We start from the raw sequence: 141,462 nt of genomic DNA, 5'->3' as shown, positions 1-141,462 counted from the left end.
CAGAGGGCTGTATTAGCTAATACAATCATTCTGGACATTCATAGTGTGTATTTTCTGAGATGTATTATAATGGTAAATGTCAAAATGTCAGAAATACTTATGCTGAATCTTAATTTGCATATGGGCACCCTGACTGCAGTCTGCAATCTTTCTGTATGCAACAAATTGATTTTCAAGTGCGCTCAGTTAAAAACCATTTTGTAATCCACAAGATAGTTCATTAAGAGCCTTGTGTAATGCCCATTATTTTCCTTTTCTAAGTAACTATGTACCTTTACAGTAACTTTACCAAATGAGCCACTTCAGAGTACGTTTTAAGGATGTTTTCAGTTTAATTATCACTGTTGAAAGACATATCTCCATTACGTTTGTGCATACACAGCAAAGAAAACTCAGTCATTGACTGGTTCATGTTTTCTGTAGGTAGTCTGAGTATTCAAGCTACTTGTATTCAGGTTAGTTGTCCTTTTGACAAGGCCGAGAGGTAAAATCCTTAAAACTTGCTTAGGAATCCCAAGGCAGAACTGCTTCATTTCCGTGACTCGCGATTCCGCTATCAAATAAGGAAGTGAGACTTCATGAATAATAGCTTCCCAACTTGCAATTATGCTTGTTCTCTTATGTTTCCTACTCCCCTCACTCTTCCTGCTCCTTGAATGTATGTTTTCTTTAAAAGCCCCGACTAGGTTATTAATGTGGACAGCAATCGAGCGCTTCCCTTGGTTAGCAGAGATGAAAAGATGTATTCCCTTTGGAGAGCTGTATTGTTCTGCAGTTGTGTGCATTTCACTCCCATTGTGCGGTTCTTCACCGAGTCAAAACAGAGCTCCTCTATCCCTGAGGACAAAGGACAAACTGTTGTCGGGGGGAGGAATATCTACAAAGTTGTAAATCTTTCTCCTTCTCCTGTTTATTCCTCGTGCCATTCAAGCCCATTTAGAGAATAACCAACTAACTCCAGACTCACGGCAGATTCTGATGGGCCAGATTTATCTAAGATGACACAGCCAAATTTCCAAGTACTTTTTAGCTAAATGCAGCACTTGGTTTTCCTTGCTCTTTAATTCATAGTTCCCCAAATGATATTCCAGTTATCAAACAAGTCGACATTTTCTCTAATGAACGCACCAATTACCAGCAATATTGTAAAATATAGGGAAAAGGTGTACCAAATTAATTTCATTGCGCATCCAGTTCTTTATTATTGTGAGTAAAACTGTTGAGAGATATTTGTCCTTCAATAACGAATCTGCTAGCTGTACATTGCACATCACTGCATACTGAAATATACAGGAAGCAGGAGTTTTACAGGTTACTTTTCTATGGTAAAAACATGCTGCAAAAGTAATAATTTGTAAAATAACTCTAATCAGTGAAGGAAACACACTTTCGACTATGATATGGTACCCACTAAGTAAAAAACCAATACAAACTGGAGGGGGGGAGATTGTGAAATTAAATGTTAGATCTGAATTATTTAACCATAATATAGTGTTGTAATTAACGTCCACGCTGCTTGTACTTCATTGCAATTTATGTCTTCTCAATTCTTGATGCGTGGAATTTAAAACTAAAAGCAGCGACTCATTTACCCCCCAAAATTGCTTTTATATTGACAAGTCATAAGTTTGAAAGTAAATTATGTTAATCAGTTTACTTTGATATCTCGTGCTGGTGTCTGAATGGCATAAAAATTCGATTTTGTGTTAAGTGGCAGGTCTGCAAAGAAACGGTATATTTAATCCTAATTATATGTTGCTAGCATCAGGTACTGCGTGGGCTTGTGTTCGTACATGAATAATGTATATACAAGAAGTGAGTTAAAAAAAAAATACCATGCCACACTCAGACAAGTTCTAAAACGTTAGGTTGTTATAGTGAAACTTTGCAACATCTTTTGTGATACTTCTGTTTACTGGCTCAGAAAATTTTCTCTGCTTTTGCTTGGGGGTTTTGCCTCAGAAAGCTCAATGGACACAAGATATATCTGTATCTTCTGCTCCTTGTAAGGCTTGCTTTTTCTCAATGGGAGGCGGTGAAGGGCACTGTGTGGTGGTTTGTTTCTTTTGCTGATGCCCCTCTTTGCCTCATTAAAGGCGTGAGATCCCTTAGTCTGCAAGTAGGGAAGAACCTGAGCTGTCCCAGACAGAACATGCAATATCATCGGTAGCGTTGGGCCGTGTTTCTTACCCAATGAAAAACAACATAAAAATTGATTTGTTTGGTTTTTTTTTATATTGGTCACAAATGAGTCAAGCAGGAGGAACAGAACGGTTCTAAAAAGAGAGAAGTATTTACCATTCAAATATCTGAAGAAATTAGCCATGATAAAAAGGAAATATTGCAAAGGGAAGGCAAAATGGCTTAGCTGGGCTCTGAAAAACAAGTGAGTAGTCTTTAAATTTGCCTAGATGTTTTTCTGGTTTTTGAGCTCTCTGGCCTTATGAGAGGAAAGAATAATGTAAATGCCAAAAAGAGCTGGACAAAAAGTGAGCTTTGTCTCCCATCAATGAGAATCAGATGATGTGTGTCATGCTAGTTTTTACAGTCATAGTCTACAGTCTTCCACTGATTAAAATCAAATTTGACAGTAACACAATATAGAGGTTTAACTGACAGCGCACACAGCACATTTGCTAGCCGTAATGCCACAGTTTAATGACTGACGCATGTGGGAAGCTAATTCAGATTTTTTTTTTCTTGAATGGGGTAAATGAGCATCCAGTTAATACCAATCACGACTTCAAGCCATGTGACAAAATTGATGCTACATACTCTGTTCTTGTTTTGCATATTCTGCAAATTGAGCAGCAGGAAAAGAGCCAGTTTGTACACACATCCGGAGAGAGAAAGTTCATTCTGCTTTCTGACACATCCACCAACTGCAGCTGAATGTATCCAGCTTGCTGCTGCTGTGTCCACAAACTATTTACCTTTTCTCTGTTAAATAGCCTAAGAATTACAAATTGTATGCCTGTTTTTGAGAAAAAGTACAGGTTGAACAAGCAGACGTAGTATAAATAAAATATTTATATAAAAATAGTCTCTTACAAAATATACTCTCTTATCCTATGGTTGATTTTTCCAAAAGATGGAAGTTTGTCTGGATTTTCTTATTTTTAGACATATTCCGAACAGGATTTTACTAATGCTTCTTTCTTTAATTGAAGGAAAAAGAAAAACAAACCCTGGTAAAGATTTGTAAGCCCTACCGCTTGACTTTCATTCCAGACAACTAGCAGCAAACAGGAGGAAAAAAAAAACAACCAACAAAGAAAACCAACAAAAAACCAAAAACAAACCCAAAACCAACAGTGTGTGTTTGTGTATGTACATATATATAAAGATGCCAGCTTTTGTACTTAAACGTCTAGTACTGTAGAACACATCCTGCAAGTCCAACTAATACAAATATCCTAGTTAAGAATAATATGTACAGCTCCAGTATTTCCTTGCTGTTTCTACAAAATTATCCCACAAAGAAAGCCAGCTATCTACTTTAATAGTAGAATTGTTCCAAAAATGTTGGTAGAGTTCTTTTTAATTAAATAAATTAATATTAGTTTTATCTGAATAAATTGTTAAATATTGCTATTATTATGCCCAAGTGTCCCAAATCCCTGTGCTAAATCTGCAGCACACACACACACACGCACGAGATAGGCAGATAAAGCAGTGTCTACAGAAAACTTCAACAGTTCTACTCGCTGTAGCAAATGGTATGAAGTGGAAAGATGGGTGAGACCAGCAGAAGCACTTCGCAGGTGTGGAAGCCTAAATCCATGTGATCCACACACCCACGTGGGCAATTCACGATGGGGCTCTGTCCATCCCGTCCCGTGCGATGCCCTGTTTTGAGGATTTCTCCCCTACCCCTCCCTGCTCCTTATACATGGAAGTTTTTGACCATCTTTTTTCCAAAGCGAGAGTTAGTTGCCACGCTCAGAGATTTTTCTCTGACTGGTGTCTCTTCACGAGGCAGTCAGAGCTTCTTGCTTACGAAGCGCGGATTAGCCAAGAAGATCTTTTTCTCTCTGTTTTGTGCATCAGGTGGCTCGGGGTGGGGTTTGTTTGGTTTTGTGTCTTGGCTGACTTTCATAAGAGTCTGAAACATGTACCCACATAAGCAATGAAACATGAGAAGAAAAGAGAGGGCTCCATTCATCAGCATTTCTTCTGGGAGAGCAGGTCTTTCCTACAGTCTCGTGTAGGTACGTTGGGTGCATGTGCAAATGTATTCATGGCCAGGGACGTGTCAGCCCGCCCAGCCGCGTGCTCACTTACAGGTGTACACCTCTGTCCTTTCACTGCACGTGTTGCATTTCACGTAGCAGCACCAGTGAAATTTGCAGTTGCACTGCCAGACTCGCGAGTACTGGTGCGTGTTGTAGCCTCGGCCGCAGCACATCAGATCGCAGCCGTTGGACTGCTGGGCTGTCTTGTTGCACATCCTCCCCTGCGTGCCCACGCTGCCTGTCACAGGGTCTTCTTCACAATAGTTGGGAGATTTTTCTATGTACACTAAATCTGTATCCATGGGTTTGCGATAGGAAAGTGGCTTCTTTATTTTGAGGAAGGTTGGGCGCTTGTTACGGCTTGCTCTCACTGGCTCGACTTGAACAGCTTCGTTGTATTTGTCCTTAAGGATGTAGCCCAGCTCCCGGAATTTCGGCAGAGTTGTCCAGCATGTTTTTGTGGTACAGGATCCCGAGACCCCATGGCACTTGCACTCTAACTTCATGTTTTCTTCCAGAATCTGTATTTGGAAGAGCAAAGAATGATGCATTAATACGAGCTAGAGTCTCTTCAAAAACACAGCATTTTTTGATGCATATTGAATAACAGTCATGGATGGGTTTGCTCTCTGGTATGAGTTGCTGCTAGATGTAAGTCACGTTCCCACCAAAGCTGTGGGCTTTGCTTGCCTGGTAATGCTGTTGTCCCAGGTAGCAAACACCCCACCAGCTGAGTTCTGTCTGCAAAGCCAATTCCCCTTTTGCACTTCGAGTTAAGGGGGGATGATAACTTTGCCTAATTTCACAGCCCATGGGCCAAAGGTAAGATGGGACCCTCCCTAACCACACCTTTTATTCACTTTCATTTGCAATATGATCATACAGTGCTCCAGATTTGCCTGTCGTTGCAATTTTTGGCATATGGCAGTGAAATTAGGAACTGGCAGAAAATCACAACTTAACGGGAAATGTCAAATGCAGAATGCTTTGAAAGTTCAACAGTAGGTACTAGAACCTGATTTTTGTAAAGAGACATTCAAAAATTAACTGCATTTCCATTCTTGCGCCTGACAATGACATAAGCTGGTGCAAGACGCGAGCAATCGGATAAACTCTGTCAATGCTCGTCCTCCTGTTGGTCTCACGCTGATTAACAGTGTAGAGCAGATGATCAGTTATTCATACAGGCATCATCTGTTCTAAACGTTGCAAGTTAATGCTCCAATTGGGAAATCTAAGTATTATTTTGATATACTATAGTCTTAAGTTCTTCACGCTTTCCAGAGGGTTTGAAGTGTTTTGCTTCTCTCCTGTGGATAATGGAGCATGCAAGAAACCTAGGTCTGTCTTAGAGCACAAAGGGTAAGAGTAAAGATGAGGAATTGGTTTCATGTTTTGTCATCAATTCTTGTTAAAAATTTTTTACCTCCTGGATACTGTAAAAGCATCTGAAACACCTCAGCCTCATGGCTTGCCCCACCCTGTCTCATGTTCTCTTCTTTGTAGCGGTCTCTCATGCTGATGCCCAAGTTGCCACTGTTTTCCTTTTGAAGATAACAGGCTTCACCTTCCCTTCAATCTCATATCCCTTGAAACTTTATCCTCATATCTTCTCCCTCCTGCTGTTTGTTTACCAACCCCGTCTTTGCCAAATAAAACCAGAGACCAGCTTAGTGTCTGCTGTCTGTCCTGACCCCTATAACTGACCTCACTTAGCAGCTACATCGGGTTAATGCTAGAAAACATACCTCATTCTAGCAATTAATTTCCAGCTGGTCTTTGCTTGAAAGGGAACAGAATAATTTTGATGATTAAATTCTGCCTAACCTGGCAGATACCAGCAGTGGAAAGCCCAGCCAGAGGGATTATCTGGGTTCAGGGAGTGCCACGTAATTTCTCCCCTGAGAAACCCCAGCTGATCTGCGCAGCTCCAAACCTGGGCGGCCTGGAAGGCTGGAAAGGGAGGTCAGTGGTACGGAGATTTGAATTAACCCTTTGCCATAACCCTCCCCTTTCAATTTTGGATGTTTGGAAGACTTACCGCGCAGACACCCTCACCGGCTGCTGCTGAAAGCGGCCGCCAGCGCTGAAGAAGCCAAGTCCAGCTCGAGGGCTAGATGTGTGTTGGGGCTTCAAGTCTAAAACCTCAGCCTAAACTGGGGGTGGCAAGGAGAAAGGGCCCATCTTAAGCTATGCAGACAGCAGATCATAAGTAGTGCACTAACACCGGCAAACATAGCTCTGTCCTGTTCTTGGCAGCCTTAAAAATGAGTAATTTAAAGACTGCACATAGTAGCTTATTACTCTCATACCTTTTAGTCTTGAGGCTGCACCCATGTCACCTAGGCGCAGTAATTGCTCTTGCCTAACCTTAGGATAGTTTGTAGCTGCTTCTCTACTCGTTGTTCTTCCTCTGCCCCTTTTCAATGAAGACAGGGATTTCAAAGGCATTAAAATAGCCTTATTTTTGTTTTAGTCTGCAAGTGAAGTGTCAGCACGTGTGGTCTGAAGACAGGATTAAACCCCCTAGATAGTATAGGACCAAGATATTGACAGATGTGAACTTAGTGTGTATTAGGTCACATTTTGTGCTGCTGTTTTTAAATTGGATTTTCATGCAAGCTATCTCATGACTGCCCTAAAATTCAGATGTGAGAAACTTCTATATTCAGATCTACACCTCAGCTTGCAGTTCTGCTCAAGCTTTGGCTTACGTTGTGCATTATCTTGTTATCTTGAGTTTCTCTCTCAGCTGCTGCATACTTCTTTTATTGCTCACTCATTCATAAGGTAAGTACACTTAGAAGATAGATGAGGAGACAGAAAAGGAGTTATAGCACAGAAACCGGAAAAATAACATAAATTCTTTTAGCCTCATTTGTACCTTTTTAAAAGCTCTCTTTCTTTAATTTGAAACTGTCCAGGGATACATTTCTCAGCCCTAATTCAATCACTGCCCTTGTTCAAGTCGCTGGCCTTCTATCCTGGTACGATGTTCAAACTTGCAACAAAATATTTCTAACTCGCCTTCCATCAGGATCCACCAAATTGACTTGAAACATTTACACAAAACACATCGAGGCTTAGTGTCATCTATCCAGGTAGGGCTTTTTTCCTGAAGTGTAGTTAAATAGCCTAAATTGCCTTTTGGTTTATTTCATTAGCATCCCATTTACAGCCAGCAACCTCTGAGGGAATGAGTAGTTCCACTGTAAAGAGCTGAGCAAGCGGCTGGAGCAGTTCAGCCACCGGTCGACCTTGCATCACGTGTTGGTCTCCTGCTGCAGGTGACACGATGCCGACCAGAACGAGCTTCTGGTCTCAGCTAAGGCTGGGCACGAGCAGCTAGGATAAAAAGGCCTGGTTTTGTCTGAATGTGAGAAGTTTGAGCAACACTAGTGGAGTCCAAGTACTGGGGGTCCTTCTGAGATAACCAAAAATGCTTGGAGGGGGACAGGAGGAGGCAGAGGGGTGAGAAAGAGTTTTGTCTTTTAATGCTGTGACACATTGACTGTTGTCATTTTTTTTTGTAGAGAGCTCTTCCTAAGATTTACTGGCTAACCCTCCCTTTTCTCCTTGCACTAGTTGGGGGTGCGTTTCCGATACGCTGTCCTAATACTGCTCCAACACAGATGCCTAATTTGGGTCCACTGTACCCTGCAACTGAACTTTCCCTTCCAGTTCTGCACTTTCTAACCCAGCCTCTCCACCTTTCGCTCACAAACCCTTTTGTTGGTTCTGTTCTTGTCTATACATCTTTCTCGCTGGGGCTGTCTTTCAATGCCGTGTTTTGCAAATTCAGCCAGAGATGAATTGACCCTCCAGCCTTTAGAAAGCAGGCTACATGTAACCTGAACTGTCTGTCCTCAGCAAAAGCAAAAGCCTGCAATGGTGATTTGATAGTTTTATTGTACTGTGGTATCAGGTGCTTGGGCTATTTGTTTTGCATTAAACTATGTGGATGGAGGTATTTCAATACGGTTACATTATTCTAGTGGCCTCTGATAAATCGGTGCCTGTACAAATTCAAGACAAGGACTGCAAAGAGAAGGAAGAAAATAAAATTGGGGATTCTTTGGGTAGGGACAGGAGTCCTTGGTCTCTGCCTTGGTTCCCGCGAGCCAAAAGAAGCACTCTAGCCCTTAAAAACTTCATCTGTGTTAAAAAGAGAAAGCATTCTTCACCTTTCATGATCAGGATTTGTTTCTCTGAAGGCACTGGCTATCAGCTCACACTTTTTACATTCAATTAAACTTTATATATGTTATAGACTGACTTTTCCTAAAATATAAGAACCTGAAGGGCACAAAATTTAAAGCCTAGATCCTCTGTTTCTTACCAAATAACCATATCCAGCTCCGTCAGCCATGGAAAGTAAATCTGTATGCACCAGTGAATGCTCTGAACTGGATTAAATGCTAACAAAGAGCTGGAGTTCTTTTAGCTTTGTCCACTTTTTCTTTGAGCTCCTACAGTAAACTGTCAGTACTTGTTTTTTTCTCTCTCTCTCCCGCTTGCCATTAGCCTCTGGGAAATAGTTTGTGTGAAGAGAACTCGCGCTGGCTCTCTCTATTGATGTTATCTTCAGATAGAGTACCTTTGGGCACTGCCATGAGGAACCTCACATGTTTTTTCCTTGCCTTTAGTTTTGCAGAGAATGCATAGGGTGCGTCGTGTGAGGGTGGCAAGCTGTAGCTCTGGAGAACCCTGCAGCCCAGGAGCTGCATGGGCTGGTACCAGCACCGTGGTCCTGCAGCGTGCAGGGCACCTGGCTGCAGCCTGGCTGAGCCGATGGCTCTGGTTTCCAGTGGAACCAGCAGAAAGTGCTGGCTGGTGCGACTTGGTGCTGGAGTGGCATGTGCTTAGGAGTGCTGCCGCCATGCAGCCCGGGCGGTGGGACGGGGGCTGCGGGAGCTCGGGGCTGGGCAAGCCGAGAGCTTGGTACGTGGCTGGCGTGCTCAGAAACACTGGTCACTCTCACACGGCACGTTTTCTCAGCTCAGTGTCTCTGTTACCCGAGTTAGGCGGTGGTCTATATCTCCCCGGGTTTCCAGCATGTAAAGGCAGCTGGGTTTCCAAACGCATCTGCCAGGGCAGTCTGGGACCCCACACGCCCACTCATGTGGGGTCGGGTACTGCACAGCCCGGGGCCTGGTCACCAGAACGCCAAAGCACCTGATGCCAAAGCTGTCCTGAAGGACTTGCAGTGTAAAATACAGTGGCCATCGCACCTCCCGTGCGTTCTCCTTCACCGGCAGGATTTCCCACGGAAACTAAGCCCAGTACCACAGGGCTTGAGGCCAGGGACCCTTTGCTGCACCATCAGAAATAACTCAGACTCCAGTCTACACGTGAGGCAGATGTAATCAGTGAGACCACAGACACTGATCCATATCCCACCAAGGCCATAATCTTTCCTAATTTTGTCTGGCATCAGATCATCTGGGTCAGGCAATACCTGTCTCCTACAAGTGCCTGGACACGTACCTTTACTATGGGTCGAAGAAAACACAACTATTGGCAAAACAAGAGTGAATTCTTCACTCTAGAGGAGAAGATAGCAGGGTTTGGAGGGTGGTCACAACATTTCTGTGGGCTGCAGAGGCCAATGGACAGATGCAATCCTGCCCCTTTCAGCTTGTGGCAGATGAGGACTTATGATCTATATTACTTTCAGAGTCAAGAATAGCCAGAAGACAAAGCTCCTCAAACTTCAGGAATGATGTTAGAGATACATTTGTTGCTTTTGAAGAAGGATTCATTAAGTAAAAATACTGTTTTCAACTAATATAATAGAGCTATTTCATAGTCTTTCAACAAATTAACTTATTTAAGAACCAAATCGTATCTCGTGCGACTGGCAGTGAGGTCTAGATTGAGACTAGGCATTGAAAAGGGCAGTAGATGTATACATAAGATTGATTTGACAAGCAGTAAAAGGACTATGTCTAATTAAAACGGCTAGGAAATGACTCTGCCACTTGTTTTATTCAAGTGCGACAGTAATCTCAAGATGCTACTGTTTAAGTAACTTGTAGGACTGTCTTAACACCAGAGCTCTGAAACTTGAAGAAAGCAGAAATAATACTTGGTGCTTTTTCACTGGAAAGCAAAAACGGACACACGAGAGCATAAAAGAAGAAACACTGCTGTTAAAGACAAACCCTATGAAACCTTTAAGAACTGTGAGAAACAACATAATAAAAATGTACCCCAATGCAAGTTTAAAGTTAGCAAAGGCATATTTAAACAGAAAAGATTTCCCATCAGTGGATGTTCACTAACTATATTAACAGAGCTGTTGTAAAGTGTGTTCTGTAGAAACATGCCATATTTTGCATTGATATCCTATAGCAAACTAACTGTGCATGAGTTTGGAACCAATTGTGTCCCATATTCAGGGTGACTCATTCCAGACGGTCTTTCATATTTCAGTTGAACCTATTGCGAAGATCTTACTAAGCACAGCCAAGAAGATTTTTTTCTTATGTTTTTGATTAGTAAATCTGTGCATAAGAATAATATCTGAAGTCAGTATCAAACCAATCTGATACACCGAACAGTGTGAGCCAGGACTATCGCAGAAATACTACCATCCCTGGCAGGTTGAACCATTTTTCTCATTACAAGAAATTTTTCATTTCAAATAAAACATGGCCGGGAAATCACCACAGCATGTGACCTGCATCAATCAAATCACCATTGCGCTTTCCTTGGAATAGATGTCGAAAGAAAATCAGGCAACATGCTGGTCTGAGGACTAATTATGAAGACAGCCAAGAGAATGCTGATAAATGACATAATGCTAGTAACATCACAGATGGGTGGTATTTCCCAATACCACCAACTACCTTCAGTAATGGATATCCTTTTTTAAAGACTGGAAGCACTTTTTTCTGATTCTAACTCATGATACCCTTAAAAACGTAGACTTCAGAAATTTTGCGCTCACATAAGTTTAACCTTTTGTGTACTATTTCTGACTTTTCTCCATGCCACCACAAAGCAGGAAGTTCCTTATATTTCTGATATGTGCTTTACAGAGTTTCAAAATAACGGTCATACTTTCTGCCCTGGAATATTAGTTGCCTTTTACTTCAGCCTTATAAAAAAAGTTGACCATGCGCAGAAGTTATTTTCTAAATGCAGCTTCTATTTCCATAATGTATCAAATGAGTAAAGAACAGAATATTAGTTCGTCTTTAGGTATGGTGACAGTAGTCGTGCACTGTTGTCAGCACACATAAATTGAATGAGATGTTCTTCTCCTTCCCTAGGTCAGCTGTATTGTTTAAATTAGAGGACAGAAGACCTAGTACCCTTCATGCAGTGATGAGCACTGTGCAGAACGAACACAGAAATCTGCGAGCAAGGCCGGTAAAAGCTGAGAGGAATGCAGCAAAAAATATTTTCTCTTACATATTTTTCTTCTGCTTCTGATAACCTCCATGACTTGCCGTGTACTAAATCAATTTATCACCACTTCTGGGACAAAAAGAGCAGTAGGAAATAAAGGTCATGCGATGCTTCATACTTGTTATTTTTTGAAGAATGGTTGGACTCTGGATAAAAAGGGCATTGCTATTTTAAAAAGAAGACGTTAATGAGACAGATTCTTACACAACCTATTAATGTTCTTCTTAAATCATAAGGTGTGGCCTTTCCCTTTTTTCAAATTGTAGAAACCGCTATGTCACATAATAGAAGGTGTCATAATACTTCAGCTTTTTATCACTGAGGGGTCCTTCTAGGAGAACACCTTCTATCCCTCTGTAGCTGCTCCTAGCATAAACTTCTGCCAAAACGCTCTCAGTTTTGCGAAAGTAGCTATGAAAGTGGATTCCATGTATGTGGCTCAGAGTCTGTATCTAGCTTGCTCATTCCTCAGTGTTTTTCTCTGACAGCTCTGCAAATCTGATCACGGCCCGTGAAAGTCAAATAAGCTTCTTAAGTTTTTATTTATCTTCATCAAGATACTGCTTGCAGAGATAGTGGGCATGATGTGGCAACCTGATGTTAATAGCTCAGCAAAATCTGATACGGATTTGAGAGGAATGATACACACAGAATGTCTGCCACGTCAGACAGTCCCTCCTCCGAGCAGATCTCATGCCAGGTATTCTCTTCTCCCTACCCCCTCCCTTTCCCATCATATCTGATAACAGCTACAAGCTGGTCTGTGGGATTCCTTGCCTTTTTACGTCTCTCATGAACACATTCCAGTTTTCCCCAGGGAGAAAGTACCTGCACCCTTGTCTCTCTCTCTGGTGATCAAAATGTAAATCGAAACCACTAATTCACGAGCTGGAACTATGTACTGGTTGAGTTTCGCATACTCTTAAGAGACGTGGTTGGTGACAAAGTTTTCTGTGTAATATCAGATACAAAACCTTCTTACCCACCCTTCCTCCTGTTGGCACGAAGTCCTGTTGTAAAAGTTTTTCTCCAGTATGAATTACCAAACTAATGCTTAGGTAAGTTTTACATCAGGAAATAGACTGAAAGCAGTGCGTTCCTACTGTACTGTTGGCAAAGAGGCTGTGAGATGGCAGGCTCTTGGTGTGCGACTTCTTGTTCTCTGAGTTGCTAATGACAAAAGCTCAGTACTTGAATTGTGCTTGAGAGCTCATTGAGGAGTTACTGCTGTGATGGCTTTTTGGTACATCTGTCTGCAAGACTGGTCGGACTTGCATTTTGGTTTTGTGGATTTTTCGATTTAAAAGCAAGGCAAATATTTTAACAGAAAAAATGGAAATAATTTGAAAACATAACTGTCAATGTGTTTGATAAACTACTTGTTTTTAAAAAATAACTCTTGGGAGACCCATTATCACCTAGATTAGGCTGGATCAATGCAGTGCCAAGTAAGTGTCATCACGTAGGAAGTTCAAACATCAGTCATAAAAAGGAACTCGGAAAAAATAGCTCTGAAAAAGCTCTGGTTTCTTTTAATGTGCTTTCACCCACTATTATTGGAATATAGCTGAATTGCCTTAAAGACATCCAACATGTTGTTTTGTAGTCTGTATTTGTTTAAGTGAAAGTGTGATTTCCTAGGCCCTTACTGAAATGGGATTGTGAGATTAAGGGAAAATTTATGTAGGATCGTTATTTGCTGCTGTCCAAGCAAAACTGACTGCATATGATGGATTTTAGCTTGTGAAATACTCAATGGTCTTGTTGTCTGGCCTACCTGGGCACTTTGTAAATGAAGCTAAAAGAGACTGGAAAGGGGGACGGTGTTACAGAATTACAGACAGAGTTGTTGGTTATACTATCTAGTTTACCTTCCTATCACTACATAAGCTTTCTACAGTATGTGTCTTCCTCTCCAAAAAAATACTGGCTAGCATGTTCATGCCAGAAGTGAATGAAAGACGATGATCAAGGAGTTTTGAAAATGAAGAAACAAGATGGTATCCACTGACACTAAGGCAATTTACAAAGAAAATGAGACTGCAGTTTTTCTGGATTTGGACATGTTAACCACATAACATTTCTTCTTAGATCATATCTACCTTCCTTATGCTCTGGCCACAAATTAAAAATCACTCGAAAATACTGATACTTCCAAAACAGACCTCTCTGAAATAGTGATCTGTACAGTATTTCACCACGTATTAAAAAGATTACTAATGTCCACTGTTAAAAACGCCTAATCCCCACTTCAGTCTAGGAGTCAATGTATGGATCAGAGTAATGAAGTCAATGAAATCTCAAATGAGTGATGCCTGCCGACCCAGACCTCTTCAAAGTCAATATAATTCTTCTAGCATCCTATGTCCAGTGCATCTGTTTTTAGTTTTGATCTTGGGACAGTGATCTTCATCCGTACTCTGCACTTCTGAATGTCAATGCATCAAGCTGTCATTCAAATGTAGGATGGAGTGGGTTTTTTTAAAAAAGAAAGACAGAAAGCAATTGTGCTTGTAGTTTATATTTTGGCATGCTGTTTCTGAAGAAATTGGAAGTACTCCCAGGCAAGATGAACTAAAAATATTTACACCCCTCACTTTGGGAACACAATGAGTTAAATTCTTGGGGGTTATTCATTCAGGGATGTCATTGCTGCCCGTCACTTTGGGCTATGTCATGGAGCCTGAGTCATTCTTCACGTAAAAAAATGTAGGAAAACAGGAAGTGACACAACTGGAATTCATCCTCGTCATGGCTAATGTACACAGAGAGAGGAATCATGCAGGGTTGACTCATTCCTACTAAACTTCATCTTCCGTGTAACTCTCCCCACTGGTAGAGCAGCACTCAAATGAAGTGGTGCTGGCGTTGTATAGTAAAGAGTTGGGAGCAACCAGGTAGAGCATTTTGACAAATGCTTAAACTATCGAGAGAAAAGTTTCCAAATAGTGATAGAAAGTGAGAGAATGGTCTTACTTGTTCCAGACAACTCATCAGAAAACACCTCTTTTGCTAAACTAATAAAGCCAGGTACTGGCAGGAGTACTAGTTGCAAAATAATATCACTTCATATCGTATCCAAACTTTTTTAACCAATAGCCATAGACAGTTAATTATAGGTTCATTTAGTTGCACACCAAACTATTAGAGTTAACCCTTAGGTACCTGGCAAATAATACTATGCAAGGCGTATTTCTCATGCTGAAAAACTTACATAAATTCTGGTTCTCCAAGACAGCAATTTTAGTAAACCAAGGATGGTTTTCCTTTCTATCAAGCTTTTCAGGTGATTTCAAAGTACCTCTACATTAATTTTTCAGTACCACCTTTATAAAAATGCAGTATTTCTTAGCTTAACTTCTCCGTTAAGTCCTTTGGTCTAGCAAGAAGCACCAGGTATCTGCACAATTGATTCACAGAGAGACATCTCTAAGCTCCAATCCTAATACATAACATTCTTCTCACAAGGTGGTAAATGACACTGGAGGTGTCCCCATTGCCCGCTCTGCCTACCTACCGTCGACTCAGCAGGAAAGAGCACCTGAGCTATCTCAGACTCACCTCCGTTCCCTTCAGTCACACTGTTTTGCAGGGATAACATGACCTAGACCTAGACCGTGGCAGAGGCTTCGAGCCCGTTGTCAAGAGTGCTTGTACCCTGAGTGGGACATCACTATGCTGACACATCAAGCGACCGCTGCTCAGGAAATTAATGGCTATTCTTGTCATTTTGAGAGAAATTTCCCATTACTCTTCCAGCTAATCAGCATGCAATTATTTTAGTCATCATATATTGATCACAATAACACATTGTGTTTTATGAACATATTTCCACGCACTTTGTGTTTACAACGCAAAATATTCACATTTTCATAAAATAACATGGTTTTGGTGTTAAGTGTAGTATTTTTGTGAGAATAATTATTCCACAAAGACGACTTTCAAATGAAGTTTTACGCATAAGAGTTTTCCCCCTCTTGTTGCAGTTGGGACGATAGATCCACACTTCCATGTTTTCAAATAGCTTCCACTTATCAGAGATAAGATCCTACCAGCAGAGCCTATCTCTGTAGCCCAGCAGCTGCCAAGATCAGCATGCCCGTATCCAGGCCAAGAATTTTAACAAGGATCTTCTGGCCCATTGTCAATGAAAATTTCCTCCTATACAGAAGAAAGTGGAATTTCCTAATTTTATGCATAATGCTGAGTGCGGTCTAAGCAGACCTCTTTGGCTTTCTGTCTTGCTTACCTGGCTTATTAGATTTTCTCCTTTTCATTCTAACAAACATTTTAAGCAATAGTTGAAGCTTTTGTCTTGCAGGTGAGCAATCACGTATTAACAGAAATTTGCCTCTAAGGTGCACCATATTGATGCATGTAGCTCCTCTCGGTCAGCTCACCCTCCAGACCAGACATAGCTGTTGCTTTTTTTTAATAGATCTACTTGTTTACTACTTATAGATGACTTAAGTAGCAAGGTCTAACAATACCATTAATAGTTCCTCTTTAGAAGTCATGTATGAGTCTTAATATCAGGATTGATGTTTTTAATGAAGGGTTAACCAATTGCTCTAGGTCTTTAGCTCAGCAGGTCGTAGGATGCCTGTAACAATAGGTTCTAAGCACCAGTTTCACCAGTAAAAAAATAAATAAAAGCATCAATAAAAGAAACCATGCACATCTGCAGCATATGTTTAGTGTATTAATCAGATCATAATTTTATAGATCTCTTTTTAAGAGGAACCTTAATATAAAGTATAATTCTGTTAAATAGCATTACAAAAAAATCTTTATGCTAAGGCATTCATTAGCATAGTTATTTAAATCTGTAATTTTCTGGAAAAGATTTTAAAACTTTGATTACGTCTTTTAGTCTAAATTTGCTCCAACTACAGCAAGGCAGACATCTCAGGTTGATTTCCTGAGAAAACAAAGCCTAAGTGCTCACGTGGTGTCTGTCTCCCATCTGCCTTCCTATCTTCTCATGTCCCATTGGTAATAGCTGAACCACTCGAGTAATCTCAACCGAATATGACAAAGGGTAGACATTTCAAAGAAACTTCTGTGAAACAGAAGACCACAGGGAGGATACAGATCCTATAAATACTCCAGGCAGCAGTCTAAACGCTAGTGTTGTTAAAGCCCAGGCAAAGGGCTCGCCATCGCCTATATGAAGTGATTTTGTGGGAGAGCATCTCTACTGTTTAGGTTTCCTGGAGCTTCTCTTTTTTTTAACCAAGGTCTTAATCCAAGCCTTTTGGATACATACTCTTGACTTCTTGCTGAATTCCCTTATTTACATGCTAATTATTGTGCCGTCTCAGTAGTTAATTGTTTTATGACTGCAGGCTTTATGTACCCAAAGATAATAATATCTATTATGACTCAATCAAAGTCTCGTGTGGAAATAGGCCCTGTAAAAGAATACAGAGTTGTACTTAAAATTGTGTGTGGCCTTCTATTTAGCGTAAAATCTAGTATGCTTAAGTCAAGGCTAGTTTCCTTAGTGTAGGCCACCAGATGATGCTACCAAGAGAACCTATTGCTAGAGCACTAGCAATAGATGTTGGCTTAGCTCTGCTTTAGTCTTTGAATACTGATACTTTCCTTCTGTTTGTCCCAGGGGACCAAATGTAGTTCATTGGGTGCAACTCACTTCTAAGTACCAGCAGGCTCAGGGTCGTTTCAATAACCAGTTCAAATACGAATTAATACTGGTGCCTTTTGGCACTAATTGAGCACGCAGAGCCAAACATCCTCTCTGCAATTACCTGAAACCCTTGTCCTTTAATAGATCCACTCTACATTCTTCCAGTACCAAAACAGGCCTTGTTTGTGTCCTTGGACTAAAAGGTTGTTCTTCATTGAATCGATTTTTTAATTGTTTACTTCAAAATATCTGGAAATTCTCTCCACTAAAGCAAAAGTCTCTTCCATTTGCACAGCAAATGCTAGCAATTATTGCTTTTAGGGAGTGTTCAGGGCTCCATGACTCCAGAGTTTTTTGATAAACCATTTGAACCAAACTTTGGTTTAACTTTCATCTTTAGCAAAACCTCTGTTCTGCGTTGTTCCAAATGTCTACTTCGCCCGGGTAACTGAGTTCATGTTACTGACTCATCATTGCAAGGCTCCTGGAAATGGAAATGGTCCTGGAGCTACTTTCAGCTCAGACTCTAGAGGTTTAGGTTGAAACTGCAGAAGATTCCCGTTTCTGTCCCCATTGACACAGCACTGTAGCAGAGATTCAACTGCATAAACTTAGAGTTAGGTAGTGAATGGGTATACTTTGTCAGAGAGGTAATGAATGACACTGCACAGGGCACAATTTCCAGCATAATTCAGTGTAAACAGTATAAACGCTGTCTGTTTCTGTATTAAAAATATTTTCATTGAATAGTCTGGCCCAAGCATTAGTTTCCTGCTAACTTGACCAATAACTGTCTTCTGTTGTATTTTGCTAAAATATGGAGACAGAAGTGTCTAGCTCTATGCAAGGAAACCTAAATTTGATGTTTGACGAACGTCCTCTGGGGAATACAGGAGAAGCAGAACTGTGCTCGTCAGCTATTTCCAAAAATTTTGCAAAAACTTTGGCCTAAATTTAAGCATGAAGCTCAAAAAATTTTGGATTCTGATTTAATTTCTCAATAAAACACCAAAAAGCACAGGTTAATAGAAACCACACAAGGCAAAACAGCCATGCTTATAGGTCAGAGCTAAGGTTAACAGGTGCTATGTTTTATCTTTCTTACAACTTTTATTACATGATCAGCACAAGTTGTACAATACCCAAACATAGCACGTATCTGCTTGGAAGCGCTTATGCTTTGTGATAGCTGCATTTGTTTCAAATCAGTAATGTCCATTTAGAAATGCGGGCTTTTGTTCTGCAACGTGAGAGACATGGAAGACTCTACCAAAGGTCCCATCCAAAGATGCTGAAAACAGTGGGAGAACTGAATGATCTATACAGCAACTATTTTCGTCTCGGTGATGTTCCCTTCCGAGTACTGAATGACAAGGGTATGCCCTATGGGAAATGTCACTAACTGTCCAAGGAGAAAGACTAAATTAAATTATAAAATGTCCAAAAACGTGTGACCCATCCAGTGGCTTTGCTGAGCAAATTAATCATTATAGCAAGTATCTGATTATTTCAGTTATAAAAGGTGCATGATACTAAATTTGGAATTTCAGATCTTTGTTATTTATTAACAGACCTTGGCCCTCAGTCTCCGCTCTCTTTGTCAGCAGCATGACGGATTGTCAGCTCTAGCAATCACATACATGAAATGCATGTTTTGCTCATAATGCCAGAATCCTCTAAAACGGCAACTGCAGGTAAGTGATAGCATTTATCATTCCCTGATCTTCAGCGTAAATCAGGAATTCAGTTTTCAACCGTGTAAGATATAGGAGGGAGTTGAAAGCCAAAATACAAGTAGGACTATGTATCACAATTTCTGATTAGCTGAAAGTGGAGGACAAGTGGAATGAAAATTCATTCTTGCGGATTACAGTTCTTGTGCAGTCCAATTCCCCCTCATAATTTAGACTAACATTAATGTTCCCTTTATCTTTCCTTTGGGCTGCTGAGAAGGTGCAGAACTTGTCTGACAAGGTTGGGTTTGGTTTAAGACTATTATCTAAAGAAAGTAGGAAAGCCATTTAAAATAGAAGTTTGATCCTTTCAAATGCAAACAAAATACTGTAAGAGCACACAGGTTGTATATATTTTTTCACACCTAGGAAATTGCCCAGCAGAGTCTTGTTGACTCTTCGCAGGGATGGGGTTTTTGGAAGCATTCAGCTATGTCCTCTGGTCCCACCAACCTCAATGGGAGTTTTCCCACTCAGTGAACTGGACTTCCTCCAAAATCAGTTATTGGCCTCTCTGGAAATCCTGCTGCCCCCTCAGCAAACGTGTGGTGACAAAGTTGCCAGGAAAGACTTTGTGTCATCTAATGCTGCTTTTCTAATTGCATCCAGCTACGGCTGTGGTGCCAGGCTTCGAAGCTGGAGTGCCTGGAGAGAAGGGAGGTGCTTCAAGCGAGAGGGCTGTGAAACACAGGAACGGCAGGGTGGGACAGGACTGTGTTTGCCTCCGATAGCGTGCTATAACCAGACCCAGGTCTGTGGGTGGACACTCCTTCTCTTTGCCTGGACAGTCATGTCAGCTTGAGATTTGTCAGAAGCGTTTTTTACGGATTCCATCTGGTCACAGTGAGGCACAAGCCACGTGTATAAACCTTCTCCTAAATCTTTGCTATCTGCCTGGTTTAATCTAGGCAAAATATTGTACAGCTTCATTAAGCAAGCCAGCTACCAGGACGTTCTACATAGGCATATTTGGTGTGCTGAACACCAGATTTTCTAGATGTGACGTGACATTTTAGCAGTGGAGACACATTTTTGATTTAAGACTACTACTGCTTTGTGAGTGAAAGTGCTGTGTGTTGCTTTGTCTGAAGATTATTCTCGTGATGGTTTTGGCATGGTTCTCTCCATTACTGTCTGCTTCATTCAGCTGTGCTACTGCTCTGCGCCGTTCTCCACTGTCAGGCTCCACGCACATAGAATCATAGAATCATAGAATGGTTTGGGTTGGAAAGGACCTTAAAGCTCATCTGGTTCCAACGCCCCTGCCATGAGCAGGGACATCTTCCACTAGACCAGGTTGCTCAGAGTTCCATCCAACCTGGCCTTGAGCACTGCCAGGGAGGGGGCAGCCACAGCTTCTCTGGGCAGCCTGGGCCAGTGTTTCACCACCCTCATGGGGAAGAATTTCTTCCTAATATCTAATCTAAATCTGCCCTCTTTTAGTTTATAGCCATTCCCCCTTGTCTAACAACCTCATCTGTCAGAATGGCTACTGCCACTATCAACAAGGGGCACCAACCTGCCAAGAGACTGAGCTCCCCATCCTCCTATGGGAACGGACACGTAGGAGGCCTTTTCCTGGTCTCATATCCACCAGGCAAGTAACCTCAGAAAGGGCTGTCAGTCGTGTATTGCAGGTGCGGCACAGGGCTAAGCCTTGTGCTTGTTGCTCTCACGCTCAACACTTCTGTTGACGGTGGAGGTCCATGTAAAGGAGTAGTAAGGGGAGCTGGATGTAAATGAACAAGCTGTCGAGCAAGCAGGCATCACAACTACTCCTGGGAATGCTTCTCTTTTCAGGATCCCTCACAGCAATTTGTAACTAGAAGTGGAAAGTTACTCCTGAAAAATGCCTTCCAACTTCAAGACAGTAACTCAGGAATGTACCACAGCTGTGATCGTTTCAGCAGTAGTTAGTATCTAGCAGTAAAGAGGAAAATCACTCACCAGCTTTGCATTTAAGGAGCATCCCTAACAGCAAGAACTAGAAGCTTCTGAATACAAAAATCAGGAGCATTTCTGTGCCCATGCCAAAAAAAAAAAAAAAGGCGTAAAAAAACGTTGGATTATGCTAAGTGCAATTGTAAGGGCACTGTTAAGTTCTGAACTCCAAGAAACATGTGGCTGTGCTGCTGATACTATAATATCGCTGGATTGCTGGTGCCAGGAGTATCAGGGCAGCCTCACCCAGTTCTCTTCTGCTCGAAGCTGGTCTCCTAGACTCTCTGGAGTCTATGGTAATTTTCAGCAGCTCCAGACACCAGCAAGCTTTATTCTGGTGTTCGTGTGCCGTTAGAGACATTCCTTCTGATGGAGCTGAGAGACAGCCGAGTACAGGAGTACGTGGTTTTGGTTACCATTAGCCAGCTGTGCTGCGCGCAGAGATTGCTCAGGGCTGGATTACAGCTGGTGCTTAGATGTGGGAAGGAATCACTTGGCTCCACTACGGATCCCGTCTCCTCCTGGCACACCTACCGCACCCAGGCAGCATGCGTCCCTGACCATCTTCTGGAAACAGAGCTCCTGCCAGGAGCTGCCAGGCTGCTGGGGTCTCCTCAGGCAGGAGGCCCACAAGCTGCTCGCCCTCTCCACTGAAGGCGGTGGGACCGAGCCGCAGGTGTGAGCGGGAATGGTGCCGTGTTTTCACGTGCTTTAAGACTTAGCTTCGGCAGAACTATTAAATCTCCAGAATTTCTTGCCTATGTTCAGAAAAATTATAAACGTTAAAGTGTTTAGCAGTCTCTTTTATTAGCCTTGTCTCTTTCCTAACAACGCACTTGATGCTTGGAACCCTTCAAGTGGTTCATCTGTAAGAGCTTGTGTTCTGTGCTGCTTCTTAGTAGTCAGGCTAATAGGCTAGTTGAAGTAAAAAGTATCTTGAATGAAGCAGAAATAGCCATCTCCTCCAGAGGATAGCTAAATTCTTGCCGTGGTGTGGTGATTGCACACTATGCAAACACTGGAAGAAGTTCAGGAAAGTTATACGGCAGCAATTGCCTTCTGAGGTCAGAGGTGCTAGCGAGCAAGAAGAGTGAGTGTTGTAAGCGTAGGTTTTACAGAATAGCTTGGGAGAACTCCTGAACTCCTCGCTTTCCAAATGCTTCAGCATTATTACAGTTTTTCCCTAAAGGACAGAATACTAAACACCTTAGCCTATTATGATCATTGCATGATCCACTTCTGAAACACTTTCTGGTTTCTCGTAGCTTTGCCTGGTATTTGCAGCAACTCTGTCAGGCACATACTGCGCTATGATTCTTAGAGCCGAAAGGGAGAACTGAAATGCTACCGATCCATGAAGACACACTGCAAAGTTAGTGCACCTAGGTATGCCTCCAAAGAGAAACGCTGAATAAAAAACCACCTTGATGTGCTCTTGAATTGCAAAAGCCTTCTAATGCAGCCTGTGCCCATGATTTATAACAATGACTCATATTATTGCATTATACTTAATATGATGTAACGCTGATGCAAGATGCCATTCGTGGAATTTCAATGTCACGGAGAAAAAGAGAGGAGAGAGCAAGCTGGTCATGTACCTTGCCATGCTGTCAAAATGAAAAGTTTACAGCCAAATATGCAGAACCTTTCGGTACCTATTTCACTATTTTTTAGCAGAATAACTTGGAGAATAACATTTTTATTTCCTGGAGCATAAATATCTCTCAGACATACATTATTTTCTTACTTACAGTAATTTAATTAACTTTGTGCTTGAGAAGACAAATTTGCTAACAGACAATTCAGTCTTGCGATTGTAACCCCTCACACGGAAGTTTGCAGAACAAATCAGGATTATGCCTTTAAATTAATTCAAGCTTTATCTCTCTTTTCTGACCCAGCTGTTATGAATTCTCCTCCTGTTCTCCCTGTACTGCTTGCTTCTTCCTGCAGTGAATCAGCATTTCAGGAAACACTAATTCAAAGAGGAAAGACACCCTAAACTCTGTTTCTGGAGGTCAGAAATAGCTGCTCTCCAGTAGGTGTGACCAGCGGTGCGAGGCTTCTCGGGGCCACCTTGGTAGGGTGCCCGTGACCCCTGTTTGGAACCCTGCCCCTTCCCCTCCAAGCAGCCTGGGAACTTCGCAGTCGTGCCCGTGTGCTGGAGAACCGAGTCCTGGTGGTTCGTCCCATGACAGGGAGAGAAACAGAGAGTTAGAGCCCTGTCCTTTGACGTAAGGAGAACTGCTGCTCGCTCCACCCCGGCAGCGGAGGCATCGTGGGTGCTCGTCCCGCAGGAATCGCCAGCGTCCGTTTGCAGCGTGGGAGGAGCTGGAAACTGAGACATTTCACACACGCCGATCTCAGGTGGGGCTGCTCCTCGCTGCATCATGGGTGTGCGCACCGGTGTTTTTAAAGCATTGCACTAGCCAGGCTGTTCAGGGAAGGGAACAGCAGCATGGATGTTCTCTCCACCTATGACCTCTAAAATCCTCCGCATCTGACACAGTCAATTTTTATTTGCTTCCAGAAAGAGCTGATGGATGCTCATCCTACTGCTCTGACAGAGTCACGTATTCAGTAGGTTCAGAGAGGCTGCTGTTGGCACTGCAGGCAGCAGAGAGACATCTGCCTAGGTAAAACAAGACTACGAGAAGGTGGAAAGTCTTGAAATGAGATCTCCGGGAAGCCTAGATCAGGCTATTCCTGGTGGTCCTCTGTTGGTTTATACTACGCAGTCCTACTCAGGCTCAGCTTCCCTGGTAAGCCCAGCAGGCCTGTCTGTCACCCCTTGCTCACCAGGATGGAACAGATTAATTTACTAGCAACTTTTAAGATGACAACTAGATAATAATATATGTGTGATTTACTAGGGTGCATCCTGAACCACCTGCAGCCGGTGCCCTCCTAAAGAAGGACCTTTTCATGGGTCATTCTGCAGTTTCACATGGCAAGACCAGAGAAGTGGAGAGGACTGACTTTTGAACAGCATAGCGGTGCCTACAGGTGAAGACAATAAATTAGTAAGAATTGAATATCTAGTTTATTTTTGGAAGCCCAGTAGGTGCCAGTCTGTCTCCTAGGTGCATAAATATCATCAAAAACCTAGCCACGGGCAAGTAAAACTAGACAAGAATTCGTAGCCCAGAGGAAAGCCACCAAGAACAGATTGTGTGAAGGCTGATAAGATCCACAGTGCTCCAAAAGGGAGAGTACAACCTCAAAACAAGATAGTCTTTGTTGTGAAAGGGTTAGGCTGTGGGAGACCTAGCTTGCCAAATACCCTTAATGGCCTCCCTCTGCCAATTGTCTTTAAATATTGTGATCGTTCACATAAGAGCAAAGCCTGAAAGGAATCTCTCTAGCAAAAACATCATTTATTCGTTCTCTACAGGACGGTGGAGTAACATGCCTACTCTCAGTCTTGTTACTCTCTCTTTCCCCTGAAGATTTCAAACCGAGGCCTTTGTTCAAACAAAGATCCGTAATTTTGCTCTGCAAGGGATGCAGGAAGAAGCGTAGAAATATCTCTAGATCAGAACAGTTCCTGAGCCTGCTGGAGAAATGGCAGATCGCCAGAGATAGGACACACCACTGTTCTCCCGGATAACAATGCGTAGGGCCGAACCTGCCAGCTCCCAGCAAACCCTGCACTCATAGGTGAGAAACTCAAGCAGCTCATGTCCTCAAGGGGAGGCTGCTGATGCCTTGCCTTCCCACGGGCCAGCTCCAGGACTAGTATCCCTCCTCCTCTACCCCAGGTCCATACCTGAGTGATAACAGATCTGAGAAATGCAACTTCTTCTTTTGTCGAAACCTTTGCGCTTTTTGATTGAAGCAATTTTCTAAGACAGTCGCCAGTTCCACCTACGTTTGCAGTCCTCTCTAGGCTGGTGTGTCGTTTCTTGGGAGTCTTCTACTGCCGGCACCCATCAAATAACAGCAGACCTTTCAGGGGAGTAGCTTTCCCGCAAAGGTGAAACTGCCCCGCCATTTTTCATTTGGGAGGATTTGTGCTTGTACAGCAGAGCAGACTGTGGGCCTTGGTGTTTCACCAGGCTTGTCAGCATGTGCCTTCGTGCTACCGGAAGCCAAGTACTGAAGACGCAAAAGCTCAGATCATTTGATTAGTAAATAGTAATGGCCAGTCCTTGAGTTATTCTCAGAATTCAATGTTAATTTTGCTAGCGTTTTGAAGTACCATGTTTGGACAAGAGAGCCAGACACGGACATTTGGGATACTAGGCAGAGTAAAAACCATAATCTGGCCTATAAAACTACGACAGTAGCATTAAATAAAAGAAAAGTTAGGCTTTTGTTTGGGGTGGAAATGGCTTTTCTTCAATGCCATCTGCTTGGCTCCAGCGTAAGTGGAGATGTCTCAGAGCCTACAGGTAATTACCACAACAAAAATAGTATCCACAAATTACCTGCTGTTCCTAACTTCCTTCTCCCATTTGCTACTAAGTCACACTAAAATAATGCCAAAAGCAGTGCTAACGCACAGGAGTGCAAACGGTGGAGAAGGTAAAACAGGGCGCTGAGAAGACAAGAGGATTTACATCTGTTCTGCGAGATGCGATTGGCAAAATGGTAACCACCGTACGGAAGGCAGCGCTGGCCTGTACCCGCACGCGGCTGGATGGGGAGATGGGGAGCACACAGACATCCCCCAGTTATTCCCAGCTGGTGTAAATCAGAGCCGCTCCGCCATCGAGACCGCTCTGAGGTGTGCTGGGGAATGCCAGACCTGCACGGAGCTGAGGAGCAGAGGCCAGGCTGGGTCCTGCATCTGCAACGGCTGCCATAGAATCATAGGTTGCAAAAGACCTCTAAGCTGACCAAGTCCAACCATCCACCCAACACCACCACACCTGCTAAACCATGTCCTCAAGTGCCACATCCACAAGGTTTTTGAACCTCTCCAAGGATGGGGACTCCACCACTGCCCTGGGCAGCCTGGTCCAGTGCCTGATCACTCTTGCAGTAAAGAAATTTTTCCTAATATCCAATCTAAGCATCCCCTGATGCAACTTGAGGCCATAGACAGTCAAAAAACTGTCCGAGTGCAGCCAAGGGCGAAGGCAGCGAACTGGGGGCGGTCGGTGCCCAGGATCCCCGGGAAACACGCGTGCTGGGAGCTGCCGAATTCCTGTCTCCCCCACCACTGGCTCTGCAGCGGCTGCTTTCAGCTACCTGGTACCCCCCAAAGAACTGGCGGGTGAGGGGGCTGTGCGAAACAATAAACCAGATCCATATAATGGTGTAACAGTGAAGCCAGTCCGTGGTCTTTTTGCTAAACGATTTTTCTCCTTGTAGTGGTAGTCCTCACACAAAGAGCAAGGTTTAAACACTTGGGTTGAAAAGGATCCCTCTGCAAACGAGTGAGAAGTTCGTGTCTGAACCTGACGAGAATCCCACTCCCCCGCACAGCAGCAGGCAAGCTTTTTTATCGTAAGTACCATTTGACTTTCCAGATAAAATGTTTGTTTGCTTTTTTCTTTTTACAACTGCAAAGAGTAACATTTAGACAAATATTTGATGGACAGATGGTCCAACAAGCGCGCGTAACTCGTGAAGCTGCCCACGTGCCTGCTGCCCAACAAGGTTAGCCTGAAAGCGTGCCGCGGTCCTCCCGCACCGTGCCCGGTCTAACCCCGTCCCCGCTCCCAGGCCAGCGACGGCCGTGCCGGGGGCAGAGCAGAGGCGCTTACCTTCCGCCCGGCTTCGTTGTTGTGCAGGTTCATCAGCGTCCTGGCGTTTTGCTTGATCTCCCGGGCGTCCACAAACACTTTGGCGAATCCTATTCCGTATCTGATGTCAGCGGAGCAGCCTCCCCATTTCCACCCTTCCTCTTTATGGTACTGTCCTTGTTTTTCTTTGTCGCAGCCGCAGTCGCTCAGGTTGCCCTGCGTGCAGGCAGCCGTGATTGCGTGTGCTACTCCAGCGGCAATGATAGCATATGTGAACGCTGCTTCTCTGCTACCTGAAATTAAAACAGTGTGGTAAATTCGCCATGCAACGTGGTGACATGAGTTAGGAAAAGATAGGCAAGTTCCCGCGGTGTAAACATCAGGAGGCTATTATTAGAAGGGCTGTAAATCTGCAGGCATAAGCAGGTCTCTGCTTTTCTAAGTATTGATTTTTGTGGATGTTCACTCTCTAAAATGATAGCTCTCCATAAGGTAGCAGAAGATACAGTATTATTTAGGCAACTTCACATATATATATCTCTATATATATTTCCAGGTGGTATTAGAAGTAGTCAGACTAAAGCTTTTATAACAAAAGGGTGGGTGGTAAATGCTCTGTCTCAAAAAGAAAGAAAACAAAAGAAAACAGGTGGAATCGGGGGTGAGATTGCTAAAACATCCCTATTCAACTGCAAAAAAAAAAATCTGCTCTGAAATGGGATTTTATTTAGAAATTGAGTTCTATACTAAAAGGTATTTTTACAGGCAAACAACCTTGTTCTGAAATTACTCTAGCTGAATTGGAACATTTCTTCACATTGTAGGTGTCACAAAGTCTTCAACACGGATATTTATGCAAACTCCATGAAATAAGTTTTGGTTTTCATTTCAAAATTTCTCACAGGATGGAAAAAAAATCCTGGCCTGTTGTAGGTACCATGACAAGCACAAGACAAAGTGACAGCCTCACAAGAGGGCTGTGAGGAAGTGGTTAAGCCGATGTTATTTTGCGCAAAATAGCTATAATGACAGGCTTCTGTTTGTTGAGGGGGGGGGTCGCTTTAAATCTATGATTTAACTTTTCTTCTTGAAGCTTTCTTGCATTCTACTGGGTGGATTTCCCACATGTGGGTCCTACGGGATCTGCGAGACTTTTGGAACCGGTTCTGCTGAGAGAGGGCCCCTTCAAAACACGAGATGGTTTGCAGCGGTTGCCCGTGTATATCAAACAGTGCTTTAGAAATTCTTGGATCTCCCACACCAAGAACTTCTCCCCACTCTTTTTTCTCCAATGACAAAATGTACCCTTGCATCAATAGGAACAGAATCAGGCTCTTAATTAGGAGAGGGCAGATGGGAAGATCAGCTTCCCTTCTCCAAACACCCGTCAGTTAAGTTCTGGCAGACCTCAGCTGCTGGCAGTAGTCTATTGTACATGAAACAAGCACATTTCTGCTGTTTATCGGTTGTCACAAAAAAATATTCACTTGGGAAAGAAATCTTACAAGCATTTCATTCTCGGCTACATCCCTTTCACATATACGATCTAGATTTCTGTACTTGTCACTAAATGGTTCTTTTAATGAAAAAAATTCACTTCCTTCTGGCAAGGAAGTAGAATGAGAAACAAGATGACATAATCGAAATCAGTTAATAGGCAACTTCGTGCCATTTTATTTAGCGTAGGCAATAATCCCATTGATACTGCTATGCACTCTGCTTACTGAGGAACTTGTAAGCCAAGTACCAGACTTCCTCAAAGGGTTTCTTGTTTTCCCTTATTAAAAAAAAAAAAAAGAGAAATCACAAAATGTTGAATTGTCATGACTGTGGACTTCGCAGACGAGGCTTTCTAGAATGAGTGGCTTTTTATGAAAATCTGAACGCTGGTGAGAAACCCCAGGCTGTAGGTGTATTTGGAGCTGTGCTCTGTGCACGGCGGCATGGGGAGACCGGAGGAGGCGGGTGGGAGTGGTGTCCCATCCCGAGCGAGTCCAGCAGGACCGGCCAGGGCACCTGGCTAGTTCCTCCTCCAGTTTACCCTCAGCAACGTCCTCACTATTTTAAGCACAACACTACGAAAAATGCACTGATAAACAGTGAAGGTACAATAAGAAGCCCCACTTTCGCCGCTCAGAGGGGAGCAATGCATTACACCAGATTTCTGTTTCATGAAGCAGCAAACGGGACACCATCAAAAAAATAGTCTGGGTTGAAATTTGCATCTGGCTCTGTTTTTTCTTTGGTTGGATGATTTCTGATCATTCGTTGTTTTCAAGATCTAGAATAAAAAACACTGGGAGATCAGTTTAGTCTGACACTCTCGACATTGTAAAGACTAACCAGCTCTTTTGCTTCTGAGAGGGGTGAAAAATGCAATGCAGAGAGTGTAAAACTAGCACAAGCAGAATCTAATTTCAAGCTTGATCATAAAATATATTCCACAAATTGAGTGATTTGGGAGAGAAGTTTAGCAGCTTTTTGAAGCTAGAAGTTAGTAGATTAGAAGGTAAACAAAGCCAGTGGCCGGAGGAATTGATCCCAGTAGGAAGTACCTTGGCACTTACACAGTATTGATGAAGTGGCACAGGCTTGTCATGTCTGCAGTAAACTATCCCTGTTTTCCATAAATGATTCACTATTTTTAAGCTTCATTACCCTTGCCTGGCTCATAGAAATGTCAGCACACAGGCTAGGGGTGAGCTTCATTCATTCTGAGCCTCTTCTGCGACAGCGCTTCAGATACCATAATGGTGTAATAGGGGGGTTTGTAACCAAATGGGAGAACATGAGCACACGTGTTTTCCAGCCACATTTAAACAGCGAATACTGCTCCTCTACTTCTCATTTCAGCAGACGGTTGCAGAGCCTGGAGGATCTCAGGGGGAAACACTGCTTTAACAAGGTACACCCAGGCAACTGCTCCTTGCAGGCAACAGTTTGTTTCGTCGGAGCTTCTGCTGATGCTCCAGAGCAGGCCGGCCAAGGAAGTACTGCTCCCTGTGCAGTCCAATCTCAAAATACGGGTAGGTTGAAAGGTCCAACCTCATCACTTCTGGATTCCCAAAAATGAACGCTTTGGGAAATGACTTGATGCGATCCTCCTTTCTTTTCTTTCTCATTTACTTTTCATCCTACTTTTTTATGTGCAACTGACAGCCAACTTAGACCTGTGCCTTACTTTCCCTCAAAGAACTTGGTAATAAAACATTCAGGATTTTAGTGTTAGAAAAAGGTCAGACTTTGATATCAACACAATACTGAGACTTCCTTGTATTTACTTTACACTGTAGGTGATAGTGACTGTAGCATCGTGAAATACTTCATAGGTGGGAACAGCAGTTCTGGTTCAGGAGGACAAAGCAAGCTAGCAAAGCAGGAGATACGCTACAGAATATAGGGTAAGGAAAGAACAGAACTGGCAGCAATGCATCACACCATGTGAGACACAAAGCCCGCTTTGGTTAATGACCAGAATAAGCAAAACACTTCTTTCCTAGCAAAAAGAGATAGTTAGTCAGTAGGCGAACGGTAACGTCAAGAGTTCCCCTCTTCTGTATAACTGAAAGGGTGTGGAAAACCCTAAACTGCAGTCCTTACTTTCCCTAGAAAGATCAGACACTAGCTGGGAGTGTAAACAGATATATTTTCAGCAGTGAGATCAGAAAAGACCTTTTGGAAAGAGCTTAAATAAAAGGTACTCATCAGCATGAGCTATTCAAACTGTCTCTTGAACAGTTTTCTGACCCATTTGCTAGACAAGTTGGGTGGAAACCCGGGACTTAAACCTTCTTGCAGTCAATTCCCACTGAATGCATCCTTTAATGGCAACTGGACTTAAATCTATGATTTAAAAAAAAAAAAAATTAGAAAAAAGGTAACAATTTAATTTAAAAATGCATATAAGGAACATGTCAGTTGATTTTTGTGGAAGGCTTGGTGCAAATCATGATCCAAGATGCTGGGTCAGCTTAAGAGGTTTTTGTGGAAGCTTTTCCAGCCAGTGACTTGCAAGGATGCACATAAAACCACTTGAAGTGAGTAAACTGGCAAAAGAAAGAACGCCTGAGGCCTACAGGAGCTGCGGAGAAAGGCGGAGAGTTAGCTCTACATGTACAAGTCCTGTAAGCCGTCCTTTCAGCCCCCGAATGACACGTTCTTCTCATCATCTGGAATAAGCAAAGGCTAAACACACAGCAGAGCTGAACTCCAAGAGTTAGAAACCTCAGCGACGGATCTGGCAGTCCTTCAGAGGTTGCTCTCGTCATTTACGGAGACCTGCTAGGGGTTTCTAACCACGGCAGCATTTCCAGGCACAGCCGCTGTACAGGTGACGTTCAAGCTCGGTGCAGATGCGCTGGGGCTGGTGGGGACGTGGGAGGCACCCGTCAGCGCTCGGCCGGGGAGCGGGGTATGGGCACCAACATCTGCCTGGCTCTGTCCCCCCCATCCAGACCTGGGGCTGGCCTCAGCTCCAACAAGCGCTTCGGTGCCCTAGGGTGTGTTGCAGCTCCCATTGCTTCGATGGCAGATAGCACAGCTTCCAGTATTTCTGCAGCTCCACTCCATTGATGCAAATCGTCCTCCAAAGGCCTGGAGTCCCGACTTTAGACCCTTCACTGGGTGGCATGTGGCAATCCCAAGCTGTCTTTAACTTCTGAGCTCCACGCAGTCAGCCACCGCCACAGAGTGCCAGATGGCATCAAGGGAAGCGCCGAGATGGTCACAGGTAAGTGCAAACATCAGTATTGCCAGCGCGGGCAGCTCTCCTAACGCTGACCATCATTATATACAACTCGTGCATGCCTTGGAGCGTTAATGCTGCAAACGCTCGCATGCACATCTCTGCTCTTGCGTATAAATGTTGGTGAGACTGGGGTTTGGCCAGTCAGCAAGTGGCCTGCCTGGGTATCCGCTGCAAAGAGTGGTCTGCGTTCTGGTTTTAGTTTAGCTAACTTCATTTTTTTTTTAAGTTTAGTCTTAAAATTTGAACAGTTTATGAGAAGGCTTCATTTGCACTGATTAGAAATGAGAACTTCATCTTAAAAAGAAGCACATTACCTTGATGTTGCGTGGGAAACGGGACCTAAGCCTGCGAGATACGGAGTGGATTTACTCGCAGGAAGCCGGTAGGTGCTCAGCAGTTCACCTCGCAGGATCTAAGCATGTTTCTAAACAGCTTGGCCCGCCCTACCAGTCCCCCTCATAAATTCACTAAGCTGTGAAATAAAAAAGACAAATTTCTATTTATCTCACTGGAAAACATGGGCTGTATTTTCTGCTATTTAAAGCCAAAGGGTCAGAGGGGGAGTTATCTGCAGTGACATGAGCTGAAACATGATTGTGAAAATATAAAGATGGAAAACACAACGTGCCTTGCCAATTATGTGCCATAGCTAACATTACTTCACATCTCTCTGTAGAGGTCATAACTCATAGCTAGGAAAAACGAAGAACTCATCCTCTGCCTACATTGGGGTGTGCCTCCTCCTTCCTTGGTAGACCATGTACAGTCTTGCAGGCTTCTTATCTTTCTTTAACTTAGCGTGTGTGATTAATAAATATGGTAGCTTAAAAAAAAAAAACTGAAGTACCCCCTTCCTGTTTTTCTTCCCCATTCTGTAATGATTCAGCTTTGAGGGGTTTGCTGCCTTAAAATATTATACTGGCTTGAAATGAAAATGACAGTCACCTATAAATCGGCAGCGTGTTCTTTACAGAGATTAGTACCAATAAATAAAATAAGTAGAGTTGGTCTAAGAGGTATTTGAGACTTTGGCGGGTTCAGGCACTGCCCACTTTCACAAGCTAAAGTTTGTTTCATCAACACGTGAAGTTCTTGGAGAGGAAACGCTCCAGGTATACTGATTATTTTTGAAAACACCCTCTTCAAACTTACGAAGCTACGACTCGAGGCATATGCATTACAAAAGTCACAGCTGGTATTTCGGAGTTCAGACGACAGCTTCCCCTTTTCGGGCTGCTCCGATCCCTCCATGCCGCTGCCTTGCTCTCGGGAACGCCAGGCACTGACCCTGCGATAGGAGACAGCTCTTCTACCTCTCTCATGAAATGTAATCTTTTTGTTTCTCTGGAACATGTACTCACAAGACACGTGTGAAGGCAGGTATGAAAACCTTCTGATGGGAATTCCAACTGCAGTGACCTTGGGGCAATGTTTTATCTTCCTGTGACAGTCCCTGCTGAGAAAGATTGACTTTTTGGCATAAAGCAGCATGCTGGGTTTTGGATGATCCGACCGTATTTCAGCCTGGCCTCTGTTTTGCCTGTAAATAACTGTTCTCCTGCAACATACTGACACTGAACACTGGTTTTAAGGGCTGGAAACCAAGCATAGAAATGTGAATTCTGACCTTGCTTGAGTAGATAACAAGACTCCTGTTAATTACAGTATTTCTTCTCTGTGTATCTCGGGGGTTTCGTAACATCACTGGTTCAGAAAACAGAGTATTTGTCACCCTTCCTTCTAAATATTGACCACACTGAACAGTGCAGCAACGCTTAGCACCTAGTTTCCCACAGACTTGTGCAGGTAATCTTCCATGCAATACAAAAACAGCAAGCATACTCATGACTGTCTACCAGTGGTTGTTCACTCGGTCTGTTAATTTGTAATTCAAAAAATCCGACTCTGAAGAGACGACACCAGCATATAAAACCAAAAAGCTCTAGGAAATGATTGAAAATGAAGTCCTCTTTCAAATACACCTGTACTGGGATGTTTTCAAAAGCGTTTGTCTTTAACACAGTGACAAAACAAAGTTTTAGTCTATTATTTTTCTTTTAACTCTACCAGAGCAGGCAGGAGAATGAGCTCAATCTCGTTCTCTTTTGCATACTAGCAGAAGAGAGAGCTCCTGACAGCTACTGACCAAGCTGGTTAAGAGTTTGGCTTGTAGGGTGGTTGTCATTTGTCTCAATAGGCAAGAGCTGGAATGTCCCCTCTCCCTTTACGTTGTTGAAGCTGTAGAATAAAAGCTTATTTTAACACATGGAAAATAAATCCCCGCTAAGTTCAGTTCGGTGGGCAGTGTAGAGCTAACAGCCTCCCCTGTTTTCACGCGTACATCTGGGTGCAGCTGTAACGGTCCCTGAGTCGAAGGCACTGTGCACGGTGCACATTGGTGCTGCGCCCAGAAGTTTGAAGACCTGCTTGTCCATGTGGATTCTTGTTTTGGTTTCAGCTTTCCTTGTTCACAAGAGTAATGTCAGATGGATGAAGGTATCAACGTGATTATACTGAAATATTTTTCAATACAAAAGAAACCATAGAATTGACACATTTTAGTAAGACCAGGATGAAAATGCTCTTCGGAGACCACCACGTGTCTTTACAGCCCTTGGCTGATCCCCTCCATCCTCTCCCACGCAGGGTCCATGACAGCTTCTGCAAGGTTCCGGCGCCTTTCTTTTCATAGATCTGCTCTGAAATGAGTTTTCACTTGGCTGTCTCCCTTTGCAGAGATGCAGTCGAGCAGTTTGTATTATTTCTACTCGGGAAGCCTCATTTAATAGTGGCAGTGCTGCTCGGTTACGAGAAAAGCACATAGCTTTGTGGGTTTGCCCTGTGATGCCGATACGGTGCTGTCCTCTAGATACCATGAAACGCGTGCATAAGGTGCTCATTTGAGATCGTTACTCCTTGGCTCGCCATTATCACAAGCAGCAAAGCTACTGCTGACTACCTGTTCGCAAGGCTGCACACTGCAAAATGGGCTGCTAAGGCACCTGCTGAAAAGCCTTCGCCATAGCACCTGCTCTTTCTGTGGTTCCTCAGAGCCCAAATCTGATTTTCAGATTCCATCCAAGGCATCTCTGGTTGCTCAGAGGTTTAGGCTTGAACCACGTTCCACCTGAAGAGAGGTGGGCAGGAGATTTTTGGCCTGTCCTGCTTTAAATCCTTGGTTTTGATTGTGGCCGCCTTCAGGAACAGAACTGCTGACCACTGTAACAAATAGGTTTGTTTTTAAGAGTGTCCACAATTAGAGCATTGCATCATCTCCACAGTTATTTTAAAAATTCTCTTTGTGACTTTACATTATTAATAAGGTGTCTACAGAACTGTCTAGAAGAAAAATCCTTGTGTTGACCTTGATGCGACTTCAACTTTTGCTGCCGTACCTGGACCAAGTGCTCAGCTGGAGTAAAGTGATGTCACTCTTACTCTCTTATTTCTCTTCATGCTGTCGGCACTATTGTCACCGGCTGTCACGATAAGATATCCACAGTATGTCAGTAGGGAAGAATCTCTCTTTTGAAGGACTAACTAGACAAAACGACACAAGAAACAGAGAGTATATGCTGTGTGCTGGCTGGAAGCATGCTGTAACGAGCTGGAAACTGAAGTCCGTGATCACAAACAAGCTGTATGAAGCACAGATGGATTTAAATGGTTGCTAACTATAACTCTACAATGGAATTATCGCTGGAAGACAGGTTATGTGTGAACTGGTTAAAATACAGATACACACACGCTACAGATTAGAACTGGAAAGCTTGGTTTGATGCTTTCCTGCTGCTGACTCTGAAGCATTTCACGCAGGCTCGTATCCCAGTTGCCGCTTTAAGAATAGGAGAAGAGAAGCACAGAGGAGGAGGCTGCCCCAGTCCCTCAGCCGCACAACGGCAGAGCCACGAGGAGAGCTTAGGCCTCCAGAATCACCCTGCAGCATCAACACAAGAACGGAAATAATTTGGGTGCGTTTGCACAACCTTCATAAAAAAAAGACTACCCAGTAAAAGTAACGAAACCTGGTTTGGAAGAGATTTAGCTCGGTGTGCCATCACAGTCTGGGCTGGGAAATAGTTCACAAGAATCTGCGGTATCCAAGGGAACTTATTAGTATGGACTAACGCAGGCAAATCCCATTAGCATAAGAGTTCCTTAAGCACATCCTCCCAGACTGATACCAGACTTTGCTCGCAGCACACGTTCAGCAGCGCAGCGGCAAGGCGAGCCGCGCTGCTGTCATTCTGAAGTCATCCCCTCACGGCAGAGCGAGAACGCCCGTGCCGCTCCGCAGGCAGAGCCTCTCCCAGAGAAAGCGGAATGAGGTCATGCGTGGCCCGCTGGCTTGACGGCAAGCGGCACGACAAAGGTGCCCCCGTGCTTCCGAGGTAATGACTTTAAGGATGCAACTGGCCAAGAAATATCATCAGTCTTTGAATGCTATAAAAGGTACTAATGTATTACGATGAGTATTCTGTGACACACACCGTGTCAAAGGACCGAGAATCTAGGGCTGCTGCTGCTACTTAAAAAAGCGACAAGGGCAAAGTGTCTTTGCCCTAATGTTAACCTGGATTGTTCTGGCGCCAGTAACCTTAAAACAGGTCCTACAGGGGACACGATCCTTCACCTCACACGTCTCTCTCTTAGGGTGAGGCACGCAGGCCTGATCCCCTCCTGTTTGTGGGCACCGAATTTGACTTACAGCTTTGTGGCATGTAGGTTTTACCCTTTTTAAGCAGAGCGAAATACTGGCCTTTATTTCTCTGAACGGTAACCTAGAGCGCACCCCGATACAGAGATCTGAGGGGAAGAGGGAGAAATGCAGGGGACCGATGCTTTTGCCTTATAGCCATGGAAAGACGAGCTGTGTCAGAGATGCTGAGTTTCTATACGTGCTGACAGGGAAGAAGCGGAAGAACAAGGAGACAACCTGAGCAGAAGTAGCTACATTATAATATTTTTTTGTTTGAGGGCCGGAGAATTTCTGTCCTTGAGGCACAGTGCATGTGCTGTGTGCAAGTAACATTCACTACTGCAGATTTCAAACCTGTGTGACTTTGCTAAAAGTTGATTTTCAAATGCAAACATATAACCTGTTTAAATTTGAAGGGTTTGGTTATTCTTTAAGTGAGTTTTGTGATTTGGATGCCATTCAACCCTTGACCGCGTTCCGAAACCAGCGGTGAATTTGCCCTATACATCTTAGCCTCGTAATGGGTAGATAGAACGTATTAAGAGTTATCACCTCAAAGACAGATCAAAGTCTACTTCCTTTCATATTGACTTTCTTTAAAAGGAGCTAAATATAACCCGCTAGCTAAATAATTCAATTTTGGGAGGGAGGGAGGAACTGAGTGCATGTTTATACAACAGACCACAGTAACTCCGCAGTTTTATTTGTTGGAGGAGAAGAAATCCTTCTCACATTTTCTGCTGAAGGAAACGTTACTCTTGGGCTAAATGAGCCCACACCCGTCAGCCGTCCAAATGGACTCTTCACTGACAGAGGTGGCAAACGCTTGTGTGGATCACTGACAGGAGCAGCTCAGCTCGAGGAACAGAAACAAGGAGCTAATCTGAATAAACGGTGCATTTTCAGATGCTTCACGATGTCGTGCAGGGTGGTTTTTACATTCCCTGCTTGATTCACTGTGTTTGGCTGTCAAAGGTGTTGAAAGGTCAGCCGCTCGCACAGGGCTTTCAAATTTAGTCGTCTTGTTCTCTTTCGGTTCTTTCCTTAAATGCCCCTAAGTTTTGGGAAATACACATGTCGGCATGCACACATGTGATAAAATACACGTTCAGTTCATGCCAATTCTGCGAGTTCTGGAGCAGAGCAGCAATGCTGTATCTCCGCGTTTCAGGAGAACGCAAGGAACGAGGTACTAGGGTCATATCCTGCCATTTGTCCCTCTGTACCTAAGCGGTGCCTGGCACCAGCCCAGCCCAGTCCAGAGGGTTTCCCAGCAATCTGGAAGCCAGGCACAGCTGCTGTATGACTGCTCGGGGCTCTGCTAGCTTCCACCCTCAGTCACTTCTTCTGTTCTCACGAAACATCCGTGCTCTCTATCACACTAAGCATCATTTGACTCGTTTTCTGGGGGTTTTGCCTCTACATTTTAGATGGGGAGGAGGCAGAAAGACCTCAAGGCTGGAAACCACAGATCCCAACTTCAAATTCTGGATGCAGAATGCCGTACTGTGAGTAATTAGCTTTTGATGAAAGCTTTAAAAATGGCTATACCTGTATTCAGAAAAGTCTTTTCCTCACTGTTTGTTTGTATTTTAAGTGCTGTAGAATCAACAAATGTTGAGTAAGCTCCACTGCTATGTCTTTTGCAGTAGAAGGGTTATGAGAGTTTTAACCCCAGCTCTGTTTCCTGAGGTATTTGTGTTTGTCATTATTAATGCTTGTTTTAGGTAAGAATTTTAGTATGGTTTGTACTGTTGCAATGACCGAAAAAAATGGAAGCTGGAGATGGGATCTCCTGCCCGTTGCTTGGAGCAGCCCATTTGTAAATGCCCTGGCATCTCAGCACAGAACACGCCCGCTCGTTCTGGTGGGAGAGAGGGCACTAGGTACAGTTGCTAGAGAACAACTAATTTATGTGGTGGAAACCTCTTCTGGGGAGACTGATTGCTGGACCTTAGTCCCGACAGGTAGAAACCTCAAGCCAGTGTCACTGTTCTGGTGGCTGCACCCCAGAAGTGTAATTAATTCTAACCCCACCCAGCATTCGGTCTCTGACCACTACCTCTAACCAGAACCAAACACCTTTTTCGCACCCTTTAGCGCGTGAGTAAGGCTGCTGTCCTGCGCACACAAGCGGAAAAATCTTTTGGAAAGGGTTTAAGAGAACAGGACAGTGAAACGCTGCGGCGGAAGGTAACACAGGCGCCCTGCTAGGAGGAAGCACCGATGTCTGTCACGTCAGTAGCGACAGCTGCAGCACCCAGGTGAACGCGCACAAGGCGACAGAATCACAGTCACCAAATCCCAGAATCGTCGGGGTTGGCAGGGACCTTTGTGGGTCACCCAGCCCAACCCCCTGCCGAAGCAGGGTCACCCAGAGCAGGCTGCACAGCACCGCGTCCAGGCGGGGTTTGGATATCTCCACAGAAGGAGACTCCACAGCCCCTCTGGGCAGCCTGGGCCAGGGCTCCGATGGTCCTGCCCCGGCCGGCACAAGTGGTGGGAGCTGCCTGGTCTTTCCCCACGCCAACAGCTGAGCCCGGCGACGCTCCCCGCCAGCCCCCCTCTCGGTGTTGTGCGGGTGGGAGCCGGCCGGTAGCGAGCAGAGAGCCAACGTACCCACTTTGAGCTCCTTCCCGAAGACGGTCCTCTCTCCCAGGGCAGAGCAGTTCCAGCGCCCGTTGCGAAACTGGAACTGGCACTCGTTGATGCCCATCTGGGACCCTTCCCCGATGACGATGATAGCGTCGGGCCTGCTCTGACAGATCGCCCGCTGCCGGGGGGCCAGACCCGGGATCTTGTTACAGATGATGCTGGCTCCCAGGGCCACCACAGAGCAAAAACCCCTGCAACGACAAGACACGGGGGGCGGCTGGGGGGAGGCGGACGCAGCCCCCCGCTGCCTTCCCGCGCTGCGGGGCCCAGGCTTTGGCAGGTGCCCCCGGAAAGCACCCGCCTTTCCCCGCACCCTGTCGCTTCCCTCTCCCCGCAGCCAAAGCGGAGATGAGGAGCGCGCGGGGCTCCTGCCGAAACGGGACCAGACTTCCTCGGTCGCGCATCGGAGCGCGGGCAGCGGCGTTGCGTGCCCGGGCTACGCACGGGCAGCGGGCTGGGAGAGTTTTCCCTCTCCTGTTGCGGGGTTGGAGGGAGGGAATGGGGAGAACTAAGCGCCCAGTGCCCGCCGGGTCCCCGCAGCCGGGAGCGCCTGGACGGGGAGCGCGGGGGATGCTGCGGGACGGGGGATGCTGCGGGAACGGGGAGCCGCAGCCCGCCCCGCTCCCTCCCGCTGCGGGGGCCGGGACGGAGAGGGGACGGCTGCCCCGAGGGGGTGTGGGGTGTCCCCCCCCCACACACACACCCGACGGCCGGGGCCGGCAGCTCGCCCCGCCGGAGGCCGAGCCCCCGACGGTCGCTCCAAGGTGTTTTAAGCAATAATCGTGATCACCACCATCATCATTTTTGTTGGAGGCTTCCCGAGTTAAATAGTAACAGGTCTGGGCAGGTCGGGCTGGGAGCGAGCGCAATCGTTATAAAAGAAGGAAAGAAAGAAAGAGAAAAAAAAAAACAAACCCCAACCCAAAAGTTGCTTACCCGATCTTGATGTAGACAATCCCCAGGCTCAGGAAGATGTGGAAGATCCAGCGCCTTGCTTTCCTGGTCATATTCCTTGCTTGCCGTGCCGCCGACCAACGTGGGAAACGGTGCCCGGCGCGGGGCCGCGTCCTCCGCCGCCGGGGCTCAGGGGGGGACCGTGCCCGACCCCCCCCCCCGTCCGCCCCCCCGGGGCCCGGGTCGGTGCGCCCGGCACAGGCGGCGAGGGACGGGCTGCGGGCACTCCCCCCGGGTCCGGTGTTCGCTGTCTCCCCCCTCTCCCTCTCTCTCTCCTTTTTCTTTCTTTTTTTTTTGGTTTTTCTTTCCTCCCTTTCTCTCTTCTTCAGCTACTTGGGCGTGTTCTCCGACGGAGGGAGTTGTCCGGGGGGGGCGGCGGGGTAACCGGGCACGGCAGGCGGATCACCTGCCTGCGGGAGGGCTCAGGGCGATCCTCCCGCGGGGACAGCGGCGGGGGCTCCGGGGGGTGTCACCAGGGGGGGCCGCCGGGGCTGGCCCCGGCCCCCCGGGCGGCATGGGGGCCGCCGCTCCCGCCGGCACCGGGGAGGGGAAGGGGTGGGGTGAGGGAGGGGGTTAGGGTGGGGGGGGGGAAGGGATACGGGACCAAGTTTTTTTGCTCCGCCACCGCCGCCCGTTCGCCGGGACTACTGAGCACCTGGGGCCGGTTTTATGCGCTCGCCCCGGCCCCGACGCTCCTCCCCCGGCTCTGCCTCCCCGCCCGTAGCGCTGCCCTGAGCCCCCCCCCGGTTCCCCACCCGAGACGCACCGGCGGGGCGAGCATCCCCGCAGCCCCGCCGCGTCCCGCACCGCCGCGGGAAAGCCCCAGGGCTGCCCGAACGGCCCCGGCTCGCTGCCTACCGTGCCCCCCCGCAGCCGCTCCATCTGGCTGTCCTGCCAACGGGCAAGGGGGGCTCACGCCCGGTGTCCGAGCCCGGGGGGGGGGGGGGGGGGGGGGCCGCAGAGGGGAGCATCCCGCTTCCCGCTGCGGGGATTCACACGGACGCGGTGGTTCGTTCCTTATCCCCCGCTCCGAGTGTTGCGAACAGGGAGGCTGCCGAAATGGTGCGGGCATTGCACAGGACCGCCGCGGGAGGCCCCGGGGATCCCTCCCGCAGGGCCCCTCTGGGGATCCCTCCCGCCGAGCCCCTGACGCGGGGGCTCCCCGCCGTTCCCCGGTGCGGCAGACGCTCCCGCAGCGCTTCCGCCCCGGGCAGCCTCCCGCCGCGGGCCGGGCCGTGCCGGGCGGTGCCGGTGCCGGGCGGTGCCGGTCGGTCCCTCCCGCGGCAGCCGGAGCCACCGGCCCGGCCCCAGCCCCGCCGCGGGGTAACGCGGGGGAACCGAGCGCGGGGGGGCGCGGTGCGGAGCGGCCCCGTCCCGCAGCCGCCAGAGCTTTGTCAGGGCGCCACCTGGCGGGCGCGGCGGGGCAGCAGGGCGGGCAGCCCCCGGCAGCGCAGGCTGAGGGCACCGGGGGGGAACCCCGCAACCCCCCCAGAAGAGGAAGGTGCCGCTAAGAGACGGCGATGAATCGTAGAGTCACGGCATCGTTCAGGTTGGGAAAGGCCTCTGAGACCACCAAGTCCAACCATCAACCCAGCCCCACCATGCCTGCTAAACCATGTCCCCAAGTGCCACATCCACACGGTTTTTGAACCCCTCCAGGGATGGGGACTCCCCCACTGCCCTGGGCAGCCTGGTCCAATGCCTGACCTTTCTTCCACTAAAGAAATTTTTCCTAACAGCCAATCTAAACCTCCCCTGATGCAACTTGAGGCCATTGCCTCTCGTCCTATCACTGGTTACTTGGGAGAAGAGACCAACCCCCGCCTCACTCCACCCTCCTGTCAGGGAGTTGTAGAGAGCAATAAGGTCCCCCCTCAGCCTCCTCTTCTCCAGACTGAACAGCCCCAGCTCCCTCAGCCGCTCCTCATCAGACTTGTTCTCCAGACCCCTCATCAGCCTCGTTGCCCTTCTCCGGACACGCTCCAGCCCCTCAGTGTCCTTCTTGTAGCGAGGGGCCCAAAGCAGAACACAGTGCTCAAGGTGTGGCCTCACCAGTGCCCAGTACAGGGGCACCATCACCTCCCTCCTCCTGCTGGCCACACCATTCCTGATCCAAGCCAGGATGCCGTTGGCCTTCTTGGCCACCTGGGCACACTGCTGGCTCATGGTCAGCCGGCTGTCAACCAGCACCCCCAGGTCCTTTTCCATCGGGCAGCTCTCCAGCTGCTCTTCCCCAAGCCTGCAGAGTTGCATGGGGTTGTTGTGACCCCAGTGCAGGACCCGGCACTTGGCCTTGTTGAACCTCATACAGTTGCCCTCAGCCCATCGATCCCAGCCTGTCCAGATCCCTCTGCAGAGCCTTCCTGCCCTCCAGCAGATCGACACTCCCACCCAGCGTGGTGTCATCTGGAGACTTACTGAGGGAGCACTCGATCCCCTCATGCAGATCATTGATAAAGATGTTAAACAAGACTGGAGCGGTTGGGTCACTTCAAGGATCACTCAAAGGTTTTGCAAGAAAACATTGTTACTGAAAATTTAGAAAATGTGATCTCACAAAGTTTGCTGGCAAGGTTCACTCTCATCCGCGACACGCCGGTGCCAGCTGCCTGCGTGGGGAAGCCATGGCAGCCAGCATGCACCAACACACACGCGCCTCAGGCGAATCACAGAATCACAGAATCACAGAATAGTAGGGGTTGGAAGGGACCTCTGTGGGTCATCTAGTCCAACCCCCCCGCCGAAGCAGGGTCACCTACAGCAGGCTGCACAGGACCTTGTCCAGGCGGGTCTTGAATATCTCCAGAGAAGGAGACTCCACAACCTCCCTGGGCAGCCTGTTCCAGTGCTCCGTCACCCTCAGAGAGAAGAAGTTCCTCCTCATGTTCAGACGGAACTTCCTGTGCCTCAGTTTGTGCCCATTACCCCTTGTCCTGTCACTGGGCACCACTGAAAAGAGCTTGGCCCCATCCTCCTGACACCCACCCTTCAGATATTTGTAGGCATTTATAAGGTCCCCTCGCAGCCTTCTCTTCTTCAGGCTGAACAAGCCCAGTTCCCTCAACCTCTCCTCGTAGTGGAGATGTTCCAGTCCCCTCACCATCCTTGTAGCCCTCGTGAATCCACGCGGAGACGTCCACCCAGCGCCCGTGAGGCATACGGGCCAGCAGCTCAGGCAAGGCGGGACGGTCCCGCGCGGAGCAGCGGCGTGGCAGAAGTTCTGGCGGCTCTGTAAGGCAGGATGGGTGTGCTCAGGGCGCTGCCCCGTCCCCTTTGCATGTCAAGCACACAGCCAGTCACCAACGCGCGCGTTTTGCCCGTGCAGGTTTGTGAATGATGGGGTTTTCTTATTTTTTGCTCCGTATATAGCTCAGTGCGGTGGCGGCCTGATCCACAACCTGGGCTCCCAAAGCAACCACCAAAATACTGCAAGCGAGCGACAGAGCTGCTGCTGAGGTGGACTCGGGAACACGCGGTGGAGGTGGGGGGTTTGTTGCTTTTTTTTGTTGCTCTTAGCACAATTGGTCATGTCGGTTCAATGGTCCTTGAGCAGAAATGGGCACAAACAGTCTCAAGAGTCTCATCCTGAACCTGCTTCCCACAGAACACACCTACCCCCGAAGGGAACCTCTGAACACCGACACAGCTGGGAGGTCACTTTAAATTTGCTTTGGAGTTTCAGTCCGTGCTCCCTGCTATGGTGATGTGGCACGTGAAACACGGCCCAGGAGCTCTTTAGTCTTCGTTTTTGCTTTTTTTTTTTTTGTATTTCTGATGCTGCAGCTGGGGGGGTTTTGTCTTGTTCGAGCTCAGCAAGTCGGCTGTTTAACACAGCACAGGGGTATGGGACAGGTCAAGGCTGAGTAAATCCTTGTCTTAGGGTTTGGTTAGAGTGGAAAATGGCAAAGCTTCCTCAGAAAATGAAGATAAATAATTTACTGGACCAATCGATGACTTTCTCCTACTCTGTTCCTAAAAAACTTGTGACCTGGATGTAAGTGCGCGTGTGCGAAGCGTACATAAAATAACATTCCTGTGCAGATTACAGAAGGGCAGTTTGTCATGTTTGACAAAGTTTCTCAAACATCTTGATCACCATTTAAGTTGTTCTAGACATGCAGTCCTTCCAATCGTGGTTTTTTCAGTGGTCTAGTAACTAATTTTTACCTACTACCTGTTTTACAGTCCATGCATATTCAGCATCATTTTTACACTATATCTTATTTTCTAATCTCTGCATAATTAAATCAATATAAGGCATTATGATAAATTATTCTATTAGCAGCATACAGCCATAGGTTATAGGCAGATTGGTAAACTAACACGAAACTTGGATCAACAATTAGATACTCATAGAAAAGTAGGAATGGGGAAATTGCCCATGGCAATAGAAATGGACTTGAAACTGTGCTCTTAGGAGGGTTAAAAAGAAATCCCTGAGCTCCTGGCTCGTCAGAAGATGTCCACAGGTGAAGGTCCGGCTCTCTGGATGCTCCGCCTGGGGGAACGGGATGTGGCTCCGGCTGGGCGCGGGCCGGCACGCAGATGGCCGGCACGCAGACCGGGATGCCCAGCCGGGGAGCGGAGCTCCGAGGGAGGTTGGGGCGAGGCGGGGGGGGTCTCTGCAGGCCTGAAATTACAGGTCCTACGTACAAGTCTTGAGCGTGAGTCGTGGGAGGGAGCAGCCGCCTCGCCTCGCCACCCAGCCCGCAGGCAAGCAGGCACCGTGTTTCGCCCGCGGTGGAAGAGGAGAAGCCTGGAGAGACCGTTTCATCCCAGGCTGTGGCAGAAGGAAAGCTGGTGTGCAGCGGCTTCTGACTTGTGGCGCGCCCTGAGCCCCGGGGCTCGCCCGTCTCTCCCGAGATGCTCGCTGCCGCGAGGAAACGTACCCTCAAGCAGAGCAAATAGTTTTATTCCAGATATGATCTGTTCGCTCTCACCTTTCACTACCCATTTCTTTATTTAGCAGCAGCAGCTTTCTTCTGAACAAAGACCAGGCCCAAGCTACACCCTTGAGCCATCCATCACTTGTTGCCACAATGGTGTTTCCATTGTTAATTGTTTGTCAGGGTTGCTTTTTGGGGTTAGGCGGTGCAGTGATTTAGTACGCCAGCTAATCAGCTCTGAAAATGTATTCTCAAAATAAACGAGATCAAAAAAAGAAGCTTGAAAAGCCTGTTGGTCTCAGCACAGCCCTTCTGGACTGCTGGACTTGATGATCTTAGAGGTCTTTTCCAACCTTAACGATTCTATGACTTGCACAACTGGATCCGAGAGCTCCCCCCTCGTCCGAGAGACTCCCTGCTGCGCCCGGTCTCCCCACCGGCGCGGGTTGGTGGAGCTGGGTAAGGCAGCTTGCACAACGCCTGTCTGCTCAGTGTGTGGTTCTGGGCAAGGTTATTAATGTCTCGTTTTTCATAAACATAAAGAAACACAAGAAACATACCCAAGTAAAGTGAAAAAGAAAGGTTGTCTGTCTTTTTTCTTTTTTTTTTCCAAGATGGCCACTGATAACATGAATTCACAAGGGAGAATGTGGTTAAAAGCCCATTTTGTAACTAGATCCTAGATGCACGTACCATCAATACTCCAACTCTGGCTCCCTTTTATCAGGCTAATCATAGCTGCACTGTTTTGTTGTCAAAACATCTCCTGCAAAAGTCAGACTGGAGAGTCCTTTCAGTAGCAAAAGTGTGAGGCTGTATTAAGAATCTCCTACCTCCTAAAAGGGTGTTTAAAGAACTACAACAAATAAATAAACCGCATTCACTAAGCCAGTTGATTTCCCGGGCTCTTCTTGGCCCACTCCCACGATATATCATATCATCAGCGACCACAGGAACTTCTCAGCTTACAGACATATTGGTGGGATTGCAAAACGAGCCATAAACAGCCTGCCGCAGCCTTTCTCTCTGCGAGGAGTACATTACCCTGGGAGCTGCGGAGGGTCGGAGCTCGGGAAGGGCGAGAGCCGCCTTGCCTGCCTGGCAGGGCTGACCGCACCACCAGGACGGGACGGGTTTCCAGGTCAAGCCTGGCCTGGGTTTGCACGCTCACGGTGATAGAAAGGCAACACGTGCCTTGCTGTGATCGACTGCCCCGTGACCGACCCTTTCGGTGGTGTAAGCTGGTGCCTGGCTAGCTCGGGACAGGGCTCCGAGCATCCCGGCAGAGGAGATTTGCACCCTGTCAGAGGGCAGCTCAGATGCCCAGGTCCCACCGAGGTGTGCCCCAGGTGGGACCCACCCAGGCCAGGTAGATGGTGACCAGCAGCTAACCCAGGCTGGTGGGCAGAAGTCGTTTAGGCAAGCACATCCACCTGGGAGCTAATTATCTGCAGCTTCATCTAATTAGTTAACTGATGGGCTCAGAGTGTTATAAGAGCCAGACAAGGCGAGAGAGGGATGATTAGAAGCCAGTAGAAGGTTTGGGGTGAGGGAGGAATTGCTCTGTTTGGGTGATTTTAGAGTCTACCAGCTATTCAGTGCATTGGAAGATGTAGCTATTTTATGTTGGTTGACTTGGTATGGTGCTGTGTCTGTGCTGCATCTGGATGGGGATTCCTCTGCTGTAGCCTCTAAAGTGTCTCCTGGCTTCTGGAGCTGGATGCGACCCGAGGAGCTCCTAAAACCAAGGTCTGTGAGTCCAGGCTTTCTCTGGGTTTGCTCAGACTTCTTAACTGAAGTACAGATGAAGGGATACCTCACAGTAAAGCTAAAGCAATGGCAACAAGGCTGGTGAGGGGTCTGGAGAACAAGTCTGATGAGGAGTGGCTGAGGGAGCTGGGGCTGTTCAGTCTGGAGAAGAGGAGGCTGAGGGGGGACCTTATTGCTCTCTACAACTACCTGAAAGAGGGTGTAGTGAGGTGGGTGTTGGTCTCTTCTCCCAAGCAATGAGTGACAGGACAAGAGGCAATGGCCTCAAGTTGTATCAGGGGAGGTTTAGATTGGTTGTTAGGAAAAATGTCTTTACTGCAAGAGTGGTCAGGCATTGGACCAGGCTGCCCAGGGCAGTGAGGGAGTCCCCATCCCTGGAGGGGTTCAAAAACCGTGTGGATGTGGCACCTCAGGACATGGTTTAGCAGGTGTGGTGGTATTGGGGTGACGGTTGGACCTCATGATCTTAGAGGTCTTTTCCAACCTGAATGATTCTGTGTGCTGTCTTGAAAACGCCTTTGTCTCTTTTTCTGTGTGGACTCGAGGTACCTCACTGTTGCTGCTCTCCAAGTGGTTTTCCATGCTGCTGCAGGCACGTGCATGCACACGCCGGGCCTGGTGCCAGGGCTGGAATTCCAGCACGGGATCGGGCTTAGCCCTGCCCACGGCTGCAGCTCGTGCCCGCCGGGTACCACCTCGACTGCCTGGAGTTTGGACCTGGCAGCTACTGCACATGCCGGGGAAGGAGCTAATGATTAATACGCACAAAGTAAATTGCTCTCTCAAACAGTAATCCTTCATGCCAACAGCAGGGCCTCTTTTTGTCACTCATTCCGAGCTAAGCACGTGAATCTTGCTGGTGGGCATCTCCTGTTCCCTGAAGCGATGTGCGAGTGTCCCCAGGTGCCCACTGCCCGTCGTGTAGAAACCACCAGTTCTACAATGGCTCGGGGTTTTCTTCCTCGCTGTTTACCTTCTGTCCCCTGACAGGTACGAACACAGCTGTTTTTTCACAGGGATGTTCCTCATCCAGGGTTTTGTTTTGGTTTGCTTTCTCCTGCACAGTTTCTTTGGGAGACTTTACTGATTCTACTCCATAGCAAGTTACTCATCACAAGCACACTGAGGAATGTTGCATTTGCAAAAAATCATATTCCTCAGTTATCACAGCATGCACTTAGGCAAATACTTTTTTTGCCTTTTTTAAAAAAAAAAAAACAGAGAATACCCTGACATTTCCTTTATGCATTTATTAATGGACATAGAGGTGAAAAGATGAGCTGTCAAAGGAGATTATTTGTTGCCAAAGAAAGGTCTTGAACACCATGGATCTGATCCAGCAAATACGACACTGTCTTCCAGGCAGTGGAAGAACCAGCAAGATACAGATGCCGTTAGAAGAGGGTGATTGCAGAAGGATCAGATTCCCCCTCAGTCGGCAGAGAGTTGGAGCAGCGATGGCATGCGCGGAGGGAGGAGAGCTGCGTGGTGGAGCTGGCGGTCAGACGTGCGTCGTTGTTGGCCGTGGCCGGCTGGGGTACCTTTCGGTGACCAAACCCACCGGGCTGCCGCCGTTTGCCCCCGAACACGCTGAATTCCGGCAGCCGCTCGCAGAACCGAGGGAGCGAGGGCGGAGAAGGCTGAGGCAGAGCTGGGCTCGACGCCGGTCGCTGCAGAAGTAACTTTTGCTGGATAAACAGAGCGAGAGCACGGTGGTGGGTGGGTGGAGGCCGGCAGCGTGGACAACAAGGGTGTTGTCTATTCCCTGCGTGTGTGCAGGGCGCAGTCACGGAACGGTGTATGGGAAGGGGGAACAAATAGCACGAGGAAATCATGCGGAGATCAGGGGAAGCAAACTCGTGTTCGCAGCAGGAAGGAGAGAAAGGGTGGGGAGAGTGGAATGATGGGGAGGGAGGCACAGAAAGATACAGGTCTACGTTTTGTTCTGATGAAGATTGACCTTGGACTAGCACATATTTATAAATCTGACAAGCAGCAGAAGGCATTTTGAAACCATTACTACCAGTGATGAGATTAATATCACTATAATTATAGCTGCAGTTAAAACAATAGAACTGAAAACCTGTCTTTCTCCAAAATGAAGGTTCCCTTTTTTTTTTTCACTCTATTCAAAGATTTGAGATGCGCTTTTACAAGGCTGATGTCAAGGTGTCACTAGCAATGCACAAAGCCATGGTGATATCATGGTGTGAAGAGAGAGTTATGAGCAAGGCACATAAACTTTGTGAAATATTGTCATTTTTTTCCCTTCCATTTTAGCCATTGCCTAAACTGTAAACATAAAACTGGTCTTAAAATAGCACTGCAGGTTAAAAAAAAAAAAAAGGGAAAAGTACTGAACTAGATTTTGTTTTTCAGCCAAGTTTTTTCAAACAGTCTTTGCTCACAGGAGAGCTTTGGGGGAATTCTGTGAAGCCTAGGAAAGGGTATTGTGTTGCAGATATCAGGGCTCTCATCAATAATTTCCTATCCCCTCGCAAAGCCGGGAACTTCTCCCCATCTACCTAGGCAGAGATACATTTTATGCGAAGATGTAAGGCAAAATAGGCTTGCATTCAATATTTAGCTTAAAATTATGTAAACAGTATTAACTGATCTGTCAAAAATGCATTCATGGAAAACACTTGACAAAGCTAATTTGTGTTTTTGGAAAGGTTGCTTGTGCAGACACTTCAAGAATGCCTGTTCGCCACGGGCCTGGTAATGTTTTCAGAGTGAGTGATTTACTCCACAGTTACTGTTAGGAAATACATAAATTAAAGTTATCAAACATCTGATTTTAAGCTGTTGGGGGGTCTAATGATGTAGAAGACAACACGACTGAGTCCATCTGCCAAAACTGCTAATTTTTCTAATAAGCTTCAAGCGTTGGCCCAATGCTGTCGTATAGTCCCAGAGGACAAGCAAAGTACTCGGTGTCTGCTCTCTGGGCTAGGAGCGCCTGCCAGGCGTAGCCTTGAACTGGCGGTCCGGGTTAAAGTGGCTTTCCATCCGTGTCCTCGCTGGTTTTGCTCGAGCGAGTGCCCTGCTCAGCAGGGGAGTTTGCTGTGCTGCTCATCAGAAGGGAAAGCCTGACCCCAAGGAATTCAGCCTTTACTGGGGTGCTCCTGGGGAGTATTTGGGAGCCGCAGCCAGGGCTGTGCAAGTGCACCCACAAACCCTTTAGACATCTCGGAAATCAATGCTCTTCTGAAACGATTTTCTTGCGGACCAGAGAGAAAGAAAGGGCCATTTGGAAGGTGTTAGCATCGTACTCGAACTGAGCAGGGGCACAGACTGAAGGGATCCCTGGGAGGGTTTGTATGTTTGATAAAGGGTATGTGGTAGGAGAAGACTCTGTTCATCCCATCTGCCACAGATGGCTGAGCTTCGCAAGCCAGGGCTTCCCGACAGGTTGCTGTTCTGAAGCATGACCTACAAATGCAGCAGAAAAGGGGTCCCATCCCCAAAAACATTATGATGTATGTAGAAGATGAGTGTAGGAGACACAAAAGTGAAAAAGAAACCATACTCATCAGTATGGTGAGCAGCTGCTGTGGCTGTAAAGAGTGAAGTGCTTTTGCAAGTATTCAGAGAGCTCCAAGTGGGAATTCAGCACCCGGAAAGAAGACAGACACTTCCTTGGAAATACAATAGTGAGGATAAAGACCGCTGTAGTGGGGCAGCCATAGAGCAGCTTCTCCTGAGTGACCGATGGTGTGTCGTGAAGGGCTCCAAAAGCAAAGTCAAGCGACTTATGCTTGATGCCAAAGAGGAGGTGTCAGAAGAGGGATGCGAAAGGAGGAGTTTGTGTCACACCATCAGCAACAAACTAACTCTGGGGTAGGGCATGGGGTTGCTGTGAGCAAAGCAAGAGTAAAACCGGCGGTCTAATCGAGGTGGCAGGCAGGGGGAGCTCAGCCGAGGGCATCGGTGGGGAAGGCTGTTGGTTCTTAGGACCCAATGGAGAAAACCTTCGGGAGAATTAAACATCCTTTGGAGGAGAAGATTCATAAACTGGGCATTGGGAGAGAGACTGGAGGCCATGATGTGTTGCGGGGTGATTGACACACACGTAGTCTTACTGTCAGTAATGAAGGAAAGTGGGGTTATGTGGAGGCACGGGCAGGAGCTTTGCTTTAGCCAGGAAGAACCTGAGTTAAAAGTAGATCCAAATAAGAGATGACATAATGGAAAGAGCTTTTATTTTTATTACTTACCTTTTATTTAGATGGAAGCGACAGGTCTGGGGTTGAGCAGTAAAACAGGAGGTATCTCTGTAGAGATGGTTGTTTGTGCGTGGAGACAAATTTGGGGTTTTTTGTATCGTTTGGTGGGTGTTTTCCTCCTGGAAATGAGATGGTAGGAGAAAAGAGACCAAGGCCTGTTCGAGGCTGGTGAGGAAGAATACTTACCAAACATGCTATGTGAGTGACGGGAGGCAGAGGATGAGGGGTGCTGAATCCAGAGAACAAGGTCTCAAGAAGACTGCAGTCAACAGTGCTAAAAGCAAACGAAGAAAGGTAAAGAGGAAGGGTATGACTGAAATCTTGGTAAGAAGAAAGGAGAGACCTCAACCAGAGGAGTTTCAGTAAGATGCGCAGGGTGGAAACTGCTGGAGGAACACACGGATGCTACAAACAGCCATGAGCTATGGGATGGAACAGCATCTGGAAGGACAAGAGGGAGATGCAGGACCTCTTGATACATCTTAAAGATAGGAGATGCTAAAGGATGTTAGTGAAGGGGAAAATGCAGAACTCAAGGTTAAATGAGGAGAGTTAAGGACAATTAGAATCCAAAGGGATGAAAGACCCTGAGATAGCATGGGGATGCTGTTGGAAGGGAGAACAGACCAGTGCCCTACCACAGAGCTGAGGAAAACCAGCCAGCTCGTATTTCCTGGGAGAACATGGGAGCCCGGAGAAGAACGTGGCTGAGGAGTGAGAAGCTGCATCAGCCAGAGTTGCAGACACGCTTCTTCAGATTCAGCTGGATCTCACAGCTGCTTAGCTGGGAAGGTGACAGTCTGGGGAGGCAGAGAATTAATTTGCTGCTGTGTTAATAGCTTGGGGGGGGAGAGTGAAATGAAGTCAGTAGGCCATACTCTGGGAAGGTAGTCTAGACTGGACTGAAATGAAGCCTGAAAGCAAATGAGCAATTTTCAAATTGAGAAAAGGACAGGGAGGAGAGCTCTGCAAACAGAGGAGGAAAGAAAAAAAAACTAACTGCATTATCTGGATGAGCAGTGACCAGAAGGGGAATTTTCCCATTGGGGAGGTGAGGAAGAGCAGTGCTAGGTGGAAAACATAGCAGATTAACCATTTCAGAGTGACTGAGAGTCAAACAAGAGCTGCCAATTGATCAAAGGTACAAGGATACAGAGATGCCGATGTAAGAAACCGGTTGGGTTGTCACATCAGAACGTGACACCACCAAGAGTGGATGCGGGAAGCGGGGAGGAGGAGAAAGAGCTTTGGATCAAGCATGGAGGAGGAGAGGCTGGGCAAGAGGAAGGGCTTGGAAGCAGCAGGAACAGGAGGGATCCTCCACCGTTTGCACCGTGTCCAGGCAGCTCGGAGAAGGAAAGATGCCCAGAGGAGAGCACAGGTGAGGTCAGTCCTGACAGCTGAAGGAGCTGTGGGTGTCTGAGGTGAGCACACAGAGCCCTGAAACAGCTGGGAGGGGAGAGAAACGCGGTGGTGGCACTGAAAAGCAGGTAGAGGTGAGGGGCTGGTGTAGCTGGGCGGGGAGGGCGGTACACCGGGAGGACAGGGACTCGACCCAGAGCTGTCAAAGGAAGGGATGAGGAGCGTGGTGGGAAGAGGATAGGCTTGGCATGGAAAATGGGCAGGCGTAAGGAAGATAACAGGGCCAGATGCTGCTGTGAACAAAGGGTGAGGTCAGAGCAACGGCCGAGTGGCAGACGGACGCGTGCACGAAAACAGAAAACAAGGGGCAGCTCCTGCCTGCGGTTTCTAGGTTCGGTGTTTGGCTGCCCGCAATCAGAAGTGATTGATGACAGAATTAGGCTGGGGCTATTTTGGCCCTGTGACTTCAGATGCCGTAATCTAAGCCCGCCGCGTGCTTATCCTCGCAGCGAGGAGAACCCTTCAGGCGTAGGGATGCTTTTGGGGGAGACGCGTCAGAAAGCTTCCCCCCAAACCGCGTTTGTAATCCTGCCACTCCTCTCATCAATCAGCAAGCTCGTATAAAACTGGCAGTGCGCTTCCTGTTAGGGTGTTGCGAATTTTCAAAGGCAAAGTGCACTATTGTTTAATAGCCAATTATTCACTGGCATTGATAAACAGGCTCTGCTTGTGATTACTGCAGCAATTACTCACTCTCCTAATTTAGACATGAGGGGAAATTAATTCGAGCTTCCAGTTGATCATTTATATCTTTGGCTTTTGTAATACACATCACAGCACACCGAAAACAACCCCACCATAAAGGAAACCGATCTGCTCGAATTGATAACGTGTTTTACTCTCGTTCTGTCACCGAGAGAGGCATGCCCGAGTCCAAGCCGAAGGGCTGTGGCTGAAGGTGCCTTTTTTTACATTTCGGGGACATAAAAATATGAAAATCATTTTGTCAAACCTTAAATTGAAAACAGAGGGGAGGGATGTTACTGTGGTCAGGAGGGAACTCGGCGTACAGCTAAACAAGCAAATAAAATAGTAGGATGTTTAAGTAATTTGACCTCCCCTTACCCCCAGACCACCCTTCAAGCGCTGGTGGACCCATCTCCAGACAACAGGCTTCCAAGGCGTTCGGGGCAGGCTTGCACGGGAGAAACGGGAGGATGCCGGCTGTCTGGTTCGGAAGGAAGCGGTGCCAGAGGTATGTACAACTGTTCACAGTTTTAGCAATGGTGAGCGGCAACCATCGTGTTTACTCTTTCTCATAATTCAGGAGCAGTGAGGTGGAAAGGCATCCACATAACACTGGAACAGGGAAGCGCTTTTATTTGTTTTATTATTATTATTAAAGTTACTCCACAATTTGCAAAGGGCACAAGAATTCTGTGGCAGCTGTAAGCTTGAGCCCTCGACACCTGAGCAGAAGAGCAGCACCCGAGCAGCACCTTCTCTGGGACTTCGCTCCCTGTTGGCGTTGCGGTTTCGCTCGCCGCGGCCACCTCTGTGCTTGCCGCTCGGCTGGCCCCAGGGCAGAGCGGGAAGAGCCTTTCCTCAGGGAACGCCGGCGTGCGTCAGACGGCCCGCCGCTGGCTGCATGCGGGGCAGAGCCTCTTCCACGTCTAGCGAGGGGCCTGCGCGGGCGGCTTCGGCCTCATGCTCTGTGCGCAGCAACTTGCGCAGCGGAGCGCGGATTGCCTGCGGTTTTCTGGCTGCCAAGAAGGCCAATGGGATCCTGGGGTGCATTAGGAGGAGTGTGGCCAGCAGGGCGAGGGAGGTTCTCCTTCCCCTCTGCTCTGCACTAGTGAGGTCCCATCTGGAGTGCTGTGTCCAGTTCTGGGCTCCCCAGTTCAAGAAAGATGAGGAGCTACTGGGGAGAGTCCAGCGGAGGGCTACGAGGATGGTGAGGGGACTGGAGCATCTCTCCTACGAGGAGAGGCTGAGGGAGCTGGGCTTGTTTACCCTGAGGAAGAGAAGGCTGAGAGGGGACCTTATAAATGCCCACAAATATCTGCAGGGTGGGTGTCAGGAGGACAGGGCCAGACTCTTTCCAGTGGTGCCCAGCAACAGGACAAGGGGCAGTGGGCACAAACTGAAGCAGAGGAAGCTCCAGCTGAACAGGAGGAAGAACTTCTTCCCTCTGAGGGTGACGGAGCCCTGGCCCAGGCTGCCCAGGGAGGCTGTGGAGTCTCCTTCTCTGGAGATATTCCAGCCCTGCCTGGCTGCGGTGCTGTGCAGCCTGCTGTGGGTGACCCTGCTTGAGCAGGGGGTTGGGCTGGGGGACCCACAGAGGGCCCTGCCAACCCCTAACATTCTGTGATTCTTCCTCTGAATTCTGGTTGATTCACCCCAAACAGTGTCACCGCAGCAAGCTCTTCTATTCGGGTGTGGTGTGGAGCCTGGGTGACCCCAGATGGGTTTTCACCCCAAGAAGCACCCGCGCTGGGCAGCGTTGGCCGAGCAGGAACCCCACCACCTTTGCCAGCCTGGGGGACAAATGAGGCGAAGCGCAGCCAAGACTGCAGTAGCTCTGATGCTCAGAGCAGACTTGAGAGGGAGACAAGTGGTTGAAAAACTGAAAGGCAGCGAGATGCTGTCTCCTCTTGGAGATCAGCCCTGACTGATGAGGTGGCAGCTGGGAACATGTAGCTAAGGCTGAACACAAGGTTGGCTCATTAACAACAAATTGAACGTTGTGTCAATTGGGAGACGTGATTGGGCCTTTACTTTTTCCTCCTCCGGTGCAGCGAATGTTTGACTAGCAGCAGATCGCTACTCCCGGCGGTTTGCCCTCTGCTGCTGTCCCTTCCCATCTCTGGCGCGGGGACGTGTCCATCCCCCTCGCTGATGCCATGTCTTTGGGATGCTCCACACTCCTCTGAGCAGCCACGCAAGCGGAGCTACCCCGACTTCCTCGGGAGGCATGGATGCTCCGGAGCCCAGCGGCACGGCAGGCAGTGGGTGGGCGAGGAGGGGGACACTGCCCTGGGGACATGCTGCAGCCATGGCCGCTCGTCATGGGAGCTGCCAGCTGCGAGCCCCGCGGCCGTGTCCATCACAGCCATGGGACACACGTGCCGGCGGTGCGGGCAGAGACGGCAGCACCCCGAGGTTCCCGGCTCTGGTGTGTGCTCTGGGTGTGGAGCAACGGCCAAGCGCTGAAAGATGAAGAGCTACTGGAGAGAGGTCCCTTCCAACCCCTACCATTCTGTGTGATTCTGTGACCACTGGGTTATAACTGGAGTGATCGGAGGAAAGAAAATAAAACTGTCTCTTGGAGCTCATCAGGGACTATCACGCACGCTCAGGAACTGTGCAGTTCGGTTGCCCTGCTTAAGCCAAAAGCTAAATAGTTTCTAAAGTTTATTTCCCGTCTTTATAACAACTGTCTGTCCCTTTATTTATTTTCACTGAAAGCTACTGGTGTGCTAAAAATAATTGTTGGAGCAATTCTTGTGGCAGATTGTCTAACAATCGCGGGCTGAAGGCAGCGCGGTCGGGAAGTGAGGGATGCCTCCTCGGCCAGTCTCTCCTTATGAACTTCCATAATTTTTATTTTTGCATTTTGTGCTCAAGCGTTTTCTGTTCCTCACAGCTGAGAAGAGCTGACGGCTCGCATTGTTGTTACCTTGAAAGGGCAGTTATCGCGGTGAATCCACCCTCCAAGGTTTTTCCTCAGGATAATTATTGTTTCGGTGATTCATCTTGCAGACCCTGCCCTTCCTTATTCGCACAAAATACCCTGCTCCCTGCAATATTTCTGGGTCAGGCTCGTGCCACACACGTGATTTCCTCCTGGGCACGCAGACAAGATGGATTTAAAGGTCAGCGGTGGCCGGGGCGGGCGGCTTCGCGCGTCGCCCGTGGGACGCTGTCGGCTGGGTGAAGGTCTGCGGGGGTGGCAAGCGAGATCTCGCCCGTGTTCTGCACCGGGTGGGGGTGGGGGGAACGGTGCCCGCGTTGTTATGCTGGAAAAATTCACCGCTCCTGTCTTCAGTGGAAAACATTATCACCGGCACATCCTGGTGTGTAGTTTTGCCTCATTTATTATTGTCTGGCGTTGGCTTAGTGCTTATGGTGCAGTTCTAAGGTACTTCAAGAGGGTTGTGGTTTGTCAAGGAAACATAATTCATGGCGGACGGGGGAGGGAGAATCCTGAAAGTTTTTGGCACAAACCGAGTCAAATTTTACTGAACATGAAAAATATAGCCCGTGCAGGCTTTAACATGAGTTCCGCACGGCCCGGGGGCGGCGGGGAAGGGAACATGGCCAGCGGGCAGGATTACCACTCGGGAGAGCGGGGCTCTGGTTCTCCCTGCCAACCTGCTTGTCGGGGTCTGTTCGTGCACCCTGTGCTCCCCAGTTTGGGTGCAAACCCCCGTATTTTGCAGCAGGCAGATGTTACTCAACACTTGCAGTTGTCTAATCTCGGGTTCCTTCTCAGGATAGAGAAGCTGGATAAAACCCAGCGATGCCACCAAACAGGCAGATCAGAAGCTTGGTTTGGGTTTGTTCAGGAGTGGTTTTTTCCCCTCCTTTGACCTTAGCTACAGAGGTGGGCTCGCAGCCGGTCAGCTTGCTGGGTGACCCTCCCCGTGTCGCAGCAGAAGGGGAGGGCATGGCCAAAGGCAGCGAGCAAAACCGTGACCCAGTGGTTCCACCACGCTGCCACAGGCACCCGCTGCTTCCCTGCAGACCAGGACCAGTGCCGGCCCACGCTGCTGAGCCGGGAAGCACCGAGACAGCCTCCAGCGCCGGACCGAGCTCGGGGTGCCCCCGGCCTCGCTACCTCCCCTCGCCGTGCTGAAGCAGCCGCCCCACAGCTCCCACCACGCTGCAGGCTGCAAGGTCACTGCAAAACTTGGCCACTGTGTCCCTCACCTCTGAGCTATCACACCCTAACTGGTAAGAGCGGTGAGGCAGCTTCAGGCCCATAGCTTCCAGGTAGGATGGGAAATGCGTATTAGCAGGGAAATTTTATGCAATGCTGCTTTTAGCTAAGACTAGCAGAACGCGATGGCAGCTTGGTGGCAAGCTGCTACCACCAAGTTCACTCGGTTTTTACTTCAGGCGCTTTGGAGGAAACCAAAGTCTTGAGTAAAGCCCCTCTAGGGATGGAGGAAGTAAGGGAGAAAAAACAGAAGCTTTGAATTTCTTTTCTGCAAGAGTGGTCAGGCACTGGACCAGGCTGCCCAGGGCAGTGGTGGAGTCCCCATCCCTGGAGGGGTTCAAAAACCGTGTGGATATGGCACTTCAGGTCGTCGTTTAGCAGGCATGGTGGGGTTGGGGTGACGGTTGGACTTGGTGATCTCTGAGGTCTTTTCCAGCCTTAATGCTCCTATGATTCCATAACTCCATTTCCTCCACACTGAGCGTGTGAGATGAAGGGGGCAGCAGTCGCAGCTGGTCCTGCTGCACTCCCAAGGGGTGCCAGTCAGTTGCAGCCGCTCCACAGAATCACAGAATGGTCGGGGTTGGCAGGGACCTCTGTGGGTCACCCAGCCCAACCCCCTGCCCAAGCAGGGTCACCCAGAGCAGGCTGCACAGCACCGCGGCCAGGCGGGGCTGGAATATCTCCAGAGAAGGAGACTCCACAGCCTCCCTGGGCAGCCTGGGCCAGGGCTCCGTCACCCTCAGAGGGAAGAAGTTCCACCACACAGCAATGTGCTTCCTAACACAGCAAGGAACTGCAGTCTTACTCCGCCCACCCATCCCGCTCTCGGGACCCGTCCGGCCGAGCCGGCCCGTTGCTGGCAGGGAGAGCTCCTCGCTGAGCGCCGGTGCAGCCGTCGCACTCCGCGGACGCGGGCTGCCAGGCAGCACGGAGCTGTGCCCGCTCCCCCTCCTCCAGCCAGACTTACCCGGTGAAGCGGGCGGCGTTTTGCCACATTCACCCGGTGAACAGGGAGTGTATTTCAACGTCACCACACCAGCAGCGTCCCACGGCAGAACTGTGACCCTTCCGCGCGCAGGCGGAGCGTGGCACCTGACTCCACACACGGGTGTATAACTCTCGGTGTCAAGACACAACAACCAGCACACCCAGTGCTGACACACACAGAGCGAAAACCTGCGCAGACACCAGCCAAGGCAAACTGCTGACGCGTTCCTCGGGGAGCCTGAGCGGCTGTCGTCTGTCCGCTGCCGGCCAGTAAACCGTGGGAGGTAGGAAAACCCCGGACTGGTGCGTGAGGTGCTGGACCTGGTGACCAACTGTCAGTTTGTGGGAGCTTTATGGGGCAGAAGTGGTTCCTCGTGACTGATGTTACTATTTTCAATACCAAATTAATTCTGTACATGGTGGTAGTCTTACTCTACCCTTCGTTACAAGGTAGATAATTATGACCTCTTTCACTTTAAAAAAAAAACAAGTGGAATATTACAGTGACTTTTATTCTCACCTTTCCTTGAAAAACTTAACACAAGGGCCACGATGCTTTGTTTTGAAATTCTCCCACAAGCCTACGCGCTTATTCAGAGTTTCTTTGAATGTGTAACACCAATGGTTCAAAGAACTGGGGCTTTAGCAGCAGAACAGAGGTTCAACCTGTTCCCACTTCCCTGGCAGCAAAAGATGTGAAGTACTCTGAATTGGCTTCAGCATGTCTAAAATCTTTTCTTTTTTTTTTCTTTTTGGCACAAGAGTTTCAGAGCAACACTTCAGGGAGCGGTTCCCCGGGCAAGCCAGGCTGCTTTCAATGCCCAAAGCATCAAAATCAGTTTCGTTTGGATGCAGAGTGCTAAAATGAAACCACTCTCGCTGTACAGGTACGTCTTGCGCCGGTTTGCTTAGGTTTCTGCTGCTGCACCATGAGAACACCCAGGCAGTGGCCCTGATGGCAGCCTGGTGACTGGTCAGGCACATGAGCTACCCAAGCAGTAACAGGTCCAATAAACATCGTGTCCAGTAAAGAACCTAAAAATCGGAGGGAGGGGAACCGGAGGGGTATATTCACCACAGCTTAGGCTTAGGCAGTAGAGAAAATAAGAGTTTTGTTTGGTTATTTGTCTCATGGTAGCTTATAGTTTTCAAGATGCTTAGTTGGAGTTAATTGAGATTTGATGAAGGTCTCGAAGATGCACAGTAAAAGAAGCTACCTGTTAGTTTTGTGTTAGGTATCAGATACAACACTTTGAAAGATTTGTGTGCAACGGCCGCATCAATTTAGGATGCCAGTCCATACTGGGGTTTCTTTTAAAAGCTTTCTGACCATAACCAGGAATGTGGAAACTCAACGAATCGCCTCTGGCAAAATGGCACTTGTGCGTTCTATTTTCAGAAGACTAAGAATAGACCTCGGTCTGTTTGTTTTTCTTTATGAAGTGGCTGTAACACTCCCTGACCAACCCTAAAAAAGAATTTACATAAAGGATGGTGACGCAAGATCTTATCTCTTTAGTGTATCTCATTAGGTCATCTACAGTGGTGAAGAAATGGCGTAATTTTTAAAGTCTTTTTCCCATCTTCCCTGACCAGGAACCAGTTTGAGAAAATCTTTAGGTGCGTATCTGCACACCAACCTGTTACCTACCCATTAATATGGCAAACCTGCTCCTTGAACCTACAGTATAACCTCAATTGTTCATCACCCATAACGCAGCACCAAGAGGGAAGCTTTCACACACATGGTCGTTTGACACTGCTTAGTAATACGCTGGCGAAAGGGCACGGTGTTTTTCCGGCTGTACTGAGCTCCACATCTCTAAATGCTTTGCAGAGCATCAAACCTTTTGGTTCTCTTCAACTATTTTTGTTTTCTAACTCTTCTTTTATTGTAGGAAAAACAGTTGTCATGGCTTCTCTGCCCGACAATGAAGGTGTCTGGTGCTGGAATGTTAACGTCTGGTCACTCGTGCTGCATCTGCTGATGGCACAGCTACAGCCTGCCATGGGCAAGAGGTGAGAAAATACATCAGTTCACAAGTTTTTCTCTTCCCTTACAAATGAAATTTAAGGCCCAAACCTATTCTGCAATACCGACGCCCTCAGCCTTTATGCCCTCTACTGTGTTTTTGACAGAATCCTACTCCACTTGGGAAACAACTACTGTGATCTGAGCACACTAGCTTTCTGCAGACAGTATTTCACACGCTAAACTCTCTCCGATTCAGGTACAGCGAACTCTGCTAGAAATGCAGATGGCATGGGATAGTTGTATAACAGCATGTAAAGGCACTGGCCCCTCAGTTTTTCTCCTGTCTTCATAAAATGAAATATTCTCTCTTACACAGAAATCTCTAGATATTTGGGTTGCTGATCACCATCTTTTTCCAGGGCCTAATTTAAAACACTGTAATAAAAAACAGTGCATCAAGGATGTACAAATATTTCATTGCTCCTTGATCTGTCTCGAAATGAAGACAGAAGAGAACAACGAAATGTGGCAGTTTGTATGACAATTCATGTTTTCCTTCTGCTGTTGAAGGCTCTTTGCACAGCAGAGATCTAGTAGTCCTCACAGGATTTTTACTGAATCCAAAAGCAGCATTTGATCATGTTTTGTTGCCGATTTTGATGGAGGAAACTGTTTGGAGGAGAACTCTGCAGTGATCAACCCGACACTGCTACCCACGGAGCGAAACACAGTCTTCAGTATCAAATCTGCCTTCTTCATTTTTATGCTTGGAAATTAGCTCCTGAACAATGGCATTCACATTGGTTGCCCTAAAACTAATAAACACTATTTAAGAGCAGCTTAGATGTGGCTACTGCCACAGCTGTGTCCAAACGCAGTCCTAAAATCCCTAGGATATCCGTCTGTGAGTCAACAGCGAAACGAGTTGGCAGAGAAGGGAGAAAGCTTTGGGTATGGCTGTGCTACACGTGGATCCAGAAATGGACTCTGACTTTCCCAGGACCGCAGTGCTGCTCCAAAAACCAAAGGAAAGCGAGTAGAGGGGGACTGGGCAAGGAGTTTTAGTTTCTGTATTTTAAAAGAAGTTGACAGGAAAACCCCCGCGTTGCCCCTACTTGAAACACAACAGTCTGGGGTCACTGAGTGCGATGTGGAGGGCAAGCAATAGAGCAGGTATTTTTTCTTTGACAAGGTAATCTTTGGAAGGAACTTCTTGGCTGCGTTTCAGAATTCCCGAAACACAATGGAGTGTGCTGAGTCACGGCAACCCAGTGGGGACGCGGGTCCAACCAGGGTTCAAACACGAAACAGAAAACAGGTATCTTATTAGGAGCAAAAACTTCATCACGCACCCGAGAAATATTTTTTAAATGTCTTTGAGAATTTAATACGGTCTAATTCATTTCCATACGACTGAACTAACGATATTGTAACCACTAACTCTGTATTAGATGGTTACAAACCGGCACCTTCCTAGCCTTGGTGAGGGTCAGCAATGGCGCAGCTCCTCCAAGGAAATGCCACTTGTGAATCATGGCGGCCCCACGAGCAGCCATTGCCCCCCGCGCAGTCCGGGCCTGGCGGGGTGACCCGAGGACAGCTTCCCACACTGCTGACACCACCGCCTTCGCGCAGCGTGGCTCCCCGCTCCGTAAACAACACGCCTTCCTAGCTGTGAGTAGATTGAAAAACAAAAACGACCCACAACTGCCCCCCCCCCCAAGAAACCCCAAACTAATGCTTATTAATCTCTTATCTAATAATTCTCTCAATATGTTGGTCCACATAATAATGAGTTAGCTGGTCACCTTGTTTCAATCGCTTGTGTAAAAAACGTACTTGGGCTCAAAGTAAAACCCTGCCGAGATTAAGGGAAGGAATTCCACTGGCTTCAGCTGAAACAGGGGTTAAACACGCCTGTTCCTGTCAAAGGACGGCTTCCCAGAGCTACCTGTTGGCAATTAATCCCTTTAAAGTATCTCCTCAGTAGAGTTTTACATACTTCATTGCAAATTTTTATGGCAGTTAGCTGAAACTTTTCAACAGCATCCTAACAAGAACCGTATCTCCTGCTTCTGCATCCCTCCGCTGCTCGTACACTCCAGCAATTTCTCACTGTTTATTTACTCACTAGTTATTCTCCTGCCTAATGTGCCATGTGTTTTACTAACCTTTCATTTTTTTCTATCAGTCTGAGGTTTGACCTACCTCCTTCCCCTGCTCAAGCGCCAGCAGTGCCGTGTACGAACGGGTGCTAGAGAGCTGTATCCAACCAGCCCTGCCAACATCACTGCACGACAAGCACGGAAGTGGGATGGTGCGGTGCGGGGAACGGGAGAAACACGGCTCTCCTCACCCCTGCCACCGCGGGAGCAGAGCCGGAGGGGTTACCCGGCCGCGCTGACTTTGCCCGTCTGCACTGCAGCGGTGGTGCTCACCGCTGGCTCCCCTCCACCTCCGCGGCAGCCGCGTTTGACCTGGAGCAGTAGCAGGAAAAGGGAATGTGCTGCATTGGATCAGAACTGAGGAACGCTCGCTTTGTGCTGTACTCCGCAGCTGCGCGTCGCCTCTTTCATTACAGCACGTACCATAAGGCAATCGGGGCAGCGTTTGCCAGCTGATGATGAAGAAATGATCAGGGTGGGATTGCATCACTTGCTAAAAACAGCTTCAGTCTTTCTTTTTTTGTAAAATAAGTCTCGAGGAGAGTCTTTGACTGTGCTTCTTTTGGCATGAGATATGCCTTAATTTCATGTACCAAGTCCTAACAGCATCAGCCACTGCTTAATCGGGCAGAACATTAGCCATGACCACTAGCTCTGTGACTTTGTACAAATTCATTTTTGTGGGAGTCGGGAAGTTCGAACTACACCTCTCTTTTTCTTCCTTGTCCCTCTTCACGCTAGGGAGCTGCTGCGGGAGGGGCCACTTAAATGCCGAAGGTTCCAGATGTGAATCGGATTTCACATGCCACAGCATCCTGGGACACTGGGATTGATTTACTGCTCCTTACGGCTTTCACCCAGCAATTTATGTGTAGCTGGTGGGAGCACTGGAAGCACCGATATCTCCACACGTAATGTATTAAAGGGTGTATAATATATAAGGTCATGTATACAGGCAGTATTAAACTCCCTCACAGAACTGGGACTGGCAATTGCATGATTTGATCCTTCTCTCTGGTTTTATGCTGTGCTGGGTTTAACTGATCAGCTCAACGTCGTTTATACAGGAGAGTTTTAATGGCAAAGGAAGTATCTTTTCCGTGCCATTCTCCTGTTTCAGAAAAGATCTTCTGAGTCACCAAAAATACAGTCCTTAGCAGCATTATATGACTTGTAATAGCTTTATTGTGAAGATTGCTTTAACACAACAGGCTGAAATAGCACAGTGTCTTATTTTCCAATGCATATAAATCCTCTTCACTGTAGTGGTTTTAAGTGTCTGAAACAAACTAGTACAAAAATCAAATTCCAGTAAGACCATCTATGCAGTAAGAACAAATCTGATTTCTTGTGTTGCAACAAGACATCCACTGACATCTGATGGTTCCAGTAGCTCCTGTCAGGACTCACCTTTACAGAACTATGTCATTAAATATACAACTGAGCTTGTTAGGTGAAATCCACTTTCTTGACTAAACCAAAGTGTCTCACCTGTTGGACTCCTCGGAGCTTAGCAGAGGTCCGAAGGCCACACCGTGCACCGATGCCTCTAGCCCTGAGGGACTTCCATCATCTTTTGGGAGTCTCAGTTGAAACCACCAATACTTGGCTGAACTTGTCACACTTGTCTGTTTTGACCAGTGTATTTAAGGCTTTCCTTCCTCTTTTTTGTTTTTAACTCCCCCTGCTCCAGGTATTTTGTAGTTTGCTTGGTAAAGCCAAAAGATGACAAACCACCTGTATGCACCTACTACCGAGCCCAGCCTGCTGGTCACCAAGAGAGCAAGAAGAGTTTTTTGGCATAAGGATGACACAGCATTTCAAACCACCCCAGTACTGGATCTAGCAATCAAGGAATCCAAATATAACCTGGACGTTCTAGGTGCGTGTTGCTACTGTCTCTCTACATACATCTGATAGCTAAAGGTTAATTTCCTCGCATTTGTTCTCAGAGGTCTGAAGGAGGCTGGCTACAGAAGCACGAAGGAAACACTAATGGTGAAGAATGCTATTTCCCTGCCTGACCTGGGAAACCCAGCGGAGAAACTCCCTTTCCAGGTAGGGTAAAACCCTGCTGTATGCATCTCTGGCGGCAGATGTTCTCTAGGAGCTCTACCAGGAGCTCTACCATCTTCTGCATAGCACCAAGTATAGAGAATCACAGCAACTCTCACCTGCCACGCTCCCAGCTCTCAACACAAGGCAGCAGAGGGGAGAGAATTTTTAATGTCCAAAGTTCACATACTGTGAACATGGCACAAGCACCCAGAGTACCCTTCGGAAGCACAATAATGTTTATTAGTAGTGTTTTCTCTTACGGAAAAAGCTCAACAGGCCTCAGGTGCCGCACTCCCAGGAAGACTGCAGAGCACACCTTCCTGTGTGGAAGGGCACAGAACAGAAATCATTCTCCTGGGATGTGGATCTGCACTGAAGCTGCGTTCTATTTTTGCAGCTCTACTGGAATGTTTCCAAGCCCACCACAACACAATTCCTTCAATCTGGGTGGTAAACATGTCTCTACTGTGACTGCAAACTTTTCTGCGCTGTTTGCTGTGCATTCTTTAACCACTGTTTCTTTATTGGAAGGATTCTGGCTGTGTTGTCACCTTATCCTCGGACCCCTCTCTGAATACACACGTGGAGAAATGCAAACAAATCCAGATACCATTTGCTATATGGAGCCCACAGACAAGTCAAGGTAAGAAATGATCTGATGAGATGAAACTGCTAAAATACAGCATAATTCCTTTCTAGTTTGAGCCTTATTGCTTCATCAAGCTGCTTCCAATTACAAAGAAATGCATGCCTGTACCTGTTACAGCTAAGACAGAATCAGTAGTAGAAAGATGGAGGTCAAGGGTTAGCATCCTTAGATCAAGAGAAGAACTAATTAAGCATTTAAAAAATTAACAGATGGAGTGGCTAGCACAGATTATTTAAGTCTTTTAAAAGCATACTTCTTGTATTTACTTATAAAATGTTAAGTATATTAAAGCTTTTAAAGCCTTCCATACTGCTAAAATCAAATTTATTGGTATGTTTCTCTGCCTGCATCTTCTCTGTTGATACCTCAGCAGCTGCATTTACGCAAAAATCAAGGTGCAGTTAAGACCAGTAGAGCCCACCCTCATAAATTGCTGCACAGAAATGTAGACTTTAAACTTGTGCTCAGAAACCAGCTCTAGAGTAAGCAGTTCCCGCACATTCACCAGCAATGCTGTAAATAAGGATTCCCCCAGTGAAGTCTTGTACCAAAGGTCTTCAGCAAAAGTCACAGGAAAGGCCAGAATAATTTGTAGTTAATGCTAGAATAATTGGTTAACAGTAATCCTAGTCAACACCGTAATTTCTGTAACATGGTCTTGACTTTGTTTCAGTAATGCAGGCACCGCTTTCCTGTAAAACTCACTTCCTTATTTTGGAGAAAGGAAAGTCCGTTCACTGTAAGAGTTGCACAAAATGCTATATTTTATTATCCAAATCAAACATACATAATTAAATTCATACAGGATGTTCAATACAAGCATACTTTACACATTTATAATCTAGGATTCTGTCTTACTGTCAGAAATTTAAATAGTGGCTGGTGTAGGCATAACAAGATGCTCAGCAGTTAAAATAAAGCCTCTGTATCCCAGAGTATTGGGTGTTCAGCTGAAGCCCTACCAGAACCATTGCTGTAATGCAGCGTAATTACATAAAGTGTTACAGACTCCTTTTTAACGTACAATTCTGAGAGACAAACCATGCAATCATTCATTTTAACTGACTAAAAACTTTCTTCCTGCAAGACTGCAAACAATCCATGGCTGAGAGCTTCTTTTACCAGGAGCACCTCTACCTGTTGAAAAGCCACCAGCTCTCAGGGGAGTTGTAAGCTGATCCTTCTGGGGAAGGAAAACTTCTGGTTTTCCTCTTGAAACGCACAAAGCCAAAGGGAGACATCCTAGCTACCTGTTTAAGTACGTAGTACCTCAACTGACTGGTCAGCAGCGCATACCACCTCCATCCTAATAGCAGGGAACGCGATGTTACTCTTGCAGGAGTTGCCTTACAGGCGTAGCCTCTTACAGGAGATCTCAACCCAATGTCACCAAAAGGGCAAATGCAGCATTTCACCATGCTAAATTTCCACCAGCAGTACTACACTTGACTTTGGTACCATGTTCGTGGAGATACCGGCTTCCCTAAGCCTCAACGTGCTTAGAAACAGCTTGCCACTTTTCTTCACGTACCAAAGCTGCAGAGCTTAGGATGGAGCCAAAAAGGTTCTGGTGTTATAATAAAGCCCTAAGAAAGGCAGCAGGTTGTATAGTTACCTCCTTGTGAGCAAAATCCCTGCCCTAAAACTATGCAACCTACTACCTCTTCCTAGGAGCCCAACGCTTCCTTTTGCAGTTCTTCTCCATTAGCAGCTGCTCTGTGAAGTCGCTTTAGCTGACCACCAGCTGCTTTTGGTCTTCTGCCTTTCACGTCTGGGAACGCACTGCAAGTGCACGCTGTTACCACTGCCTGGCAAGTGCTTAGCCAGTTTTAACGCTCCGGGCTTAAATACTCACGGGTGGCTTCATTTTCACTCTGACCGACTATGCTAAACTTTCAGTCCCCAGAAGCGCTTTCATGATTTCCTCTGTTACTATAGCAAGGCACTAGCTGGTCGCTCTAGTGCAGAAGCAGTTAGACTGGTACACCTCGGATGTCTGGAGGAAAAAGAATGCAGTCAGCTTAACATGGCTTTTTTTAAACACAGTAACCACCTCAGAGAAAAACTACAGTTCTGCATCTCGGACGCTCTGACTTCACAGCTTTACTCTCTCCCAAAATGGCGTGGGGTCAGTTTTAGCCCTTCAACACTTCAGTTTCGTGTTGCATTGTTTAAGTCTCACTTGCTAGGACAGTTGGGAGAAAAATACTTCTTAGTAAAGTATAATCGTAAGTTTATCCTCCAACTTTTTCTAAGCAGTTGGAGTCATGGAATTATAATGTAGTATAGAAATTGAGGTCTCAAAACAATTCATGTTACAATGTAAAAGTTTGAGCTACCTGTATTTTTACATTCAAAACCAAGTAATTTCCACTCTGTGGAGTATTCCACTCTATACCTAGTAACATCTGCATTCTCGATATCCAGTCAGCACCGTGCCGCTCACCTTGAAAGAAAAGTCATATTAGGCAAGTAAATCATCTGGGGGTTGCATCATTCACACTGATTGTTAATCCTGCAAATTCGGTCACCGATTAAACTGATACTTTACAACCTGAAATTTATCTGACAGACCTATTTCTGCTCAATGCAGACATGAATGACTGCAAAGGACCGCAGTTTGTTTTACTCCTCAGGGAAGGCAATAGATTGTATAGTTATCTCCTGAACAGGGTAAAATAACTACCCTACAACTATACAATCTACTACCTCACTCTGACAGAGAAGCATATACTTCAGCAAAGAGCGTAAGCACCTAACCATGGCTTCACTCGAAAGGACATTTGGTCCTTCAGTCAGCAATGCTGAACACCATGACTGGAACACCTGTAACTTGTATTTGATTATCCCTCCATACACTTCTAGGAATCAATCTGTTCTTAATTTTTCACTCGTTAGAGGAGAAAAATGTAGAATGATAACCTACCTTTTCCAAGAATTAGAAATATCTAAACACAATTACCCACAGATGTTATAGAAATACTTTTTCCTATAGTAAGCGTTACAAATGCAGAAGTTCAGTAGAACCTAAACTTGAGAAGTTTCCATTGTTGATTTTCTGCTGCTTTAGGAAAGACAGTAGATTGTATAGTTATCTCCCAGTTGTGGGTATGACCCTAAAACTATACAACCTACTACCTCATCCCACAGCGCAGGCATCTTCAGAGCTGACGTAGAAAGGGTGTCGCTTCGGAAAAGACAAGTTAGGCTAGCTGCAGACAGCATTTACAGCATAAAATATTGATCGTAGAAAAAACATTCCCCTTACTCCCCCAGTCATGCAATACAGTTATTTTAAATATAAGATGCCTTAATGTCAAAATTTCAACCATTAGCTTGGGTCCTAATACATTTCATCTTTCGACAGTTACCACATTGTAGTAGTCATAGCAACTTCAGTCATTCAACTTTCCTGCTCAAGTCCTACTGAGAAGAAAAGTCTATCAGAAACATCGTATGCAGAACCAAATTTCTTCCTCTTTAGAACTTCATAAAATCTAGGACCATTGCTATGCAGCCAGTTTACATGGATCAGTATGAGGCCCTAATATTTATAATTCTGATGATACAAATATTATTAATATTGCATATAGTGACTTCTTTCAACTATCACAAGTTAACAGCTCAAAATTACGTACAGTCAGAAGTATTTTGTGCTTCTATCTGTTAGTCTTAAATTACATAAAGTCCTATGCACAGGGATTCTTTTATTATAAACAAAACTCATTAAGATTACGGGCTATACCCTGACATTTAATTGTTAAGCTGCCTTACCAAAAGGCCACTTAAAATACACATTGTTTTCAGATCAGAAACAAGTGGGTTTCTCTAACTGCCCCTGATACAACCTTAAAGACAATTTCTATATTAATATAGCTCAACATCATCTTGAAGTAAGAAGTCTTAGAATATTGAAATAAAATACTTGCCAGACAGATGTGTGACTTACAGTCCCCTTCTTAGCAAGGACATCTTGAGAACAGAGCTGGAGAGGAACAATTTTTTTGTTAATAAAATTTACAAGATAGTTAATGTTTAAAAATGCAGTTCTGAAAGCATTAACTACATGTTTTACTAGTACTTCTTCCCAATCCTAAACTGAGGTTTTCAGACCACACTTCAAACAAAGCCTTGATAGAACAAGAGCGCCCTAATGCATGTTCATGTCCTTGCCAAAAAACACAACGCGTGATCCAGTGCATTAATATACAAAGGGATGACGTTATTCCTTGAACAGTGAAAAAATAAAAGCACTTTCCAACCCCCTCAATGCTTTACTCCAGAATCCCTTATACAAATATTGATGACAAACTTTGGTGAATCACTCTTAAAATCTTGCTTGTAAGTAGCATAGATCCGATTATTTGCTCTTTCTAAGTTACACGCCTGCCAGAACATATACTTTGGCATGCACAGATGGACACAAGCAGTTGGTCCTAATGCCCAGAACAGAAATCAATTACACCAGCAGCACCGGGACAAAGTCAGACCATTATGAAGCACTGGCACACGTCGTGTCCTTTTGAATCAGCTCAGGCAGAAGGTGCTGCTGTCGAGCAGATACTCAGTAGGGAAGCCGACAGGCCTTGCAGTTTCCTGTTCCTGCATCCGAACATTCAACAGCTGAGCAGAATTCATCTAAACAACACATTTCTCAACAGCAATATATCTATAGAGGCAGCCTGCCGAGGCCTCTGTCCAGTGAGTTTAGCTGCAGAGCATGCCCACTCGGTACCTTAGCTCTGTTACTTGTGATTCCATCAAGTTAACGAAGTCCCAGATATTTAGTTTTGGAAGGAACTTTAAGATGAAGCTGATGATTCCCTGACGTACTGAAAAGGTTTTAAGTGCTTTGAAAAACTGAATAGGTGTTACCACATAAAAATGTTTAAAATACGTAAGACAACACTTCTGAATCTTTTTATTAAAGTAAGCCTGAAGACACAAGGATTGTAATAAACCTAGAAATCGCTGTTGCATTTCACCACCTTTAGGAAAAAGTTAGCTATAAACCTAACCAGCTTGAGAAGAGAGATCAAGCAGCTTTTGTTTTTATTTCCATTGACAGCAGGACCCCCCAGTCAAGTTCTGTCACTGGAAATCCCAAATACTTTTCTACTGCCACCACCAGATCTCTTCCTGTTCAGTACTTGCAGCTCCTCAATCCTTCGGAACCCGTCTCCTTTCAGATTCCTGGAACAAGAGCCTTTTGTCTAATACAGGTCTGGATCGGCTGGTACTTAAGGTAAAAAAGTGTCCTTGAAAAATATTATGAATTACTTCTATTTGTTATTCTGAGTTTATATACAGTGGTCTGGCTTGAGATCGTAACACACACCTAGGACATCAGGAAAACCTCCTTCAGCAACAAATACACCCTATGAGAGATCATTGGGCAGCCTGTCTTCTAACTCGCGCAGAAAAGCAATTTTATCGATGTTACCTTACTCAGGTATCACTTTTAATTCAGTTTAGTAGTAGAAGGGTATACAACTACAATTGTAGCCAAGAAAATCTCCTTTTGGAAGAAGTTCAGGTTTACCTTTTGCTTAGTCATGCGAAGTCTAGCAATTAGTGTCCTGCTTTACATCAATCCTGCAGTTTTCGGGGTTTCTAACTTGTGGGCTATTTCTAATAGTTTTTAAAAACTGTCTTGCCTAAGCTGCGATGTCCTTTTGCAGAATGAGATCTGCCAGGTCTCCTCGGAGGCCTGCTGCGTGCTGCTTCCCTCATACCACGCATTAGGGTTTTCTGGCAGGCGCAGCAGCAGAGAAGCTTGATGTACAGCACGCTTGATAAATTACGCTCCTGGCACAGCCTCCACTGATTTCGTATGTTCTCATCGCCAAGTGAATCCGCTATTGCATATGTCCCTGCCACTGAAGTCACCGTGCTGATTAAATCACACCTTAGTATAGCACAAGAGCTTCAGGGTTATCTACTCGCACTCTCTCTCCTTCAGCAATAAACATCTAGGCTATGACGAGACTCTAAGCTCTTAAAAAACACATGGTTAATTTGCTTTCCTTCTTAAGAGCCAAGTTCAAGGCGCTGTTTTTCCAGTCACGGTGCATTTGTATTTTAAAACCCCAAAGCAGCAGAAATGAAGAAAGCGATGCTGTAGCTGTGCACCTCTCGCACAGCACCGGCACAGACGAAGGCGCTCGCTGGCAGCGATGCCCTCGCCGCAGCCAAGGTCCCCCAGCACGCAGCCTTCACCGCGCGATGGAGCTCCAGGCTCTACCATACCTGCACCAACACCGATTCCTCATGGTTTTACCCCGTGATTTCAGCAGCACCCCCCTGCACCGGAGCCACGCTTCCCGACTCCCACAGACTCTTTCGGTGAGTGGATTCCTGCCGCCTTCCCCAGCCACGCCTGGAGCACCGGCGCATCCAGCATCCCGAACGACGACGTGCAGGCTTACCAACTCAGGTTTGCTCACTCCGGGGGTTCTTTTTGTTTGACTGCAGGGGGGAAAGCGAGCAGCGTGACAAATGCAAACTCGGTCATCCTTCCTATTGCTTCCCCTCACCTCACTCAGCTACCCCTGCACTGCCTGCCATCACGTGCCGCATGCACACCTCATCACTTCTTTCCAAAAGAGACTCAGTGAGATTACATAGTTACCGACATCAAAGTTTTAGCGTGAATTAGAAGTTTTTCCTCTTCTAGATCCAGTTTTGGATCGTACCTTCCTTTGTACTAACACAGTGCTTATCTTGCTAGAGCCTTGCTCCCAATTCACGCGCAAGAGAAGCGACAGCAGTAGAACCGAAATGGGCTCTAGTGCTCTGAAGCATGCTTTTCAGGGTCTTCTTGAGCTACCTGTAAGTTTAAAACCTCTGAAATGATCCTAAACTGCACAGAAAAAAAGTCCCAAGGATTTAGATGTTCTTGTTTAGTAGCACCTAGCAGAACCATGAGCACTCTCAAGCTATCCTCCAACCTGTGAAAGAGAAAAAAATAGCTCAAGTGATAGTTGTGATTTTTATTCATTACTCTGGTGAAGGAACAAAACATGCACTTGTGGCAGTAACAGAAGTCCTGCTTCCACTCAGTGTGATCCTAGAAGACAAATACTTTATTTTCCCAGTTATTTTGTCCACTTTGCAGCACAGAAAAAACCACCTAAAGCTGAAAGTGAGTTTGTAGATGGAATAATTCCTACGCAAATGGTGTTTTACCGACACCTACTATACGCAGTGTGGAGACAAACAGACACATTAACTTGAGGTACGCTGCAGCACATCCTTCTGTGAAAAGATCACTTGGAAATTGTAAAATTGTAAACTGTTATCTGAAAAGACTATTTCACTCAAGTGCTCAAATCCAGCTTTAGAAATTCAGTGGAAAAAAATCAGTGTAACAGAAAAGTCAAAGCTGCAAGTTAAAAACCTGTGTGAAGATTAAGACTGAACAGATGAGAGTTTTGGGGTTTTCTGGGTTTTTTTTTGTTGTTGTGTAGGGGGGGGGGTTGGGTGTTTTTGTGGTGGATTGTTTTTTTTTAACCGTATGCCAAGCAAATTCACCTGCATGGAAAACAGGCACTGACCAAGAAAGCAAAAATTCTGTTGTCAGACTGTAAAGCTTGCCAGCTGATGCTCAGGCACCTTTTTCAGGGTCCCCTCCTTATGCCCAAACACTTAAAATTTAACACGTTTGTTTGGACATGCCAGTCCACTTAGCATCAACACACCAGAGTAAGTGTAAATCACACCAGAACACTCATTTGAACTGGCTAATTTTACAAAGAGGAGAAAAGACAGCAAGCAGTTTCAGCACACAACCCTACACAGACTTACGGATGTGCTTTAACTCCAGGCACCAGCAGTGCCGAAGTCCATGCACCTCGACAGGGATATGTGTCCACTACAGTATTTCTTGGAATGTTTCACACAGCAGTGTAAGACTAATACCTCTGACTGTCATCAATAATTTATTTATCTTGTGTCTTGATCGAAATGACAGATTTTTTTTTTCACAAAATCTGTAACCCATTTACATTTAATTGCTTTAACACAAAGCACTCTGGTTATAAGTAATTATAACATGAAATATTACTGCTTTGGCACATTTTCAATTAGTATGTTTGATTTTGACTTATTTGTCTAACCATGTAGTTACAGGTGGAATATAAATATCCAGAAACCACAGCCTGAAAGAAATTAGGAGTCACTACTGCCCACTCATGCACTGAATGAAGCACATCTCCTGTGGAAAGTAAAGCATGTAATTGTAATTAACAATTTCTAACATGAACAAAGAAATCCCAGCCTCTTCCTGTACACATACTCAATTTTACAATGTTAGTATTAAACTATTTGTGCTTAAGTGGTACTGTATAATGCTGGCAAAAACCTCACTGAAATCGGAAAGCGCACTGTAGTCAGGAAAATGACCACACTAAAACGCTATTGGATTTTTACAAATCATTTTTGAATATGTCTGTCAGTACTCTGGCAGAAGAAATATATATACGAGCACGCTTCAGTTTAGCTACAGCTTCAAACGTCACAAAGGTCTCAGCACGCTTCTCAAAGCAAACCATCATTTTGGTTATCCGTTCCTGCTCCAAGCAGGAACGTGAACTTAATAATATACAAACGTGTATTTATTCACCAGATTTGTGTCTCTTGGGACATGCTACTAGCAAGCAGGCTAACTTTTTCTGCATAAAGTTTGCATGTTAATATAATTACACAAATTCAGCAAATAATGAATTTTGTGCAAGAGAATGATGTTTTCAAGAACGCCACATTACGTTATTAACTGGGAACATAATTAAACATCTATTGCTCTTTGTAAGTCCTAGGAGCCTTTCGCTATTCTGCAAATGAACTGATGTTTCCGCTACTGACAACAGAGGAAAATACAGGAGGCATTTATCAAAAGGAAAGTGAAATAAGGATACAGCTTGTTAGGAGTAGCAGAAAAACAAAGCGAGCAATTTGACATTTTATCTAAGCTTCCTTTTGCCAAGTCTCTAGTTTTATTATGGGAAATAATTTCCTAGCACGACCTGTATGAATTGAGGTTGCAGTTGAGATATTCCGAGTAAAACTTGGTGAAAACCTCACTGAAAAAAATTGCAATCAACAATTTTGTATTAAAAAAAAAAAAGCCCAATACAGATATTGGATGATTCATCCTCTTAATGAAGCTAGCTATTGTAGGGAAAAAAAATACTATTACATCTATTATTGCTCATTGACCACGCTGGAAAGGCTGCAGCAAGTCTGAACAACCACTGTACGCAACCTGCTGGCTAAGTTCAGGGCATTTAACAGCCGAGCATTGCTGTGAACAGAACGTGTCCGATTTGACATCAGGAGCCACGCGAACAAGTAGCTGCTCCGGTGAAGCCCCTGGCAGTGCTTGCAAGCGTGAGGAATTAGGACAAGGACACCCTGTTCCGTACTGAAACAATATTTAAGTCAAAGAAACATCACTCCTTTTGAGGAGCCCGATTCATTTTTCCCCCAAAATCCTGCCACGCGTTAAATCTGATCCCCTGTTGCAATTAAGCATCGTTCCGCAGGATTTCCACGCACGTTTTTAAGGGGAGCAATCTCTCCACGCCAGTGAAGGCTCGCGCCACCACCAGCAAACTGCCCGCGCAAAGCGGTGCGGCCCGAGCGCCGCACGAGCCACGCAGGAAGGGTAAATCTACAAGGGAGGAACACCGCAACCTCCAACACCGGGCTGGGCTTCCACTCCTACGAGAAATAAGTCACAGAGACGTAATTCGACCGAGCAACGCCTCCCTCGGCGGCGGGCTTGGGAAGCCAGGCCCCGCCAGGGCTGGATTCCACCCGGGGCCGGCCGCGGCCCTGCAGCCCCCCGGGTGCCGGCCCGGCCGAAGCCGACAGGCGCCAGAGCCGGGTGGGCCCCGCGGTCCCGTCCCCGCAGCGCCGGTCCCGGGGGGCTTCCCCTCCCCTCCCCCCCCCGCCCGCCGCGGCCAAGGTCTCCCCTGCCCACACACTTGATAGAGGAAGTGACGTACCCAGGCGCTGACGGCATTCGCGGCCTATCCCCAGCCGGCGTGGGGGCCGACCCACCACTCAGGAGCGCCCGGGGGCGGAACTTCCGGGCCTTCAAGTTAGTCGGGGGGTGGGGGGGGAGGAAAAAGGGGGGGGGGGGGGGGGGAGGCCTCAATGGGAAAAATACCGACAATAAACGGAGGCGGCGGCGGGGAGGCCCCGCCCGGCAGCGGCGGCTGCGCCCCAGCCTCTCGCAGGAGCAGGCGGCCCCCGCCTCCACCCGCGGCCCGGGCCGCTCCCCCCGCCGGGGACAACCCCCACCCCGCGGGGCGGCGGCGGAGGGGCCGGGCCGAGGCCTCCCGCGCGCGCCCGCCCGCCCGTCCCGCCCCGGACCCGCGCAGCCGCTCCCCGCGGGCGACCCCCAGCCCGCCGTGAGGGCGATGGCCGCGCCCCGCGGGGACCGCGCTCCGCCGCCGCCCCGTTACCTGCCGCAGGGTGACCCGCAGCCGCGCCGGGACCCGGATGGAGTCGCGGCCGCTCCTGCCGCCGCTCGCCGCGCGGCACCACGGGAAGGCGCGACGCGCCCCGCGCCGCCTGCCCCATTGGCCGACGCGTGCCGAGCCCCGCCCACGGGGGCGGACGGGCGGACGGGGCCTCACGTCTATCACCCGCCGCCCCTCGCGCTCATTGGGTTTGGGACCGTGCGGCACCGCCTCCAGCTGCGACTCTCTCCCCTCACTGGATGGCGGGGTAAAGGTCTCCGCCCCCCTCCGCCATTTATTAGAGGTGTTTTAGGGGCAGGCCTGAAATGGCGCCCCCGGCGGTCGGCTCGCTGCTGGCGCGCCCGGCCCGGCCTGGCCTCTGGGGCTGTCTCTCCGCGGCGGTACCGGTGCAGTAGCTGCCCAAAGGCCCGCGGCCTGGCCTCTCCTCCTCACCCGGCTTGGCGTTGCGGGACTGGGCTGCGTGCCCTGCGGCCCGTAGCCCTCGGGCCAGCGGTGACTCGGGCTGCCAGGACGGGCGCCAGCCCTGGTTCTCGTGAGCGCCGTTTCCCACCCTGGGGGCTTTGGATGCCCCTCAGCCCGCGGCCGTTGCCTTCGGCCGCCTCCATGTCGCGTCTCGTGAGCCGCTTCGCCTGGAAACGGGTCAGCAGGTCCAAGGCCTGCGCCTGGCCCACCAGTGGCCGTCTGCGTGGTGCCCGGTGGGGATCGGGTAAATCCCCAACACCAGACGCGGCCGGGACGGGTTAACCGGCATGGCCAGCTGCGACGGCCTTCACAAGCTGTCCTGAGGAGCGGCGGCTCGGCAGAAGCACGCCGCGTGTGCCCGCAGCCTCCAGCCAGAGCTCCCGTTGGCCTCCCGGTGTCGCGGGAGTGGCCCTTAACAGCTTTTGTTTTCATTGTGGTTTCCTAGTCAGGTGTCTGAGTAGGTGGCTGAATGAGCAACACAGCTGGAGCTGTAATTGCTTTGCTGATAGCACCCTCTGACAAACGATAATCTTGTTTAATTGAGGAGCAACCACTGAAGCACTTTCTCTCCCTCCACCCTTCCCTATAATCCCTATGAGCTCTTGAAGTGGTGAGTTTGTACTGTTCCTTGCTGGGAAGAAGAGGAGTCTCTCTTATACCAGCCACCCTTGTCGGTGATTCCTGCTTTCGAGTTAGTGGCCTTTGCAGTTGAGCGAGATAAACCTCTAGGTTGCTGTTGATGCTCTGTTGTGAATTGTGTATTTTTGGCAAAGTTTGTCTGTACTTCTCTCTCTGCCTCTGCGTTTGGGTTTTATCCTGCTCCACTATCAAAGCAGCCTGGCTTGGAAGCGTTATGTTGGTGTGTTGCTTGATCAAAATACCTTTTCTTGTTATATTCCTGTTTGGAGGTTTTTGGGTTTTTCTTGTTTTTTAAATGTTTTGGGGATGCACAGGGTCTATAAGGCACATCACAGTCTTTCAGAGGAGCAGGGTGCTCCTTCAGCTTGTTAGTGTGTCTGCGATATCAGAGTCATCAGGATGAGTGTAAGCTCGGCGAGGGAAATGCTGTGTGTAAAAACAAACTTCAAACACAGGTGTCTCTTCTGTGTCTCTTAAATTTCACAAGATCATTGGGATAGAGATACCTTAAAAATGTGTGAATTCATAGAGTATTCTTGTCAGTCTCCCTTTGTAAGTAAGCTTTTCTGTCTTTTTTTAAGAAACTTTAGAAATAATGAAACTTTTGTGAGTTCTTCACAATTTTATAAAAGTTTAGAGAGTTTGAATGATGAAATTCTTATAGGTGTGGTGTCCTGCCTTGCTTCACAGATAATGATTTTTATCACAAATGTGAGAAGGGAACACGGAGCCTTGTTTTCAGTGATGAGAGCAGCAAATTGATTAAATAGTGACCCTGACACCTGTCTGGATAAGGCAGATGCCCTGCATGTCGAACAAATTGAATCATTGAATAGTCTGGATTGGAAGGGACCTTTAAAGGTCATCTAGTCCAACCACCCTGCAATGAGCAGAGAGATCTTCAACCAGACCATGTTGCTCAGAGACCCATCCTATCTGACCTTGAATGTTTCCAGGGATGGGGCATCTGCCACCTCTCTGGGCAACCTGTCCCAATTTTTCGCCACCCTCATTGTAAAAAATTTCTTCCTTATATTTAATCTGAACCTAGCCTTATTTAGTTTAAAACAATCACCCCTTGTCCTATTTCAACAGGCCCTACTAAAAAGTCTGTTTCCATCTTTCTTATGAGCCCCCTTTAAGTACTGAAAGGCCGCAATAAGATCTCCACAGAGCTTTCTCTTCTCCAGGCTGAACAGCCCCAGTTGTCCCAGCCTTTCCTGACAGGAGAGGTGTTCCAGCCCTCTGATGACTTTTGTGGCCCTACTCTGGACCTGCTCCAACAGTTCCGTGTCTTTCCCGTGCTGAGGGCTCCAGAGCTGGATGCTAAATCATGATGCCAAAAGGTGAACCCAAATGCAGTTTTCATCCTCGCGCAGGTAAGAACTTTGTCATTCAGCCAGCTGCTCAATTTCTTTATAATCTTTACTTTCAAGTGTAATTTGACTCATTTTCTGATGAATACAGAAGCTGCAGCACGTGTTAGAGTGGGAAACCTCTGCCAGGCACAACCGAGAAGCGCTTTGGTGGCTCCTGCGCTTCCACCGTCGGTCACGAGATGGGGTATGAATACCCCGAAAGATGACTGACTGTCCAAGCGACACCTTCAGCAGTTGAATAACCGTCTTACCATTGTAGTGTGCTTGGGCGCTGTAATAATTCTTACTATCACACAGACAGAATTTACTAGAAGCAGTAGTTATTAAATGTTATCTTTCAGAAGTTGTATTCAGAAAGGTCGTAAGAGGTATATGGAGATCCAAGTACCCGTTTTTAGTAATTTACAGGTGGTGCTGCCTACAGTGAGGATTGCTGGAGGGCTGGATTTGTCGGAGGAGCAGAATGCTGTAATAAGGAAGTCAATCCCAGCTGCCAGCTAAATGAGGAGGGATACAGAAGCATTTTTTGAAAATGAAGCATTCTATAGGTGACGCTTTTATTTTCAAAGCAGGAAATACTTACTGAGTGACTGTGGGGCCTGTATTTTGCCAGATGCGTGCTGATTCGTTGGTGCCTGTTGCTCATTATACCCATAATTGGGAAGTGACATTGGTTTTGGCTTAGAGAAGAGAACAGTTCCACAGTATGTCGAATCAGGCACCAGGCAGTTGTTGACACGACAATTTTTTCTTCGGAAACTGAATTGTTTTATCACTTTTTGCCTAACTTAAGTCTTGTATTTTAATAAGAAATGCCAGCCCATCTGTTTTACTGGAATGCAGATAGTTGTGGATTAGCATGCCATTTTCAGTAGCACTGATTATTTTAACAGCAGATCAAGGGACATTGAAACTTCGTGTCTTGAAATGTAATGTCCTAGGAAGAGTCTTTAGTCTTGCAGAATAGAGTCAAATAGTTCTGCTCACCTTACTCTCTATTTATTTAGGACAGATAGGAATTGGAGAGTCTAAATCCTTTTCCTCATCTAAGAGTGTATCACAATGTAGAAAACATTGAAAACAAACAGTGTGGCCAAATGCAGTGGTATCAGTACAGAAGAAAATGATTTGGATGTATAAACCACTTTGTTATGATAAATCTGTCAAATAAAGTTCTTTGAAAAGGGGTGATGTCGAAAGCCTGAGTTGTGACCTGATAAACGGGTGGTATGTTGACAAGGGCTGCTGCGGATTTCCTCGTACCCTACTTGAGCTTCAGTTGCACCAAGTGTAAAAGGTCAGAAGTGACAATGAAGTTATTCTGAGCATTGCTCGACTGCAGCAGCAAGTGATTAGCTGTGTGAAGCTCAGGTTACCTTCTGAAGACGGCATTCATTACAATTAAACAGCACCTGAACAGCGTCTTAGGGCAGCACCTTGGCAGGCTCGAAGTGAGAAGCGAGAGATAAGGGTGATAAAATTCACAGTTGGTGCCATTTCTATTCTTTCTGCATAACAGTGAATATGTCAGTACATGTGCCTTTACAAATTATACAAAATTAGAAGATGGTCAACCTAGTAAAGCATAAAAAGGTGTGAAAAGACCTGGCAGCACTGAGGCTGGAGGGCCTGTCTCAGCCTGATGAACATGGAAGCGCAGGGTCACATAGCACTGGAACTGGTGAAACCTAGATTCCTGTTTGCTTCTGGATTGTCCATTATCTAGTAACGTACGAGTGACAGCTGAAGCTTTTCTCACAGTTAGAGCATTCATATTTCTCCACCGTTCCCATGTGAGTCCTGTAACATCAAAAAAAACCTTTGAACTGCTGTTGCACCCTCTTTTCACAGAGACTGCTAATAGAAAACTATTGTGAAGCTTGTGGGAACTTACTCTGTGCACTTATTTGAGTTAAATTGGCTTGGAAGTGGTTGGTGCATTCAAGAGAAATGAGGGGAAGAAGGATGGACACAGACAGACACCTTAGAAACCAGACTAAAAGCATCAGATGGAATTCGGTAGGAGGACTGTGTCTCTTGCTTCTTGCATTAGGCATGTGCAACAAGACAGGCTGAGATAGAGCTGCTGGCACGTGTTCTCTCAAAATCGTCTGGAGAGTAGTTAGGACAGCAAGTTTGGGTTGGTTCTGTGTAGAACAAGTCAGGGATGCAATATTTGTTCTTTTTAGAATTGATTTTCGCATTCCACTGCTATGCCTGTCATCCCCCTTTCGCGTGGGGTACCAAGGAGTAGCGGGGAGATAACAGCTTTGGCCTCCGTCTCGACTATTACCTTCGTTAGCAATGGCTGTGTTCGCATGAGGAGGCTTGGTACTGAGCGGGGACATGCAGGGCTGGTCGTACAAGCCTTCAGCGTCGGGGCTTTGATCACTACCACCCTCAACCCTGATCTGAAACTATATTTTGAAAGGAAATCATCCCCCAGAATCCTAGGGATCTCTTCTCACAAAGTACCAGGAGCACTATTTGACATGTCCTCTGTGTGTTTGATTTCCAGAAAAGTAGTTCTGATACTACCAGAAGGGCCAAAAGAAAACCAAGCTGATGACTTCCGAAGTTTTCCAAAGTTAAAGTGTGCAGAGGTGGAGCAGGCATTGCCCTGAAAAGAAGACATGCTTCTGCATTAATTAGCAAGGAATGTAGAGAAATGATGTAAGGAAAAAAGTGGTGGGTAGGCTCTGTACCTGTCAAAAATTTAAAAGGTGCACTCACATGAACGTATTGCTGACTGTTCTGGGAAAATGATCAGGCAGATTGCCAAATAGATGAAGTGTTGTAGCCTCATTTTAAAATAAATTTGAATTATTTTGTAATTCCCTAAAGTTATTAACCTAACCTTAGTTTATAGGTTTCTATGGAATTAACTGTGTGTGGTCATGGTTAAAGGCTCAAATTTAGTGCTTAGGATGCGAATTACATTTCTCAGAGAAAATAAACTTGAAGCTGTCGGTCGTAGGAAGGATTCACAGCACACGCTGTACACGGGCTGCTTTTCCCCGGTACCTCTGAATCCGCCCTGGTTAGGCAACCTGTGTCACTCTGTCCTAGGCTACTCTTCTAGTGCCAGCTTCCCAAGGGTTACTGATTTGTGGTGCTACAATAAAGCGTGCAACAGAGCATACATGCTAAATACCTCTCATTCTGTTTATCTTTCAAAGTGACTTTCAGTTGTTTAATGGATTATATAGGCAGCACGTATGACTGGGCAAGTAAGGCTACAGGTCAGGAGATAGTGCTTTAATTTATCCCGCCAGCAAATCTGTAAAAGCTGCATTTTCACTAACTCTAGGTGTTCACGTTACTGCTGCAGTGCAGGAGGGGGTGGGGAAGCTGTGTTTTCAAAATTACCTGGCTGGATGTCATTCGACTTCTCAAACTGCTGCAGTACTTCTTGGAAGAAGCGGTGATCAGGACATCTGAAAAAACAAAGGCAGGGCATTCTGATGGACATGTCTCGGGTATGTCAGGGGTACTTGCAAGCATCTCCTCGCATGCCGTAGAGGGAGAATCCTGCATAGTAATTCTGCTGATGAGCTCTTCAAAATACTGTTGCGCTGAAATTTTATGCTTGGTTGAGTCCTGATGTGAGGCTTGTCCTTCTAGCGCTTTTTCTATCTTTTCCTTGAATTTTTTGTCGTGTAGAAATTGTACAGGATTTTCGTGCTGTTCCAGGAGGGTTTTCATTTGCTGATAAAGCTCTCCAGGAGCTTCGGCCTCATGTGAGATCTACAAAACTGGAGAGACTCCAGGTGAAGAGTCATGATGTAACCTGGATTGCAGTTCAGCCATTGGGTGCCATATGGCCCTCAGCAGGCACAGTCCGACTGTGCCAATCATTACCTTGGTGTCAGTAGCACTGTTAGCTTGTTAACCAGCTTCTTAGTTCCCTGTGTGAAATAGTTTAACGAAAAGTTATGTATTGCATCATAGCCATGTCTCCGAGTAGTGTTCAGAATAGGTAAATGCACTTTTCACTTTCAGAAAGTATGTTCTGTAGATCTACGTTGGAGACTCTGTGCTCTTTGTGATGTTGGCAGCTGTTGGTGCTCAAAGCCAAATGAAATACAAATAATTGTAAAAGCCTTTTGGAACGGTTTGCTATTTTGTCTCCAGGTTAGCAAGCTACCCGAACTGCAGGGTGCTTTTCGAAATGGATCTCTTGAAATGTTTTTTCTTGGCAGTGTGATTGTTTTCTTTAGGAAGCTGCGGCAACTGTGTGCTGTGCTCAAGGCTTTTTTGTGGAGGTAGCACCAAGGTGAACTCTCAGAGGAGGGGACCAGCAGTCAGCTCACTGAGAGAAACTGTAAATTGTTGGGGTTTATGTGTTTTTTTTCAGGCGAGATGTAGCCTACTTGCTCTTTGTGTACGGAGAATGGAAAGGCTGCCGGTATTTCCGTAACCTTTTCGCCAGGGGAGCTGGGAACAGAGCTCGGCTGCAGCTCTGCTGAGCTCACACGAGAGGCAGCAGCACTTGGGGGAGAGTGGGATCCCCTGCAGACCAGCAAGGCGGGAGCTGGGTTAACTGCGCTGACCGGGGCGCGAGCGTCTCCAAGTGATGTCTGCCCGTCTTCCTCTCAAAGAAGCAGCCATCAGCTTTGAGGCTTAGGAACTATTCAAACACAAGATACCTTTGGATGAAGGTGAGAGAGTAGTGAGGTGGCAGCTTTTTCCACCAGCTCTTCAGTGCCTCCTGCAAGCCTGCTTACCCAGTACAGACATTGGTTGCAGGGTGTGCTCCAGGAATATTTGTGCTCTGCGCATGTTACTACGAGCATTTGGGATGGCAGACTGCAGGTACTGCATGTTCTTTGCAGAGAACAGCAGTTAAAATTTGCAAGCACGCATCCAGTAACGTATCTTAGTGTTTCTTCATATACTTAATGAGCATTAGCAAATTTTGAAGATGTGAGAAAAGCTTTGGTATTCAAAACTCAGGTTACAGCTAGGGGAATAGAAGGCAGCCAGGGTGGCCAGGGCTGTAATACAGTCTGCGTATGGATTAAAATATGTTCCTATTCTCTTCCTGCTGAGGCATTTTATCTTGTATACGCTAAGCCCGTTGAAAAATCTACAAATTGACTCTCGGAATAAAAATGCAGCTCTCTAATCTTCTGTCAAACATCCAGGGATCATGTGATTTTGTTCGTATAATCTCAAATGAGTCACTTGTACCTTCCTGGCTTCTTCAGGTTTCTTATGAACTAAGTGTAATTTTTTTATAAATGCATTTTTTTCCCTGCATCATAAATTTCTGACACTTTTGCAACATCGTGGTCCTCGTGTTTTCCAAAGATTTTATAGATTCCTCATACTGGCTCATCATCAGTCAGACACATCTGAGAGAGAAAAAATATGGAAGGAGAGTTAGTATCTATCTATAAGCAAAATAATCCAAGTAATTTGTTGGTCCTTCTGTTGTTAGATGCTATTAGAAGTGCCAAAACTGAGTACGGCTGGTGAAGCTGCCGTGGTTGCCTTCCAAACCAAGATAGCGGTTACGCTGTGTTTGTTCCGTCGGCGTTTGCAGTCCGTGATAAGAATTTTGCCAAACCACACGCCTTTTAGTGGCTGAGTAAAAAAAGTGTACTCTCTTCCTGTATGTCGCGTGTGTTTTGATATCAGATGGTACAAGGAAGTTTCACATCTAAGGAACCGTGGGGTTGGACTAGATGACCCACAGAGGTTCCTTCCAACCCCTACCATTCTGTGATTCTGTATTGTTGGACCTTATAGTGTCATGTATTTTGCATCTCGGTGATACGCAGTGCTAGATATCCCACTGGTGATGGGGGACAGCGGGAGCTGGTGCGTAACTGCAGGCGAAGACATGGTCCGTGCCCAGAAAGCTTACGAATGACAGAGGTGAGTGGTATCTGCAGGAAGGATAAAGACACGGTTTTTCCTATGTTTGTAATTACGTTTCCATGTTCGTTCAGTCACAGGCGCATGCGCTAGTACACCCAAACTGAGGTGTTTTGTAGGAGGGAGACAACTCTGATGTGTGGCTTCGTTCAGGAAGTGCTTGTCATGCCTGAATGAGGAGGGGACTCCTCTGTGTGGGGCGCAGCGACCAGCAGCTTCACTGGTGGAACAGGAGGATATGCTGAAATGGCACTGCACAACTGAAGAGCAGACCAGAAGGCAGAGGCAGTTATGTAAAAAAATTCAGAGTCTGTGAGTGGGGAGCTTGAGTGAGGTGCAGTGAAATGGGGAGCCAGCGGGAGAGTGCAAAGAGGAGATGCAGTTTTCAAAGGCAAATGGACAATATGCATCCACAGTGTGTTTAAAAAGTGATGACTAATCACTGTCTGTGGCACTGGGTCTTCCGGTCCGCAGGATGAATGAAGGGGTTTTTGTGTCTTTTGAGCTATTTATGATTATTTATGGTGTGCTTCCTCTAGTAAGTGCTGGTGTAGGAACGGCAGTAGAATGACCTAACTCCTTGAGGAGTGAGCTTGGACCTCTCAGAGGATGGGTCCCAACGGGACGACTCACGTGCCTACCTCTAGCCACGCTTCTGTGGCTTTTGCCGCTGGCTTCATCAGTGGATTGTTGGGAAACAGAGTGTTCCCTGCGAGTAAGGGAGGAAAACTCTGGTCCTTTTCAGTCATGTTAGCACAGCGCTCAGGGCAAAGACGATACCTTACACCGCTTGGTCAGGTTCAGTAAGAACAGTTTTAGTTCTGCTGTTACCCAGTCTGAAAGGCTGAGCTTGACTTTTAAAAAGGTGACAGTTCCTTTGAAGTGTATGAAGCTGCTTGCTAGTGGCTGCAGAAATGCCCTATTAGTGGGATGAATAAAAATATTCGGGGTAAGAAATTCTTGCCAATATTCAGTATTACCTCATTTTTGTTGTAATATTGGAATAGATTTCTATATCTTAATATTACATAATTTGTTTTTATAATAACTTTGCTATGTGTAAGGACTGCATGAAGTGTTGATCATCCACTAGGATTTCCAATAAATAAATTTTAGACTTAGTCAGTTACTACCTGCATGCAAATGCTGCTATGATTATCAGTGAAACTGGTAGCATAAATTGCAATATAAGGACACCCACCTTTTTTTGTTTAATTTTATGGAAGTCCAGTATGCAGTTTAGTAATTCTTATCCGGCCTTGGCTAACCCTTATAATGACACAAAGGTCGCATCACTCGGGTGGAGCAGGCAGGGACGGATGGCAGTCCCACAGTGCTTCCCGTTTATGGAGCCAACTTGATTGCCTGCAGTCAGTCATTTTTATAAAATACAGCGTCAAGTCCTTCGCTGTTCAAATATGGGCCAAAACACAGCACTGAATGCCCGGCACACACCCGGTCGATGCTGCCTGCAGTAGAGGGAATCACCAACAGGAGCTGGATTTTGGATGGACATTAATATTACAGTAGAACCGTATAATTTTTTACTTGTCTGATATAAAGCAGTTCTTAAGAAAAAGGTAGATTTTGAGTAACATGGGCCAAATTCTCCTTAATGGATGTATAAGAGGTAATTTTTTTTTTTTGCAAATTAGGTAAAACCCTGGAAAAATATTTATATGCTATGACAAAATAGTCACTGAAAAATTGAGACTTTGACTTTTGAGACATACATATGTAAAAATATATATGTCAGTCAAATGTTTTATTTTACCATCCACTCATTTTTAATAGCTTGCCACCTACTAATTTCTGAGATATGAAACCCAGCTTATTTGCTGTCGGGGCGGATTTTTCCTTTTCAGACTTTGGAGTCGGGCTGTTTAGACCGTATCTGCCTCTGCCTGACCACTGAAGTGGGCATAATCAGAGCATCTCTTCAAGAACAAGGTCAGCAAAGGTGCTTCAAGACCCCGGGGCAACGCGCCGTGTATTAGCCGGTTTTGTGGCGTGCGGGGTACGACAAAAGATCTGTCCAAGAACATGTTCTGGCTGACAGGCAAAGGAGTAGTTTGATGGGGCTTTTTATTTCAGGTCTGTTAACAGTGAGGTGATATGAGGATATAGAGAGATGCAGGATCTCTGCTCTCCTGGTAAATGTTCGTATGTCATCTTAAAAGACGGTACTGACTTTATTGAGGCAGGGGAGAAAAACAGATCGATGGTTACTGTGCTAAGAAATCATAGAATCATAGAATGGTTTGGGTTGGAAGGGACCTTGAAGATCATCTGGTTCCAACCCTCCTGCCATGGGCAGGGACATCTTCCACCAGCCCAGGGTGCTCAGAGCCCCGTCCAGCCTGGCCTTGAGCCCTGCCAGGGAGGGGGCAGCCACAGCTTCTCTGGGCAACCTGGGCCAGGGCCTCACCACCCTCATGGGGAAGAACTTCTTCCTGATATCCAATCTAAATCTGCCCTCTTTTAGGTTAGAGCCATTCCCCCTTGTCCTATCACTACACACCCTTGTGAAAAGCCCCTCTCCATCCTTCGGCCATGTTCGTGTCCATATTCCTGTGGCCATATTCATGTCCTCTATGGGCGGTCAAGTCAGGAAGTACAGGCTGGGATTGTGGCAGCGATGATCGTATTTTTCTCATTTTTGGTTTTTTTGTCAGGTTTTTGTTGTTTTTTTTGGTGGTGGCTTGTTTGGTTTTAGGCCGAGTGCGGTTTTGAGCCAGTTTAAGGGGTGAATGGACAACATCCACACGCATTTTCTTGAGCCTGACTGACTGGAACTGCATAGATCCCCTGCAAGGCAGATACAGGGATTAGGTTTCTCAGTTTTGTTTCAGTGTGAAATAGCTTTATTACTGGAAACTGGTGTTCATAATTCAGCGGTGTGCTGTAGCTGGCACGCGTCCCTAACCAGCAGAGAGAGCATGGAAGCTGCGGGTTTAAGGTAAGAGAAAAAGAAATAAATAGGTTGTTTTATTGCCTCCTGTGAAGAAATCTGTTCCTACCACTGTTTGCAGTAGGTCAGTCCCAGTTCATTCCCCTCCGGAAGACGCTGGGAGGAGGGTTGGTCTCTTCCCCGCTCTCTCCTGCATCACCAGTGTGTTGCCCGTGCCAGCTCAGAGGGTCTTCACTGACCTGGTCCTAAAGCTCTAGCAGATGTAAAAGCTGGTGTAGGAACCCCCCCAAGGCAATTCCGGGGAAGCCCCCCAGACCGGGGCGTGCCCTCCCTCCGTCACCTTCTGCCGTGCTCGGCCAGGCCGGGACGCTTCCAGCTGCCCCATGTCATGTCGTGGCTGCCAAGGCTGGGCACACACCATGGTGCTCCCTGTGCCGGCTCTCCTGTCACAGCGAGAACGGCGGCCGCGAAGCCGTGTAGCGATACGCTTGCTCGCCTTTCCGAGTCATAGCTGCACAGGAGACATCCCTAATATTGCATCTTTCTTCTACTTTCTTAGATGCAAAACTGCTGTCGTGGTGAACTTCCTCACTGGCAGATGTAGTGACTGAGAAAAAATCTCTGGATGATTTTTGTTTTGTTGGTTCCCCAGGTAAAGAAATACCTGTTTCACAGAATTACCTCTCAGCCCATGCCCTGCTGTTGGGTCCTACCTTCTACCTAAGCTTTCAGCTTCAAACACCCAACTAATGTCTCATGTGTCTCCTTCAGAATGGTAAGTTCTTTCTTTTTTTGATACTTTCATATTTTAATATCTCTTGTTTGGCTGAAGGAGTCACCCTTTACAGGCCTGAGAGCAATCCCCCAGGTGCGTCAGTGGGAGGGAGGAAAGAGCATTTACCTTTTAATCTTCTTTGCACATGAAATACAAGTTTCTCCTTCTGTGGCCGATGCGGTGGGAGCAGAGGGAGCCAGTCGGGCTGAGGGACGTGCCCCGGGGGGCTTTGCCCCGCGACGCTGCCTTTGCCAACCCCTCAGCTGGAGCTGAGCAGCAGGACTGGAGTCTTCCCCTCCCATCTGTCGCAGACTCGTTGGTAGCGATGCTGGTGACCTACCTTTAGACACCGGAGCTACTGACGCTGCTCCGGCCCCCTCATCATCCCCATGGCCCTGCTCTTCAAGCAGGTCCATGTCTTTCCTGCGCTGTTTACCACTGCACAGCCCCACAGGATAAAAACCAGGGGAGAACCTCAGCTGAAGTCAATGACAAATTGCTCAAAGGCAATCCAGAAACATATCTTGACCTACAAGACAAGGACAAGCTCCTTCCCCCACCCCTGCTCACCCAATGAAAATTCTCAGCACCTTTGGATTTTGCGGAAACCTACCTTAGAACTTGTCTAGGCCTGCTCTGGGGGCAAACTCCAGCTTTTCCAACACTGGCTGCTGGGGGTAGGTTTGCCCTTTGGGTGCCCAGCAGCCCTCCCCAGCATGCTGGCGTGTGGGGTGGCATGGCACGAGCACAAGGATCGCAGGAGATGGCGTCTGGCCACAAGTGGCATGATTCGCAGGTTTTTCTACACTGTCTCTTACTGCAAGGAGCGAGCTTGCTGGTGGACTCGAGGCAAGAGAGGACTGAGGAAGAAGAGTCCTATGGCGACGGAGGTGGACAGCCTGCAGCAGCGGAGGGGCTTCTGTACGGCGTGGCTGGGGGGGTTCGAGATTACGTGTTTTCTGTTGTTTCTCGTAGCAGCTGTTGCAGGGGGGGCTTCAGAGCTGCTGCCCATCCCAAGGCGACCTTCTGGCGGGAGCGGAGATTCCTGGAAGAACGAAGAAGGCAGCAGCTGCCAGCCGGGGACCTCCCGTCACACCGTGCCCCGGCGCACGGCGTTCTGCCGCAGCGGCATTGGGTGATGGGGTGTTGGCTCTCCGGACAAGCGTGGATAGCGACCTGCCCCCGCGGGACCCCTGGCCCCACGACGCTGCGAGTCAGGTGCCGCGCAGGAGGAAGCAGCAATGACAAAGAGCATTTTCTAGGTAAGCGTTTACATCACCCAGGTCACAAATTAATTAGCAGGCTTCTGCTGAAGTCTGCAGGTTTGACTGTTCATTTGGATGGGCTGTTTCGGGGTTTTTCCCGCGTTGGGTTCCATCGGATGTCATGGCCATAACCACAACCGTGTTTGTCAGTGAACCAAAAAATCTACTACTAAAAAAAGCACCCAGTTCTACAACATCCATCCACACAGACTGACCTTATAGCAGCCTGGTGACCTTAGAGCAGCTGCCAGTACCTGAAGGGGCTACAGGAAGGATGGAGAGGGGCTTTTCACAAGGCTGTGTAGCGATAGGACAAGGGGGAATGGCTGTAAACTAAAAGAGGGCAGATTTAGATTAGATATTGGGAAGAAATTCTTCATCGTGAGGGTGGTGAAACACCGGCACAGGTTGCCCAGAGAAGCTGTGGCTGCCCCCTCCCTGGCAGGGCTCAAGGCCAGGTTGGATGGAGCTCTGAGCACCCTGGGCTGGTGGAAGGGGTCCCTGCTCATGGCAGGGGGGCTGGAACCAGATGATCTTCAAGGTCCCTTCCAACCCAAACCATTCTGTGATTCTATGACTGCAATGGAGGTACTTTTTCCAGATGCCAACACCTGACATTAACTTCAGAAAGGTTATTCTAGCTGGACCTAATGTCATGTGCAAATCCTTGTTAATTATACTGATTTAAACAATACTGAGCTGGCTTCTGCACCCCAAGCGTGTAATACCAGCAATTGGTGCTGCTATTCAGAGCTGCTAACTGTAGCAAACTGACACAATTTCTTGGGAAACTAAGGCACCTGCAAATGGATCTTAATATTCCCCTGTCTGACTGTGAGAGTAGGCTGGCTACCGTTCCACTGCTTGTTACGTTGCTGTGCCCCTTGAGAAAGTTGCTTCCGTGCATGTGAGTCACAGGCAGTATTTTACTTTCAAGTGTGCTTACTTCAGGGTGATTCTGCCAAAGTACTTGTTTGGATCTGAATGTGATATATAATCACCTAGCAGGTGAAGTGTGTATAATTTATCTATATTTTAAACCGGCCTATTTTTAACTCTAAATGTTAGTCATTTACAGTACCGAATAAAAATATTTTGGAAAAGGACAGATTCTTGTTTAACTCCTTAAATATATCCAACTGGACAAACTGTTAATCCTGCAAACTGGCATTCCAGTCTGCATCCCAAGCCTGGAATCAAAAACTGCTGTTATGATGACATCCCAGTTGTTTCTGTCTTATTAGATAAAAATGCCTCTACAAAGCATAATGCAGATAATAAGATTTTCACTGATTGTTTTTTAGTATTATTGTGTAATGCTTATTATGCAAGTTTTTGCTGAACATAAGTACGGACAGAATTATATCCTTATTAAGGTTTGATAGTTCTCTCACTTAACATAAGATCTATAACAGTTTAGCTAATAAGGTAACATTTTACTTTTATTCAAAGCACTTAAAATGCCACAATCAATTTTCTGTTAAAAACACTTTAAAGCTTTCTTAGCCAAAAAAGTCTAAATTAAGGCCTTGAAAACTTAATACTCAATACACTTAATGTATTTCTCTACTGCAACACCTGCTAGAAACACAGTGGTGACGATTATCTGAGAGATCTGGAGGGAAAAATTACCTGCTGTCAATAGCAGACCTTAAGATCTGTTCATTACTACTCTCAGCCTTATTCTAAAATTTCTAAAAGGAAAAGGAGTTTAATAAGTTCAGTCAATATTTATTTTCTGCAAAGTAAAATCAAATAACATTAACGTAAACATACGTGATACGTAAATATTAACTCAATCCGTTAAACCTTTGTGTACCATGGCACTGAACTTATGGCAATGGGGTAACCTGAAAATAACGCTGCTTGCCAGTGACAGACGTCTCTAAATCAGTAAATATGTTTGAAAACCAGAGAACAGCTCAATATAAAAGCAGAGTACCTGCAACCAAATGCTACCGTACGGTCACACAGGAGCTGCTCTTTAGAACCATGTAGATGCAACAATTGTCACCAAAACTCCCTCTGAAAAAATAAAATGCTTTGTTAACGACGACTGCTACCTAAAGTCAGGTAAATCATGCCAGATAGCACAAAATACAGTAGCTGGAAAATGCAAAGTAATTTGGTAGGCCCATCGAATTCTTCGGCATAGCTGTGCAGAAGTCAAGAGGGATTCTCTGCTCCTTCCTTAAGCCTTTTTCTTTTTTCTTCCAGTGTTTGCTTAAATACTTTTTTCAGGGTATCGTAAACATACGGTCCATTTTCTGAATCGAAGCTCGTCTAACAAAAGGGAGAAATGTAAATTCAGTTGTTAAATAGATGTCATACAGCAAAATGCTAATCTAAAAAAGAATAGTTTTAAGATGTATCAAAGAAAGTATGTGTTTCATGATGGAGCACTTAACGCCGAGCATTTTCAATTTTATGCTGACTAGACATTAGAACAAACCAGTAGAAGGAGAAATGTCACTACCGTTCTAACGGGCGACACGTCTGTAAATTTACAGGAGGTTCGGAAGCAGCGTGATGAACGTTCTGCTCAAGTAACTTCACCTGCTGCAACTCAGAAAGCAGCTCTGAGCTCAGCCTGCCACTGCCAGTAAATGACTCCAGGAGCAGAAGTGACTTACACACATCCTATGTGAAGGGCCCAAAACATAACTGAATCGCAGTGTCAGTTCAGAAAATGGTTTAATCTGATGGAAAGACTCCAAGTAGTAGAGAATCTAAAGCCTTTGGTAAGCCTAATTGTTCTCACCACTTAAAAACTGATCTTTTCCCTCATTTGAAGAAGTCCATGAGTTGGCTATGATCCAGAAAGAGAAAAATGAGACGAAAGGATTAAGGCTGTAGTGACAGCATCTGATGTTGTGGAGAATATGTCCTACCCTTTGCGTAGGCTGGTTATTATAAAATGGAAGCATGAGTACGCTAAGTGTGAAGGAATTACTGTAACTTTTCTCGCAGAGGCCTGCTCTGTTGATTCACCCTTCACGATTTAAAACAAATAAATACGATGTCATGGGCAAACGGTTACTTGCCTGAGTGAAAGCTTTAATAGCGCGAGCAAGTAAGGCCTCCTCCACATCAGCTGGCAGCATTTGCAAGTTCACCACACAGTGCAAAATACAAAGGATAGTCTGACACTGTTCCTGGTGGGCAAAAGGAACAGCAGCTCATTAGAAGAAACATTTTCAAGAAAAGCATTTAACTTTCAGGTTCTGTTAATTGCTGTTGAAATGTCAGACTGTGCCTTCCTGTACTGAAACCTTCAGGTGTAGGAGTTGGGGAGGGAATTTTCAGAAGCCTAAGGAGCCTCTGCATGATTATTTCAGTCATGATGGGAGAAACTCTTCTCTTGTAGTGTACCACAAACTGCTCTGGAAATTTCTAGGAGGTCAGGCACGCATCTGGAGCCGCCTTTTTCGAGGTCCCCTACACGAAGAGTAGCATTCATGTAAATTGACATAGAAAAAGCGAGATTTGATCTTTTCAGCCCCATGTGCTATGTATGTTTAATCATAGCATAGCATAGCATCATTAAGGTTGGGAAAGACCTCTGAGATCATCAAGTCCAACCATCACTCCAACACCCCCATGCCTGCTAAACCATGTCCTGAAGTGCCACAGCCACATGGTTTTTGAACCCCTCCAGGGATGGGGACTCCACCACTGCCCTGGGCAGTCTGGTCCAGTGCTTGACCTTTCAGTAAAGAAATTGTTCCTAATATCCAATCTAAACCTCTCCTGATGCAACTTGAGGCCATTTAGTGCTCTTTCCCCAGCTAACACAGGATGATCTGCATCTCTCTCCATCCCGCCAAGTCTCCTTCTCCATTAAAGGAAGGCTGCAGAAAGACACCTGGGCAGCGCTAGCAAGGATGCACAAATGGAGCAACAGCACCTTTGCGGCCGCTAGTTCCCTTCCCGTTTCCAAGGGAGACAGATTTCCAGACTGGCAGGTCACGGACAGCGAAAATTAAACAAGAACTTTCAAGATTTCTGGGAAGAGCAGCTAACTACGCACCAGTACACACAGGGGGCTGACTGGCTGGGGAGCAGGCTGGCAGGAAAGCACCCGAGTGTCCCAGTGCGTGAGGAACAAGAGCTGGCAACGGGCCCCTGCTGCAGAGGCAGCGGAGAGCATCCTGGGCTGCTTTCGACAGAGAGCTGCCAGCGGGCCAAGGGAGGGGACACATCTGGAATGCGGGGTCCAGCTCTGGGCTCCTTGGTACCAGGACGACACCGACATGCTAGAGTAAATCCAGCAAGTGGCCACAAAGACAAGGGAGGGACTGGAGCATCTGTCATACAAGCAAGCTGCTCTGCTTTGGGCAGGGAGGTTGGTCTAGAAGATATCCAGAGGTCCCTGCCAACTCAACTATTCTGGGATTCTGAAATAATACAGGATAAGGTAAGACAAATTAACATTTTTATATTAAAAAACCCACCATCATTATTATTCCTTTCACATTCACTTATAACAGGTGTGAAACAGTTATTTTTTAATTTAATACAAATTGAAAGTTAAAACTCTGATAGAGTGGAAGGATGCTTCAGGAAAAACCATAACGTTTTTAGATGAGCTTGGGAATTCTGAATGTCATGTTATGAAGGTGGTGACTGCACATAAAGTTCTGACCACCCATTGATTAGAAGCTGTATTCTTGGATATCTGGAGGCTGTTAAAAGGGACCCTGTTTTCTTCATGAATACTTTGGAAACAAAGAATTAGGAAATGAATTTGTGTAATTAAGAGATGGAGACTAGAGAATTTTCTGACTTATGTAGAGGAATTTGGCCTGGCTTTCAATTCCTGGAACTGGCAAATTCTTCCTGTTCCTCACCCCAGCTCTTCCAAAGCTGATGGATTAAGATGTTTGCACAGCAAATACTACAACCATTAAGCACAGCTGCCAGATGTGGCATTAATGAAAGCCATACATCGAGTCACAGAGAAAAAGTTTCTCGTTGTTGCCTCTGGATCTCAAACTGCAGAATTTGCAGGGAAATATGCTGAAGTTGAGCTTCTGCTGCAGGGTGTTCAAAGACAGTATCTGGTATTTTTCTTATAATGCTCGTTGTCACAGCATTGATTACAACTCATACTATTCAATACCAAAATAATCCTCACTTTGATTTTTAAAGAGATTGAAATTGCCTTTTAAAAGCACAATCCCCTTGCCTAAAGACCATAAATGGTTTAACACACATTAACAAAACGTACTTGGCAGTTAAAGAATGAACTGATACATATAATATCTACCTTTCTGAGTAAGTAAAGTGCATCCTGTGACTCTGTGCAATTCTTTGCCAGCATGTCAACATCATCTTTGGATACGATAGGTTCTTTCAGCTGCTCTATCCAGGACCACATCAAGCTACAGAGGATAAAAGGATCTCTCTCGGTACAGATTTTATCCCAGGCTCCGTCTCGAGAATTCAGTTCTTTCTTAAAAAAACAAACAAAACTGAAAATGCATCATCCATTTACTTTTGCTAACATTCTGTGTTAACTAACTCTCTTTGATTGTAGCAGTACTTGGCTGCTTACGTTCCCACAAAAAAAAGAAGACTTAACAGTTACAAAATATATTTCTGTTTTTTTCCAAAGCATCAACATTAATCAGCAGTAATTCAAATGATTCCTTAAAACAGAAGGATGCCATAAACAGTGCATCTCAGAACCTCCCAGTTATCTACTGGAATACATAAACCAGCTTTGGATTCCAACTTCAAAGCAAATGTTGCTAGGAGGATTTGGTTTTGAGGGCAAGCAGTTAAGTTTCTACTAAATTCTTCTACTTTTAGACACAGAATCCTCTGATTAGTTCTGAAAAAGCACTGATGAAAATAACAGCACAGCTCTACTTTAAAATCTGTAGGACTTTTATGCTACCAGCAGCCAAGCCACAACCACAGATGACTGCATCAATTTTCATTAGTTTGTGAAACGAACGAAATGAATACAACCAGAAACAATGTTCTCACCTCCTGCTAGAGACCAAAATTTGTAGGAGCATTTGGCTGGCTTTTGAGAGAACTGGCCCATAACTGACAAATACAATCACTTACTGCACCGCAGGACAAACTGGTGCCCCAACGTGCCATTTCAAAGCTCACGGTGGCATTTTTGCCATTCTAGGAATTAACCTAGGTGAAATGTGCAGAGCAGCCCATAACATCGAATCAAGTTAAAAATTACCTGCCACATTTCTACCTTCTGCTTCACTTCATCCTCTCCCAGAAATTCATTTATATCTGCAAGTGCTTTTGCTGCCAAAACTCTTCGGGCTTCCAAACTTAATTCTGACTGCAGAACAATGTGTGGAATTGCCTCTGACACATCTTTGCTGCCTTGGCTTTCGTACCCAATGGAAAAGTTCACTTTAGAAGAAGAAGAAGAATCAGAGTCCTCGGAGACATAGACTCTTCTGCTATACATATTAGTCTTGTGGTCTTTTCTATGACTAATCTCATGGGTAAAGTTATGCTTTAGCGTTCCAGGTTCCCTGGTGTTGTGGATAGACGCTAGACCTGAAGAAAAGGTTCTGCTGCGTTGTACTTCTTTGGTAGAGTTCCTCCTGTGATAAAGTGCAGATCCATCTTTTTGTCCATCCAAATTAAATTTACCTTGACTCCAGAACATACATGTATTACGCACTAATGCTTCTTTGTTTAAATCCAACTGTGGCTTTTGTTCGCCTGTGGCGGAACACTCCTCGCCACTGGTCTGCTTAAGTTTGTTGCACACTAGTATCTGAGCAGGCACCGTCCATGCGGTTTCTCCTTGGTCTAAGAGAAACTCAGTCCTCCTTAAATCTGACTCACTATAGCTTAGACGCCTTCTCAGATGAGTAAGAGGCTGAAGGCATTCGACATTCCTTCTTTTCCAGAGAGGATCGCATTCATGTCCCAGGGAGAAAAGCGAATCCTGGGTCTCGAAAGTGGAGGAGTGGGTGTGGGAGGAGTCGGACATGTCACTGTCCTGCCTTGCGAGTTCTCTGTCTAGCTGTGTGGACACCAGCTGAGAAAAGGTCTTCGCAATTTCGGCTGAGAGATCTGGTACATCCAACAATTCTGCCTCTATCACTTGTCTGTTTTCAGCCAAGTCTAGCAACAATTTGCACACCAGATGAATAAGTTTTGGCACGTGTTTGAGATGCCTGCTTTCATAACCATGGAGCAGATGTCTCTGACGGGTCAGGTACTGGGACAGTGTCACTGTGTGTGCCTTGGGCTCGCAGCACGCAAACACATTTCTCAGAGGAACCAAAAACTGAGTGAATTCTCGGATGCATAATAACTGCCCTCTAGTCTGAATAGAATTAGGCCTTTTTGCTCTGACAAAAAGAATCGCTTGATCAGCACTCATTCTTGTTGCAAAAACTAAGTAGCAAGCTATCAGAACACCTGGAAAATATAAAACCAAGCATTAGCTGAAGAACTATTGGACTAAAACAAATATTCAGTGGAACTATAGGATAAAAATTAATATAGGTAGAGGCTTTCTGCCCTCTATTACGAGGCTGTTCCCTAAGCATAGCTGCATTTGTTGGACCACAAGACAGTGAACCCATTCTCCCTATGCTTCCAGTGAGAGCTAGTTTCTCACCACAGCATCTCTGGGAGCTCCATCATTTGTCACCACAGGAGCAATGGTGGCTTCCACAGGAAGGACATGGGCAAAAAGGTCTTGAAAGGGACAGAGGTGAGTGAAATTTTACCCCCTCCACCAAATCTACCTGATCGAATGACGAGTGGCAGGTTTGTAAGCACATAACAAATACTGGAAAATGAAAGTGCGCTGGGTGCATCTTTCCCATCGAAAAGAAGCTGTCCTGTTTGAGTGTAACAGGGAATTATTATACAGACCCAAAAATTTTCTAACCTTACAGGTTACTGTTTTAATATACAAAAACTGATCTCCTCCGGCCATTCAGATAATTTTCACGCATTTGTTCAGCATTTTTAACCATTTTATAGATTTACATCTTGCAATGATATAGGATCTAAACAAATGATGAATAATTTATAACCAGAGACTGTTTTACATTTTTAGAAAACCAAGTCTGTTGATCTTGCAGTAGAGCACCTACCTGTCCGGCCAAGCCCAGCGTGACAGTGAACAGCTACCCTCCCTTCCTGCAGCGCAAAAGCCATGACTTTTACCATATCAAGTATAGTGGTGAGAGATGCCACTCCATAATCCTTCCATCCAAAATTATAAAAATAAACTAAAATAAAAAGAGAAAGAGTTATTTTCTGTCGTACCGAATGTGAAAATTTCGGTACTACATGCAGAGAGATGACTAATAATAAACGATAGTACTAAAATTGCATAATGGATCTCAGAATCTGACTAGGTATTGTTTGCAGGAGATTATTTTCCCATTTCAGAGTACGCTTGCTATTGAAATTTGATAAATACATGAAGCTGGCAAAGATTTGTCAAACTAAAGTTCAGCTAGAATGTAAAAGGTATAACAAAACCGAGTGATTCATACAAAAATTACTGAGCTATGTATAGGTAGAGGGTAATTTCTTCTCTTTAGAAATAAAAGCACTTCTTCCATTAAAAGCTGTTTCTTACAGAGAGGCACTTTTTCTCATCTCACCATAATATGAAAATACAAAAATACTGTCAAGGCAAACATCCTCAAATAAAAAACCTTTTATAGTCTAGATAAGAAAACATGAATAGTACCAGAATTTGAAACACCATTGATGTTTTATATATTTGGGAAGTCAGAAGAAGAATTTAACTAGCTGTTGGCCTTTCTCTATTCTAAACACCTGACTAGAAAGCCTCCATCTCCCTCTACATATATACGATCTTCCATAAGCTGTTATTCACTCTTGATGGTATTCGCCAAGTTTCATGTTTACATCCCATTTTGTGCAACATTTCTTACATAGCTGCTTTTAATGCACAAGAATTGAAGTAAAAATAACTTTAAGTGCCAAAATCAATAATTAATGAGGAACAGCAGCAGGAGTGAACTTACTTCCAGCCTCCATGAAAGCTTCAGGAAGGTAGGTGAAGCCGCTTTCTTGTTCCAGTGGACTCCCACAGCTCGCATGCTCCCCAGGACGCTGAAGGTTAATTATGGTTTTTATGCCACATCTTAAGGAAGGAATAGATGAGTCAGAGTATTATATGCAGCCAAAATCTCATTATCCCATATTTTCCAAAACACACATCTATTCTTAGTGGAGAATAAATCTTTACCTGTATATTGTTAAAATGAAAGGATCTTTATCAACAATCCAAATCTATGTTGAAAAACAAAATGGGTCAGGAGTTCTGTTAGTAATACCTCCAAGAAATAATGACTAAATTTGTTACCTTTCAAACTGTTCAATAATGTTGTACTTCTCAATTAACTCTGTTGAGGGTCGAGCCATAGCCAGTATGTTATCCGTTACCCTGAGAGATTAGAAAAGTAGACAGCAATGTTGTTATTAATAATTTCCTGGGTATGAATCTACCCAAATAAGAATACTATGCTATTTTCAAGAAAGACCTGGCTGATTAACTAGAAATGATTTTTCAAAACACTCTACAATCATCTGGTGTCAGTGATAAACCCTGTGAAGCTGATACAGCCATGATGTATTGAAAGACCATTACTGGAACTATTCAAATGCCAGGGCAATGAACATATTTAAAAAATCCTTTGAACAGAAATCTGGACTTGGATGTCTGTTTGGCCCTTTAAGGTTTGTATGCTTCTGAATAGCATTTGCCATTACAAAAGAAAATCAGTACGAGTGAAAGGATGCATTTCATGTGACTATTACTGCATATGAATGTTTTTGAACACATACCTTATATTATTTCATCTTCAGTACATGTTTTTACTTTTAAATTCTATTATGAGCACATTTTAATCCATGTGCCTTTTAACCTTAGCAAGAACTATCTATAACCCAGAACTGGGTTTTTTGTAATTCATGAGAGAGGGGTTTTTAATTCCTTTGGATCTGAACAAAACATATCATAAGTAAACAGAAGTCTTCCATCATCTTTACTGGGCAACGTACAATGGCCACTGTGGTTTACTTTTAAGTAGTAATTCTGAATCAAGCTATCGTTACACTTAACTTAGTAGTACCTGATTTAAAAAAAAAACCCACATTATTTTACTTTGAATTCTGTATTTTGATAAATGCAATGGATGCAGTTACATTTAGCAAGAGTAAATGCCGCTTATTACCAGGAGGAGTAGAGCCCTTTAACGGCTTGCTCCTGGTCACTCCATCGCGCTGGGTTTTCATACTTGCAGGCACGGCCACCGCATGCCATTGAGCACTGCATGTGACCAGGAATGACATGGCGAAGGCGCTCCCCGACCTTCGTGTATTTTGCTGTCGGACGCCTCGAACTTCCTAGAGCACAGGCAAAACCAGATTCAGCAAGGAAGCTCATAAATTCATCTCCACCTTAAAAGTATTGCTTCGACCGTAAATTGATGAAGTTACAAGCAGCATAAACATAGGGAATATACATTTTAGACTCATTTTTCGACACAGATTTAAAGTAAGGTTTCTGAGAGAAAAAAACATTGCTTTATTTCCTGCAGAAGTTGTTTCTTCTCACAGTAACTTTGGTTTTTCTGGTGAAGTTGGAGCTGTGTGATATCCTTCGCAACAGAAAAAAAATGTCACGGTCCTCTTCCACCTGCAATCGAAAACACTTAGCCACGTACTTGGCGTATGTGTGAACGTGTGCTTCTGTTTGATCTGTTCTCTGTAACTGAGTTGTTAGAGTGAAAAGCATATACTAATCCTTGAGTAAGGAATCAATGAACAAAATATAAAATGCAGGAAAAAAGATTTAACCCCCAGTATTTTATGCTTATATATAAAATACAGTTAACAGAACAAAAGTACACTAATTTAATCCCAAGAAAATACCCAGAACCACCAACTGTCTTAATGAAAAGTACTTTACTTTTTTTCTCAGGAAAAGTTGCATCCAGCTCCTCTGGGCTCAGAGACGACACCGCAACCATAACCCGGTGAGTCGATGATGAGAGCACCTCGACAACCGAGCTCCGGCGCCTCTGGATCATGCGAAGAAGGGGATCGGAGGAAGAATGCCTCCGACCCTGGAAAAAGCTGCTAAAAATACTCACTGCCGAGCGCCTTCGGGGTGAAGCCTGCATGACTGACCCGCCCCAGCGACCGTCCGGGAGGGCTGCCGGGGATGCACTGGTAGGAAGTCCCAGCTGCTCAGCGCTGGAGTTGCGGAGAGCAGTGCATCCCTCGGTAGGCTCCGGCAGCTAGTCAGCACGGGGGGCTGCGCGCTCTCCATAGCAACGAGCAGTGCAGGCGCTGCCGCCAGCCATCCTCGGGGCTGTGCGACGCTACGCGGGTTGAGCCCCTTCGGGACAAACTGTTCCGCTGCTCGATGAAAATAGTTGCGCTTCAAGCAGATAATTTTGAAAACGGACCAGGAACAACCAAAACATTCTCCATAAACAATGTGAGTATTTAGTTAGTTGTAAATAATGTGCCTTCAGAACTCGGCAAGATGCAAAAGAACAATCCAAATGTAGTTGGAGGCTCTGCTTCCCGAGAAATCTGCAAGCACATTGTACTCCCCCATCTCTTGCTTTAACATTCCACAGCCACCTCTCCTCCTCCACTCAGTTGCTCCAAAATGCATCATTAGCTCTGTAATGATTGGGAATAGTGTTCCTACTGGAACGGTTCGGTACGTGATGAATCGCCGACTGTTCACTCTGGACCATTCATATCTTCTAACAAAACACAATTTGTTCTTCCAAACAAAAGGCTTGGGTTTTTTTCAGGGCACGGCTTTTTTTATTAAGCAAAGCTGTGAGCCCTACAGACCGTGGGGAGGAGGAGATGTATCAGTTGAGCGCTTTAGGCTTTTGAAGGTAGGTATTAGGTGGCAAATTGCCTCCCACTTTGCCTCCAGTGTGCTGAGAAGGAGAATGAGCTGGCCAGCAAGACTGCAACGCTCTCAAAAGCACAAAATTCTCATGGAGAACAGGCTACAGCGATGCCAGAAAACCTCCGTCATCCCACTGTCTGTGCATTAGACTGCGCATTAAAGAGAAAGACCGGGGAAATCAAGAAAACACGCCGTAACTTTGTTCAACGTGCAAATTAATCCCATTGCATTTTCCTACATACCATCTCCAGTATGTGTTTCTTTTTGTACTACAAAACCAGTAACTCTTACAGCGGAATTTGCAGAAGAGAAAGCTCTCTTCTGATAAAAAAATCATCAGGCAAAAATCTGTTTCTTCTAGGTACTGAACAGGAACGGAGTGACCGAACGTTGAGTACCGCACCCCAGCACTTCGGGAGACGTGGCAAGGTTTGCTGCAGATACCAGGCCCGAAACATCAGTAGCGACGTCGTATGAGAGAAGGAAAAACCTTACAGCTGATTCTGTTCGCTGTTGTCTCAAAACTCTGACAGTAGAGCTGATATTAAGAGGTGAGGAAATACTTAAATGGGCTTTTACTTTGGGGGCTGGGTGGAAGAGAAAGGAGATGCAAAAGGCTCTTTCAAGTGCTACCTATATCCAGGAAACATGAAAAATGTCTTACAATTAATTATATTGCTTTCTTATATTTAATTCTTTTTCTCTTCCCAGAAACCTGTCTTCAGTACATATCAAATCATAGCGGAGCCAGAAATGAGCAAGATAAAATGCTGCACATCAGTATCTTCCTACTGAATCTAGCAGGAGTTGTAAGTACTCACCCAAAACAGTACGAAAGAATAACATCCCATAACAGATTAAATACTTTATTAAAGAGTGTTTTTGCTGAAGGTGTTTGTATTTTCAGAGAGGCAGACAGTTTCTGAACACAAAAATCACATGGTTTATTCAGTTAAGAGTCCTGACAATATGAAGTTACAGAAAAGCTCAACATAGTAACACATCATGGTGATGACAAAGCAACGCAGTCTGGTTTTGTTACAGACATTTTGTGTTTATAATTTGGGGATAATATATCTGGGGTTTTCTATAGAAATGGGTTGTTCTGGAATTTCTCTAAGTGCTTTTTATGGACAGCATATCAAAGAAAATTATTACCTGAACTCATATTTGCAAGATACAGACTGCTCTCTAGCAACGAAGAATACGGTAGTTCATTTTGCAGCAGAACTCCTGCAGCCATTGCAGTACCTGTTGAAACAGCAATATGCTCGCTGAAAATCTACAACAAAAGCTCAAAAATGCAAAATATATCATGCTGAGTACCTGACACCCGATTACAGAATCGTCCAAGGCTTAAGATTTGGGCAGTCAGACTTGGACTGTACTTTGTTTTTAGTGTGCAGTCGTCATAAAATTCAACAGCTTCACTGTCTGTCCTAGCAATTAAAAGCTTCATCAGTTGTGTTTCTAGCTCTGGAGTTTGGCTGGCTGTGTGCTTTCTAAGCGTGTGCTTTATATGGATAGGAGCCACTCAACTACAAGCATTTAATGTAATGCCATCTCCATTTTCTCAAATTCTTAGAAGTACACATATGACCAGAGATCTTGAACTGAAACCTGACAAGGGGCCGTTTCAGCACAGCTTTCGGTATCACAATGGCAGCATGACTTCCAGATCACACCGTTCAGAATTGCAGTTGCTACTGGTGAAGCAGACTGTCCCCAAGTTACTATGCCTCCCCTGCGCTCTTCACTCCTCGCTTTCAGTCTGCTGCCAAGTCTGAAGTCGCAGATATTAAGCTTTCCCTCTAACAAGAAAACTGAACACAAGAGTCTGAGCAGAAAACAGTTCTTCTCGTGCTTCAAAGTATTTTCTAATACAAGGTAAGTCCTGCTCTGAAAACCTTATATGTGACAAACAGAAATATGAAGGAAAGCTGTAAATGTGAACATAATTATCACTCACTGTGATGTTTAAATGAACCATTTACATGGATCTCGAGTGGAAATTCTTAACCAAGTATAAGATTACCATTCTGTGTCTCTTATCTCGATAGGAAAATAGTTGCAAGCAATTTTTTTTATACCAAACTAAGTATGTCTCTGCTGCATGTGTAACTATTGAAACTTTTCTAAATAGACAAACCTTAGGTCCCAAATTCTGCAAAACCAGGATTAGGATTCAGCAGCATAAACAGTGTTTTCAAAGACAGATTTGCCAAGAACTGTGGGGATTCTGTGGCGTAACAGTCCTGTGCTGCGTTCAGGTGTGGTGTGAACTGCTCGCTGTTTGCTACCCACCTTTTATCTGTAATTCTGCATAATTGTAAATATTTAAAGAGATTCAAATAGAATTTCATCCATTCAGATATTACATCATCTACCACATACTTGAATGAACTGAAATCATTCTTCCAACAATGCTCATGGACTTTATTCCACCTCACAGTCACCTAGTACAGCTCTGTCCTTTTCAAGATGCTTAAAGGTGGGAACAAAATACACATACACATTGATAACTCCTTAACACTGCTGTTCCTGTCACCTTGGAAGGAGGAGAATTACATCTGCCTGTGAAAGCCAAAAGGCCTTTTGAAACTTCAGTGATGCTCAGAAATGCATTGCGAATGTAAATATATTAAGATGAATCTTAATAAAGATTAAAGAGTATCTGGAGCGTTTTCTGCTCAGCTACTCGACCATCTGATGCTGCACTTTTAAAAAGTCATTCCCTTCATAAATAGACAGGAATACTTGCATATAATGGCATTCTCTTTGGAGAAGCTCCAAAACCCCCATTTTTTTTCCAGTGGGGTTTGCAATCAGTAAAGGGATGGCTTTCATGATCAGAGGAAACTTTGTAGCTAAAGAAATAATTTTATTTTATCCCCAGAAATTCTTTTTAGAGTTAATAGTTGAATTAACAAAAATTGTCGGTTTCTATTTTTCGCAAAGTCTGAAAAAGATGTCTCAACATATGAGCAGCAGAATGACCACCAGTATGACTATTTAGTTCTCCTATTTCCTTGTACTCAAGTGTTAGAAAAAATGAGATATCAGAGATATCATCCAAAACTATTCCTTTTTTTTTTTTTTTTTTTACAAAGCAGAATTCAGGCCGACAAGGACTCTTTACTGAATAGGGAAGAGATGGAGATTAATGCAGATGATAATATAGCTATAGTATTACAAAAAACTAGCAAGATTGTTCTAAACGGCGGAGGTAAGCAATGTATGTATCTGAGTAACAAATTAGACCTCCCTCAATTTTATTTCAGACGATGTACCACATCCGTATTTCCTCTTCTGTATAACCAGGCAGTTCCAACGGACTTAAATACTTTTGTCTGCGTGCCTTTCAGTTTGCTAAAACTGCTTCCCGACAGGTGTTTTAAATTCCACGGTGTGATCAATGTGAGCGATTCCCTTGTATTTATTTCTGAAAATAAGTTAGGTAAGACTGTGAGAAATCACTTTACAGAGGTGTACTGCACCCCCTCAAACAGATGCTCTCCTTTGGGACAGGTAGTGCCATTTCAGTGCTGAAGTTCCTAGCGAGGGGCATTACGTTCCTGCACAGATAAAAAGAGCGTTAAAAGTAAAAATAGTGCTGGGGTAGCAGAAACAACTCTCTCCTGATTCTTCTATGTACCAGATATTGCTAGTTTTTAAACAGTCCTCTTGATAGATGCTGGAGAAAAAAAAAACCAAGCCCCGAGTGTTATTCCAGGTCATGGCCCTCATTAGCTTTCCGAGGGAAGAGAGTCGGCAGCCACGGCACCACCTTAATCAGATCCGCTCCGTCATCTCTGACATGCATCCCTATTGCCATGACAGCAAAGCAGCTGGCCTTATAATCCCTGCTTCCCAATGCAAGAAACGGAACGGTGGCTCAGGCGATGTTCCGTCTCTTTACGTTTTAACACAGGAAGTAAGGTCATTAAGTGTGCGTAACGACCCCGCTAACGAGACCAAAACATAGAAAAAATAATGTCCGTGTTGCTGGCTGACTGAAGTATACGGCAGGACCACAGTGCCCCAGGGAAGAAGGGTCTCCTGAAATCAGGATGCACCATCGGATGCCCAGCACTAAGGGGGCTATTTCAGGAGGTCCCCCCAGGTGTGGATTTTAGACTTGTTTTGATATCTGTACGTATTTTTGAAGGGGGGGCGGGGGGGGGGGGGTCACTTTTGAGCAGACCAACTTCCAACAGAAAGCATATAACATTTTTTATTCCTGTTGGCTGCACTGGTTCGCTTGTTGCATTTGGTAACGTGACAGCTCTGAAGTCCTACTTGCTGCTTCATACAGGCAGAGAGGTGACTTTCTTGCAGAGGAAACGGTACAGGCACGCTGCGCTATCGCAGGTGAGATCACTCCGTGCTTCCGCTTTCTTTTAAGGAGTGAAGCAGCCTCTTGTCCACGTCCATTTCCTCTGGAATAACAGAACTTCTCTTTGTAAAGTTACCGGTTGAGCAGTGACGTGCCATGCAGCAAGCAGGACAACTGGGAGACCAGGGACACGCCACGCAGGTTCCGCAGCTCCCTGGTGGGCAGGCGTACAGGGGCAGAGCGTGACGGAGGCACACCTCGCTGGCTCACACCCAAACCAGCAGCTGGCTTCCGTGTCACTCCGCCTCGCAACAAGCCTTTTTAGTATTTCAGGATCTGGAAGTTAGCGGCTTCCAGTCACTGGGCTGAATTTTTGCTCCAGAATTAAATGAGAGAAAGGAACAACGCCTCATGGTTTAGCAGCCAGAAAACAATTCTATAGCCAAAAAGATGATGAGACAAGACGATGCTGGTCTCACTCTACCGTAGCAATTAACATAGTTATTTAATAGATGCAATTACTATCTTTTACTTCAGACCACGTTTTGAAAACAGAGAGAAGAGCTTGCATTCCCGACTGGCAGGACTCCAGCTGCAGCAGTTCGGCTGCCAGCACGACAGTGATCCCGTTGCAAAGCTCCCCACTGCATTTCTGTGGAACTACCTACTAAGAGTGAGGTCCCATCTCTCCAGATGCGCGTGGATTTGGTAATCAAGAATAGGACAGCAGGCCACACATTTCACAAGATTATGTTCGTGTATTAACATGAAAAATTCTTGGATAAGCTTTCAATTTTAAAATCTCAGTGTACAAGAAAAGTTATTTTAAACCTCAAATATATTCATACAATACAGGCAAATGCTGATGCTTATGCCCATCACATAAAATTTTCAGGTTATTTTTACTATTTTTACTGTCTTCTAAAGTGGTTTTGGGTTGTCATGTGTAAGTAACTACCCAGTAGCCAAATTTTTAAAGGAACGCAGTTGACTACAGACGTAGTAGGCAGGGGCCGTGTTATCTTAGTACCTAAGCACTCGGGTAACACCTCTAAAATTTACTCCGTGGCCTGATTCTACAGGTGCTTTATCTTCCTGAGAAACTTTGCTTTTGTGAGCAGTCCCACAGAATTCAACAGGGTCTTTGTCTGAACATAAGATCATATGGGACAAGGTTTCATTGCCAAAACGCAAAGTTCTGCAGCCTGCACTAAGATGTGTTAGGCAGATAAGTAAAGACAACTTAGGTAACTCAGACTGAGCAAAAATATGATAGCGTAAGGAGGACTGTTTATGTTTAATGAAGTGGTGTAGAGCTACTGAATCATAACTTGGTCTTTAAATTCAGGTTTTAAATCTGATGTTTTAAGATAGGCAGATCATGAGAGTTTCTAACAGAAGAATCTTGTAAATTTGCTGAGACATTTTGGCACTTCTACAGGAAGCACTGGTAAATGAAATCATGTTTTAAATTACAACAGACTACCTAATTTTAACACTGCCAGCAATAACAAAGCATTTATTCCTAACGTTTTGTAAAAATTGCAGATAACTGGTTTTTGTTAAACTGGATTATTACGAACAATGAAACAAACTGCAAAGGTGGTTGTGGCAATGTATGTATCAGTAAAGAAGCTGGCTGACAGTAGGTACTTCACAAATACTTCAGCTACAACAAAAGCCTCGAGGGCAGTCTTAGCATTGAGCGCACATATTTCAATAGGCACACACCTCAATTCCCTAGGCTCATTTGGAATTTCAAATATTTACTACCTGTGAGCAAACACCAAAACATTTGAAAAAGAAACTAAAGATGTAGGTATAGGACAGAGAAAAGATAATAATTTAAACAATTTTTTGTATAGTTTAGTTATATGTAATTTACACAGCAGAACAATACTATAGCTGCTGTAAAACTCCAGTGATTTCACTGGGACCACAATGAGAACTGATGTGCTATTTCCATATATGTTTTTTCCCCTTTGGGAAAAAAATATTCACCATCTGTTTTAGTAAATGGTGAATGTCATTTAATCATTAAGTTTGATATTTTACAAAGGACTATAACCGCTTTCACGCAGAAAAGAGACAAAAGAATACAATTCATTAGAAGATTATGTAGGTGTTGGTCTTGTGATTCAGTATTTGCTGTTTATAGATTATTTTTTTTTGGCATAAATAGGAAAAAACTGCAAGCTAAACTGACGGACAGGTCTCCCAATTGATTCACGTTATTTAAGTCACGCCAGATCTCTGTGGTAGTGTTAATGCAATAGTTAACAGAAGTTATCTTAAACTACCTTGAACAGGCTGGCAGCCAGTAATTGCTATTAAGAATTATGAAGAAGATGGTGTAAAAATGAATATATTAACTGTTCTACAAACAAAACGGGTGACTCAGATACTCTTGATCATGCATATCATGTTTACTAAGAGACTATCGACTTGTAAGACTGACTACATACAGAAGAATGAAATACTGTCAGTAACACATTTTAACAGCATTTGGAAGTGGAAAAGTTTAAAAATTAACTCTGCAAGTTGGGGGAATTCTTTTTAAATCTCATATAGTCAAAAGCATAGTAAATTTACATGAGTTTTAATAGAGTTTCAGTAATTTCAAGGGAACTCCTTACCTGTTACCCTGCAAAAAGAATGCGTGATTGTCGATCCCTTCATTGCTGCAGTATCAACAAGAAGTAGGATGTTATGGGGAATTCACATTTTACAGAAGAGAAGCTGAATGATGTCCCCACGGTATCTCCTGTACTTAATTGGATTCATGATGGTAATCTGGGAGGAGCCAGTAACTATCTTTTCTTGATTTAGGACTGTACCAGGAGTGCCTTACGGACTATCCAGATAATCATCCCATAAACTGCTTTCGGAGTCTACCTAGATTTTAAAGGGATTGAGGCAAACGGGCCACACCAACCTGATGTTGTAATAACTGAATCTTCCATCTCTTTTTTTCTGTTCACCTCATTTTCCTATTATCAGCCACAAGGAAATATATATACATATGTGCGTGTGTGTCTACATGCATCAGACAACTAAGCACGAAGCTATAGAGATAATTTTGTGAAGTGACATTAATCAGGGATAAACTGATCCATTAATTATGGAACGCCATGAAAAGAAATTTGATATAAATGTTTCATCGTTATCTGTGGTTACACCCTGAACAAAGCATTTTTTTTTCTCACCCAATAAAAAATACCACTGAGGTATTTACATTGAGTGTAAATTAACTGCATTAAAAGTAATACCTCAAAACAATAACAAAAACAAGTTCATCTGAAGGCAAAGGATGTAATCTACTAGAAACCACAGCAAAGACTTTGTTGGTTTAACTGAATACTAGATAAAGTAATAAAACAAGCTAAACAAAATAGGACACAATATCCTATTCTATCTTACTAAATCAATTTCAACCACTAAATATTACCTGACAAAAAAAAGGCTTTCATCTATTTCTATCACTCCCCTGCACGTCTTATTAAAAAATCCGAAGCATTAATTAAGTGCTACTCACTGCTCCCCATTAAAAATGCCTCCCATTTAGTTAGAAATAAAATATTTGTGCAAGCTTCTGTAGATAGGATATGTGTATTACTTAAACAAGCAAGGAGAGCAAGCTGCAGGAGACAACTCAAGGCTGATGCAACAATTTTATTAATTCCAAAAACATCATCTCCGCTAAACACCTGCCTTAATTTGGCAAATAGAGAGAGATGGAGCATATAATGACTGTTTTGTTCATTTTCAGAAGTAATTTTGCAGTCAGGCTTCACTTTTTTTTTTCCGCTGTATACTGCTAGTAAAAGTCAAAATGAAGAATCTGACTGCTTTTCTACAGAAAAATTCATTTACTGAGAGCAGCGACAAAATTAACAAAGTAGTCCTTAAAATTACACATCTAGATTCTTACTAATCTTGCAGGAACAAAAAAAAATTCACATGCGTGAACTAAACTGCATCCAGTCATTTTAGTAAGCCGCAAACATCATTTATATATACATGTACAGACGTTTGTGCAAAAAAAAATCCTTAAATAAAAATGAGGCTTCAAGAGATTTGTAGGTAATTCTGGAAACCTCAAGGTACCTCAAAACCTGAACAGATTGTGGAGCCTAAAACCCTACACTGCACGGCTTTAGCACGTTGGTAGAAGTTTCAGTCCCAAAGGTGCCAAAGGCCCGCGGCCTCGCCAGCCCACCAGTGGAACCGGAGGGCTCAAAACCCCCCGAAGCACTGGTCCCAGTGGGTTCCAGTGTGACCAGGACCGGTGACCAGCCCCGCTGCCTCCAGCAGCCCGGCTCAGCACCAGGCTGTAAGCACATGGGACGACCCGTTCACTCAGGAACTTGGGAGAGCGAGCAGACCCCAAGCAGCAACCGCTGCTTGAGAGAACTGGCAGAACGTGGCGTGGAGTTCCCAGGAGTTACAGACCTGCAGTGGGAGCCTGTATTTAGCACCATGGAAAACACAGGGCAGAAAGAACCGGAGGTCAGCTCGCCCAACATCCTGCTTGAGGCAGGGCTGGCTCCCGCCTCAGACCCCGCACGGACAGACGCCCCGTCTGAAGACCCCTGCACACAGGTAACGCTCCCCGCGAGCGGCATCGCTTCTCGGTCTCATCACGCGTTGGTCACGGTTGTTGTAAGTGGCTCTAGAAATTACAGCCTCAGAATTCTGAGCAAAGGGACACACATATTTTTCAAGAATCGGCACACACACACAAAAAAAAGTGTTAAACAAATGGAGCATCTGGTAAAACGTTTTGTAGGAGGAAATGGAGGAAGTTAGCATTTTTTTTTAGTTGACTAAAGAACAAAGTGCAGCTTTGGATAATTAAGAGAGATTAATTAAATGAAATTCTTAATATAAGCATACTCTTTTGGGGTAGGTTCTAAAGGCTCACATTTGAGAAGCCATCACCAACATACGCAGTGATTATTTTCATACGGATAATACCGTAACGCTTTTTCCTATTTGATTCCAGAGGGGGGCTAATTCTTGGATGGTTTGGATGCTCGGTGCAACAGCCCGTTGCTTCGCTGCACCAGTCTGTGGGCGTCAGGTTTGCTGGGTTGCCCCTTACATCTCTTCCTACGTTTGTACTCTTCAGTACTAACAGCAGTTTGTTCAGCTGAAGAACTAATTTTTTTCTAGTGACCTGCAAAGTGAAGCTAGCTCCAGGTGCCAAATATGTTTGTTCAACCAGGCTATGTCATCATCTTTTTGTCAAGACAAGGCTTTGCGGTAACTGAGGATGACTTTTTGGGGGAGCTGACAATTAGGTTGAAATAATTTGCCATTTCCAAGGAAAGAATACGCAGAGTAGGTGGGATGCCAGTGACTAAACTAATAATCTTTATCTCTCGAGGCTTGGCATCTTCCTGTTTATACAAAATGAAGAATCCCAAATCCTCTGGAAAATTCTATTGAACTATGACTGCTGTTTAAAGATACTACCAAGCTTTTTAGGTAAGTAGAACAGGATCGCTAGGCTTCTGGCAGCTTATTTTTCTGGCACTGCATGGGCTGCCTCATGGCTACTTTACAGCGGACTTAGCAAATCCACCTGTCCCGTGACCCTAGGTACTAATTTATCAGATTAGGCAGGTCTGTATTGTCTATATAAACTGTCTATATTGTCTCATCATGAGCTGGATGCAATTAAAATGTTTGACCGTTGCTTAGACTGCACTGTTTTCATTAGTACATAGACAGAAGCAACACATCAAATTATCCTAAAACGTAAAGTCTGCTAAAACCTAATTTACTTGAAGATTAATTTTAGTTTAGTACAAACTACATATTTAGATTCCTAGCTGGCTTTCGACATTGCCACCTTCACCTTTTGCTTTTTGCTCTTCTCGTTCTTTGGATAATAAAAATCAACGGATGTTCCTTTATTTTCAGCTTGCACTGAAACACTGCAGGGAATGCTTTAGTTTTGTGCAAATTTAAAACTATCAAGTTTTATTACAGACTTTTTGTAAGTTTTGCTTTTAGAATTTTTTTATGTATATATGTTTTTGTCCCTTAAGCACAACTGCAGTACCACTGCAAACCAATCATAAAAGCGGGGTCGAAGCCTATCTTTGGTAGACCTCGACAACACCAGCGGTGTTACAACTGTGAGATAAATATACGTGTTGAGATGCTTAACGAGACCCCAGAGCAGCAGCCCACCTGTGATCCCTGTCCTCTTTCACCATATGTACTTCTGACAGTCCCTCTTCTCCTGCTTGCTCCACTGTTCGTTAAAATTGCCAATAAAGGATACAACGGAAATGTAGCAAAATGCTAGGCAGAGTAAGTGTAATAGCATGCAGATTTCAATTCAAAAGACAGTTCTAAAACTGAAGAATTGTATCAAGTATCACAGGTCATTCAATGCACTTGCAATGCAACAGTGACTGCAAGCCTAGGAAAATTGTCCAGAACCTCTTTTCAGCCACAGAGGCTTTAGAATGAAAGAAAAATCGCAACTGAAACTAGCTAGATACAAAAAGGAAAGGAGAGGTGTCCCAGAGCTACAACCACCACCTCTAGCTCTGCTCTGTGAGACAGCTCATTTTCTAAATACCTGACACAGCGGTATCCACGTGGCTCCAAACCCCTCATCCAGTAATGGTCTGCCTTGGGTTGGTAGCTCTGCCTTTGAAATAGCTGGCAAATGGCAGGATCTCAGAAAACAGAGAAATTAGGACGCAGTCCTTCTTTCCTAAATTTTAGAACTTCTGAGGAGCTATCATATATTAAGCCAATTTGTGATGACCTTTGCAAAAGCACTGTTAAATGTATGCATAGTTTCTACGAAACACTGGACCTGCTGTGGGAATGAAGAGCAGCTGTCGAGTTTATGCACAATAAAACTTAACTGCTCAAAAGTGGCAGGCTAGGTAAAGAGGAAATGTTAGGAAAATTAAGTAGATCTAAGGTAGCCAGTCCTTCTAGCATCTTATCCTGTGCTTTTTGCTAAGAGACAAAATGGTCAAGCTGTGTAACACAGGGAACTGTTTGAGTGAAGGACCAAGGAGGCCAAAGGAATTTAATAGTAAGCAGCCAGAGATCAAGAGGTGGAGGTAGCTGTATGTCCCTCATGTTCCTCTGACAGGATTAAGCCCAGGAAATACTCCAGGGTGGGAAGAAAACTGAGGAAATAGGTGTATTTTTACATATTTTTCTAATTTACAACATTAACAAGCTACCCAAAATAAGGACTAAAAACGTTTACAAATTTCTGGGGGGTTGTTTTTTTTTTTTTTTAAACAACCACAGAATACAAGGTAGGAAGTCATTTGGGTTTTCTGTCAAATATTTGCTTACGCAATTCTGGAGTCTGAACCTTGTTTCACAAAGAAACAGCAAATCTGCGCTTAGGAAATGTGCGTGAAGGAGCAGGGGCCATCGCCGTGCCACGGTGCCTCCCGCAGCCGGCCACAGCTCGGAAGAGCACGGGGGCTCCCGCAGAGCCCCAGCAACCTCCCTCCAACCGAGGGGAATTCAGCCAACTGCTGCAAAACCGGCAGGCAGCCTTTAACGGGAAAGGGCTGATGCTGTTTTGTTGTGTCCTTGTTTTAAGGAGTTACAGTGTTAATTACCCGTACGGGTGAGCTGGCTGAGCAGTTCGAGGCCGGCAGTCAGCAGCAGCAGCCCTCAGCTGAGCAGAGAAACCGAGTCGCCTGGTGAAGTAAACGAGAACCTTGTTTGAAGAGGCTCATTTCAACTAGGCAAGTACATCTTTAACTCTTGAACTATACACTAGCAGGAAGACAAATTAAACTAAGCCAGCACAAACTATACTCTCCATTCAGAAAAGCGGGAATACAGTGCCAGAAGCTGGGAATGTATTTGCTGGATAGTACTGAAAGGTACAGGCAATCTGGCACCGTATCTAAGCACCTGCAATCCACTTTTTTATAGTATTTGTAGCACATTCCTTCCCAGCAACTAGTTTCATCCACCTCAAATTTCACAATTTCTGCTCGTGACTCATTTGTAAATTTGCTACTACTGTAAAAAAAAAAAATCATAATAGTATCATTGGATTTATGAGGAAGTAACGTATTTACTCAAAGATGTGGAAGAAACACCATTCAGATCGGTTTATGCTGCCACCCAAGCCAGCACATAATAAGAGGGGATTACACTGCTAATTATATCTCTGAGGGGATATTCTCACAGCGCCTGGCCCTGAAGACTGTCTCTCCCTGACTGAGTCCGTCCTCTCGGGCTCACACATGAGGCTCTGTGGATGGTTTACATGAACTGCTGGTGAAAACAGGAAACGGAAAAATGCTTTCAAGCAATACATAATCGCAAACGCTTACTTTGGGCATATTGTTTTGGGGTTAATTACTCCACAGATGCGGTGCTTTGTTTTACTGATGGAGGTGCAGTGGATTGAGAACTGGCTGAATGGCAGAGCTCAGAGGGTTGTCATCATCGGGGCAGAGTCTCGTTGGAGGCCTGTAACTAGTGGTGGCCCTCAGGGGTCAGTACTGGGCCCAGCCTTATTCAACTTCTTCATCAGTGACCTGGATGAAGAGTCAGAATGTATCCTCAGCAAGTTTGCTGATGACACCAAACTGGGAGGTGTGGTAGATACACCAGAAGGCTGTGCTGCCATTCAGCGTGACCTGGACAGGCTGGAGAGTTGGGCAGGGAGGAACCTGATGAGGTTCAACAAGGGCAAGTGCAGGGTCCTGCACCTGGGGAGGAACAACCCCAGGCACCAGTACAGGCTGGGGCTGACCTGCTGGAGAGCAGCTCTGCAGAGAGGGACCTGGGTGTGCTGGTGGACAACAGGTTAACCATGAGCCAGCAGTGTGCCCTGGTTGCCAAGAAGGCCAATGGCATCCTGGGGTGCATGGGGTTCTCCTCCCCCTCTGCTCTGCCCTGGTGAGGCCCCATCTGCAGTGCTGCGTCCAGTTCTGGGCTCCCCAGTTCAAGAAAGATGAGGAGCTACTGGAGAGAGTCCAGCGGAGGGCTACAAGGATGGTGAGTGGACTGGAGCATCTCTCCTATGAGGAGAGGCTGAGGGAGCTGGGCTTGTTTACCCTGAGGAAGAGAAGGCTGAGAGGGGACCTTAGAAATGCCCACAAATATCTGCAGGGTGGGTGTCAGGAGGATGGGGCCAGACTCTTTCCAGTGGTGCCCAGCGACAGGACAAGGGGCAATGGGCACAAACTGGAGCAGAGGAAGCTCCAGCTGAACCCGAGGAAGAACTTCTTCCCTCTGAGGGTGACGGAGCCCTGGCCCAGGCTGCCCAGGGAGGCTGTGGAGTCTCCTTCTCTGGAGATATTCCAGCCCCGCCTGGATGCGGTGCTGTGCAGCCTGCTCTGGGTGACCCTGCTTGGGCAGGGGGTTGGGCTGGGTGACCCACAGAGGTCCCTGCCAACCCCGACCATTCTGTGATTCTGTGACTCTGTAATCTATCAGCTCATCTCCTTTCGGCGATCTGCCCGCCAAGAAGCACAGTTACAGTCCGTCGGCAAAACAACAGCCACATCTACAAACCGCTGCCCTGCCCAAGGCAGGATGCGTGCGGGGTGAGGCGTGCGGGGCGAGGCACACGTCTGCCCTTCCCCGCCCCGACGGACCGAGCCGCCTTTGCCCAGGGTGACCAAGCGATGGGCAACCGCTGCCACGGCCTGCTATCGCCGACAGAAACCCGCGCTTCCCCCCCGCCCCGACAGGCTGCGGCGGGCGGGGAGGGCCGGGCTCCCTCACGGCTCCCGCCCGTGCGGTCTCCGCGAGAGGGAAATGGCCGCTGCCCCACGGCGGGGGGCTGCGCCGCGCTGCCATGGCGACGGGGGCGGGCCCCGGGGCGGCGGGGAAGGCAGGGGGTGAGCGGGCGGGGGGGCGCGCCTCTGGAGCGGGGACGCGGCGGGGGGGGCACCGAACCCACCTGGCTCCCGCCGAGCCCTCAGGCCGCCGCTCCGCCGCCCGCACCGGGGAAGGCGGCGCCGGCGGCGGGCGCATGCGCGGCTGAGGGGGCGCGGGCTGAGGGGGAGCGCGCTGGGGGGGGGGGTGGGTGGCGCGGCTCGGGCCTCAGCCGCCGGTCCTGGCCCCTCCGCCGCCCCGAGCCGAGCGGGCAGGGCAGAGGTCTCCTGTCCCGGCTCTCCCGGCTCCCAGGAGGTGCGGCCGCGCCCGTCATGGCGGAGACTGCCCGTTGTTCGTGTTCTTCCACATCGTGAGGGGCTGAGGGGGGGTCGGCGGCCCCCGCGGCCTCCACCGGGGCGGGAGCCGGGCCTGAGGCCTCCTGCGGCTGCCGCGCAGAGCAGCAGGGAATAAATTTCCTCCCAGGGCGCCGTGTTTTTAGCGTCATCGGGAGTCGTTGGGTCTGCTCAGACGTTAAAAGCCTGGGGGCTTAAACGAAAATCTTCAGAAGACTTTTTCTTACCCAGCAGGTGAACTGTGCCTGCGGCTGAGGGCGTTGGTGGCGCCGGCCCCCCGAAAGGCCGCTGCGCCCGCCGCCCGCTCCGGTGGGTGCGATGGCTCTCACAGCCTGGTTCCACGTCTGCTTTGAGAGGCTCTGTTCAAGGGTGGGTTTTAGCGTTTTTAACAGGCTTAAAAGGTACTTTTTTTTTTTTTTATTACTTTAATACTGGAGTTGATTAGGCAGTTCCTGGTTAAAGGAGTTAATAGGAGCTGGAAATTTTTGTGGCACATTGGTGTGCTGGGCAGAAATATCTGTCCAGTGGGTGGTGAGCGTGGTTGCGAAGGGAGTGTCCTGGTAACACGCTGTGAAGCCGAGTTGTGGGTTTTGAAATACTTGGCAGATTTCTGGCAGCGTTATGTGCCTGCCTCGTTAGCCACGTTAGTACGTCCGCTCGTAGAATTTCTGTCTCTATGGTACATCACATAAACTACAAGAACACTAGCAGTAGTAAACATTACTTTTTTATGTTTATGTATTTTTAACTTAAGTTTTTTAAAGGTTAAACCAGATTTGGGAACTCAGTGGAAATGCTGACGAGACCTCTGTTGCTCCTTTTCTTTCTACTAAGCTAAAGGAGCTGTCAGCGTAGGAGACGCAGGGCTTGCTGCGTCAAACACGTCCGTCCTGTTAGTGCGCAAGTGTTTTAAACGTGTCTGTTTTTTTGACAGCGTTAGCATACCGCATTTCCTGCAATAACTGTGATTTCTAAACAAGAAAAAAAGTCTGTGTGACCCTTACCTCTGGCTCCGTCCAAAAGACTCGCATGCAGTTTCCCTCCCCGTGTCTACCTGTCAGAAACTGTTGCTGAAGTTTACAAGTTTCGTTTTTTAAATTAACTACAGGACACACAGTGAGTGTTCAGGCCCACTGAGTGTGATTTGTGCCTGTGCCATCGGTTAGAATTCTCATATGTTTAGGGCTTGCTGGCTCAGGGCTGGAATGCTGAGTATGGCTGTGAGCACGCCATGTGAGATCTGTTCCCAAAATTTGTGTTTATCATTATGTAATTACATGAATAAACAAACTTCCTGCCCGCTTCAGAAAGAATTTGTAAAGGTCATAGAATTCGTACAAGAAAGCGTAAAGTTTTCTTTGCTTTGTTGTAAAGATACAACCACAGAGGCGTACCACACTTTTTGAAAATGGACGCTGGCTTTGCTCCTGTTCTGCCTGAACTAAGGAAAAAGAGGAGGTTTTCACCACGCCACGTCCCAGATCCGGCTCACAGCGCAGCTGCATGGACACTTGTGCCCATCCAGTGGTGCAGAGGGAAGTGAAGTGGTGGGGGCAACTCTGCCTCCGTGCCCGCTCGTTGCAGCAGGCTGAGGCATGAAGGGCACGCAGGGCTGCATCATGGAGGCATCCGTGCTGCAGGAATGCTCGGAAGTGCCATGTTTTGAAAGACAGCCTTTCCTGGGCTGAGAGAGTGAACCAGAACCAGCAGAAAGCTCTCTGAGCTTGAGTGTAAGGTACAGGCTCCCAGGTACAGCCAGGAAAAGGGATTTTTTGCTTAGTCAGGGCAACTCAATAGAATATAAGGGGTTCAAATGGGGAAAAGGAACCTTTTATCCAGGAAGAAGTGTGAATTCAAGTTCGGTGATAATCCTAGGAGCAAAATGAGGTGCTGTAATACTGTAGGGCCGAGTTCAAACCTGATGCAAATGGAATAACTCTGCTGGAGCTGAACCTGCCTACCCCAGATCTCAGTCTCGCTGTTTAGAGCTTACGAAGCTTACCTGACTGGAACTTATTTTAGATCAACACATGCCACCTTGTGGCAAATTAACATGATGCATCTGTTCTTTTTCCAGCTCTGCAAAACACTTTTTTCTTGGTTGAGGTTCTGCCCTCTTTCTGTGTTCCTTGGATTGCTGCGGGGACAAGTCGGGTTTCGTCTCCAAGGTTCCTGCACGTGGTCTCCGTAGTTACTGCGTCGCTTGGAAGCCCTGCCTATTCAGCTTGGTGGTATTTCGCACCTGGATATTAGGCCAAGGTAAAGTGTGCTTTTCAGCAAGTTGTTCTGAGTGCTTTCCAAAACAAAGCTGGCTGAAGAATATCTGTATGGGGTTAGCCTGTAAAGTAAGACATTGTAAAGAACGTGGAACGTTTGCCTTTAGCCTTTGACCTTCACTTCTGCATCCAAACTGTTTGTGGTTCTTGCCTCTCTTGCACAAGCACTGGATTTAAACGCTTTGTTCCTCTGTTTGTTTCCTGACATCCCACTTGCTCACTGGGGATGGCAGCGTTCTTTTCCAGCGTGAACGCGGTCTTTACAAAGATGATTTTGGTTTTCGCCACGAGCCTTTCATTTGCACTGTTTATGCAGGCACGTCGTGTGTTGTACAATATCTGTCTTGTCTGCAGTGAACATCAGCGTGATGGGAGAGGAACAAAAGACTACAAGGGATAATCAGCAGATGTAATGAACCAATGCCAGTAGCAAGAGGAAAATAGCTGGAGAGACTGCTTCTGGGGTTAGAAAAGTCCTCAGAGGGAAGTGGTAATGCCGTCCGCTTGGAGAGCAGGTCCCAAGTGTGAGCAAGTTTTTCTATGCAGATTCACTGGAGCTGGTGGATCTTTGAGATACAAAGTTTTTTGCTGTTCACCTTTTCACTGTTCACTCGTTCACCTTTTCGGCTTTCCACCTTTTCCTGGGAAAGATGAGCAATGCCTGCTGCTGTGGGTTTTCCGAGATGTTTTGCCTGGGCAGTGTGTCGGTGACACCCCCTGCTCATCCCTCTTGTCCTCTGGTGTACAACGAGGTGAGGATGGAAACCCCTCGCTGCAAACTGGGTTCAGTTTCGGAGCAGGACAAGCGCAGCAGATACAATTCTGCTTCCTGTCGTGACCATTTCGTGTCCTCTCGTTTGGTTTTGTGTGGATTTGGTTCCTATTCTAAAGAGATGCGGCTGTTTCTCTGCCATGTTACCCATCCTCTCCCTGTTCTGTAAAGGTTTCTTATTCTCGCTGCCTTTTTTTTTTTTAATTGACTTTTTTTGTGGGATTTTGCGTTGAATTTCCTTCTACTCATCTTTTAGGTTTTTATGTGCTTCACATTTGTTAGCTTTAAGACCTGTGAACTGTGCCTTGGCCTTTATAGCTGTGGTAGCCTGATAAGTGAATTGAGAAATTCTCCAACGTAAGTTTGTTGTCACAAAAGGATAGGTGTTTCTGTAGTTTTCATTGTGTGTGCTTTTCATCAAAGGAATGTTTTTGGGGTTTTTTAATAATAACTATACCTCAGCAGAGAGCTAATGCTCGCCCCCGTATTTAACAACAGCACAGGTAAACTAGTGGGGAAAAGTCTGAGAGTCTTGGGCTTCGAGTGACTGTACTTTGAAATAATGGTTAAGAATTTTGATAGGCAAAGTCTACAGCTTTGGCTATGGTGAATTCTTTCCCAGATCAGGGGATACAGTGACGCTGAGACCTTCTTCTCCTCTCTCATGCGGTGTGTGTGCTCGTTCCAGAACAATGTTAAAGAAGTAACGTTGCAGTAGGTGAAGGTGTAACCTGCTGCATTTATTTTGGTAATCCGCTTGCATGATTCATCTGCGTGTAACCATTTTGCTTTCTAAAACAAATGCTTACATATTTTCCGTTTTATCATGTTTGAAGTTACATGCAGCTCTATAGCTGCAAATTAATATGAGCCACAATGGAGGAAAATAAAGTTTAATAGGATGGCATAGCAGCTGTAGGTTTGCAGGGAGCTAATTTAAACCACACACTCTTACCAGTCTGCCTTGAGCAGATAAGAAATATCTCAAGTGAGATGTTGTTTATTGAGGTCGTAATTCTAGTGGTAATTTTTTCATGGTTAAAGCTTATCAGTCTACAGTTTTATTCCTGCCCCCCCCCCCCCCCCCCAGCCTTCAACCGAAGAGCACTTTCAGTGACTTCTGCATTAGGTTGTATTGGTGTTTCTGACCTGCAGGTAATAAATGCCAGATCCCCTGTGATGCTCAGTGACAGTTCAGAATTGTATCTGTACAATATTTGATTGGTGTCTTAAACTCAACGGCTGCTAAGAGCCGCTGCGTGCGCTGAAGTGGCTAATTTGCTGCCAGAATGGGTATTATCTGTATCTCAGATTAGAAACGGCTCTTAACTAAATAATAGTTTTCTTTCCATCAAATGAGAACACGTTGGCAGAATGGAATGGCTGTTTCCAGAGGGAGATGCTGAAAGACGAGGGGTTGAAGCAGTGAGCTGGGTTCTGGGGATTATTTTTTTTCAGTTGGGAAAGAAAAAACAAGGACTAAGAAGACGAATTGCCTTTTAACAAAACTTCTGGAGTGGCCAAGGAGCAGAGTCAGGCAGTGAGTCAGTGTGAAGCTTTCGGTTGCCAAAACAGAACACCCAGCCACAAGACTGCTGTAGGAAGAGGCAAAAAATGCAGATCAGGAAGGCTGAGCTGCAGGAGTGAAGTCTTGCGGTTTCTGACCATTAAGGCGCCGAACAAAACCCAGAGAGACCTCAGGATGAGTTAGACTTTGACAAAGAGAATCGCAGGTATTTGTAGGCATTCGTGGGCATTGATTGGTACGCCTGCAGCTGGGTGTGCGGAGGGAAGGGGTCAGCTCTCGGTAGGTACGGAAATATTGCTAGAGAGCTGTATCACACATTGTCTGAGGCGCAGGGTCGTTCCAGCTACAGCTGCTCGGTAATTTGCATGGTATGTTTAGTTAGGATTTTCATTACGTCCCATCCAATTCCCTGAATAAACCTATCCCTGGAAGAGGAAATGGAATGTTTGTGGAGGCGGTAGTGAGCCCTCTCACGTTGCTAGCGGTGCGGGAGCAGGAGTGAAATAGGACGTGTGCTAGCTCAGTGCCGTCAGTACTGCCATCGTGTCTTAAAGCTTGCCTTGTGGTCAGCTGCGCTGGTTTCCAGGAGGCCGTTCAACAAGTAACAGTCAAAGGTGCATACCGTATTTCTGCCTTTCCTGACACAATAGTGGGACAATAGTGGGAAGGATTTTACGGGATTCGTGCCGCTCGGAAAAACCCCCGAAAACCTTTAGGTGAGGGGTCAGTTTGCTTCGAGCTCGTAGCATCCTCAGGGTGCTGCCAGAGCTTTTATGGAGCAGCAGAGAACAAAGACTTGGAGCGTACGTGGCGCAGTAACCTCGTTAACAGAGCGTCAGGTCGTGCGTGAATGCAGGACCTTCAGCAAGGCGTATTTGAAATACATCTTCACCATTTGAAGGGAAAACCAGTTACTTGAGTGCGTTTATCAGAAATCGGTATCTGTTGCAAAAGCGGGCTGTTCAGATTTTAAAAATAAGTTTTTTTGGCTGTGGTCTGTGCCTACCATCCGTGAGCATCTGTGCCAATAAAAAGAGGTTCGGGAGCTGGCTGTGCAGAGTCTTGGCTGAAGAGCGTGCGCGCTCGTGCTTGAACAAGACGGACACTTGTTTCTGCGGGGACGTGAGCAGCGCAGGGCGATGGACCTGCTTTGTCACAGCTAGCTGTTTAGCAAGTGGCTTTTCTGATTCCACATAGCTGAGTTATTTTGGCGTTAATGAAAAATGGGGTGCTTTAAAATTGTAATTGAACTCAAAGAAACTGCGTTTGATTCAAGGATATTCTGGAAGCAATAAAAGGAGGTTCAAAAAGATCAGCGAGTTTTCTGGAGATTATTTGCTCAGCTCTACTATTAATATTGTTTTGTTTGCCAGACTATGATCAAAAACATTTGGCAGGCAAGGCTTAGTCAGGAAAGCGAGCCAGTGAAGTTGAGCTGTCATCTAAGTACATACAGAAAAACTGTTCCCTTGGCATGGAAAACAGACTGTTTACAGAAATAATAAACATGCCCTCCAAAATTATGTTCCCTCTCCTTAAAATCATGGAAGGTCGCAAGACTTTGACCCTACAGAAGGAGCGTAACACTTTATGAGACTTCTGTCAAAGCACGTGATAAAAAATAAATACGCTGTAATGAAGAAGTGTCATTCTGATGGCTCAAATGTGCCTTCCTGACGGATTCGGTCTCCTTGCTTTGAGAAGTGGTATGCATGCCGCCACGCAAAGGAAGCCCATCTGGAGGGGATATCAAATCAATCCATTTTCTTGACGTATCAGTTGATGTAATTAGCTTTTGTTTCATCTCCCAAGTAAACCTCGTAAACAGTAAAAAGTGTCAAAATAAAATAGAATTTATTGCAAAGTGTAATTTGCAGAAGTCCCGATGGTGATTCAGCTGCTGGATAGAGCCCCAGACGCTGCGTATCTGCGAGCAGTAAGAGACTCATCTGGCCAAGACCTGGGGTTTTTCTGAGCCCTGACGACGGACGGGGTGAGCTGCGAGCAAGGGAGGAGGTGCTGGCTGGCTACCTCAGCAGCTGCGTGCGGCTGGGCGAGGAAGGTGTTCGGCACCGCTGCCGACACACCCAGAGTCGCACCTTCTGTTAGCTCCTCGGCGTTTCCAGGCCTGCTCATTATTTGGGTTCCTCCTTCCTCCCACGGAAAGCTGTGTGTGTCAGTGCTGCTGGGTAAACTCCAGCCGCGGGTGTGAGAAATGTCGCTCGTTCTTGAGAGCCCCAGTAGAACAACGCAGCTTTCCTGGATGGTCTGAACACCTTCGGCTGGGTCCCTCAGCCTGCTGTTTTTGGCACTCTGTGTTGCCAAGCGGTGACCGCTGGCAAGGTTTTGGTTGCACTGGCCATAGACTGAAATAGGTGGATGTGTTTCCCTGCAATACTTCGTCTGCGGCACTCTAGCGTCGGGTAGAGTGCATACGAGAGCTGAGATGAGGGAATCACGAGACCCATTTGCTCGGTAAGGGATGCTCTTCAGCTGCATGTTCCTAAGCCTGACTGTGCCGTAGCATCTCTGATGGGGACCTGCTTATCGCAAAAGGCTGTCGCCACTAAGGCAGAAAGAGAGCACAGGATTCGCAAAAGAGTGTTTGAGCTGTAGGAGGACAGTGTAATTTGAGTTACAGGCTACACAACGTGAGAGTCTCCACTGACTACATGGGGAACCAAGAAAAACCAGTGTTGGTAGGTTAATCTTTGTTAACAAATCCCTTCTTCCCTCCCCTAATTACTTGCACAGCTATTTCCTTACGTTCTTCCCGGCTGGCTCTGCCAGCGTTGGCTCCACGCCGGCACAGCGAAGGGCCTTGAGGAGCTCACCAGCTCGGGTGCAGCAGCCGCCGTCGTGCTTCCCTGCGACGGCACAGACTGCAGGTCCAGGAGAGCAGTGGGGCAAGCGTTCGGCCTAGGCCAGCCCTGAGCTCCACGCTGTCACGTTGGTGTCTGACCAAGCTCGGTTGCTAAACAAACAACCAAGCTGCAGCTCCGTTTTTAGAGAGCAGTGCAGGCTTGTTGCCAGCGCTGCTGGGCTACCCGTGGCTTTTCTGGGCTGGCGTTACTCAGAGTTGTACAACCGTTAGCGCTTCCTCTGCCATCGCTGTACTCTGGAGGAATCGGAAGCGTTTCTCCGCTGCCGAGATATTCCTCTGGCCTACAGCGTAAAACCAGCCAGACAATCCCTGTATTGGAACCCCACCAGTAGAGCTTATACATGTGCAAAACATAAAAGATATTTAAGCTTATAAAGCTTCAAGCTCTCACCTTACTGAGGGTGAGTCTGCAAGTATTTGGCTTTGGGTCTGTCTCTCCCCCCCCCACTCCACAAAACAGTTTAATCCAGAAAAACAAAACAAAGCAAATCTTCATTTGCTGGTAGTTTAGATTCTGTTCAGTTATGACTCACAACCCTAAAACATAAGAGTTAAGTTTAATAGTTTGTCAATGATACAACACACAGCACATACTGTTTTAATCTGTACTGCACATAATCTACATGAAGTATTAACACCGATGTCTAAACAAAATACGAAGTCACTGTAGGCAATCTTAAACCTCAGCTGTATGGTTTTTCTGAACTATTTTGGCTATAGACAGGATTTTTCACCCCTCTGCCCTCATATGGTATTAATTCAATTGTTTTATGCATGCGTAAGAACTAGAAGGGATTTCCTTAAACGAGCAACATTGAGGATAAAAAGATCGGTGTTTATGAAAGTGTCAAACTCGGAGGCTCTTCCACAGCTTGTTAGAGGGTTGCTATCATTGAAGACTCAAAAGCTGGTCATTCAAGAAGTCGTCCAGAGAGAAAAGCTAATCCTGAGTTCCTACTCGTGAGTTGCTACTCTGATCCCTCAGCAGCGCGCCTGCTGAAAGAAGACCAGAGAAATCTGGGCAAAGCTAAAAAGATCTGAACAGGGCTGTGGGGCGATGGAGTTCTACAGCGCGTGGCTCCCGATCGCTCCCGTGTGCGGTTTGTTTGTCGGCACGCAGCACGAGGCAGCTCCGAGCACGGTGCCGTTGGCCTCCGTGCCGCGGTCTGTTGCTGCGCGGCGCTGGGAGGCGAGCTGGTCTGTCACGGCTGAGCTGTTGCTCTTCCGTGGGCAGGGTGGCAGGTTGGAAATCACTGAAAGGCAGCGGGCTGTCGTATGTCTCTGCCGTTTAGCTGAGGTCCCAGTCCGTGCTGGAAGGCAGTGCTCCCTCACAGGGTGAGGTGGGAGAGCTTTCAGAGTCGTCGGGTGCAATCCCAGCGCTGGCTGGCTAGCTTCCTCCCTTCTAATCAAGGAAAAAATCAGCAATATATAAATATATTTAGGAGAATGGAGTTTCACGCAGGAGCTTCAAAAAGCTTTGAAAGCTGCCGTCTCGGTTAAAAATGTGATCTCCCTGGGAATGCCTGTTGTACAGAGATCTCAGAGCCTTCCGAGGTGGAAGACTTCAGCAGGAGTTGAGGGAGGTTCTCCTCCCCCTCTACTCTGCCCTAGTGAAGCCCCATCTGGAATGCTGAATCCAGTTCTGGGCTCCCCAGTTCAAGAAAGATGAGGAGCTACTGGAGAGAGTCCAGCGGAGGGCTACGAGGATGAGGAGGGGACTGGAGCATCTCTCCTGCGAGGAGAGGCTGAGGGAGCTGGGCTTGTTCAGCCTGGAGAAGAGAAGGCTGAGAGGGGATCTTGTAAATGCTCTCCCTCCATCCTTCCTGTAGGCGCCTCCAGGTACTGGCAGCAGCTCTAAGGTCACCCCGGAGCCTTCTCTTTTCCAGGCTGAACAGCCCCAACTCCCTCAGCCTGTCCTCATAGGAGAGGTACTCCAGCCCTCGGATCATCTCCGTGGCCTCCTCTGGCCCTGCTCCAAAACATCCATGTCCTTCCTCTGTTGGGGGCTCCAGAGCTGGATGCAGGACTCCAGGTGGGGTCTGACGAGAGCGGAGTAAAGAGGCAGAATCCCCTCCCTCGCCCTGCTCACAGAATCACAGAATGGTCAGGGTGGGAAGGGACCTTTGAAGGCCATCCAGCCCAACCCCCTGCAGGGAGCAGGGGCAGCTTCCACTGGATCAGGCTGCTCAGTGCCCCATCCAACCTGGCCTCGGATGTTTCCAGGGATGGGGCATCGACCGCCTCTCTGGGCAACCTGGGCCAGGGTTTCACCACCCTCATGGTAAAAAATATCTTCCTCACATCCAGGTCCGTACAGCCAGGTCCGTACAGCCAGTGCTCCTTCCTCCTCTTCTCCTCGGTGCTGATGTTCCTCCTGTTGGACAGGTTCCGTGTCTGGACGTTGTAACTGCAAGCTGAGCAATCCCTCCCATCTCGCCTTCAACACCGGGCGATGGGTGCCCAGGCTCCCCCGCCGCTCCCTCCCGCCGCCGGGCGCCGCGGCTGGGGCTCCCGGGGGCCGGCAGGGGGCGCCCGCGCCCCGGGCTGCAGCGCCGCTCCGCGCCCCGCCCCTCGCCCCGCCCCTCACCGCCGGGTGTGCGGGGCCGTGGCGGGGGGGGGGAGCTCCGCGGGGCCGGGCCGGAGGGGTCGCTGGGGCGGGGGGGCCCGCAGGCGTGCGGGAAGGAGAACCGTCCCGATGCCCGCCGGTCCGGCGTGGAGGGCTGCGGACGGAGCCGTGCCGTGTCGGGCGGCCTGGAGAGCGGTGCTCGTCTGGCCGGGAGCGGGTGGCCAAGCTCCCTCGGGGGAGCTGGGGGTGAGCGAGGCCTTCCCGCACGGACGGGGTCCGAACACCCGCGGCGGGGATCCGAAGCCCTCCCGAGAGCCCCGGCCCACGCGTGCCAGGAGAATTAAAGACCAAAGGGTGCATCAAGAGGAGTGTGGCCAGCAGGTCGAGGGAGGTTCTCCTTCCCCTCTACACTGCCCTGGTGAGGCCCCATCTGCAGTGCTGTGTCCAGTTCTGGGCTCCCCAGTTCAAGAAAGATGAGGAGCTACTGGAGAGAGTCCAGCACAGGGCTATGAGGATGAGGAGGGGACTGGAGCGTCTCTCCTAGGAGGAGAGGCTGAGGGAGCTGGGCTTGTTCAGCCTGGAGAAGAGAAGGCTGAGAGGGGACCTTAGAAATGCCTCTAAATATCTGCAGGGTGGGTGTCAGGAGGACGGGGCCAGACTCTTTCCAGTGGTGCCCAGCGACAGGACAAGGGGCAGTGGGCACAAACTGAAGCAGAGGAAGTTCCAGCTGAACATGAGGAAGAACTTCTTCCGTCTGAGGGTGACGGAGCCCTGGCCCAGGCTGCCCAGGGAGGCTGTGGAGTCTCCTTCTCTGGAGATATTCCAGCCCCGCCTGGCCGCGGTGCTGTGCAGCCTGCTGTGGGTGACCCTGCTTGGGCAGGGTGTTGGGCTGGGTGACCCACAGAGGTCCCTGCCAACCCCTGCCGTTCTGGGATTCTGTGATTCTGTGTAAATTAACCTGGTCCGTGAGTGGTAGTAAGAAAAAACGTGCTTATTCCAGCCAGAGCAGGATGCAGGGGGAAGAAGCTGACAACAGCAGAAAAATTTGCCCGTTCCCTCTTCTGTCCCAATCTAAGTGTGCCCACGGGACGGATTTTCCACGGAAGTGGGCGTCACAGTGGAGCGTGTTTGTTGGCACCCCGAGGCAGCCAGCAGCGTGTAATCCCCCCCTCCGAAGTTAACAGAGGGGAAATCAGACTTGGTTTTACTTGCTCTTTACTTGCTCTTTACCAGCCTCTGTGCCCGGGGTTGGTTCCAGGGCAGGACGCACTCCGCAAAGCCCTGGCCTGCGGCGTCGTGCCGAGGATGTGCAGGATCTTCGCGCAGGCTGGCTCACGGCGTCAGGGGGGTGGTTTTGGCCAGGACCCCCATCCTCTGGGAAGTCAGGGAGCTCCCTGCAGTAGGAGATGGCGTGAAAAACGCTTCCTGAGCCTGCGTGCGTGCGCCTGCAGGCTGATTCCGCCGGCTCCCCGCCGTCTCTCGCGAAAACCAGCTTCCCTTAGGCGCAGATCCCACTCCCGTCGACATGGGGACACAACTGCCACCAGTGCTGGCTGATTCGGGGCAAAACCTTGCTTTCGGTTTGGTTAAATTTAGCACATCGATGTGGGGCACCCGGGTTTCGTCGTGGGCCAGGGCTCCCCACTCGGCTGAGGATGAGGAGAGCGAGCCCCTACCCGGCTGCCTGCATCCCTCCCGCGCGTGGCCGGGGCTCGGGTACCGCCGTTAAACATTTTACCCTTGCCTGCTGATTTATGAGCAAGGCTCCGACAAGAAGTTACGTTTTCGAGGATCCGTTGAATCTCAGCCAAGCTACGGAGGTTAAAACGGATAAAGGCTCTTAGGAGCGTAAGCAGCGTACAGAAATCCTAATCCATGTGGCACAATTTTATTTTAAAAAAAAATTCTACCCTGAGGCGGTAAATCATACGCGGTTTCGGAGCGCCTGATGCCTGGGAACCCACGGATCTTTAGTTGCCTGCTGTTATTAATGCTCCTGGCGGCAGGTAACGCCTGCCCGATCTGCCTCGGGCCGTGGGAGCGGATGTTTCCACGACTGCAGGTTTCGCCACGCCGGGTCAGTCGCCCTGTCAGGTGGAATGTCTGCAGCGGTCTGCGCTGCGGAGGGAAACTGAAAACAGGAGACGTTCAGGGGGCTTCAGACACCTGGTTGTTCATTCTTCGAGCTTTTTTCTTAAGTATTTTTGACTGGCGTGGTTTTCTTTTCGGTGAGGCCAGGCTGCAGACCCTTCTCCTGTGCCGGGGCCATTAATTTCTGTGGGAATGAGAAGAGATTCTGTTCCCCATCCCTATCACGGGGGGACTTCCGTGTTCTTCTACCAATATTTTAAACCGAGACACATGTACAAATCAAAAGTGTGTATAAGAAATAAGCTAATGGAAAGGAACCCTTCGTCTCTTCATTGTTTTCTATTTGGCATTCAACGAAGGCAATTTTACGTCTCTGGCTCTCTAGCTTAGGGGGTTTTAACTAGCTGTAGTGGTGCTTGTGAGAAACTGGGAAGTCAGCTTTAATATGATTTTAATATCCAGGAGAACATCTTGTTATTTTTTAAATAAAATGTTTCAATTGGCCATTATTGTGTTAAATGACTTAAAACGCCTCCCTGCTGATCCATAAACCCAAGCCATCCAGATCCGACGTAGCACTCGAGACCTAGGAACCGAGCCTGACTGCAGGCAGCCTGTAAAACCGAAGAACACGGGGGTTTTATTCCCTTTCTTCACTGCACTGTTAAAAACTGAAGGCCCCAGCTCTGCACAGATGTAGTCGTTAATTTTATGAACTATAAACAGCCCTGTGCCGGTCGGTTGGCTGCGTGCACGCGGATAACCTGAGCGCACGCTGCAGTGTTTACAGCACAGGGGCTCGCGTGGTGTCGTTGAGGGCATCCTTCGTTTTGCAACAGATGCGGGGGTTGCTCTAAATTAAACTCGCGCAGGAGCGGGAAGGACAATTCACTGTTTTCTGGCTGAAGCTCGCTTAGCGTCGAGAAATGGACGGTGCAGCCACAGGTGCTGCTTCGGACCGGGCGTCGTTATTTACCGAGCCCGCGTGCGACTTACCCTGTGACGTATCTCCGAAGTCGCGCTGCGCGAGGTCGGTTTTGGTGTGAAGCCCTGGGCTGGGGAGGGGGGTGGGAGGTGCACGCCGACCGCTGGCTGGAGTCCCAGGCCTGTGCACTGCTGCTTGGTGGCAGCTCTGGGTGGAGGAAGAGTACTGTGTCCAGTTCTGGGCTCCCCAGTTCAAGAAAGATGAGGAGCTGCTGGAGAGAGTCCAGCGGAGGGCTATGAGGATGATGAGGGGACTGGAGCATCTCTCCTACGAGGAAAGGCTGAGGGAGCTGGGCTTGTTCAGCCTGGAGAAGAGAAGGCTGAGAGGGGGCCTTCGAAATGCCTCTAAATATCTGCAGGGTGGGTGTCAGGAGGACGGGGCCAGACTCTTTCCAGTGGTGCCCAGCGACAGGACAAGGGGCAACGGGCACAAACTGAAGCAGAGGAAGCTCCAGCTGAACATGAGGAAGAACTTCTTCCCTCGGAGGGTGACGGAGCCCTGGCCCAGGCTGCCCAGGGAGGCTGTGGAGTCTCCTTCTCTGGAGATATTCCAGCCCCGCCTGGCCGCGGTGCTGTGCAGCCTGCTGTGGGTGACCCTGCTTGGGCAGGGGGTTGGGCTGGGGGACCCACAGAGGGCCCTGCCAACCCCTGCCATGCTGGGATTCTGTGAAGATGGTGATGCGCGCTGTTGACAAGGGGAAGTGTAACTGCGCTCGTCTGCTGGCTGGGACGGCGTTTTTAGGGGCTGCAGCCACCCCACTTTCGGCAGCGCCGGTGAAGGAGCCGCTGAGCCTCCAGATCTGTTTGCGACCAGAAGTGGGTTCGCAGGGGAGAGGCCATGACAGGAAAATACTGCCCAGCCTGAAGTCTGATCACGTCCGTGGCTGGTTTGCGTCTCCAAGCATTGCGTCCTTTCGCTGTGAATGAGGGAAAATTTAAAACTTAACAAATAAATAAAATTTTAACATCCTATGTGTAAAAAAAGAGAGAAGGAGAGGGGCTTTCACAGTGTGCGTCTCCCTGTTTGTGCCCTTTGGTGTTCCCCGGAATGAAAGGATGCCGGGGAACGGGTGCTGCAGCCAGGTGGGTGGGTTGGTGGTCGCTCGTGGCGGCGGGGGAGCGGGACCCTCGAGGGGGGCTGTCCCCAGCACCGGTGGCGGGGAGGCAGGCCGCGTGTGTGGGGAGCCCCCGGCCTCGTGGGCTGCTCTGCCGGCGTAAATTAAATCTATTAAGACGGCCGGGTTGTAGGGATAGTGGAGGTCTGGGGGAAGCGGGGGGCACCCTGTTTGTGAGAGCTGCTGGCGGGGAGAGGAGAGCGGAGGACGCGTGTCCGGCAGCCGGGCCGCGGAGGGGCTGGGGTGCAGCACCCCGCGCCCCTCGCTCCGACCTCGACTGTCGGGGATAGTTTTCAATCGTCAAGCTGTCTGCCGAGGCCAGGTGCTGGCAGCAAACCATTTTGCGAGGGGTACGTGTTTACACGCTGACGGAGCTTTACTCAGCCGTGAAACGCGACGTATTACTCAGGACCGAGCTATTCCCTCAGCCCTGACGCTGCTGCCCAGTTCGCCCGTGGTGTCACGTTTTCCGCTCTCTCCGTGCCGCTTTCTGGATTTCCTGGAATATGGAGAGCCCTGAGAAGCGAGCGGGGTCGGGGGTGGCCGCGGCCGAGCCCCCTCCTCGGACACCCTGCAGCTGTGGGGAGGGCCGGGGTCCCCGCAGCGGCCTGGGGGTCACCGCCGCTTCCCGGGGGAGGGGGACGGGGAGGCAGAGCCCGGTACCCCCTGTACCCCCTGTCCAGGGTGGGCTCTGGGGACCGGGTCCCCCTGGCTGCCGCTGCCCACGTAGGGAGGGGGGGGATTTATCGGATTTTTTTGAAAAAAGGTGATGTTTTAAAACACGGAGAAGCGTTTGGGTTGAAGATGCGCGGAGGGTTCCGGCGCAAACCCCGCTTGTTAATTTGGCTCGTTAATTTGGCTCGTTAATTTGTTAAAAACGGCCGGCTCCCACGGGGGTGCCGTGTGTGGTCCCGCAGCGCTGCGGGGGCTCCTCCGCCGCCCTCTCTGCGTCAAAAAAACAATTAAAAAAAAGCCGTTTTCCCGGCTGGGCGGGTTCCCGCGGGAGCCGGGAGGGGCAAAGCTTTTAATTCGATTTATTTGTCGCGGTTCGAGCGAGGAGAACACGGCGGGAGGATCCGGGCGGGGGGGGGGTGCGGGATTCCGGCGAACCCCGTTCTCCCCGTCGAAGCGGTGATCGGTCGGGGGAGGGAAAGTACTCCGACCGCCGGGCAGAATTTTAAATCACCGAGGGGACTCGTTTGCTTCTCCGAGGCGAAATTTCTCCCCGGCGAGCTGCCGTCCTGCTCCCGCACCGAAGCAGAGCCGGCAAATGAGCGAGGGAAGCCTGGAGACCGCGTCCCGCTGCGGTGTAAAGCGAAGGTCGGGAGAGCCTGGGGACGGGGGGGGGGGATCCATAAAATAAAATGGGTGACTCGAGGAATACTCCGCGTTCCCGACGGTTGTACGAAGCGCGTCCTCGATGAAGGAAAAACAAAAACAAAAACAAAAACAAAAACAAAAACAAAAAACAACCCTGCTGATTAAATGAGGAACATTTTTGCAGAGAAAGGAGATTCCCTGCGAGGAGCTGGGCGGGGGGGGGGAGAAAAAAAAAGTGTCTCGGACGCGGGGCCTGCGGCTCGGTCAGCCGGTTCCTCCCCGGAATCTGCAGCATTTCCCCCCGCAACGGTGCCGGCGGGGAAGGGGCGGCTGCGGGGGTGGCTCGGCGGGGTGCCCGTCGGGGGGAGGGGGGGGCAAAGCGAGAGGGCGGGCTGAGCGCTGGGAAACGGGCCCGAGAACGGGCGATGTCAGGCCCCGTCAGAGCCGCGGTTTTAGAAATGCCGGCCGATGCGGGGTGAGCTGCGGGGTTCGCCTCGCAACGATTTCGAGTTGTTGGCTGGGGGGGGCGCGGGGCGGCGGGGCTCGTGCTGCTCTTCTGGCGGTGCGGCATCAAAATCGTGCAGTAGGAGAGCTTTCCGCAAACGTTAATTCTATATATAGGTATATTTAATGAACGTGGGGGCTGCCGGCCTGCTCCCGGGGTGGGTTTCCCCCAAGAAACAGGGATGTTTCCTTGGGGAAAGAGATAGCGCCGGGGGTGTAAAACCTTAAATAATGTTTAAATGAATACCGAAGGTGAAAATAAAAATAACTTAAAATAAATTAAAAAATAAAAATAACTAAAAATTAAGTCAAAATAAAAAGTAAATGAAATTAAGTAAAAATTTAAAAATAAATAAAAATAAATAAAAATTTAAAAAATTAATAAAAATAAATTAAAAGTTTTAAAATAAATAAAAAATGAAAAATTAATAAAAAATGAAAAATTGATAAAAATATATTAAAAATTAAAATAAATAAAAATAAATACAGGAGGTGATTCCGCCCGCTGGGAGATGGCAGCGGGTCTGTCCTGCACGGAACCCAGCCTGCTCAGAGACGGGGGCTGGGAGGAGAGATAAATAATGACAATTCTTGGCGCGGTTTGTTGCGTTTTAAAAAAAAAAAAGTGAAAGTCAAGGTGTGTGCTTTGAGGTGTGTGTAGGGGGGAGTTGGAAATTTATTTTTTTTTATGCTAAGCTCGGAGGGGGGGTTGTTTAAACAACCCGGTGCGGATTTATCTGCTCGCTTGAGTGTGGCCCGAATTCTCCCCACTTTACTCGTCATAGTTATTCTCGTTGTTCGTTAGCAGAGCTCCGCAGCCCGCCTTGGCCTCGGCCGTGCGGGATCGGCAAGAAAACCCCCCGCGATCTGAAGATCCAGGCGGGCAGAAGCCGGGCGGGCAAAAAATTAAACCCACGCGGGGCAAGTGGGAGGGATTTTGTCCCAGTTTCTGGAACCCCCCGTGACCCCGGTGGGGGCTCCCGGGGGTGGAGCAGAGGGGCGGGGGGACCCCGCTGCCCAGAGCTTCCCCGGGGGGAGCGGGGCGGCCGGGCTCTCCGTGGGGTCTCCTCTCCGTGGGGTCTGTCCGTGGGGTCTTCTCTCCGCGGGGTCTCCTCTCCTTGGGGTTTCCTCTCCGTGGGGTCCCTCCGCGGGGTTTTCTCTCTGTGAGGTCTTTCTGCGGGGCCTCTCCGCGGGGTCTCTCTGTGGGGTCTCTCCGCGGGGTCTCCTCTTCGTGGGGTCTCCCCGTGGGGTCTCCTCTCCATGGGGTCTCCTCTCCGTGGGGTCTCTCTGCGGGGCATCTTCGTGGGGTCTCTCCGTGGGATCTCCTCTCCGTGGGGCCTCTCCGCAGGGTCTCTCTGTGGGGTCTCCTCTCCGTGGGGCCTTTCCGTGGGGTCTCCTCTCTGCAGAGCCGCTCCGCGGGGTCTCTCCGTGGGGTCTCTGCTCCGTGGGATATCTCCGTGGGGTCTCCTCTCCGCGGGGTCTCCCCTCGGCGAGCTCTCCGCCGCCGCTCCCCGCCGCTGCCCGCTCCCGCGGCTCCGTCCCGGTCACGGCGGGTGACGCGTGGGTGCGGGACAGCCCTCCGACGGCAGCCGGGGCGGCGGGAGGGGGGCTGGCGGGGTGGGTCCGGGCTCGTCACCCTGCCGCGGAGCGAGGGGCACGGCTTTACTCCGCGGGAACGGGGGGAAAGCGGCAAAAGCCGCGTTTTGCGAGGGGTAGTAAACCCAGCGCAGGGGTTACGCGGGGGGGGAGCGCCCCTTAATCCGAGAGACACCCCGGTTTGTGTAGGGTGCGGGGGTCCGGCGGGGTTCAAGCGGCGCCGAGACGAGCGAGCAGCCCCCGGAACGCCCCCGCCCCGCCCTGCCGTCGCGATTGAACGAAAAAGACTTGAATTGGTAGATCGGGTGTCGCGATCCGGCCCCCGGGGGCGAAGTCCCACGCGTGCTGCCGGCCGGGGACCCCGCGGCGAGAAGGCGGGACAGCGCGGGCGACCCCCCGCACCCCGACGGCCGCCGAGCCGTCTCCCCGCGGGAAGGAAGCGCCCACGGGTGACCCGTCCCGCCTCGCCGAGAAAGTGCCGAAATCCATTGTATTTTTTTGGTTGAAAACCATAAAAACGAAGGCTGAGCTCCCCTCCCCGCGGGGACGAGCCCGACGGCCGGAGCCAGCCCCGTGGCGAGGCAGCCGTGGGGCCGAGCCCGTGGGATGGCTCCCGTGGAAACCATCGACGGCGCCAGAATTACACCCCCCCACCCCAAATCCGTCGGTGCCTCCATTCCTGCGGGGGGACTGCCAGCCGCTGGGACTCGGGTGGAAGGGGAATTAAACGGGTCCCGCCGTGCCGGGCGAAAACACGCGTGAAACGGCCACGAAAGCGGAGCAAACCGCTCCGCTTCGCGCTGTGTTTCGTTTCCATTCGGGCTGCCCCGAGGGCTCGGAGTCTGCGGGTCCACGGGCGGCCCTGGGGGCGGGGGGCTGCTCCCCCCGAGGGGAGCCGGCCCTGGGGGCGGGGGGCCCGGGCAGGTGGCGGGGCGAGCCACGGGGGTGGCTCCGTGTCTGACCCCCCCCGGCCGGACGAGCCCGCGGATGGGGACGGGGACGGGAATGGGGATTGGGACTGGGAGAGGGAATGGGGATTGGGGACAGGAGTGGGGACGGGGATGGGGATTGGGGATGGGGAGTGGGATTGGGAGGGGGAATGGGGACAGGGATGGGGAACGGGGATGGGGATTGGGACAGGGAATGGGGATGGGGATTGGGATTGGGAGGGGGAATGGGGACAGGGATGGGGAACGGGGATGGGGATTGGGACAGGGAATGGGGATGGGGATTGGGATTGGGAGGGGGAATGGGGGTGGGAAGTGGGGACGGGAATGGGGATGGGAAATGGGGATGGGGACAGGGATGGGGAATGGGGTCGGGATGGGCGTTGAGACAGGGATGGGGATGGGGATTGGAGATGGGGAGTGGGACTGGGAAGGGGAATGGGGACACGGATGGGGAATGGGGACGGGGATTGGAACGGGGAATGGGGATGGGGATTGGAACAGGGAATGGGGATAGGGATTGGGATTGGGAGGGGGAATGGGGACAGGGATGGGGAATGGGGACAGGGATTGGGACAGGGAATGGGGATGGGGATTGGGATTGGGGATTGGGGGTGGGAAATGGGGACGAGAATGGGGATGGGGAATGGGGATGGGGGCAGGGACAGGAAAGGGGATGGGAATGGGGAAGGGGATGGGGACTGGGACTGGGGTGAGGATGAGGATGGAGATGGGGCCTAGTATGGGGCCGGGGACGTGGACTGGCGTGGGGATGGGGATGAAGGTGGCGATGGGGATGGGATTGCGACGGGGACGGGAATGGGGACGGGGACTGGGACTGGGATGGGGATGAGGATGGAGATGGGGCCGGGGACGTGGACTTGGGTGGTGATGGGAATGGAGGTGGGGACGGGGATGGGGCCGGGGCCGGTGACGGGGATGGAGGTGGGGACGGGGACTGGGATGGGGATGGCGACGGCGCCGGGGAAGAGGAAGAGGAAGGGGCCGGAGCTGGGGCCGGGCACGGGGCCGGCGCTGGTTTGGGTGCCGCTCTCCCGCGGCCGGGCGGGTTTGCTTTATACGGCGGGGGCCCGGCCGCCCCGCTGCAGCCCCTCGCTGCCAGGTACTCGCCCGCCCCGGCCCCTTCCGTCCCCCGCGGCCCCTCCCGCGCCCTCCCCCGCCGCCCCGCCGGTATAACAGGCGGCTGCCCGCCGTCCCGGGGCGGAGCGCGGCCCCCCGGTGCGTGCGGCGGTAACGGCCGCGCTGCTCGGGGCCGTCCCGGGGCCGCTGCCGCTGCGGGGGGGGGGGGGCCGCGCCGGGCCCGGGGTGAGCGGCGGCGGGGCGATGGGCAGAGCCCCCCCGGGGCACCCCGCTGCCCGGCTAGGGCTAGGCTAGCAGCTGCGAGAGGGCGGCGGGGGTCTCCCCCCCCCCCGACACCCCCCCACACCCGGGGGGGGGGGGCGACCAGGATGCAGCACCCGCTGGAGCTGGGGGCCGCGCACTACTTCCCGGCCGAAGCCTTCCCCGACCACCGCTCCCACCGCTACCGCAGCTTCATGATCGAGGAGATCCTCACCGACCCCCCCCCGGAGGCCAAGGGGGCCGCGCCCGCCGGCGAGCTGCTCAAATTCGGGGTGCAGGCGCTGCTCTCCGCCCGGCCCTACCACAACCACCTCGGTACGTCCCCCCGGGGCGGGTGGGGGGGGTCCCGGGGCCGGCGGGGAGAAAACCCCGTGAATTTTACTTAAATTTTGGCTAACAACCCCCCCCCCCAGCCGCTTCCTCGCCGGGCAGTGGGGAGTGGGGGGCCGAAAGGCAGAGAAGCTGCTGGAGGGCCCGGCCATGGGGATCCACGCGAGACCGCGGCCCGGGGCCGCGCCGGGGTTTGGGGTGAGGGGAGGGTTGCGGGGGCCCGGACGGTGGGGTGGGCTCGGCGGGGGACGGCACCGTGAGCGACGGGGAGCCCCGCATCTGTATAATACACACGGTCTTTTATATATTTTTTATTTATATTTATATATTTTATATATACTTATATATATCTTTCTATATTCACATATTATATATATACTCTTTATATTTTTATATATACTTATGTATTTCTTTATATATTGATATATTTTTATATAGTTATATATTTTATATATTTTTATGTATTGATATATTTTTATATATTAATATATTTTTATATATTATATATTGATATATATTTTTATAGAGAGATATTGATATATATTTTTTAATAGAGAGATATTGATACATATTTTTTAATAGAGAGATATTTATATATATTTTTATGTAGAGATATTTATTTAAAGAGGAAGCCACCGTGATCTCTCCGGTCTCATACAGCATCTAGGATATAGCATCCATCGTGCTCTATCCGGTCTCACACAGTATCTAGGACAAACGGCATGGTTCTGGGGGTTTTTTTGTTTAAAAAAGGCCGGTATTTCATCTGTTCCAAACGCCGCGAACGCGTGGTCGCGGAGGCCGGCTGAGCCCGCGGAGCGGTCCCTCTTCGCCCGCAGGAACGCAGGGAGCGAGGGGATCCCAATTCCTTGTTTTCCTTCGAAAAGAGCGAGCGGAGCCGCGCCGAGCCCCGCACCGAGGCAGCGAGGCGCTGCGGGGTAGAGGAGCGCGGGGTGGTTTCTGCAGGACTGTCCGGCAGGCCGGGCCGGCTTCACGGCCCTCGGCAGCGCGGGGTCCCGGGGTGGGGGGGGTGTTTTGGGGGGGTGAGCCGCGCCTTTGCTGCAGCAGCACCCTTGCTGCTCGGGGCCGAGGAGGGGGAGCCCCCAGAGACTCCCTGAAAAGCCCCTTTTCCAGGCCGCCGGGCCCGCTCCCGCCTCTGCCGGCACCGCAGCCCCCCGCGACGGGGTCGTGCCGGCACCCGGGACCACCGGCGAGGGGTCCCCGGGCGGGGGGGGGGGAAGCGGCAGCGGCTCGGGCCGGGGATGCAGCAGCATCCTCGGGGGTGGGCTCGCCGCCTTGGGAAACCCCCCTTGCCCTGTCCGCGGGAGCTTCTCCGTAGGAAAATCGGGGGGCTGCGGCTCGCGGGGAGGGGCACAGACCGTTCCCCGGTCGAAAATGTCCTGAAAACCATGCGGGGCTGGGGGGGGGGGGGGAGCCGGGGTCCAGCCGTGGGGTGGCACCGGAGGGGAGCGCTTTTCGGCTGATTTCAACCGTTTCCACTCTTAAACCTCCCCCCCCCTCGAAGTCCTTCCGTAATTAGCGGCTGGGTTGAAGGGTGAAAAGCGACGCTGTAACACGGAGCCGGGGGGGGGGGGGGGGGGGGGTGTCCCGCACCCCGGGGTCTCTGCTCTGCCTGGGTCCGATCCCTGGGGGGTGACCGAGCACCCCGCATCCCCGGGGGTCCCAGGCCGCGGTCTGCCCGGCGCTGATTTCCCCCCCCCGCCCCGTTCTCCCGCAGCGGTGCTGAAGGCGGAGCCGGCCGCCGTCTTCAAGTTCCCGCTGGCCCCGTTGGGCTGCTCGGGGCTGGGCTCGGCGCTGCTGGCCGCCGGCTCGGGGCTGCAGGCCGGCTCCGCCGCCCCCCACCTCCCCCTGGAGCTGCACCTCCGCGGCAAGCTGGAGCCGGGCCCCCCGGAGCCGGGGGGCAAAGCCAAGAAGGGTCGCCGGAGCCGAACCGTCTTCACCGAGCTGCAGCTGATGGGGTTGGAGAAACGCTTCGAGAAGCAGAAATACCTCTCCACGCCGGACAGGTGGGAGATGCGGGACCCTCCGGAGCGGGGCAGGGACGGGAGCCGACCCGACGGGGCGGGACCTGGCCGGGCGGGACGGGATCGGACCCGACGGGACGGGGTTTGGGCTCGTTTGTTTTTTTTTCCCTGAAAAAGGAGGAAAGCTGCCAGCCGAGGGGGAAGCTGCCGGCTCTCACCGCTTCCCTCTCTCCCGCAGAATAGACCTGGCCGAATCGCTGGGGCTCAGCCAGCTCCAGGTGAAAACCTGGTACCAGAACAGGCGCATGAAATGGAAGAAAATAGTAAGTGCCCGAGTCGGCTGCTCGCCCCGCGGGCTCGTCCTGCTGCATGCCGGCCCTGACCACCCCCAAAAAAATAATGATAACAATTCAAAAAATGTATATATGCCGCCGGTCTTCAAGGCCAGCATCGCCAGGACCCCCCCTCCCTCCCCGCTCCGAGCCCGCCCGGCTGCGCAGCTCGGCCCGCGGGTGCGGAGTGCAGGTCCCGGGGGGCTTTGCTGCGGGGGGGGGGGGCCAGGGAGAGGGAGGTTCCCTCTGGTTTCACCGGGGTGCCCCTCTCCTCTGCCCCCCCTCCCCGCCTCGCAGGTGTTGCAGGGGGGCGGCCTGGAGTCCCCCACCAAACCCAAGGGCCGCCCCAAGAAGAACTCCATCCCCAGCAGCGAGCAGCTCTCGGAGCAGGAGCGAGCCCGGGACGCCGAGAAACCGCCCGAGAGCTCGGGCTCGCCGGCCCAGGTCACCCAGGAGGAGTGAGGGGTCCCCCCCCGACTCCCCCCCCGGGATGCTGCCCGCCGCCCGCCCCGCTCCTCCGCGGCCCGGGGCGAGGGGACCGCATCAGCAGCCCGCACGGCCGCTGTCGGTCCCGGGGACCGGGCAATAGGAGGGATCGCGGGTATCCCCGGTTCCCCCCCCACGGTCCCCCCCGCGCCCGCGGAGCGCTGCGCCACGGGCCACCCCCCCCCCCCCGGCGGCCCGGAGGACACTGGATCCCACCTCTCACATCTACTCGCTGTCTAAAACCCTGTGGTGCCCCCAGTTATCCGAAAAACTGCATTTTATGACCGGTTTTATTAACGCGAAGATATTTACTTTATTTCAATAAAGTATTTTATGGACTATTGCTCTGGGTGACGCGATGCTTTTTGATTTTAAAAAAAGTGATTTTTTTTTTCCTTCTCCCCCCCGTCTCCCCCGTTCCCGCGGAGGCAGGGCAGGGATCCACCCCGGTCCCGGGATTCTCCCGCGGCTCGGCCGGGAGAGGCAGGACCCGCAGCCTCCGCCCGCCCAAAATCGGGGACTTTCGCCTCTTTGAGCTACCCCAATCGCTGTCACGTCGGCTAATTAGATCCCGCGCATCCTAAACGCTGCTTTGCCAGGGGCAGAGCGTAGCAGCGCGCCAGGGCAAACCGCTCCCGACCCGCAGCATCACCGGGCCCGCAGCTCGGTCCCGCACCGAGGGGGAGGCCGGGCCCGGCCGTCAAATGGCTGCACGGAATCGCGCCGCTTTGATTTAATTTTTTTTTTCTCCCCCATTCTTTTTGTTGTTTGTTTTCCCCTCCTTCTTTTTGTTATTTATTTTCCCCTCCTTCGATTTTTTGTTTTGTTTTTTTCCTTCCTTTTTTGTTTGTTTCCCCCTCCTTCTTTTTTTTGTTTTTTTTTTTTTTCCCCTCCTTCCTTTTTTTGGTTTTTTTTCCCCTCCTTCCTTTTTTTGTTTTCCCCTCCTTTCTTTTTTTTTTTCCCCTCCTTCTTTTCGTTGTTTGTTTTCCCCTCCTTCCTTTTTTCGTTTGTTTTCCCCTCCTTCTTTTCGTTGTTTGTTTTTCCCCCCCTTCCTTTTGTTGTTCCCCCCCCTTCCTTTTATTGCCCGTTTTTCCCGAGTCCCCGCCGTATGACACCTGGATTATTTCGCCCCTTTCCGCTAATAAATCCGTTTTTCCACCGGATTATCAAATTATTGAGCATCCGCGGAGCCGCGCGGTCACCGCCGCCCTGCTGAAGCACAGGAGCGGCGGGGGAGGACGAGGGAAAGGCGAGCGGGGCCGGGGGCTGCGCGGCCGCGTCCCTTGCGCGGGGCAGGGCCGGGGATCCGGGCTGAGCCTTTGCTGCGAGGAGAGGGCTAATTAGGCGTGCTTCCCAATTAACGGAGGTAATTAGCAGCCGCGGGCTGGCCGGCGCCTTCCCCCCCCCCCCCCCCACCGTGGGAGCCCCGAGGGCCGGCGGCGGGGCGCGGGTCCCGCTCCCCTCCCCGCGCAGCCCCGCAAGGGAAGCCGTCGGGGAAGGAGCCGCGCTGGCAGCGTTTGCGGGCTTGAATTAAAGCTCCCGACGGTTTCCCCCCGTTTCTCCGCGCTCGCTGCCGGGAGGGAGGTGAGCAGGAGGGCAGGGGGGTCCCCTCTGCTCGGGGGGTACCCGGGGGGAGGGGGGGGTTCCGTCAGTCCCGGGTGAACCGGACCCGCGGGGTGAGCGACGGGGCGAGTGCGGGGCACAGCCGGTGCCGGGTAAACGGGAGGCGAGCTCATGCCCTGAGGCTAAAAAACGACTGCGGTGTTTAAAGAAAGCACCGGTCGGAAGGGTTTTGTTGAACCCGGGGACAAGGGTGAGCGCGGGGCGGCCGTGGCGGGGCCGGGCGGGTGTCGGGCGCTGCCACCGCTCCGTCCCGCCCGCCGCTGCGGGTCCCTGACGGGCTGCGGGTCCCCGACGGGCTGCGGGTCCGCGATGGGCTGCGGGCGCGCAGGCAGCTGCTGCTGTTAATTAAAAGGCAGATTCACTGACGCCTTGACCGAAATGATCAGAAGGACGCGCTGCGACCGTCGCCAGCCTTAAACAGAGAGTTGGAAATAGCCGGGCTCCGGTTATTGCTGTCGCTCTCACGATATAATGTTAATATTTTCTTTTCACATTTGAGTAAGTGGCGGGCAAGTGATTATTTTTCGCAGGCCATAAAGTGATTATTTTTCCCAGACCATAAAGGCATTAAAGAAGGAAAGTTTTATTTTACTTTATTTTATTTTATTTCACTTTATTTTACTTTATTTTATTTCACTTTATTTTATTTAATTTCACTTTATTTTATTTTATTTTATCTTATTTGATTTTACTTTCTTTTCTTTTACTTTCTTTTCTTTTACTTTCTTTTCTTTTACTTTCTTTTCTTTTACTTTCTTTTCTTTTACTTTCTTTTCTTTTACTTTCTTTTACTTTCTTTTCTTTCTCTTTATTTTATTCTTTCTCTTCTTTCTCCTAGACGGCGACAGAGGAGAGCTGGAGGGCTTTTGGCGGGCTTGGGGCATCTCGCTCCGGTTCCCGGGGGCTCAGGGCTGGCTGCCGGGGCCGCGGGGGTTGTGCACCCGCGCAGGGGCTGCGCTGGGGGGGGTTGCGCACTGGCTGCTCTGTGCTTCCCCCCGGGACACACAGAGGGTTATTTATTTCCCCCCCCCCCCCCATCTCCCCACGGGAGGAAAATCTCGGGCTGGGGCTTGGGGCAGTGTCCCCCCCCGCAGTGCACTGTGACCTCTGCGTGGACCGGCCCTGCGTTCCCAGCGCACGGGGGTGCTGAGCTGAGGGGCCCCCCCTGCTTTGTCACTGGTGCGAACAAACCCCAAAGTCTCCCGATCAGGTGGAGAAATCAGTTAGAAGTCGTCGATGATACACCCGGCAAGCGTTTTGTATATTTTTCTTGTAAAATAGGGATTTTTTAATGTTAGCTACCTGCTCTTTTAAGGAGTTTCTATATTATTTTTTGTTAAAATCTCCTCTCCCCGTGTTGCAGCCTGCTGGGTGGGCTGGTGTGGCCCTGCAGCTGGCGACAGAGCCTGGGGCAGTGGGGTCCTGCTGCCGGAAGAGCAAAGGCGGTGTCCCCAGCTGCGGGTGACCGCCCTTCCAAACGCCTTCGAATAACGTCCCAACGCGTCTACAAACTCTCCGGGCTCACCTCGAGCAGCATCGATCGCCTTCGCATGCCGGCGAGCCACCGCGAGGGAATGGCAGGAGGCCTCGCCACCACCCGGCTTCTGTGCCGACGGACGCTTCTTGTTAGTGCAGGGTAATTAGTCCATTTTCCAATCACCTTTTACAGCTGTAATGAAGCAGTACGGATGCCGTCGGGCTGCAACGGGCGATACCCACGCCCGCAACCCTTCGGCGGCAGAGCGGTGTCAGC

The 141,462-nt window shown here is 47.9% G+C and overlaps 3 protein-coding genes and 1 long non-coding RNA gene across 11 annotated transcripts; 1 reads left to right on the top strand and 3 right to left on the bottom strand.

Moving 5' to 3' along the window:
* Positions 1 to 1,177: 1,177 nt before the first annotated feature.
* WNT7A (Wnt family member 7A) lies at positions 1,178 to 40,304 on the bottom strand. The gene is made up of 4 exons (XM_075432826.1): positions 39,706 to 40,304; positions 38,734 to 38,960; positions 26,690 to 26,961; positions 1,178 to 4,756 (listed from the first exon to the last, which is right to left on the bottom strand). The coding sequence occupies exons 1-4, from the start codon at positions 39,774 to 39,776 to the stop codon at positions 4,277 to 4,279; spliced, it is 1,050 nt and encodes a 349-aa protein (XP_075288941.1). The 5' UTR covers positions 39,777 to 40,304; the 3' UTR covers positions 1,178 to 4,276.
* A 24,898-nt stretch (positions 40,305 to 65,202) lies between these two features.
* LOC142362724 (uncharacterized) lies at positions 65,203 to 75,301 on the bottom strand. Its single transcript, XR_012765250.1, has 4 exons — positions 75,219 to 75,301; positions 68,679 to 68,734; positions 67,148 to 67,195; positions 65,203 to 66,745 (listed from the first exon to the last, which is right to left on the bottom strand). It is a non-coding gene; the product is annotated as an uncharacterized LOC142362724 (long non-coding RNA).
* A 263-nt stretch (positions 75,302 to 75,564) lies between these two features.
* BARX1 (BARX homeobox 1) lies at positions 75,565 to 138,416 on the top strand. Of its 7 annotated transcripts, XR_012765249.1 has the most exons (9): positions 75,565 to 87,285; positions 88,261 to 88,547; positions 91,061 to 91,291; positions 92,339 to 92,967; positions 99,523 to 100,044; positions 100,841 to 101,030; positions 101,191 to 101,288; positions 102,065 to 102,366; positions 103,593 to 104,455. XR_012765249.1 is itself a non-coding variant. In XM_075432786.1 (7 exons), the coding sequence occupies exons 4-7, from the start codon at positions 135,148 to 135,150 to the stop codon at positions 138,368 to 138,370; spliced, it is 963 nt and encodes a 320-aa protein (XP_075288901.1). In that variant the 5' UTR covers positions 114,876 to 114,970; positions 115,240 to 115,377; positions 117,086 to 117,267; positions 135,144 to 135,147; the 3' UTR covers positions 138,371 to 138,416. The 7 variants fall into 7 exon arrangements, 6 of the variants coding, with proteins under 6 accessions (XP_075288904.1, XP_075288901.1, XP_075288903.1 ...); XM_075432786.1 differs by lacking the exons at positions 75,565 to 87,285; positions 88,261 to 88,547; positions 91,061 to 91,291; ... (4 more) ...; positions 102,065 to 102,366; positions 103,593 to 104,455 and adding exons at positions 114,876 to 114,970; positions 115,240 to 115,377; positions 117,086 to 117,267; ... (2 more) ...; positions 137,512 to 137,591; positions 137,898 to 138,416; XM_075432789.1 differs by lacking the exons at positions 75,565 to 87,285; positions 88,261 to 88,547; positions 91,061 to 91,291; ... (4 more) ...; positions 102,065 to 102,366; positions 103,593 to 104,455 and adding exons at positions 114,597 to 114,678; positions 117,086 to 117,267; positions 135,144 to 135,268; ... (1 more) ...; positions 137,512 to 137,591; positions 137,898 to 138,416.
* PTPDC1 (protein tyrosine phosphatase domain containing 1) lies at positions 90,018 to 114,797 on the bottom strand. 2 transcript variants are annotated; one of them, XM_075432783.1, is made up of 10 exons: positions 114,741 to 114,797; positions 101,638 to 101,730; positions 98,774 to 98,945; positions 97,903 to 97,983; positions 97,562 to 97,680; positions 96,653 to 96,790; positions 94,759 to 95,966; positions 93,820 to 94,005; positions 91,595 to 91,705; positions 90,018 to 90,833 (listed from the first exon to the last, which is right to left on the bottom strand). In XM_075432783.1, the coding sequence occupies exons 2-10, from the start codon at positions 101,720 to 101,722 to the stop codon at positions 90,717 to 90,719; spliced, it is 2,217 nt and encodes a 738-aa protein (XP_075288898.1). In that variant the 5' UTR covers positions 101,723 to 101,730; positions 114,741 to 114,797; the 3' UTR covers positions 90,018 to 90,716. The 2 variants fall into 2 exon arrangements, with proteins under 2 accessions (XP_075288898.1, XP_009939250.2); XM_009940948.2 differs by lacking the exons at positions 101,638 to 101,730; positions 114,741 to 114,797 and adding an exon at positions 99,511 to 99,724.
* Positions 138,417 to 141,462: the final 3,046 nt, after the last annotated feature.

Source organism: Opisthocomus hoazin, chromosome 11, assembly GCF_030867145.1.
Source record: "Opisthocomus hoazin isolate bOpiHoa1 chromosome 11, bOpiHoa1.hap1, whole genome shotgun sequence".
Taxonomy (NCBI): domain Eukaryota; kingdom Metazoa; phylum Chordata; class Aves; order Opisthocomiformes; family Opisthocomidae; genus Opisthocomus; species Opisthocomus hoazin.
The sequence above is the reverse complement of the archived record's forward strand: the minus strand, read 5'-3'. Positions and strand labels throughout refer to the sequence as shown.

Excerpts from the sequence above, each read along its gene's own strand:
- BARX1 (XM_075432785.1), top strand. The coding sequence starts at position 135,061 with ATGCAGCACCCGCTGGAGCTGGGGGCCGCGCACTACTTCCCGGCCGAA. Across the intron at positions 137,311-137,511 it reads TACCTCTCCACGCCGGACAG|ACCTGGCCGAATCGCTGGGG; the intron begins GTGGGAGATGCG and ends CCCGCAGAATAG. Across the intron at positions 137,592-137,897 it reads GCATGAAATGGAAGAAAATA|GTGTTGCAGGGGGGCGGCCT; the intron begins GTAAGTGCCCGA and ends CCCGCCTCGCAG.
- PTPDC1 (XM_009940948.2), bottom strand. The coding sequence starts at position 99,724 with ATGCAGGCTTCACCCCGAAGGCGCTCGGCAGTGAGTATTTTTAGCAGC. Across the intron at positions 97,681-97,902 it reads ATTATTGAACAGTTTGAAAG|ATGTGGCATAAAAACCATAA; the intron begins GTAACAAATTTA and ends TCCTTCCTTAAG. Across the intron at positions 96,791-97,561 it reads AGCTTTCATGGAGGCTGGAA|TTTATTTTTATAATTTTGGA; the intron begins GTAAGTTCACTC and ends TTTTTATTTTAG.
- WNT7A (XM_075432826.1), bottom strand. The coding sequence starts at position 39,776 with ATGACCAGGAAAGCAAGGCGCTGGATCTTCCACATCTTCCTGAGCCTG. Across the intron at positions 38,961-39,705 it reads ATTGTCTACATCAAGATCGG|GGGTTTTTGCTCTGTGGTGG; the intron begins GTAAGCAACTTT and ends TTGTCGTTGCAG. Across the intron at positions 26,962-38,733 it reads CGGGAAGGAGCTCAAAGTGG|GTAGCAGAGAAGCAGCGTTC; the intron begins GTACGTTGGCTC and ends TTTTAATTTCAG.